The 121,159-nt window shown below is 39.0% G+C and overlaps 3 protein-coding genes and 1 long non-coding RNA gene across 8 annotated transcripts; all 4 read left to right on the top strand.

Annotated features, from left to right (window-relative positions):
• The first annotated feature begins 5,001 nt into the window (after nucleotides 1-5,001).
• nudt4b (nudix (nucleoside diphosphate linked moiety X)-type motif 4b) lies at nucleotides 5,002-17,641 on the top strand. 2 transcript variants are annotated; one of them, XM_067490276.1, is made up of 6 exons: nucleotides 5,002-5,463; nucleotides 6,079-6,206; nucleotides 11,961-12,071; nucleotides 13,220-13,264; nucleotides 13,498-13,585; nucleotides 14,410-17,641. In XM_067490276.1, exons 2-6 carry the CDS (start codon nucleotides 6,201-6,203, stop codon nucleotides 14,628-14,630), a joined length of 471 nt encoding a protein of 156 aa, XP_067346377.1. In that variant the 5' UTR covers nucleotides 5,002-5,463; nucleotides 6,079-6,200; the 3' UTR covers nucleotides 14,631-17,641. The 2 variants fall into 2 exon arrangements, with proteins under 2 accessions (XP_067346377.1, XP_067346376.1); XM_067490275.1 differs by lacking the exon at nucleotides 6,079-6,206.
• A 1,753-nt stretch (nucleotides 17,642-19,394) lies between these two features.
• pkp2 (plakophilin 2) lies at nucleotides 19,395-30,495 on the top strand. Of its 2 annotated transcripts, none has more exons than XM_067490274.1 (13): nucleotides 19,395-19,718; nucleotides 20,780-20,850; nucleotides 21,988-22,610; nucleotides 22,722-22,860; nucleotides 23,256-23,463; nucleotides 23,672-23,849; nucleotides 26,031-26,148; nucleotides 26,588-26,707; nucleotides 28,185-28,361; nucleotides 28,974-29,127; nucleotides 29,238-29,430; nucleotides 29,867-29,954; nucleotides 30,262-30,495. In XM_067490274.1, exons 1-13 carry the CDS (start codon nucleotides 19,526-19,528, stop codon nucleotides 30,328-30,330), a joined length of 2,331 nt encoding a protein of 776 aa, XP_067346375.1. In that variant the 5' UTR covers nucleotides 19,395-19,525; the 3' UTR covers nucleotides 30,331-30,495. The 2 variants fall into 2 exon arrangements, with proteins under 2 accessions (XP_067346375.1, XP_067346374.1); XM_067490273.1 differs by having other exon boundaries at nucleotides 19,397-19,718; nucleotides 26,543-26,707.
• Nucleotides 30,496-39,285: 8,790 nt separating this feature from the next.
• Nucleotides 39,286-56,068, top strand: rassf8b (Ras association domain family member 8b). Of its 3 annotated transcripts, XM_067490526.1 has the most exons (9): nucleotides 39,293-39,739; nucleotides 47,972-48,136; nucleotides 50,006-50,356; nucleotides 50,518-50,720; nucleotides 50,927-51,130; nucleotides 51,424-51,498; nucleotides 51,742-51,864; nucleotides 52,639-52,765; nucleotides 53,415-56,068. In XM_067490526.1, exons 2-9 carry the CDS (start codon nucleotides 48,025-48,027, stop codon nucleotides 53,528-53,530), a joined length of 1,311 nt encoding a protein of 436 aa, XP_067346627.1. In that variant the 5' UTR covers nucleotides 39,293-39,739; nucleotides 47,972-48,024; the 3' UTR covers nucleotides 53,531-56,068. The 3 variants fall into 3 exon arrangements, with proteins under 3 accessions (XP_067346628.1, XP_067346630.1, XP_067346627.1); XM_067490527.1 differs by lacking the exon at nucleotides 51,742-51,864 and having other exon boundaries at nucleotides 39,286-39,739; XM_067490529.1 differs by lacking the exon at nucleotides 50,927-51,130 and having other exon boundaries at nucleotides 39,287-39,739.
• An 11,268-nt stretch (nucleotides 56,069-67,336) lies between these two features.
• On the top strand, nucleotides 67,337-114,924 carry LOC137106948 (uncharacterized). Its single transcript, XR_010912043.1, has 4 exons — nucleotides 67,337-67,485; nucleotides 76,721-76,799; nucleotides 111,613-111,934; nucleotides 112,189-114,924. It is a non-coding gene; the product is annotated as an uncharacterized lncRNA (long non-coding RNA).
• The last annotated feature ends 6,235 nt before the right edge of the window (nucleotides 114,925-121,159 follow it).

The following is a 121,159-nucleotide window of genomic DNA, read 5'->3' as shown; positions in this document are numbered from 1 at the left end:
TGAGACCTGTATTTATTCTGTTATATAAACTGTTAAGAGAGATGTTGATGTGAGTTGTTTTCCACTGTGACCTCATGGGGCACAGACTGGAAAAGGTGTCTTACAGATCTCCATGCAAAAGCAACTGTACTCAGTACTCATTTTAAAGTGTGTATTTGCGCTGCCTGAGCAACTCAAAGTCAAGTAGCAAGTCATAGTAGGTAGCAACAATAAAACTGAATATTAAATTAACACAATCTTTCTGTGTTCTGGTTACGTACCTATGTGCAATGCTCACAAGAAGTCCTGCACAAGTCCAATTATCTGAAGCCAACCCATCATTCATAATTGTCTCTAAATCAAATCCAAACCTGACCCACAACATTAATTAAACACACAGGCTACAATCATTCATTTTAAAATTCACCCAGAATTTAATTATACAGACCTTTTATGATAATTTGACTGAGGCTCTCTGCCATTTAAGGTCCCAGATGTATAAAGCACTGCACTCAGTCTGCTCTGCTTAATGATGTAATCAACATGAAGATATCATTTCCAATGTGACTTCCCATTGCTGTCACCATCAAAATGTTTTACCACATATGTTCAAAAATATTTATTTTTAATTTACAGTGGCTAATTTATAGCGTTCTAATTTTGGATCAAGACCACCACTTATTTAGCCATTAGCAACTAGAGAGTGGCAATAAAGTTGAAAAGTTACAAATATTTAACTCTGAAACTGAAGCTTTGATTGTTTCAGGACAAAACAGAAGGTTTTCTGAGGTCTCTGTTACTAACTTGGTGGAGATGCAGGTTTATAATAGGCACCATTCCATCTGCAGAGGCATTCCGGCCTCACATCCATCTTAATTTAATTCAATTCAAATTTATTTACATAGCACCAATTTACAACAAAGTCCGCTCAAGACACTTTACATAATAAGGTCAAAACTATGCAGATATTGAGCAGCCTTGGCTGGCTGTCAGCAGCTCACTTCATCATTGCATGACATTCACCTGCAAACAATTGTTCTATTTTATTTACCACTGGAAGGAAAGGATGACTTTTCTAAAGCTATATTTTAAATTTAGTGTGTAATAATGGACGCCAACAGCATAACAGATGGTCCGATCTCAAATTAGCCTGATGGCTACTGCGTGATTATCCATGAACTAACTTTAGAAGGGAATGAATGAGGCATCATTATCATTAGGAACACATCTTTTTGTGTTGGAAGGCGTTTCAGCTTTGTGGCTCTAATTTTTACTGTCTGGCAGGTAGCCATTGTCTCACATGCCTCATGTCTGAAGGCTTGGCGCTGAGGTCAAAGAAGAGACTTGCAAGGGAGCTAATAAGCTCAGGATTCAGCGTAATCACAGCTGGCTGCAAACGCTAACTGGATCACAAGCAAATGAAAAGGCAGATTAGGCTCTCTCTATATGTGTGTGTGTATGTATGTGTGTGTGGGTGTGTGCGTGTGTGTGTGTGAATGTTTTCCTGTGTTACTATGTGTAGTTTGAGGTCACCCTGTTGTCAGAAAGCAGGTGTCCTCTGACTCTCTGGATAAAGACAGTGACAGTGATATGCAGACATTCAGTTCTAACTCCTTCAACCCTCCATCTGTCTCAATGTGAGCCAGGAGAAACTGGATCCCTCTATTCCCTTTACACTTTGGCTAAAGAGGGTGTGTGGGGGGAAACTTAATTACCTTCATTTGCGATGCAAGATGATGATATATCACTTGAAGAAGTTTGATGAGAGAAAGATTTATTTCCCTCTAAGATGATAACAAGACTGAGCATCTGTTGTTATAATTGGGAGCAAGATTGGGTTCACTGGGTTACGTTCTAATTTTAGTCCATAATAAAATCCTTCCATGCATAACCCTGATAGGACTGCATCAAGCTACAATTTCTAAAAATATTCTAATTCTCTAGTAATCTGTCAGTATGTCCAAACTCACATATAATCTGATATGTTCGCGCACTTTTGTATTTACCTCTTAATCCAAATGGATACAGCCCCATCCACATATACAGTATTTTTTTTTTGATTTATAGTTGTTATGTAACCCCATATCAAGAAATGTTTTTTCTTTCAATTATTTGCTCCCTTTCTCAATTTGCATTATGTGGATGCCTGTCGTTTTGAATATCTGCATATTAAACTCCAAAAACTAATGTTATTTTATGTATTTTAACTATGGAAAGAAGCAGAATGAATGAACTCGTGTGCTATATAATACTATATATAGCTAAATAATACATGCTATATCCGTGTCACATTGGTGTAATGCCCGTATAACCCTACTAAAACAAGATGATGATGCTGCAGGATTTCCAGTGACACAATAACCTGCATGCAGGCTGTTGGGTTTGTCAGCTGCAGCTGACGATCACTGTTAAAATAATAACATGACTTGTGCATGTAATATTTTCTAGGGTATTTGCAGAGCAGTTATTGGAATATGTGTGCAGCCAATAAGGGTTATTAGTGAAGAAGAGTTTTTTAGAGTTGATGTGTGGGGACCTTTTATCACAGCTTGGTTGAGTCAGTGAGCTCATCAGTTAGTTAAGCAATCTGCAAACAACTTCTGCTGTTGTCAGTAAATGAAAATATTCGAATCACTGCACATAAGAGAACAATGAATGCTACCAGCTTTGTGAAGCTTCACTTAGGCCTGGTGGTGTGATGAGATTATTGCTATTGTTGGTACACTCACAAACCACAATTTTACATGTTATTGAGCGAGCTTACATTTGCTGATTAGCACTAAACAGGAGATCAATAGATTCATTAGAATTCATCCTCTGAGGACCATTAATGTCATGGCAACCAGTAACATTAGTGTGGATCAAGGTGGTGGAAGGATCAACTATATAACATAATTATATTATTATTATTATTATTATTATTATTATTATTATTATTATTATTATTATTATTATTATTATTATTATTATTATTATTATTATTATTATTATGTTACAACAAGTACAAATAGAACATAACCAAAAACATACAGTAAAAAATATATGACTACAAACAACGTAATTATTGGAGGTGTTCTGCAGGAAGACTTCACAATAAGACAACAATGGACAATTCAGAACAATAATACATGTGTTGAAATGTTTTTGTGGAATGTTATTTACGACCCCCCAAAGGTGTATAGTCCCAGAAGATAAAGAATTACCAGCAACAAGACTTGTTTACGTTCACAAATGAGTGGATTGTCCCACTCTTTGACCAGCTTTGGTCAATCTCATTCTATGATCAGTTTTTGTGTCTCCTAGAGGCCACTTGCTGTTATCTGGGAAGTTGCGACATGCGAAGCCTGCAGATCAAAGGTGAATTGAGGGTGAAGAAAGATGTTAAAGTACCTGGACATAGATGTGACATCATCACATGCTACACACTACTCACCGTTAAATAGTAATTTTATTATCCGCTGATTATTTGGCTATCCTGTGGCAGCAACAAGTGATATTATAAAAACATGATTTAACATGAATCATTGGAGTGTCTCAGCAGAAGTGATTTGATCTTACTTTTTGTGTTGTGTCAGGAGGAGCAGTGATGAGTGGCTCTTATTCACATTTACAACTCCACCTCTATCAGGTGTATTACAACATGATGACCTCTGACCTCAAGTTTAAACACATAAACTTTAACAAAACTAATACTAACAAATACTTTAGTCAAAATACTTTTGAACATGTGCTTTAATGATTGTGTAAATACCCATTCCCCTGTTTTCATGCTGATTGGACCAGAAAATGACCTCAGTTATGATGTAAATTCCTAAAAAAATGGGAGTTGTGTTTGATTTCTCAACACAGTGGATTCAATGTGACTGCGCTATGAACTATGAAAGATTAGTACGTGATCCTGTGCACATTTTGTCAAAATAGGAAACCAGGAACAAGACTCTGAGACTGTAGCAGATAGACATAATTCGAAAATCACTCATATTCATACATATTATGGCGAATTTGTTATTTGTGAGGGACCAGATACAGTGAGATGTTATGAAAACTTTAACAATCAGACTAAAATGCACAATGTTCATTTGTGTTCTTCATCCAGAAACTATATATATATTGTTGTATTTTGAAAAATGATTTTTACTCCAAACTTTATTTGCCCTGCTTTTTGTTCCCCTTTACATTGGCCACAATAAACCTGGGACTCACAGTGAGAAGCACATTTTTACTAATAATAATTGTCATTTTTAAAATAGTTTTATTAAATTTGCAGGTTTTGTACTGTATGCACCAAAAAACAAAAACAAAAACAATCAAGGCTATAGTGGACATTAAGTTATATATACATTTGTTATAAATTTATACAAATTTAAAAAAGTTTCACAAACAAAAAATAAATAAATTCTGTTAGAGTGGGGAAGACTCTGAAACTATATAAAAACATTCATGTTGGGAAGTAAAGTGTACCAAAATTCCATGAAGAATTTTATGAATATGGAAAAAACATAAAAATGACAATTAAAGATTGAACAGTATGTACAACTGGTGCCAGTAAAAAAGATGCAGTGGGAAAAGGATCAACAGTGATAACAGTTTATTATACATAAGTACTAAGAGTTTAGGAGTATAAAAAAATCAGTAAAGGGATTAATATAGTAGTTGTTGTAGCATCACATTTTGAGCTGTCTATACACAGTACAACAGTAGGATTATGAATATACAACGTTTGATTTTAACAGGCAAGTATGTTGTGTGTATTGCCTAACACACAAAAGTGCTAATTGATACGTTCATTCTCTCCAATAGCTAGTGGACATGCAGCACAGGTCTAGCTGTCGAATTGGCCCTAAGAGCCCCAATCACTGCAGCACTAGAGTGGTGGAATTAGCGCAAGCTGGTTTCTTAAACACGGTTTTGACCAAAGCAGTGGTCCCACCCACTGAGGCCGGTCCGTCCAATGCGCTGATTCCTGCCTCAGAGGAGGATCCAGATATGCTAAACTCCACTCTCGCCCGTTCATTGTACCGAGTCAGCCGCCATGCGCAAATGGATCCAGAGGAGGGCTGTGCTGTGTAGGCTGTAGTCTACTTAAGATCTCTGCCTGCGGGACTGCACATACACACACCACCGACAGAAAATCGCAGGCAGCATCTGGAGCTTGGACTTGCACATATTTTTCCAGACGCACTGGCTTTCTGAGGAAAACGCAAATCCAAGGAGGATCTGACGGGCAACTTGGGGGCTCTCCAGCAGCAACTCCCCCCCCACCCACCCCCAACTCCACCTCATCCTCAGACCGTCGGATGCAGAGAGCAGCAACGATGTGGCAGCTCCGTCGTTAACTCGTCGCACCTCCCTCTGCTTTTGCCGGTTCTATCTGAAGGTAAAACCAGGATGAAACTCAAACCTAACCAGACCAGGACATACGATGGCGAGGGCTTCAAGAAACGAGCAGCATGTCTGTGCTTTAAGAATGAGCGTGAGGAGGAGGTAAGAAACCCCGCAGTGTAGCGTTATTTACAACCACACACACAGCGGTTGTACATGACTTTGTGGCCTAGTCATCCCCTGCCTGCACCCAGTCATTCAGTCTGCACAGCGTCAATTTTTAGTAATACCAACAACATCCTTTAATAATTCACATGGTGTTTGATTTCTGGCCACATTTTACACACTGTCCTTCAGCTTCTGTCAGTTTGTGTTTTCGTGCTGTGACAGTTGCTGTTGTAATTGCCGATGCGCCTCGGGCCATCCAGTTTGGGCTAGTTTGGACGAGGAGGAAAAGACAAAAAATGACAGTTGTCGAGGTAACTTGGACTAGCAACACACGGCTAACGGTCGCGACTTTCTAAATAAAGTCCCCGTCTGAGATCACTCCTTGAAAACTCAACATTCGCCTGACACACAACTCTTAATTTGAAGGCTCATTTGTTCTGCTTCCGGTTAGCTTCCTGCTAGCTTGAAGCACCTAACACACAGGGGGCGAGGCGCTCTGTCGCACGTTTCTTATAATAGCGGCTTTAACACCGGCCCGTGTTGGGTGAGCTTCTAAGATTATGTGGCGCACATCTCTTACTAAACATGTCCGTCAAATTTCCCCGACAGGGTCAGCCTCCATGAATAGGCAGCGAGCATTCATGACTGTGCTGCATCCCGCCGGCCTGGAGCGAGCAGCTGCGTAGAAATCCCGAGGATGAGGATTTAAAGGAGCCTTCACTCAGTAAATAATGGATGTGAGCTGACAGACTTGTATTGTTGTGCCTTAAAAAGACACTTCGCCTTGATATGCAATACAGTAGACCTATTCAGAAGGGATTTCCATAGCCGTTTTCCAACCCAAAGCTTGTTAAAAATACATAAGCTATAATATTACCAATATATTAAGCTATTACATGAACTTCTGAGCTACTTTCTAATTGTTGAGTTTTGTGACGGTTGTCTTGGGTAACACTTTTTGGATTTTTACATACAGTGCATCAAACCTATATAAACAGGAACCCCCCCCCCCAAAAAAAAATAAAAAAAACTGAGACCCATTTCTTATAGAGCTGACAAAATTAATAGCTCTTTTATTCTACCTTTCTTTATTGACAACAAAGGATGTGCAACTGATCATATTAATTCAAACACTTACTTCTTATACGTTAAAATTCAAAACTGTGTAAAAAATTGTTTATATAGTAGTTAAAAAAAACTTTAATTCAAAGCTTACGGTGTACACTTTAAGCACATCTTGATTGTTTGATTTCAGATCCTCTGCGATCACATAGAGTCAGCAATATAAAAATTCGGTCTCTGTATTAATACTTACAAACCTGACTGTAGGTCCAAAACTGAGGGACATATCTCTGTTATTGTGGCATATTCATGCATGTCTAAATTTAGCCTTGTCTTTGAGCGTGGCATAAACAAATGGTTACACAATCTACAGTGAAAATTATCCAGCGTGGTGTCCTTAGACAGGCACAGAGTGCCCTGGCTTGGCCCTCTGTTTGACTATACAACACACAGAAGCTTTACAGACACAATCATATACACCAATTACACATGTGCAGAGGTTATGTCATAGTTATGTCTGAAGTGTACTTGACACCTTCCTGTATTTCAAGGAACTGGTTTGTACACTGTGATTCAATTCTTATAACCTGTAATTACAGGAAAAGAACATTCTGAGAATATTGTGACAGCAGGAGTGTGTAGGTGTGACAGACACTCTTGTAGTTTTCAGGCACGTCACGGGGTTAACCAAGCTTGAAGTTAAAGAACTGATCTGGTCATGATCAATCTGGTCTTGACCAGTTTTTGGAGAAAATAGCTGGAGCTGGAGATAAAGACCTTTGTATTATCAAATATTTCTTAAACACACGTCCCTCACACACACACACACACAGTCAGTTCCTAGATACAGGAAACGCAGCTATGCTGAAATAAGAGCTGTATATGCTGCTGGACCATTTTGTTTTCGAGGAGAAAGCAGAAAGCTGAGCCCTCAGGGAAAGGTTCTTTATGACAGCAATTAAAAGCCCAACAGGAGAAAGTGGGAACCTGACCGTGCAGAGCAGTCATAACTGAGCAGGGCCACACAGCTTGTGAGCTGCTTTTACTATTAATTATTTTATTATTTTTAGTATCATAATAAGGCAGTGACAAGTTGGAGAAATCATCATTAGTCCAAGTGTTTTTTTTGTTTTTTTTAAAAACATATCAATTGTTCTATTCAAATGTTCTAAAATATTCTTTCTGGGTACTGTGAAGTGCACATTCAAAGTCACGTGATGAAATTAGTTCACAGAAGCCGTTTATCAACTTCTATGAAACGACAATTTTCTCACCTGGTTGATGCTCAGGCATTATCCAGTTGTAGTCAAAAGTAAAGTGGCTGTAAAATCAATATTTTATATTAATTAGGGTTGAAAAGGTTCACAGAACTAACATTTCAGGTCATATCATAGGTTCTGGGAACCGGTTTTCAGTTTTCAGCATGTTTTTATGGTTTTCATTAATTTGGCAAAAAGGTTTACAACAGCTTGCCCTTAAAATTTGGGATAATGACATAAGGAACATAAAAACATTCTCATAATTTAATGGAAATAAGAAAGAAATGTTGTTTCTACAGTTGTTGAGTGTATAGTCTGGGACTACCTGTAATATCATCATTGACCACCAGGGACCACTGGTTGACCCCCCTCTACCACCTATATGAAGTGGTTCATCAAATTGCAGAGAATTTACTCAAGTTTGAAGCGTGATTCAGCTTTACAGATAATTTTAAGGCGTTTTCACGCCTACTCTGTTTAATCTCAACCTTCAGCCTTTTCATTTTTGAATGAATCAAAATAGCAGGTGTGAAAGGTGTATTGGTTTGAACCAAATAACCAGATTGGGGTCTCAGACTGGATGCGATTGAACCATGTTTGTTCTTTTAATTTTTCTAGCATTGAAACAGTTTTTTAATGTTTCGGATCTCTGCACCAATTAGGTGAGGCAGTCTTAAACAGTAGAAGAATTAAAGGACCTGAACAGAATTGAATATGACCTGTGGGATCCCTCGAGGAGAGGAAGACATGAGATACTTAATTACAGAAACGTATCAGTCATAATGCTATAGCCAATCTACTGGCAACAAAATGAATCTATCCAACAATTGAAAGGAAAATGCTGCCCACCGAGCACACACCAACATCAGATGCACACCAACCACACAAACCAATTAATGTCAAGCATAGGGAGGCAAGGCCAAGGTATGTCCTGGTAAATTCTTAAGTGTGCTTGCACCATTGTAAATAGTTGCTTATATAGCACTTTTTTCCAAAGCGCTATATATTACATTGTAATGTAAAACCAAAACAGATCAAACTCCTCATATTTGTTGATTTCCTGCATAATACAGGGAATTATTACTGCCTTAGCATTATTGATTCTGCCTCTGCACCTCAGTATCTTCCATCATTTTCTCCTCCTGGCACCCGCCCTGGCATTTGGGGCCTTCTTTATTTGACAGCTACAGGCGTTCCTCCTCAGAGACAAGGAGGTGTTTATGTCTCCCAGAATATTCCTCGCTGTCCCTGAGTGTGACAGAGACCTTGCTGTCATGGCCTGTGTTTTAATTTCCAGTGGCACTATTTTTACCTCACATTTAGAAATGTTAACAATTAAACCATGACATTTGTTTTTTCCTATGTCACTTACAATCCAGCTTTTTGTTATTGCATGTATTGTAGGAATTAAAGGATTTGAGGCTTGTATAACTTTGTATTGTTTTTGAAGAACAGAAAGGTCAACTAATGCGATATGTTTCTCACATTTATCAACAATTTTATTTCAATATGGAGATGAGATTTACAGTATGTTGCTGGTTCCTTCGAAGTGTTATGTGTTCCAAAACAGTAAATTTCACTGGGGAATACAGGGTAGTTTGGGGTTTCTACTTCACCCTACCCCCCCTTTCCAAAAATAGGTGGCTTTCTGTGCTACAACTTCAGCTGTCAGCTGACCTATATATCATGACAGATTGACATATTTAGTTTTGGTGTTTTCTCACACTTTCAGCTGTAGCCTATAGGTTTTAAGGTAATTCTGAATTTTCCTTTTGTCAGGACTTACGAAAAGTTTCATAGACTCAAGTCCTGTATATACAGTAAATATGGTGCAAAGTGGTGGATTAAACCTTTAAATAGCTAAAAGTGTAGAAATAAAAAAAAAAAGATTGACATAGTCAAAACCAATGGATAAATGTTTAACTTGTATAAATGACTTAAACTTTGCTGTGGTGGTATATTTGAAGTCATTAACGCATATACACTGATGAGTGATCAGTTTTTACAAAAGTATTTTCATTTTTTGATGATGTATCTTTGTGGGTGGTAAACATCTGCTCCACCTTTACCAACTGTGATCTTTGACCCTTCTTTATAGTAATTACTGTACATGTTTTATCGTAATTACAATGATCAGTATTGTATAATATGTTGTTCGAGTGGAGTGCTTTTACTTTTGTACTTTAAGTAAAATGTAGATCTGAAGTGGTGTTTGTAGTGGAAAATGTTTTTAGGCCAATATTTACAGTTTATTTACAGTTTGTGTACTTCTACCACCTCTGCAGACAGAGTATCACATTTTGCTGTGTATGAGGCTGTGTAGCTGCAGACTGCTCAGAGTACCCATGCTGACCCTTGTCCTCCACAAGTGTTAATGTTGTGGCTGATCGTTATAGTTAATTGTTGAATTTCAGTTTATGGATGATTGTTTTTTATAACTGGTGTCGGAAAACGCAGATTTGTTCTTCCAACAAAAAAGATGAAAATGGCAGAGCAGAGCAGAAGTCTGCTTTATCCTTGCAGCCCCAAAAGCACTGTGAATTTTGTTTTGTATACATCTCACACTTGGCTTTGGACACGTTTACACCAGTGATCCCCTTTAAGCCTTCGCTGGCTGCAACCCAACACAAAGACACCAACACAGTGAGAACTGTGGAAAGGAGCAGTCTTACAGCTACATAAAAAAAACAAAAAAAACAACAACAAAAAAACATGATATGATACACATGATAGTCATATTCTGCACTAGTACCGTTACTGTAAATGTCTCTTCTCTTAGCATGTCATTTACTGTACACCATAGAAGTCATGCACCTGTTGAAGGGCATCAACACCTGCTGCCTTTTAAAAAAAATCTTTTCATCTGCAGGAGACGTTTATTAAATGTGCGCACACACTTAATCCTCATCTTTATACTTGATATTTGTACTGTGCAGCTCCTCCCGCCCTCCAACCTGACCTGTATTGTCTGGATTAAAGCAGGTGGCTGCTTTGGGTGAGTTGTGGCACGTGAGGAAGACAGCAGGAGACATTGCTCACTGTTAACACAGCAAGCACATGCCATCCAATCTGTTTGACCCTTGTTGCAGCCACAATCCCCTTAGAAGGAAAGATATACAAAAACTGAGTTAGGATTAAGTGACAGACTGACTCCTGTGGCAGATTACAGGATATAATGATTAGATTGGTGGCACAGGTAGATGCCACCATCTGTTGCACGAGCTGCTTAACACACATTTCTCTGAGATGCATGTATCTTTACATTCCCTGCTTGGTGTTTATTAGAGGATCATTTCTGGCATGACAAAACTATACAGAACAAATTTGCTCATATAGTGCAATAGCTACTTGTATGTTTGTGTCTGAAAAAAATGGTAAATGAAATTGAGAAACAAATCACACGAGAGGCCATAATGAATTCTGTTGTTTTTCTTATATGGGCTGTTGGTATTATTATGACATGTCCTGTCCCAGATTGAATTGCTCCATTCATATGTGATAATGTTTAAAGCAGGTGCACTTGTGTCCATTGTGGTCACTTACTGCATGCTGTCAGGAACCACAGACACAGAAGCATCTGGTCTGTGCATATCAGAGCACACTGCAACTGTAGTGTAATTTAAACCATCACAGGGTTTGCGAGGGATCACTGATAGAATCTGAGTGACTCATGCCTAGCTTTGCATTCATTATGTGCTGGCTTCATGTTGTGAAGGAACTGGTTTGACACTGGCTTTGATTCAAGTTTCTGGAATTAATGCACTATCTGTTTAGTAAGCTAACTTTTCTGTGCCTCATAACACTGCTACAAATTGTTTGTATGTGATATGTTTCAGTACAATAACCTAACAACTATTTTATGATCATACTTTTAAATTCACTCAGTAGATTGTATATTTGTCAGAAGTAAATGTTTTATGGGACTTGTTGGGGGCTTTGGTAGTTAGCAGTCATTAAGCAACAACAAAGAGTAAGTAGCAAAAGCAAAAGCAAAGGCAATTATGTCTGTCCTCAGCCCCGAGTACAAAAGGTTTGTGTCGTATGTAAAATCAAAGCCAATAAAAAGAGGACTTAAATATAAATTAACTATTGAGAGGCAGAAGAATGTCCTAGTAGTATTAAGTAAAAAACCACCTGCTCTATATTTTCCTAAAGTTGTGTTGTTGACAGGTTCTGCTGGTCAGCAGCAGTCGACATCCAGACCAATGGATCGTCCCCGGAGGGGGGATGGAGCCAGAGGAGGAGCCGTGTGGCGCCGCTGTGCGAGAGGTATTTGAGGAGGTAAATAAATGTATTCAAATTGTTTTTTTAATTTCAGTTTTTGCTGAAAACTCATGATTTTGAAGGGTGGTGTGATATATCTTGGATTTTTGTGTTCACACGCTTTAGCTAGAGAAAAATATTTCTAGTCTGCTAGTCTTTGTTCAAAATCTTGCAAAATACTCATCTATCCCTCACTGGAGTTTACATCGACTCTCTCCTGCCATTGCCAGTGTTTGTTTTCTGTTTTAAAGAAGAAAGAAAGGAAAAAGGGCTCGAAATTAGTTGTGTGGGTGCTTCAGTATACTACTGTAGAGAAGAGTGAGAATATTAAAGCTTCACAAAGCCAGTGTCTTGGGAGCCGGGGAGCCGGTGGCATTCCACCGGTAGCACCAGTTGAGAATCTTGTGTTCATCAGAGGTCTAAACTTGGCCCTTCGCTGGATTCCTGTGCATTTCCAGACCCTGCAGTCCAGCTAGTGAGATGTCTCAGAGTTGCAAAGTGACATTGGTGAAGTATGCTGAGCAGCGGAAAGGACAGATGTCATATGTTTGACAGTAATTTGAATCCTGTAAAGCACATCTGAATTAATAAAACACATGTTTGTTGTCATTAAAGAGACATAATCACTTTTTGCAATAAAACCCTTTTTAGGATTTATTCCAGGGTCTTTAGAGATAAAGGGAAATTAATAAAAACTACAAATGGTGCTTGTTTTTGAGGAACTACAAAATTATTTTGAAGACTTTACATCATGAAACGAGTCTTAAATACTTCATGGTTCCATATAGATGTCGTTAGAGACACAACAGTTGGAGCTCAGCAGACAGTTCCTTCGAAACTGTGAGGGGCACAGAGTACAGAAATGAACTTTAAAAATATCTCAGTCTGGACACATTTCCTGAACATTTTCATGTGTAAGTAAGTATTTGTCAAGCACATCTATTTCAGAATGTCTCAGAGGGTAACAGTTAAGTTCAGCTCAAAGAGGTGGACATGGCGTTTTTTTAAAACTTTTAAACATCATGAGCAATATTCATTGTTTTGGGAAAGCGCACACTCTGTGGTTTTGATGCTGTTTTTCAATGGATTTCCACCTATTTATCATTATGGCCGATTTTGCTGTACAGTCAAATGGAGAAAATGTTTTCTCTTCATTTCTTCCTCAGGCTGGCGTGAAGGGTAAGCTAGGACGCCTACTTGGTGTATTTGAGGTAAGCCTGTCACACAAGTAATGTGTAGTGTATTGCAAAAGTATTGTATTTATTTAGCATGCAATGCTGTAATGATAATTTAATTTTCACAAGCACATAAATTAGTTAAATTGCCAACTGACACAAATGCAAAAATGACAACAGTCCTGAAACAGAGGCTGTTGAATTAGCGTGTATTCATGGTTTTGTAGTTTTATCAAATACTAAATTTACTCTCCTTCTGATTGCTAAAGCAAAACCAAGACCGAAAGCACCGGACGTATGTGTATGTGTTGACTGTGACAGAAACCCTGGAGGCCTGGGAAGACTCTGTCAACATAGGTACAGTTTCTCTTCACCTTCTCATGAATGTTTGCATGTGTGGCTGCTGTGGTTTCTGTGCTCTGTTTGGGACTGGTTTACAAAATACTGTGTACTTTATGTATGTGGAGGCCACCGTTCTGCATGGAGACTTTATGGGTTTGTAGTGACAGCAGACAGAAATAAATCTAGGCCATTGATCTGAGCTCCAGTGGCTCTTCACCACAACATATAACAGATGTCTGTAGCCTGGATCTTATATTATTGTAGGTGGTTAGTGGAGAGCTTCCTCCAGCTGCTGCACTGCATAAATTCTTAGTAATGAAGGAGTCGACAAAACAGGTCCTGTCTCTTTCATACTTAACTCTGTTTAAATGTCCTTTATTAAGTACTTCTATAAAAACCCTGGCAAATGGCTACAAGCAAAAACACATTATTCTAATAATAATAATAATGTTGTTTGACTGCAGGTGAAACATTAGTCCTTCTTTGCTTTAATAACAGTGAAATGCATACTGCCCCCTGAGCTACAAAATATTCCAGTTCTACGTTACAGTATACTTTTGAATATCACTTTTTACAGTGAAATGGCACTTATCTTTTCAGTTAAGAGAAAGCAATATATTGATGCTAAGCATAATGCTAAGTGCGCAAGTAATAGCTTTTATAAGATTTAAAATCCAACTGGAAATAATAAGGAAATAAGCATCTAGTCTCTTTGCTTTTAGCTTTATTTTTTTTTATTATATTCTGCATAATACAAAATTGAGAATTTATATGTTACAGTATGCTATTGTTGCATCATATGTGGGAACTCATGCTTTGATCTCTGTCTCCCCCTGCAGGCCGTAAGCGGGAGTGGTTTACAGTGGAGGAGGCCATCAAAGTGCTGCAGAGCCACAAACCTGTCCACGCAGAGTACCTGCGGAAGCTCCAGCTCAGCTGCTCCCCTACAAACGGAAACTCCATTCTCCCTAGCCCACCACCAAATGACAACTACCCCCATTACAGCGCTACCGCCACCTCATCCCTGACGGGGAATGTGTTGGGCTCCTCTTGCAGATAGAACTGCACCCAAACCTTTAGTCCTGTCCAGCATGGACAGTTTGCTGAAAGTCTGTACAGCCTTGCATGAATTTAATGACTCTTGAGACTTTCAGTTCTCATATTTGTATAATAGTCTTAGCTGCAGGACAGACCAAAGCCATCACCAGAACTGTGTTAAAGACTACGTGACTGAGCAGGAGAAGCTGATAAAGCGTACATCTTTATGGATATGGCTGACTCAAAAACCTTTTTCTTTTTCTGGCAAACAACAGACGGGTGAGCTGATGTTTAGGAATGAAGAAGCTGTAAACTCTGCTGGTTTGAACAACCTGGTGAAGGATTGCCTTACAGAAACTTTGTATGAATGTTGCATTTGGGTTATTTTACTTCAGTAATGGTCATTTCTATTTGCGTTTAGTTGAATAGATATTCTTTCTAGTCAATAAAAGGGCAATTGAGCCCAAAGTATATCCACGAGAAGAATGTTTCTAGTCCTAAAACTTCATCTACCCAGCAAATCTCATATTATACTACATGGATATAACTTTACAAAAGACACCTGTCAAGAGATGGGTTTCTCTGTTTCATTTTTAATGTGATGCAGGATTTTATTTATACCATGTAATTATTAATAACTTTTTAGTCGAATTGGACAAAAATTATTAAATCTGCTCCTAAAAAATGATTTTTAAAAAACAATAGATGCTGACGTTAAACTAAAAGTGAACATACTCTGTTTGTATTAACAAATACAAGAACTGGAGAACAAACACGATAAAAGCTGTCAGTGAGTTACTACCTCAGTAAACTAAAAACTGGATCTGAGTCATCATGCTTTTCAGCATCCTGTGACACAATACTACAGTGTTTTATAGTTAAACATCAACCAACGTTTCCAGGAGTCATCTAACCTTGACTCATCTGACAAACTGGTCTGTTGTGTAAAGCTACATACTTTTCATAAGCACTTGGTGTTTCTCATGTTGTCAAAGTGAAAGTTTTTAATGGAGCAAAGTAAAGCTTTGCCATAGGTATTATGTGCTGCCTTGAACAATGATTGGGGTCAGTTGAGTTTTTCAGGTCAATGGATTTCCTTATGACATTAATATAATTTGCCTTTAATGAAAAGTGATGGTGATTGCCTGCTCTTTGGTTAAACAGCAGTTTTATTGTATCTCGTGGTACTGAAAGGGAATCTGGTAAAACTATCGCTAAATTACAGAATTGCTATGTACAATATGATTTCTTTTTTAAATTTTAACTGTTTTAAAGAATTCCGAAGCAATGTTTTTTTTTCCTTTTTATTAACATCTTTTAAAAATTTGTATTTTGGGATTTTGTGGTTTAAGACGATGTAAAATGGATCTATGGTTCAAAAACATCAGGGCCCTGTTGCATTTCAGGATTCTCAATTAATGGAAAAAATACCCCCCTAAAAATGCTAATTAAAAAAACCCTAACGGAATTGTAAACATAGCTATCTACAAAATGTCTCATTCTCTGGTGAAATGCCACCTTTCAAATTATTAATTATTCTCCTTATTTATCAGTTCTCACTGAAAACAGACACCCACTCAATCCTGTGTCGACAGCTGAATGATAACTAGTAACACAGATTTGTAAATAACTTTAAGAGGATCACCGAAAATGGGTTTTTAACCTGAATGAACATGTATAAATGCTCTTAATATTTTGTATATTTTTAACAATGTACAAATGGCAGGAGAATATGTAGAAAAGCCCACTAAATATGCACAGTACATCATTTTTGTACTAGTGAAAATATGCCACAGCTTTAGGATATAACGGTTGGTTGGTTTGTGTTTTAGTGTAAAATAGAGATTTTGGTTGAATTAATAAATTTAAAAACATTTGGTTAAAGCCCTTAGGTTGAGCTTAATAAGTTACTTTTCAGAATAAGTTCTCTTACTGTAGGAGAGCAGAAAAATTGATTGACTAAATAAAATGCATCCATTCTAGGTGTTTGATAAAGAACTTAGTTTTTTTCTTTTTATACAAAAATAAAATATAGCATGTAGTTAACTTGTCGGTTTTGGTCAGCTAAAAAGACACATTTGAAAATTAATATTAATATAAATGATAAAATGTGTGTTTTTCAAATAAGTAAACAAACTGCAACTTATCACCATGAAGGCAGGACTGTAATGATAAGGAAGTGGGTTGGAGGCTACTTGTAATTAACTTGTTTTGTAGGAGTCAAACCATCTCACATTTTAAAACTTCCCATGCAGAACAGATTTATCTCATTATAAAAACTATGCTTTGCCTTCACTCCATTACAAAGTCTTATATACACTATCATAAATTCAGCCGTGATTGATGGGTAAATTAAAGACCCTGACCATTTCATCTCCTGAGTATGTGTATGTAAGTGTATATTGTGCGCTGATGAACATAAAATATGTGCCAAATCAAAAATGTCTTTGTATGCAGATGGAAAACATCTTGGCATTATACAAAATTGTAATGTCAAAGTATAAGTGTGTGTTTTTAGAGATGAACTGCATCCTCCATTGTTTAAATCATTACTAGGTGCTTACTCTTCTCCATTTATTCCTTTAAAATGTAATGGAGCATGTAGGACTATCTCAGACTGCGATCAGAATTACCATACATTTAAATGATACTCAGAACTCCTGATGTTTTATGTCTTAATATCCCGATGGTGAGCCCTGAAACACCACCCTCCTGGTCCTGTTATGTGTAGAGTATGACATAAAGGATCAGAATCCTTCTCAGTGCAAATGTATGTGTTCAAGTACAGAAATGTAAGACAGCCTAGAGAAAAGCATCGACTAAATGACTAATTTTGTGGATCTGGACAGCTTGACTGTTTGCTGAACATCCCTAATGCCACATGGATGTGTCTGGGATATTTTAATCAAATTAAAAACTTAGCATCGTTGTTGATGAATATTATGCGCAGAAACATTTATTGTGATGCAGATTTGAAGAACTGGAATGGAAAGATTGTTTTGAGAAAAGATTTAATTAAAGGGGAAAAACATTTGAACTGTAATTGATTTTTCATTTTAAGACAACATCCGGTTTATGGTATTATAAGATTTGGAGGTAACTTTTTTACCCCAGGGTAAAAATGTGCACCTCTTCACACCCCATCCCACATTCTCAGCAGGGATTAGCAAATGTAAGGTTAAACATTTACTGGCTGACAATTCTGGGTTAGAGAATTTGCACAATATGAAATTACAGCAGCATAAAAAATAAATTTTTAATCCAGGACCAAACACTGATGCAGGGCTCCCCTGAAGGCCCCTAATACACTTATTATTCCTATATGGCTGAGCTAAATCTGCATTTTATGTAAATAAATACCATAAATATAATGACTGAGTCTTCGGGACAGATTTTCCTAGTAGTCGAACTCTGTTTGGAAATAACATTATAATAATAAATTATAATATGTAAAATAATAGGTGTCAAGTTTTCAAGTCTGTCTTAACACAGTAGTCAGTTTCCAAAGGAGTTGCAATTCACAAAAGTGTGCTTTCACACTAAACAACTTTGATAGATAATGTGATGAATTATGAAGGCTGAAAGAAGCCGCTTTTGGACACCACTGCTGACTTATGGAATCCAGCCTGTATTAGCTGGATGACATAAGGCAAAAGCTTTATCAGTGTTCATATGGGTGGCGACTATTCTTTTAAAATATACTTTAAAAAAGTGCTGTTATCCTTTAAAATATTTAAAAGATTCAAATTGTTCTCATCACGGGAAAAACGCCTCGAGCAGCTGCCTGCAGCCTGGTATCAGTAGCACTTGAATCAAATCATAAAAGATCTGGTTGCTATAAAGATTTGTTTAATTGCAACTCACAGCTTGTGTAAACACTGTTTTACCAAGGAATAAAACACCTGGCGGGGCACGTCTCTTGTGCCTGGAAGCGGTATCCCCTTACAACTCAAGCCAAAGAGAGCGGTGCAGTGGTGGAGTTTGGTAAATGGCTCAGCCAGACTAACATTCTCATGTGACATCGTAAAAGTAGCGATACCACAATGTAATAAGAAAAAGTCCTGCTTCCAAAATCATACGACACTAGAGATTTTTTAAATTTTATGTAGCAAATTGTTTTATTACCTGGTCAAGGTGGAGCTACTTTTGACATTTTGCTCTTATAGCTATAAAACTGAAGGCAGCTGAGGCTTAGCTGAGGCTTAGCTTAGCTAAAGGACTGTAAGAGGAAGAAGAGGTCAACAAAATCTGCCCACCAGCACATCTAAACTAGACCAGTTGTTTAATCCACAAAGACCAAAGTATCAGCTGTTTATTGTTGTTTTATGCTGGTTATATTGGGTTGTACAGACCAATTCTCTCTGAATTAGGCTATAGAAGAAAATAAATGTTTACAATAATTAAAGTGCTTTCAAGGTGATGGTCGATAACGTTTTTTTAATTTTTGTAAAATTAGAATTTTTAAGCATTCCCAACTGTTTTTGTCCAAAGCTAATTGGCTATTGCTAACTGACTCTGCAGGTAAGCAAACTTTGATATTGATACTGATAAATCATAATTTTATGAATGTATGTAAAATAATTTTTATTTTAAAAGTGAAATTCCATGTCAACAGACTTTGATATTTCTCCATAGTGTAGTAGAAGTAGACCATAAGCCAGCAGAAACTAACTAACTAAAGAACTACATAAATGCACTGAATTGTAGCAAAAGTTAACACACACCACTCAGCAGCGACACCTGACACCTCAGGCGTGTCACCTCTAGCCCCGCCCACCTCCCCAGCAGCAACAGGACGTCGGACCCACCTGAGCGATCAGAGAGGTAACAAAGCAGCACTAATACTCTAGAGATAGTTCCACTCTACTTCAATGAAACCACCGACATAGACTCTCCGTGAGCTTTCGCTGGTCCAACATGGAAGAGAAGTTTTTAAAATCAGCTTTACCTGCGGAAGGCCCCTTTGTGCGGGATGACACTAGCCTGGCTCTGCCGGCTGAACTGAGTGCGGGAGCTTCAACTACTCGTGGATCAAACGACCGGAGCCTTCGTGTTCGCCAGCAAGTTAAGCTCAAACTGGCTCAGAAATCAAGAGAGACCGTGTCAAATGGTAAAATTTCACGGTTTCTTTCTATGATTAATGCATGGCCCAGCTTACACACCACAGGATATCAATTATTTTGCAAGATGCACATCAGACTGCTCCTATTTGACAGATTTGGTCCACCTGAAGATTATTTTTCACTTCTGTCTGTATTACTGAGAGGGGGGGTGGACTCTGGGGACCTTTATGGTTATACACATGTCTTCCTCCTCAGTCTCACGTTTTATGTTCAACACAAGGTAGATTGAACAAAGAGTGATTTTTGTCCACTATATGAACCTTTTAGTTATTTTTAGGCAATATATCAGCTTTCAGAAGTATGAAGAGCTGACACTGTCCAGTAATTTTACTAAAAAAAGGCATTATCTAAAATTGAGCAATATAACAATATATTTATGATTGATCTTGTGATCAAGTGGCTTTCTGTATCCTGAGAGTATGCTTTTAATTGTAGCTTACCAAAGGTCTACTGTTACTTCGACTAAACACAGACATGTAACCTGTAGTAATTGAAGTGAAAGTTAACTGAGGTTGAATTTTTTATCTTATCCACTCCCCTGTTGTCCAGGATATTGCTATCTTATCTGCCGTGCATTGGTAACCTAAATAGACATATGGATTAGTCAGCTACAGGCAGTTATCGACCAAATAAAACCCATACATATAAATATACAAACATAAAAACATACAAATACATAATACATTTCACTGTACAAAAATATGTCACCACTAATTGGCTTGTTGTTTTATATAATTACATAGGTTATACCATGTAAGAAGTAAAATTAATGAACATTTCTAGATTAGAGTTAGTGTAAAAAGGATTTTTGTTTTAATTCACCTGACTGGCCACCCAGAGCTCTCACGCTTGTCACTCCCTCACTATGCAAAGGAAGAGGAACTATTGTTTCCATTGTACTGACTGAAGGCGCTGTGAGTGTGTCCTGTACTGTCTTAGCTCAGCTAGTCAGGTTGGCATTGATGGAATGAGGAAGATTTGTCATGTGTTTAGAGAATCACGTTGCAAAGAAACTGAACACTAACAAAACCTTTTCATCGTTTTTCAGGCAATGTCCGATTAGAAAAGCTCAAAGCAAAGAGCTTTGACGCTATAGATGGATCATCACCATACATGAAAGTAAGGGACGTCTATTACCTCTGTTACAATGGTCATGCATGCACAAATGCAAATTAGTAACAAGTAACTTAGAAAGTCTTTCAGACAGGTTAGTTGGTAGTTTTCCAAGCTAAAAGAGATCTGACCTGTTTAGTAAGCAATCCACCACCTGCAGTCAGTTAAATATTTAATGTGTTTAGGGACCTCTTTGTAACGTGTTTCTGATCATATAAAGGAACTAGTTATATCTTTGGGCACTTTTAGTATTATACAGAACTATTTGAATGTAGTCAAATAAGCTGCAGCTGCTCTATGTTCAGAGCCTTCAAGCCCATTAATATGATGTTATGATTTAACTGTTGGTGTATGAAGTCCTGACACTGAAAAAGTTACAATTTAATAAAATGTAGTAAGTTTCAGTTTAACCACGCTCAAAAAAATGCAATAAATGTACATCAATGCTTTTAAACGTTCCTCTGACCTCTCTATATTAAAGTATTATTCTGGTTCTAGCTGAAAAACTCCTCCAGATGACATCATCTGGAGGATTTTTTTTATCATTAGGAGTTCAGATAATGTCCTCTGGGAGAACTCTGGAAAAGGAAGTTGACTATGATTACAAACTCTATAGTGTGATCAACAAAATGACATAATGTGAACTGACCTGATGTTCATCCAACTGGTGTCATATGGAGGCATTTTTCATCTAGAAGCAGAGAGATATTTTTTAATAGAGGGACATAAATGGGAATTTTAATGGCATTTCTGTACATGTACTATGCAAACTAGAACCAAAGGAAGCAAGTTCACAATCAGTGAAGGAGGTCTGCCCAATTATAAAGCAGTGGATATGGTGGTGAAATAAAAAGTATAATGCTTCACATTTCTTTTTACATTCCATTCAAATTGCCTAAATTTTTTATGAATGCATTACGATATATTTTGGGTTAGTTGAACAACATTTAGCTCTATTTTGTCAGATTCTGTGCTCCATAGAAATCCATAAATGCTTTAATATAAACCTATAATGGCAAAATTTCCACAATAATTCATTAACAGTACAAGGCCTTTTAATGACATTTTATATTGTTAATCATTATCCATTGCCCAGAGGAATTTAAGTACCAGCAAAATAACTGTGCTTGTTTATTTTTACAGGTAAATGGAATCGTTTTTTTCAACCGCCCTTTTTCATCTTACTCTGTGAGACCATCCCGGAGAGTGGAAGTTTCGCCATCAGGATCCCCAGAGTTACCTCGCAGTCGCTTACCTTTTAGTAACCCGGGTGTTTATTCAACGTACGCTCCCCCAGAACCCAGTCAGTCTCACAGGGTGGGCTATCTGCCCGACCACTCACTTGGTTATGATAAGTGTCAGCGCTATGCTTTCTCAGAGGTGCCTTGTGGCACACAGTTGCATGCATCTATGTCTAGACATTGTAGCGTCCGCCAGAGGTCAGTGAGACAGACAGCAGCTCTCCAGACAGTTTTTGCACATGCAGCACTTAAGCAAAGTGGGGACCATGTTTCTCACTGGAGTCAAAACCAAACTGCTGTCAAACAGGATAATTGTCCTACACAAGGACAAAATGGTATGGTGCTAGGTGCTATCCAGCATGAGCTAGACCTGCCCAGGTTTCCTCAGCTCAGTAGGCTTCACAGGGGGCTACGCAGAATGAGCTCGTACCCACCCTCAGTTGCAAGCATGGAGGTGGACAGAGATATACAGATGGACGGTGAACTCCCCAGTCAGCAGATACACAGACAAACTATCACAACACTGTAAGATGGATTCTTTACTTTGTAAATGTAGCACTTTAATATATGCCCTGATGTGATTGAGACATTTGTGGATGGTACATTCTTTAATTAATGGTTGTGGTTTTTACACAGGATGTCAGAGAACAAATCTCCGGAGATGACGTTAAAGAAAGCCGTGAACATGTTGACCCAGGATAATGAAGAAAGTCTGATCCTTGCAACCATCTACATACAAAATCAATGCTTCAAGAGCACAGATGCTAAAAGAATGGTATTCAAAATATACAAAATAAAATGTTTAGCACTTAAAAATGTGAAACCCAATTTTTCTTAGTGAATCAGAGAGAGAAATAAAATAGAAATACTCAAACTGAATTAGAGCCATTGGCTCTAAATGGGACTGACTTTTTGTTTGCTCTGTGCTCACTTGTAAGTACACATTGGATGAGGTAAATTTAGCCAGGGTGTAGTCGAAACAATAAAATAGGTTATCTAATTTGGCTTGATTTGGAAGTGATAACAGTCCACTCATATCGTCTGTGATCAAAGACAGAGCTGTAGTAAATATTTATCAAATACCTTTCTCTGACTGTTATGATCAGTCAAGGTTATTTTGTCAGTCTGCATAAAACATTCTGTCAATGAATAATAAGCTCATGTTTTCAGGTGTACAATCTCCATGGGATTGTAAAGCTCCTGCAGCTCCTTCGCAGCGACAACGAGGAAGTACAGCGCTATGCTGCTGGGGCCCTGCGTAATGTTGTTTTCCAGACCAATGACATCAAGATTGAGGTGAAGGAAAATGATGGTGTCACCATTATTTTAAATGCACTAAAGCACAGCCGTGATGTGGAGACCAGACGGCAACTTTCTGGTTAGTTGGTATTTAGCTACATCAAACTCAGATGTTCAAAACCACATATTTTACTTTTCATAAATATGATTTGGTGATATGATTTGCTGCATAATTGGGCTTAGATGCTTCATATAGATGCATGCTGTATTGGCTGGCTGTGGATATTAGTCTAAATTGGGATAAATGTCTTATTAAATTAAAAAGTATATTTCTATCTCACACCCAGGTCTTCTGTGGAACCTCTCCTCTCATGACCTATTAAAGGAGCACCTCTGCAGAGAAGCCTTATCTGTCCTCACCCAGTCGGTCCTTGTGCCCAGTTCGGGTATTTTTGAAGGCGAGAACCCAAAAGACGAGCTCCTAGCTGATGCTGATGTTTTCCACAATGCCACAGGCTGCCTGCGGTAGGCTTCTTTGTTAGTGTTGAAACTAGACACTTAAAGGTCTTTCACTGTGCAGATTATAAATTCAATTAAACTGACACCTTTTCTGTTGTCAGCTCATCCCAAACTATTACAAGATTTACAATTTTTTTTTACCAAACTATTTATGCACTTTGCTTGCAATAAAACACATAACTTTGTATGTTGAGGGCAAATTGATTTTTCTGAGGCGGATGTGGGGAAAGTTTACAGTTTACAGTCTATTAGCAGTGAGGTGATGTTGGGTCCTTGTGCCGCATAAGGCAATAATTTTATATGACTAAGGGCAGGAGTTAACAGAAGGCACAGCTGCTAACACAGAATCAGTCTATGCCAGGTTGAGTTATGAGTAAACAGTTTATCTCAACATGGTGGAAACTTTGATCATCCGTCATCTGAACCCTGCTGTAAAATAAAAAAAAAGCTGGACTGAATTTCTTCAGACAGAATCACTGACCTGTTAGATTTCTGGTGAACCTTGTTAACAAAATAAAGGTAAAAAGGATGAAATAATAAAAGAACATATCGAAAGTTTATTTAGCCATGCTAACAGCTGTGATGCTACTGTATTGGCACAGCATTGGTTGAAGCTCAAAATATGCTCACATGACTAACACAATATCACACTGATGTAAATGTAACAGTCTCTGCTTTGTATTGTGAACATTTGTATTACTTGAATGTGCATTGTCATTATGTTAGGTTTAGGTTTCCCCTTCAATGTTATTTAAATATTAGGAGATGCAAACTCAACCCTAACCCTAACCTCACATAGTAACAATCAGAAGAAGTGTTTCCTTTTCATGAGATGCAAGTGCAAGAATGAGCAGAAAGAAAGTTTAAAAAAAAAGATTTAAGTCCATAGAAAGGTGCAGAAGAGTTCTGTTTTCAGCTTTTTTTTTAAAATATTTTAAATTAGCGAGGTTGCTGAGCTACCGTAGTGTAGTGTCTTTTTGATAAAACAAAAATCATTTTTGCTTTGTCTTTTGAACGTGTCAAAGTAGAGGGAGGCCAACTTTGCATCCAACTGTATATTCACGACATATTAACAACACATAGAAAGAATTAGGAAACGTACTACTGGCAATGGCAATCTGTACTCTCCTAAATAAAAGTCTGTGCTTAGTCCTCATCTTACAGTGATGTACACAGTGCTGTTAGAACTGCAACATTACACTACTGCATTTACATTTGTTAATGCTAACATTTTCTAATAGCCACTTAACACAGCAACCAGTTTTGCTAGTGCTGGGCTATAAATTATAGTATTGGACAGTTGATATTGTAATAGCTGTACATATTTATCTCAATGTGCAGCTGAAATGCGATTAGTTGCAATCATCGTACTTGTTAGTTGCTTGAGATAATAGTGATTTCCTCTTTGTTAGACACAGTTTGGTGAGTTTTAAAGCCTGCTGTGTACATCATTAGATAAAACCTAAAAAAAACTGCTTTCTCATTAAACCCAGTCATCATAATTGAAAAGTAACCATCCTGTTATAACAGAGTTTTTTTTAATGTCAAATGTTGAAGTCTGAGATCATGTATCACGTTGTTGGTTTCCTGCTGAACATGTTCGTGTTTAGACATATATCATCTCTCTGTTTACAAGGTAGGAGATATCAGACACACTGCTCCCCTGGCAACTATAACTGGATGAAAAGAGTGAAAGCCTGAATTATTCATGGAGTTCTCTCTTCAGCCTGCTCTGCTGAACTAAAATCACTCAGTCCTCACTGACCGCACGTTATCAAGTTCTCCTCAGTGGGTTCTCAAACCCTTTGGGCTCTTTGTGGAGGAGAAATTATGAAAAATTATGGGTTCCTCTCTGGTTTATATTTCACTGCACAAAGAATCTGTTGTGTGGAGTTTGAAATTGGATTCATTTTCTATGGAAAGTTGAAATGGATAAAAATGGTTTGGCAAAATAATGTATCATGATTGCCACTAGCTTTGGGAAGTCTTGAGTTCATGAATAGTTCCACTATTAACTTACATAGTTACATACTTGACAGAAGGACATGTTTCATTCGATGTAATGATCTGGGATTTCTTAATTATTCATCAAAAATATGGTTCAGCGAGAATGAAAACTGCTTATCTGAATAATACACAAACAAATATCACATTCCTTAAATATTTTTGGCTGTTTGGTGTTTGCAGAAATCTGAGCTCTGGAGATCCAGATGGCAGGAAGGCAATGAGGGGTTGCAATAACCTTATTGACTCTCTGGTCTACTACATCCGAGGAATCATAGCTGACCATAAAACAAATGACAAGGTGAAATGAAAATGATGAGCAGTCCCTACACAAGACTTTTATCTTCACAGTCTGCTCAGTGGTTCAGTGTAGTGTGTCGCATGTCCACAATTCCTACACCTGCAGGCTGTTTGATAGATTTCTTTTGTAACGTGTTGCACTTTATACATTAAACAATATCTATTACTGTTCTTTGTATTCATATGTAATGCATCCTCAAAGGATTACAAAGGAACAATTCAGCACCAAACATAAATAGTTGTTGGACATTTGTTTTAATTGCAAGGCAAAACTGACTGGACTTTACCTGTTACCCCCACTCAAGCTTTATGATGCTGTATCTACAGTTGTATGTAAATAATTTATCATATTGCCATACTATATATTATGATTTGTATTTATATCTGCTCTGAAGTCTACAGAGAACTGCATTTGCATCCTGCACAATCTGTCTTATCAGATTGAGGAGGCAGAGCTCCCGAAGAAGTACACCCAAGATCTCAGAGAATGTCAACAAAATGTTGCTCTCGACCCAAAAACTGTCGGCTGCTTCGCTCTTCACAATGCCAAGACCACAGAGGTAATCCCTTCAGACAAGAATCAACACTAATAATATTAAACATTTCCAAGTATTTTAGAGTAATTCTCTAAAAAACGGCTGCAGAATCACGCATGAAACAGCTTCTAATTTATTTTCTATCTCCTATTTTCTGTGATAGAGAGAATCATTAAAGCTTATGATACATTTTGCATTCCTGCTTTGTCAATCGTATCTGTGCCAGCACCTCACATACATGCTGCACACTCAGCGTTGCAATGCCTCACTAAACATGCTCAAAACAATATATTCACATTTACAACATATCAGATAATTACTCTCATCTCTCTCTCATCAAAGTAGTGCATTGACTCATCTACCTGCACAGCCTCAAATGGCACACGATCTTATTAACTAGCTAAAGGGTACTTAATAAGCAGGTAGGGTACGCCAAAACAACGCTAAAAGAAGAGAAAATATTGTAAAAACACATTTTGAAATTAATGCTAACTTTGCTGTGTATGCTTTATGTTTGAAGGAGTATGTTTTGTAGCACATTTGCCACAACAATGGTGTAAGATAAGTAAGATGGGAATATACAAACTCAGATGAGGGATGGAGTGAGGAAAGACAAAATTAATTTAGCATCTTCCAATTTCTGACTGACTGAACATACCTGATCCAGGTAATCAGCAGTGGGTAGGGGAGAGATGGTTGGAAAACCAGCAGAGCAAGGGTCCGTGAGGGCCACGACTGAGAACTGCTGGTTTAAAAACTGTCAGCGTTGTGTTTACATATTGTTTCTGCTGCCTTCAAATGCCCAGAATAGTCATTTATTGCAGGTTTAAATGCACATTTGACCACTGGCATTAATCTGCTGCTAAACAGGAGTTTGGAATCTGACTGCAGGGATTCAGAGTTTGGCCAGTGACTCCCAGCCTGTGTTTGTTGTATATTCAACCCAAGGTGCTGGGTCGGGTTGAGTTTTGAAAAATCACAGTCAACTAAAATAACTCACTGTTTTAATATAAAACTGCCTGGATTTAAGGTGCTCAGTGCAAAGTAAATGATAGTGTACATAGTTAACAGTGTACTGCCTTAAAGCTCTAACTATACTATGGTTGATTTGATTGATTGATTGAACTACACAGATAAAAACAGGATTATGTTTTCATTTTCTCCTTGTTATTTTTTGTATGTCCACAAGATCCCAAAAAACATCCATCCGCAGTGCAGTTAGTGAGCTGCTGCATCAGCCAGTGTGACTTCATTACAATTATGGAAAGTTTGACTATCATGTTGCTGCAGAATGGCATGCATGCTCAGCCAGTTTTCACCGGTTAAATAAACTTTAAATGCCTCAACAGGGACACACACATCAAAAGGAAGAAAAACAAAATAGCACCAGAAAGTGTTAGTCATTCATTGTTAATTTGCTGCATAGTTACTGCCTCTTGCTGTCAGCCTGAACCCAGTGAACTCATCTGCGAGCTGCAGCTCATGGCTTGTTTCTTTTCAGCACCTGGACCGACAGAGCCCCCTGCTGGAGGAGAAGGCCAATCCACGTGGCATAGAGTGGCTGTGGAGCGCCATCACCATCAGGATGTACCTGTCACTGATCGCCTGCAGTGTGCATCACTATACCCAGGAAGTTGCCATCGGAACGCTGCAGAACATCACAGCCGGAAATGGAGCAGTAAGATGGGACAGATATGTTTCTTTTTACAGTTTTTATATGTTCACTTGGGAGCTTCAACAGTTGGAATTTTATATGTTTGTCCACCCGGCTGTCATACATTTAAATCAAAGTATATTTGAATTTAATGTTTTAGCTGTCAGTCAGAGGAGGGACCTAAATTGGTTTATGAAAGTGTAGAATACTAGATAATACTGTAATTTCACATTATTAGTAATATTGTATTATTTGATCAGTTTTTAATAAATGAAAACATATTCACCCCAAGTTACCAGAATGCAAGATTTTTTTTTTTTACTTTTCTAAACAATATCTACAGTAATTTCTGCCTAATTTTTGTGGTTGGTGGCATTAAATACTAAAACTCATCATCATCTAAAACAAACAGGAAACAACAATTAAAGGCACAACAAGTATTTCTAGACTTTACACATTTACCTGAAGAAACTGACCAGTTTATCTTGGATTCTTTCTATTTTGTCTAGGTCTGCAAGAGCTACTGATCTAAACAACAATTTTGCAGCATTAAAAAAGATGTTGTGTCAAGACCTGTACGTAAAATGGAAATAGCAAAACTTTACACATATTTGAAATGTTGTTTTGGCCTTGCAGATGTCTGAAGCCATTGCCTTCACCATTGTTAAGCGAGAAAATGGTCTTCAACACATCAAGAAGATTTTACAGGAGGGAGAGAGGGATGTGAAGAGGGCAGCCATATCTCTACTAAAAAACCTCTCTCTCTATCAGGAACTGCACCCTGACATTGGTAGTTTTCCCTCCAAAATCTTCAACAAAGAAGTAGTTTTGCTTCCTCTTCATTTGCAGACTTAAAGTCTCACATTAAATTTATATTGTATTGGTTTGCACCTTCTAAAGTTAACCAGGTGTTGCCAGAGGTGGTGCAGCTGCTGCCCAGTGATGGCACCAGCACCAATCTGCCTGCTGAGGTGATGGTCTCACTCTGTCAAATCCTGATTAAGCTGAGTGAAAGTGACTCGCAGCATGTCAGAGCCATCTTCAATCAGGGCGCCCTCAGGAAGATCATCAGGATGAGCTTCAAAGGCAATAGGTTAGTCAGGATTGTTCCTAAAGCGATCATTTATGAAAAAAATTATTAAAAAGAAAAACATACGACTAATTTACTGCAGATAAAACTCCTAATATAACCTTAGATCTGCATGTCACATGGCAAGATTATAAGAAAATGGAGGACACAGGGGAAAGGGCCCCCCACCCCTTTTCTTTCTGGTCATTTTATTCTGACCAGAAAATTCATTCTGAATCTGTTTTTGGACATTTTGTGTGCATATTTGGCTATTTCTACTTTTATTTTGGATGGGATTTTTTTCTTTTATTTGGACATTGTGTCTATATTTAGATCTTTTGTGTCTGTTTTGGTGATTTAGTTTCCATTTTTGGAAGTTTTGCCTGGTAGGCCCATCCACAATCACATGTACATGCAATATGTAACTATAAAACAATAACTTCACCTCTGTGTTTTCTAGTTTTTCTCCGACCAGAACGAGTAAGACAGCATGCTCCCTCCTGCACATCATGTGGAGTCACAGAGATCTCCATAACTACTACAAGAAGGTGGGTTCCTACACATTATACTATAGCGTACAGTATTAAAGATGGTGGCAGAGTTGTCGCTCAGTGCAGATATTGAGACATATTTTAGATGCTTCCCGAAACATGTTTTACCTGCATGTTTCAGCTGCTTTGATGTTTATGATGCCTGAATTGTAATAAAGATTTTTAGTTTTTGTGTGACAACACAGAATAATAAAAGTGAAATGATTTCCAGTGTTCATTAAAAACTAGCTTTTGCTTACCCTAAAGCAAGTCAAGCTTGAACTAAGCAAAACAATTAACACTTTTTCATTTTTTTGGTCAACAGCATGGGTACAGGAAAACTGATTTCATCAATGCAAGAACAACAAAGGGTGTGAACTATGGAAACAACTGAGCCAACAGAATCAGCATTTCCAAATCACTCAATGCACTATTATCCTTTAAAATACTTTTCCATATCACAGTTTACAGTAGTAAGAGCCAGTAGTAAGAATATTTTTTTCTCAATGTTGCAAGAAAGACATTATAAATCATGCCTACTTTAGCAATTGCTTTGAAATTGTATTTCTTTCATTTCTAATGTTTTGGTAATTGTGGAAACGAGTCAGAAATAGAGCAGAGAACAGAACTTAAAATCAAACTCAATGATATCAGATGCATGTCGATGCATGTTGAGCGTTTTGTCTTTCTTTAAACCGCTTTTAAGTTTTACCATCTCTCAAGTACATCTGACCTTCTTTATGCCATGTGTTCAAACCGACTGACATATTTACTTAACTTTTATAACTGACTTAACTTTTGAACCATTTTTTACCTGGTCAGTGCCTCCAGTGTGCTTTTGATTTCTGGCTTAAATAATGGTGCATTATCTTAAAATATTTTCTTGATTTTTACACACCATGACATATTGTTTTCTACACGCTCAGACTGTGTCACTATGTCCAAGGGATTATATCATAGATTGTCTATATATGAGCACTTAAAAAACATCTCTGTCCTAGTGACTAAAAGTGAAATTAAGCATTTCTTTGCATTTACATAGTTTTTCTGTAGTGGCAGCTTGACAGTTACAGATTTACGTTTTTAAATACTTTGACTTACAGATTAAACAAAGAACCACAATTATAGAATTCAAACAGTTGCAGAAGAGAAACCGAAGGAAGTATTTTTACATTTGCAAATTATTGAAGTGTTGTTCTCTTAATAAACTTGTTTGAATACAATTTGTTTTTCAGTATCTTTAGTGAGTTAATAGAGTTCTAATTTACTTGCTTAAATTGTTTTTCCTAAATAAATCACCATGACCCTTAAAATAAGTAATAAAACATCTGCATTACTTTGTCAAATGGTTATACACTGTCATGACATACCAGGTTACAGTGTGTGAGCCGGAGGTCTGTTAGCGATGAAAGGAATCATGCATAAAAAACTGGCTCAGATTAGCCAGAGATCAATAAATATGAACCAAATATTAAATGAATGTATGAACTGTTTGCTAATGAAGTGAGGGTCTCTGCCAGTGAATCAGACTACACTTCTGTTTGGCTTCGTCAGGCCACTCAGTGACTTTGAAGCCCTGGAGCTGTGTTAACCTTGCAGAGCTTGGCAGGGCGAACTGCACTGCAATACACCTGAAGGGAGGGGTGGGAGAGAGGGGGCTGGAAGGCTGGGTGCCAATTAACCCTCCTGGACAAAACCTTTAAAGCCAGAGCAGAGATAGAAAAGGGACACAGACATTATTCAGTAATGATGTGACACTGTGGAGAGAGATGAGGAAAAAAGAGAAAATAACAGAGTGTGGGGTTCCACAAGTCATAACTCTAAAAAAATACAGCAGCAAACTCCTTCTCAGAGCATTAGTAGCTCAACACTTTATATTTAAGCGACAAAATCCCCCCAGAATTCCACTTTCTAATGAAGTCAGTCCCAGATGGGAAATCTACAAAGGCTTCACTTGATTTCAGGCGGTGGTTGAATTTTCTAAATCAAATTACCACTGTCCCACAAAGCAATTACAGTTTAGTGATTCTCTGTGTGTCTGCACAGTGTGCTGGTTGAATGCACTTCTCCATCTGCATGTACTTAGACATATTGCAGCTTCTGAACACTGATATGTTTTTTCTGCTAGTTTCTGGCCTTGTGTTGAGCAACACTGGAAACTAAAAGCAGAGAAAGACAGTTTTGATGTGTATTTAAAATTAGAATGTGTAAAAATATTACAGGAATTTTAGGAGCAGATAAATAAAATGCAGGTTTGTTGTAAACATGTCCTGCAGATGGCAGTGGTGTGACATTAACGTGACTGCTCAGTCTTCCTCATGAAGAACTGAGAAAAGATTCAGTTTTATAACTGTCCTCAAATGGTACTTGGACCTCATTTCCACCACTGGGAGAAAAAAAGGTTCTGATCTTTAAATAATGACTTAGTAACTTAAAATAATGAATAATGTTCTCATAATCTGCATATGTTAGACCTAAGTCAAAACCCAGAAAATAATGACTTTGTGTCACAAACTTATAATGTTGTGAAAGTATCTATTTTAAGTTACTAAGTCATAATTTTGAGAAAGTATTAAATTATTTTGAGTTACAAAAATTTTTAGTACAAGATAATATTATTTTTTCATCGATCCATTATCTGTAACCACTTATCCTGTTTAGGGGGGTGGCTGAAGCCTATACCAGCTTTCATTGGGTGAGAGGAGGGGTACACCCAGGACAAGTTGTCTTTCTCAGGGCCAACACAGAGAGACACAAAGACAGACAACCATGCACATTAAAACCTATGGGCAATTTTAGAGTTAACAGTCTTTGGACTGTGGGAAGAAACCAGGAAACCCTGAGGAAACCCATGGGGAGAACATGCAAACTCCACACAGAAAGGCCTACAACCTTCTGGCTGTGAGGCGACAGCGCTAACCACTCCACCACCGTGCTGCCCAAAGTCTTTCATTATTTTGAGAGAGTAATATTATCTTGTTAGTTAGTAAGTCATTATATTGACTTTTTTTTCTTTATTCAATAATTTTGTCTTCAAATAGTATGTTTCAATTCTTTGTTCCACGTTTTAGGTGTTTCAGCTCTGAGAATAAACCCCAGTTCTCTCTATTTGAGAAATTAAGCTCTACACAAAAAAAGAAATCTCCAATTCACCCACTTTATGTTCTATTTTGGTGACAAAGTCCATGATTTCCAAGCCTTGGTCTGGGTGCAAAAGCTCTGAAGAAGCCAAATCCTTATAACAATAGCTCACTTGTGTCACCACAGATCATGTTACTCTGAGAATTGCTCAGATTTTCCATTTCACAATAAAAGCTTCATCCTTTCATAATGAAGTGGAGGACTGCAGCAATGTGGCAATAATAGATCATTTAAGTTAGTTAAAAACTGCCCAAGATAAGTAACTCTTCTTGTCAATGTGAAGGAAAAGTACTCTGAGGCCTTAGGGATTCTAGCATAAAGTATGCTTAAAACACCAAAATAGCTGATGGTAACGGGTGTTGAGACACATGAGAACAGGTTTGTTTGCTATGGAGCAAAGTGGGTTGTCATAAAACAGTTTGACCATGTTTGATCCACAAAGAGAAAGAAAGGGTTCTTTCACAGATCATTGGAAAACAAAATGAAAGGAAGCCAGTTTTTTTTAACTTTACACTGACAGTATTGTCTGATAACCACTGATGTAAAATATTGTAGTTGAGTTGTGTATTAATTTTAAAATTAGTGGAAATTTAAATGTAATTAGATCTGTTAGTAATTGTATAAGCAATCTGGGTTCAAAGAAAACTGTAAAACATAAACACATACTGTAGCTCCTAGACCCTTTACCATTTATAATATACGACATGTTTAATGAGGAGAAATAACAGAAATAGGGTAATATAATTCACTTTATACATTTTTATATTTGACATTAATAAGATATAGTTCATACAAAAAATATCCATGAAAAGTTAATGTTTTTAAAAATATTTATTTAGCGTTATTATTTTATTTTTTTTATATTGTTTAACTTTTCAAAATCTGTATCTGTTTTCAACTTCATTGTGAGTTTAACAATAAACCAGTGTGAATTTGTCCAAAAGTCATTTGGAGGAATTTCAATGAGATTCCTAACGCTGCTGCTAAACAAAATGAAAATATGAAAATATTATTAATCATATCAAAAATAATTAGACTTGGGTTTAGTCTTGTCTGATGCCGGGCTGGAAGACATGAATAACACGAACAAACTGCATTTTACTGTGTGTAAAGCCAAAAAACTAAATGACAAATCATGCTGTTTTCCGATTTATCCCTCTGATTTAACAAACAGAGTTTGAGAAGATTAAAAGTTTTTTCTTCTCCACCCGATGTTAACGAGCTCAGCTGCCTGCTGGTTAGGAGACATTGCCTTCAGCTGAGTTTTTAAAAAGCCTCAGTCTGCTTGAGCACATGGTTACTGTGTGGCTCAGGGGGTGTTGTGTGCCCATTTCCTTCTGATTTCTGACTTTTACATTTGTTCTTTTAATATGTTTCTGTCTGTGTTTGGAGCCAAACCAAATAAAGCATATCTTGCCTTTCTGGCATCTTTGCATTGTTTTGAAGGAATCCATGTTCAATTTGAGCCCCGTTGCTTACTTGCCTTTGTGTTTGAGTTAATCCCTTTCTTGGGGAGCAGCAGAAGACGTCAAAAGTCAAAGTACAGCTTGAGTAATTAAAAACACCTACATTTGTTAGATACTCTGTCATCAACTGATGCTAACTGAGCAAATATTACTGAGTTCAGGGAAGCAGCATTCTTTAAAGTTTTCTCCTTGAGAGGGGAGCTGGAATAAGAAGGGCTTTCTGAAAGTGGGACAAAGGTCTTACCAGTTAGAAGATGTCCCCAGACAAAGCAGAATGTGTTGAGTCTGTGCAGCTACGAGCGTGCAAATAAGCCTGTTCCAGTACAAATGAGAAAAATGACAACAACTAGTCACGTTGCTGCTATTGGAGTGACTTACTGTCAGCCTGAAGGTTCAAAGCTTTAGACAGAAAGTAGAAGTGAACCTCACTTCAGGAGCGATGGGGCAGCCTAATCTTTGTAGAGACAAGTCATATCAGCAGTGGTTTGGCTGGAAGCAAATGAACCACAGAGCCAAAGACTAAACTCTGCTGGACCTCAGCAATAAAACCTGATAGATGCAGTCAGCAGGTCGAGTTAAATTATGAGATGACAGACTGCAGTGGTGCCAAAGAGTTGTTTCAGTGGTCAGTGCCAAACACAGCAGACAGGTCAAGACGGATAAGGACCATGAAAAGGGAGGCGGCATGAAAACTGGAGTGCTCATGAAATTCTGAGTATTTCAGTGTCTGAGTGCACCGGCCTGACTGACTGGGGTCAATCAGGGGTCGTAACTGGTACAGGGAAAGCTGGTTGGAGCAAATATTAAAAGGATTAAAAGTTTGATTCTAGTTTCTTGGTACCGACATAAGATGGGCAAAGAGTTGGCTTCTTGACTTTATGGCAAAGGACATACCAGACGTCACAAAAGAAAACGTGAAAGATCCTTGCAATTTCACGTTTCACAAATCTCAAGAGTTTGTCAGAGGAAAATATGAAAAGATGAGGAACGTGGTGAATAATTTCTTATGTCCAGCATTAAAAAAACTGATTTATGGCTAAAGTAGCAGGAGAGATAAGAGGCTGGAATAAGTTGAGACAAGTTGTCAGCTGTCAAGCTAATGTGTTTATTACAAGACCATAATTAAATTTATTCAAAAAGCAGAAGAACTATATTGTTCAGTCTCAACGACAGATGGCTATATATTTAACAAATTTAGCAGATGTTTTGACATAATATTTGGCTATACTACTGTATTTTACTGTAACGTCTTATTTGTGAAGGTCTTTTGTAAGTTGCAGCAGCTATTCAAAAATCCATTACAAAGCCTAAATGTGAAGCCTTATGTTCCTTATTTGAAGCAGGAATTTAATCAATCTGGTTGCAACATTTAAAACATGATATTTATTAAAAGCTGTGGTGTGTAAATCTGCTGCCATGAATCAATAAAAGCTGTAACATTACACCTATAGGTAGAAAATATCAAATGATTGTCTACAGCTAATGAAGGTAATGTTCATATTTTGTGTTTGAAAGACAATGTCCAAAACACAGACATCATGCATACAAATACAAAAGACAGAAAAACAGAACCCAAACAGAAGGACTAAAAATACTTATTATGCCCCAGTGGCTTTGTGTAATTTTACTGAAACGTGGCTTCACCACATTCTTCAGAAAGCTTTTTTTTCTGTAAAAATAGCTACACAACATTTACATGTGGCAGCTCCTGGATGTAAACACAATCTACAGAATCTACAGAAAAACGCTAGTTTTTAATTTGGTGGTGTTTAGTTAAGTCAAGTCAGCTTTCAGTACTTCCACATGTACAGTACATACATACAGAGAATTGAAATTGTGTTACTCTCAGACCCATGGTGCATACAGATAACACTAACAGTAGAGCCTAAAAATCTAGATCAAATATAAAATACAACTATACAATAAGGGCATGTAAAAGAGTAATAAAATATTTTTAAGTAAAATAAAGTAAATTAAAGCACCACAAGGCACATGGCAGAGTGCACCAGTGAAGTGAACAAACAGTGCAGATAAAAAGATTTTAGTGCAAAAAAGCTTATACAGTCTGATTAAAGTGACAAAGGGCTCAAAGAGCAGTTCTCCACTTAATGAAGCCAGTGAAATCAGGTATTGCTGCTGGCTGTTCTGGCTAACGAGACATCCTCTTTCATGCATGAAGACCTCGTCCTAAGAGAAGAAAGTCGATTTTGCTTATTTTGAGCTTCTATACAGAAACCGTAAGTTTTGGCTCAAACTCAACTTCTGAATCCACACGACAAAACAGCAAATTCATGTGAGTGATGAGGCTGCTCCATTGCACTTAACTTTGTGATGAATAACCAATCTTTTGTTCACTGTTAAATCATGGATGTGACACCCTCAGCAGCAGCCTTACTACACCACTAACGACAGTAGGTTGGAGGACAGGTTCTAAATCCTGAACGCATCTGTCAAACCCACTGCCTGCAAGAAAACATCAATCTCTCACGGCTTGTTTGTCACACGGCTGAACCATATGTTGAGGATTAATTGCAGAGTTTAGCTCTAACTGATACTATATACCGTAGACACACTGGAACAAATGAATGCTGTTATAATTAAGCCCTCTAGAAACAAAGAACAATATAATGGGTTTTATTAAATTTATGACTCATGTAAAGACATTTGTCTACAAAATTGCTTTCTGAGAGGCTGCTTAATTGAGCAACAAAGAACAGATTACGATGTAGAATCAGCAACTGTGATTTTTATCAAACATGTCAAACAATTTAGCACAAAATTGAATTTTCTTAGCATCAAGGGGCTGCAGTGAAACTACAGATAACTGTAGGAAAAAAAATCAAGGTCATCACCTGCCACAATAAATGCTGTGGGAAAGAGACACGAGTATCGACTGGAATTCAAATAACATGCAAACCCACACACTATCACACAGACAGGTTCAAGAGAAGCTGATTGTTTGCTACTGTCAAAAACAGCACATGCAAACAGGAAATAGAAGGGCAGTGGGAATGTGTGTTTATTTTCCTGCATTTCTCACAGGACTGCTGTCTGTCTGGTGTACAAAAGCATTCAGTGTCTCCATCTGACTTCATGCTGTGCAGCTCAGGATCGCTCAAAGCCACAGAAGTGTATTCGGAGATCCCAGCGTTCCCAAAGATGCCAATTATGCCAGACTGTATTTTTTTTTGTGTGTGTGTGTGTGTGTGTGTGTGTGTGTGTGTGTGTGTATGTGTGTGCGTGTGTGTGAAATGATACATTTAGAAAGTGTCCACTTCACAGAAAATATGTCTTTTATGGGTCTGAACATTTCATACTCATTTGAGCAGGAGCATCATATGTGCAGTGAAGAATGATTTTTTTACTCAAACATTCAAATAAACAAAAAGGAAATTATGAAGATTCAAGACATAACTTCTTTGCAGTCCATCTCTGCTGTGGGTTGTTGGACTGGCAAGTTTTTACAAAAGGTGAATTTGTTCAAAACTTTAAGTTGTGTAGTTTATATTTAGTCCTTAAACTTTGGTATAACTGTATTTGCTTTAAACAAACTAAATGTACAGTTTGAAACTATTGGGTCTCTCAACTATCAGTCACATTTATGTGCAGCCTTATACTGTGGAGAAAATTGACTTAGGTTAGTGGTCACCTTTGAACTTAATTAAACATGTATATGAATGTTAATTTTATATGATATTGTGATATTAGAAACTAGGATGCAACTGAAGCAAATGTGATGTTAAAACTTTAAGGCACAGTGATGGAAAAGTAGTTTAGTAGCAATTTTGTCTGCTGGGTTTTCAGGTTGAAAAAAGTAAATCAGTTACAAATGATTAAGCTATAGTGAGCAGATATGTTTTTCTATGAATTTATTAAAACATTTTTGAAAGGGAACTTTGTTATACTTATACATTCAGTACATAATTGCTTGTTTTATTGTTACCATAAGACCTTCTCTAAAACCTACTGAATCTACTTTTGAACTGAAAGTGGGGACACTGTAAGAGGAAAACAACAAATTGTAGAATCTGAAAACCTGTGTTATTGACTATTACATTAAAAATACAACACGAGCATTTTTCTCATGTTTGGACCTGAAACCAGTTTAATTTTTTGGTCTACATGTGCAACCCTCTGATAAATGGCTGTATATGCACTTGAATAAAAAACACTCAGTGTGATAGCATCAGAGCTGAATGGACCTCAGAGTCCATTTCCAACCCCAGTGCACTGCAGTCTGTCCATCGATGCGATGTCCCAATTCTGTTCGGTGTAATTTACACCAAGCACTGATGTGCAGAGCAGCACATGCTGAAACACACAAACATATTTGGATTATGCGCGATAAACACGTGGTTATAGGCGGAGATTACACCGGTTCAGCTCAGTCCCAGAGCTCTTCAGGAGACAGTGCTGGTGTGCGCCGCTCCAGCGGATGTAGATTAACAATACGTGGATTAATTCAAGTGTGTGGATGAGGACTAACAAATAATTTTTTTGTTCTACCAAACTAAAAATAGTGTATAGAAACGTCTCGTTTTGTTTTGTTCGACCTTTGTTTCCTGTGTGTTACGAACTCATTGTCGCCTCTTGAGGCCTTTGCGGGAAAAAAGCCCCCGCTCACATGTGGTTCTCACCAAAGCCCATCTAGCTGCTGACCTCCGGCCTCCGGGGGGCAGCGATGAGCCCCCGGCCCCTGGTGCCACTGCAAACAGGCGAAGGAGGCGCTGCAGTCAAAAAGAGACTCGGACAAGACCAATACATGTGACTTTGTTGCTTTACTTGACGTGTTTTCAGACTCTGTTTGTGACTTGTACAGTATAAAAGAAGCCCAGGACGATGAAAAACGTGTTGTTTTTGCTCATGTCCAGCTGGTTAATCGCCCCAAACCCGTTAAAAAGCAGCGCACATCTGCTCCCCAGCTTCTCTCCTCGGTGGTTTCCAGGACCGTCTCTAACGCTGTGAATGAGACAGTCCGGGACGGGGGCTATAGGCGGGGATATATGCGCACACCGTTAACTCTGATGCAGGCGCGAATGGGCTCGGAATAAAACGGGATCTCCAGCAAGTAGCGCGCATAACATGCGGTGGGAAGTGTCGGATTTTATTCCAGGGGAGAAATACTAAGGCTACAGGAGGATTGGGGGGGGGGGGGGGTTTAAATGCTCTGACACGGCGATGTGCGGCTGACAAGAGGTATGTTGTTTGCTTTAACACGGGGCTGGATGCAGTCAGGATCGGTGCGGTGGCTTCAATGCGTCAGTTAGGGCAACAGTGAAAAGCTGCTGCCATTAAAACACAGTTGTTGCCTATACAATGACCTAAAGTTCCTACATTAGTTTGTATTTTCCCTTTTCATATCGGGGGAAGGCAAGAAACACACAGAGGAGCTAGTTCATATTGGTCAGAGGTAGTTGCATAACTTTATATTGCAGTACGGTCAGATTTGACCATGTTTTCTCCTCATCCTCCAGCAATTGTTTGTTCATATTTAGAGTATATCGAGGACATCTTAATATAGAGGGATTCTGGTATTGGTGAGAGATTTTCCACATCTTAACATACCTGATTTATGATCCAACAGGAAGTGAGTGTGTGTGTTTGTATCTGCTGAGCCCTGCAATGATGAACATAATGGAAGGAAGACTGTGTTTGTAGTAATACTCAGCCGTACGAGCACAAATCAACAGTAAAATGTGTCATTTTTGCTGAGAACAACTAAATTGGTATTTTATTAAACTTTATAATTTATTTTTGTATTTGGGGGCCTGGGGGCTCAGTGGTAGAGCTTCAGAACACGTTCCGCTGTGGTGGTATTTAAGGGACATGCTGCATACATTTGGCTTCTTAAATTGCTTTTTTTTTTTTTGTCTTACTAACGATTTCTGAATCAAGGATCGATTTGATCACAAAAGACAAAAAAAGAGCAATTCATCACAAGTGAGAAAGGGGAACTAGGAAATTAATTTATTAGGACAAAGTTGCTGGTTAAACCAGATATACATTGAAAGTATTTGAAACTCTGAGCATCCAGATTGCATTTACAAATCTCTCTGACTTAATTTTTTCCCCTCTGTCATTCTCACATATTGACTTAGCAGTAAGTTATTTTGGCTTTAATTTTTCATACCTGTACAATAATAAACCATGTAAATCAATGTTAATTTCTGCAGACCCCCCCACCCCCCCACAACACCGTGTGGTCAGCTCAGCTCAGAGTCTTACAGGGTTAAAGGCTTATTGTCTCCTTCAAGCTGATTAGTTTTAACTTTTGAGACTCATGTGGCACTTTGGTCACTCAACTTCAATATGGTGATTGTTGCCAGCACTTGTGGAAATGTTTGCTTATGGCTTTTCAAAGTGCTTTCAGGATTTTGGATTAAAATCCACTACACGTCACCACTTTGTTGCACCCATGTTAAAGATGCCACAGCTTGTTTGTTTACAGAAACGCATCATGTTTCTACCAAAGTGCATGATTGACAGTACCTGACTGGAAAGCTGTTCTGTCTGATTATTGCCTGAAGCTTTTCACTAGGCCTGCTCCAGATTTTGTTAAACAGGCAGCCACCTCTCTCCTCAGCTGACAAGTTGATTTGGAAGTAATCTTTTAAATGCTTCTTCTATGAGCAGCACTGCTGCATTCAGCAGAGCAGAAGTAGAAAACTGAAAGGAAGGCAGGACGCTGAAATGTGTAGCTTTCATTTTAATATGGACGTCAGCTGGAAAATATTTTCTCAAAGGAATGTATTACTATTAGATGAGAGGAATGCTGCATGATACAAAGCCTATTTGCCAATAAACTCATGAAAATTTCACTTTACAAGGGCTTCAGATCCCTCAACACAGACTATCAAGCCAGGTGACAGATTGTCTGAGGAACAGGACCAAGTCTTTGTTAAATAAGCTTTTATTTTTGAAATGCTTCCTGACATCCTGTGGCCATTTTCAACCTCCATTGATATGAAATTTAACACAAACATTCATGATTCCCTGAGGTTGAATACCCACTGACTTAAGTAATGTGTGACAGTCTTCATCTAGCATCCTCATAAAAGTCAAACTTTTTTTTTTTATTGGAATCAAAAACCTTCATTTCTAGCTCCTTTCTGAGTTTAGAACTAAAGTGAAGTTGTTGAACATTCAACTGTAGTAAATAAGTGTGTTCAATACTTTTATAGTGTTGGGTTCTGACAACCACAACAGCGCTGATTACACCTGGAAATACAGTTCAACAACAGTGAAATAACACACAAGAGTCGACTTTTGTCTTTTACTTGCACAAGGGGAGCCCGGCGGGGTCTTAGTGACTTAACACTTCACCCGAACTCAGCCAACTCCACCGGGCTCTTCCTTGTTCACACTATTTATTGGGAAACAGAGATCAAAGCAGATAGAGAGTTCAATGCAGAAAAACAACTCCTTATAAGTACAGGCCAATGAAAAATGCAATTCATCACATAATGATAATGTAGCGTTGCATTGTTTCCTTGACCACTGGTCAACAGACTTTAAAGGTAAACTACAAAGGCAACTATCAAAGGCAAACTATCAAAGCTACATGGTGTCACTAATGACATCAGTACATAGACACATCACAAACATACGTTACATTACATTTAATGTTGGAAACAATTAACATCACTCAAATGCTAAAAAATGTTCTTTTTATTGCAAAATAATGATTCTATGCAGGAGATGGCAGTTATCTTTGAGGCTTGAGTGAGAGCTTAATTTCACTTTTGGGTGGTCACCTAAACTGTGGGACCACTCCAGTTGAAACAGTTAATCTCCACCAACAATCCAGCTCTGAGATTTTTAGCATCGCACCAAATAATCCTGAGTATGAAAAATCCGCCCACTGAACACACCTCTGTGTTTTCTTGCATCCCACATCAGAGGAGACAAAGAGGAAGTGACAGGAAAGCACAGGGCTGCTCCTTAATTGTTGCTGATTGTTCAGTCGTCTTTCCCAGACTGTTCCCTCCAATCAGTCCAGTCATCTGTGTGAGGCTCGGACAAAGCCGGGAGCTGTGTTGCCATGGTGAAGGATTGTTTGCATCCAGTCATGCCACTAGCCATGTGGACACACACACACACACACACACACACACACACACACACACACACACACACACACACACACACACACACACACACACACACGCACACACTTTGCTCTTTTGTCTATGCACCACTTTTTCTGTGGACCCCCTCCTGTTACCACCACCTCCTTGTTACTTTAAAAACTGGCCTCTGATTGCATCACTCTTTTTGGACTGCTCCCTACTGCTGCTGCTTTGAATCTGTCATATACTATAAGGTGTATTTACAATTAATTTGACTTTTGACCTTGTATTTTTTTTAATCTAGAAAAACATACTACTTGCGAGTGACATTTAGGGAAACATTTGCAAGTTTTAATGGCGGCGGCTGGAAAGATTAGCAAAAGGTCATGGGTTCAAACCTAATCAAGGAGTTTGTTAAAGTTTAATTTCATAATGGGCTCAGGCAGAATTGAGCTGAACAAGGCAGGAAATGAGCTCTTTGGTGGGGAATTTTCATTAAAACCCAGACGAGCATACATGTTTTTTCTTGTACATGTCTTAAATTGTTTAATGCCTATTTAAGTTTTATAAAATGCTGCCCATGTTTGATAAAACCTAAATAACACTTTGACCTGCTACGCTACTTACTCTCTAACTCTGCCCATCTGTGGCATCCTGAGAATGACACTGAAGGATAGGCCGTCTGAAGTCACAACTAAGTTTAGCTCCACATCCACAACCAAGTCAACACAGTATTCATGTCTGAAACCTAAAGGGGTTGTGGCAACACTTGTCCAATAGGGAGGATTAGTTCTAACATGGCAGCAACTTTTACTGTCCAGACTCTCCATCTTCTCAGTACTTTCTCATGCCTCGAAGTGGTCTCTGCACAAAATGTCTTTGCAATCCATCCATAGATGTCGAGACATTTCACTGAAAACCACAAATGTCAAACTTTACTTCCATCCATCCATTATTATCAGTCTGTCTCTGCTTATCCTCTTTGGGTCACGCGGGGGGCAGCAGTCTATCCCAGCTGTCATCGGGCACGAGGTGGGGTACACCCTGGACAGTTCGCCAGACTCTAAGGGCCAACACAGAGAGACACACACAGACAACCATTCACACTTACATTCACACCTACAGGTAATTTTGAGTCACCAATTAACCTTACATGCATGTTTTTGGACTGTGGGAGGAAACCTGAGTACCCGGAGAAAACCCACGCTAGCACGGGGAGAACATGCAAACTCTACACATAACAGCCACCTGGGGCATGAACCCACAACTGTCTAGCAGTGAGGTGGCAGTGCTAACCACCCTTCAAATTTTACACTTTCAAATTTAATTTAAAATGAATTATAATTAAGTTAAATTTATAATTTTCTACCAATATCGACGTCATTTCACTAAATGTTAGTCACATGTTCTCATTTTTATACAAACTGATAATTCATGACTCTAAACAAGAAGTGAACTCTACTGTCCTAGATTCTGTGTGCAAAGTTTACTATGTGAAGCACCGAGTCTGTTTATCAATCTGTGGCTAATGGAAAAGGAAATTACAACAGTTGCAGCACCTTTCCCACAGGTTCCGAGGTTCCTCCCTGTGCAGATGTATATGCTCGTGAGCATGTCTAAATATGGAAGTACACATTTACAATGAGGCTGAACCAAAATTGGAACATACATGTCCTGACATACTAATTTGTGTCTGCTCACCGTGTAGCCGAGATGATTTATTTATTCACACTTTGGAAACGGGAGCATCAAAGTAACTGTAATTTAGATCAAAGACATAACCGCAGGGCAAGTGGAAATAGTATGATGAAAATGCAGAGCAAGAACAGCAATGGCCGGGGAGAATGTGCGGCAGTGGTGGCTCAGACACGACAGTCAGTTACTACAATTAAGCAGAGTTCAGTTGTGTTGTGTTGTGGTTCGAGCTGAAGAATTTGATTAGTGTGACACTGATGGGTTTGAGGCCAGTGCTGTTATACACTGACATCAGGTTTCCAAGCTTTTATATCCTGTTTACTGAGCCTTACTGGAGATGTGTGAACCTACACGACCTGTGAACACCTGCTTCACACACAGCTGCCTGCTCCTATAACACAGTATTATGTGCTGCCTGGGATATAAGCAAACACCTGCTGGCAGATGTTGAGATATTTGTGTCAGGTGGCAGTGGAAAGAAGTCAAGGAAAGAAAATAACTCTAGTTTCAACTGCGGCTGCATCATTCTGCATAACATACCTTTAATTTTTTTACTCAATCAAGTTTCCCATTTTTTTCTCATGATTCTTAAGAGGCAAATTAAGATACTTGCATTCTATGCTTTCTATACAAAGACAGAACCTACACTATGAACAGTATTTAAAGTTGACCATATAAACCAGGGATTCCAACCCTGCTCCTCAAGATCCCCTACTCTGCTTTTTTTCCCCCTAATGATTCCTGTCCTACCCACAGCTAATTACCTGGATCAGGTGTGTTCAGTCCATCAGAACTAAAGTGATGTCTTCCACTTTGATCCAGGTATGAGCGGTGTGTAGGGCACTAGTCCATGGTTGAGAACCACTGGTATAAACTTAATCCTCTCGTCTGCTCTTTGTTATAACACCAATGCTTGGTCAGATACAGTTGATCTCCCTGCCAATACAAACACAACACAATCATTGTCACTAGAATGCAATCTAAATGCTATTAGTAGTGCAGCCCTAGCTGTTAGTGTTTGTCCTATAATGTCCACTCTTGCAGCTCAAGAGTGAAATGAATAATCTTTCAAATTAATTATACTTGTTACCTTAGTGGAACAAGTGATATGTTGTTTCAATTCAAGATACTTGTTGACTAAATATTTCTTTTGGACTTGAATGAGGTCATAATAACTAGATTCCTTGTTTTCATGATGGGGTCGTGATAATTGTACCAAGAGAGAGTGAATGGCTTTCTAAGTGTGACACAGAGAGAGAGATCTGGTTTACACGTTTGTGTCAAATGAGTTTCTCCTCTTGGTTCAAACCTCACTGTGAGTTGGACATCGTTCATCACTGAATAAACATTCTGTTACGACATTTCTTCCACAGCTGTGAAAATTAAAGGCGTCATCACATTTTCTGTTAGGATACTGATTGTTATTGAGACACTGTCACAGCCCTCTTGTTTACAAGCTGTAAATAAACCTTCCAAGTCATGTTTTAGCAAGCAAAGAGAAGGTTTAGGACTCTGGAGGAGAGAATCATAACATGTATGCTGCCCTGGTTTCTGTCCATGGACCAGCCGTTTTATGAAATGTGAAAACAATGATGTCAGATCATATTTGTATATGTTGCAGTTTGATCAGAAATGTACAGTATAGTCTTTTGACCTTGTAAACCTTCAGTTTTGCTTTTACACTGCAACTTGGGAAACACATGTTCATTGGGGTACACAGTTCAGTATGTGCATTCTTTGTACCACTGCCACAGTTATTGCTGCTGTTATGTCTCATTTATTTCCAAAATGTGTGCTTTGCTTTTTCAGGCCACTACAGCTCCCTGCTCTTCTTTTCATTCACCTCTTGTGCTTTGTTTTTCCATCTGTCTCTTTGCCTTTTCACCCTCATTCTCCCCTTTTTTTTCTGCTGCTCAGTGTCCCCTCTATCCCCTGTCCCATTGAGCTGTATTCATAGGAATGGTCTAATTTACTGGGCTGTAAAAGGCACAGAGTATTACAAATCATCCCGTTCCTACCAATTGCAGGCCTTGCCCCTACCAGATGCCTTCAGTGCAGTCTCAATAGTAAAAGGCCTTGAGGGGGACCAGTAGTTAAATTGCAGGAGGGACTTGAGTCCCACTCCAGCTGTGATGAAGACAGAAGATGGCTAAATTGTTAAGGGAGGCCTCAAGCGATTTGAAAGTCAAGGATCAGAGCTGAACTGATGGCCCAGTCAGGGAAAAAGAGCAGTTCTGCCCAGTAGGGATGCAGAAATCTGAGCATTAGGCACCTGCTCCTTCACTGCTCCGTTGCTCTGGAGTGCTGTCGTGGGTTTGCCAGGTTTGTAATGACTGCCTCACTGCTGAGGTGCTTGTGTCAGCAGTTTGAAATGGCTCTCGTTCTGTGGGCATGTGACCGCTGTAAGCCTTTCCCTCACTGACACCAGCAAATGAAAAATACATTGGGTGAGGCCTGTTAGACGGTCACAATCACTGCACCACAAGTGTGTCCTTGAAGCAATTCATCAGCAGCATTTCAGGAAACTGTTTGAGAAGAACAACTGTAAGTTGTTGAGGGTTGTTGGATTGTAAGAAAATGCTTTTGCTTTGCACAACCATGTGGTGCTCGGTTGATATTTTTTAAAAAAACTTAATTTTATCCTAAATGTTGGGCTGGGAATGTTGTATTTTAGTAAGTTTGTATTGTGACAAATGGCCAAATGGGTAATTCCAAGTAACCTGCAATTGAATCTGAATACAAAGACTTAAACCTGCATTGATGTATTTCATGGCCATGTGGGGGCAGTGGAAAAAGCCATGGGGGAATTACTGAACAGACCTACTGAGTGCAGCCGCAGGGGCTTCAGAAGTCAGAAGGGCCATAGACTAGAGGGTCTGAAGTTGCCACTGTACGAAAAGACAAAAAATGGATGCAAAATGACCAAAAGCCGACACAAAAGACCTGAAAACAGACACAGACAGTTGTTGCATTTCAAAGGATTTAGGTCTGAAAGATGGACGGAGAGTCAATAGTGTATACACCAACATTTCATTCATCACACATGTTTGCTTGTTGTAACCTGCTGTTAATGGTTAAAATCCCATGTTAGTGGTTTAGCCTTTGAAGAGCTACAGCTGAAGAGAGCTCATCTTTGTTGGGGTGCATCTCCACAAGCTTTACAATGTTGGGCTGTATTAAGTTTCAAGAGTTTTGTGGCTTTTGTTTTTGTTTTGTTTTTTGCAGTGACAGGATCTTACATGTTACAATATTGTTCTAATAAATGTGCATCCTGATAAAATAATGGGAATATTTCCATCTGCTTATGTTGATGCTAATAGTGAAGTGCGACTACCATAAATATTAAATCCCTGATTTCAAATTAATGTTTGCCATGGTAACAACAAAAGCGTTTTTGTAGAAGTCTGTAGAAGAGAATTTGTAATTATTACTAAAAGTTTTTTTAGTAAATTTTTACACTACTCATTAATGAGGAAAATACAGCCCAAGTAACTTAAAATCATGACTCAGCATAACTAACTTATTAAAGGACATTTCTGTCAGCCAGTTGCTAAAATAAAAAAATCAAAATTATCTGTGAATTTGTCAGCTTACTGCAACTTTATCATTGTTGTCTTTTGTTGTTTTTCAAGCAATGAACTGTGTTTTTTGATTGTTTTTTCAGGATGGATAATAAAACATCACATCCACATGGTGTGGAAGAATGATAACCTCTGAATGAAGGCCATGGAGCTAAAAGTGTGGGTGGATGGAGTGCAGCGCATCGTGTGTGGGGTTACAGAGTTCACCACATGCCAGGAAGTGGTCATTGCTTTGGCACAAGCCATTGGTAAACTTAAGTCTCTATATAAAATAAACAGTGCCCATCTTTCTAGCACACAGGCTGAACCGTAGATTATCAGCAATGTTCTCATTTCTCATGTGAAATATTATGGTTTATGAATTCTCAGTCCAGTATAAATACCCATTAAAGTCTTGGAAAATGCAAAAGGTCAACTAATAACAAAGAACTACAAATTGTAGCGGTACCACAGTGAGGTGATATTCTCTGACTTTCTATGCTACACACTAACTAAAGTGGTATAAATGATATTTTGTCCTACACAAATCCCCATGGACACACTGTATTCTGTGATGTGGACTGTGTCTAGTATTGGGCTAGGCAGGTTGTCAGACATGCTGGAGATGATAAATTGCATTAAAATGAAAAGTGACTTGAGGGCACAAAGAGATTTTCACCATAAATGGGCTGCACAAAATGAGATGAGTCATGCTGCAGACTTTTCTTTATTGACACGCTCTGTGCAGATGCAGAAACATACATTGACACTTGTGCATGTAACATTTTCTTCAGATGGACAGCTGCATACTGTTATATGAACTACTATAACGTTCGATTTCTCACTAACCCCTTAAGTGAAGGCGGCTTTGTAAAAGGAGTCTTTCTCTGTGACAGCGTAGCAGGAGTTATGGCGTTCGCGGTCCTGCGTGTTCCCCTCTGCCTTTTGTCCAGGCCAGGGCGCTTTGATGTGAATGGGTGTAGTGATGAATGTGCCTCTTTTACAAGGACCCTTACTGTGCCAGACAGAATGTGAGGCTGGGATGGGCAGGGAGTAGCGCTTATCTCTATGTGTATAGACAAGAATGCAAGAATACACAGACACACACATACAGTAGACCTGTTAACCGCTGAACCTGTTCCCTTTCCCAACACAGTCACAGTTGAATTTTACCTTGTAAAGCTGTTTTTTGAGCAAACACAGACACAAGTTCAAAAGTCCTTCAATCTGCCAGTGTTGTAGGAGCATGAAAGGGTTGGAAAAGTATTTTATTGAAATAAAAAGTGTGTATGTGTACATATCACAAGGCCAATGCACAAAAAATTAATTTTACTACTAGTTTTTGAAATGCTGTGTTGTGTGACAATAAAACCATGTTCCCTGTTTAATTTTTTGCAGCATGTTTGGCATTTATAAACAGGTTACCAAGCCAGTAAATAATGATTTAACAGCCATAAAGCTGTCATAACAAGAATAGGGAATGTTGTTTTTGCAACTAATGTATTCAAGTGTGCCAAGAATTTATTCAGCTAAATCAGTCTAAGTCCCAGATGAAACCCATTTTTCTAATTAAAAAGCAAAGCTATAGTCAAGTAAATTTTAAACAAAAAAGTGCTATGGGGACATTGAAAACTTTGTCTTTGAAAAACTTTGTACAGATTAAAATTCAAATCAATTCCAGTTATTTTTCCCATTTTAACATTTGTTTGTGGAAAAAGGCAGTTGGCAGAACCAGACACGTGGAACAATATTCTTTGCAACTAAAGTGCAAACAAACCCACAAAATTAGTTGGCAAGGCAGAATACAGGAATGAGTCTGGAGTAAGTCATGTGCTTTAGCTATAAAAGAACAGCATTAAAGAAAACTTAATTCTCTTTTTTTTATCTTAGTAATATGTATGACTTAGTATGAATTTCAGTGCCCTGGAAAGATGAGAAAAAGCCACAATTTTGATTTAAATGTTGGCAAAATCCCTTTTCCAACCAGTGTCATCCACCTTAAACACATCTACAGAAGCTGTCGATATAAAAAACAAAACAAATGCTGTTCCAGATTTGGTAAAAAGGTGGTTAAGAAAATGTGTTTAGAGTTTTTTTATACGTTGAAACTGTGTAATTAAAACGTTATTTTGTCCCAGGACGGACCGGCAGATATACTTTAATTGAGAAATGGCGTGACACAGAACGCCACTTGTCTCCACACGAAAACCCTGTGGTGTCCCTCAACAAGTGGGGTCAATATGCCAGCGACGTGCAGCTCATCCTCCAGCGAACTGGGCCGTCCGTTAGCGAGCGGCCCACGTCTGATGGACAGGCTCGGGTCCCAGATCGTGGCTTCTACAGGCAGAGCCTCCCACCTCTGGCCAAGCTCCGCCCGTCAGGGACAGACCGCTCGCTTAAACGTAGGGAACCAAAACGCAAGTCTCTGACCTTCACTGGAGGGGCCAAAGGTCTACGAGACTTATTTGGGAAAAGCAGAGATGCTGAAGGTAGAGTGTTTAGTTTGTGTGGTTATTTTTCCTCCAGTATATTGATGGTTAATGGTATTTTTGGCTGTTTTGTTCCCCTTTCCTTTGTACCTCGATTTTTATCTTTGTCAACAATCCAAACACCATCCTTTCTTCTCCCCTTCATGCATGCTTCCACCCAGCCAAACCCCAGCAGCGTGTTCTGAGCCTGAACCTGAGCAGAGTAGGAGCAGGTGGAGTAGTATCTGTACCTGGGAGTCCCACCACGGAGCTGAGCAGGCTGGTGCAGCTGCAGAGAGACAAACTCCAGGCCCTGGAGAGCCGACTGCTGGGCTGTGAGGCCGAGCTGCGAGACTGGGAGGAGGTTGTCGCCAACGCCAATGAAGTGAGTTCAAATCACAGCTGTAAGTGCTGTTACTTACAGGTAATCTACTATAGATGTTTGCCACCTGCACTCTTTAAACCCTTAAAATGTCTTGTGGCTATCAAGTTTTAAATCTCTACATCAGCTATTTCTCTTTGGCCACGTATTAGTATTTTAGATTCTCTCTCTGTGGGAAGAAAATGTCCAAGTTGTTTATCCTTCATCAGGGAGAGAATCTGGAGGAGGAGCTGCTGCTTTTAGAGCAGCAGGTGAGGAGGAACGATGCTGAGATGGAGGAGGAGGAATTCTGGCAGAATGAGCTGCAGATAGAGCAGGAGAGTGAGCGACAGCTCCGACAGCAGCTGTCGGAGCTGCAGGCATGTGTGCGGGACTGTGAGGCCAAGCTCACAGAGTACTTAGCGCGAATACAGGTGAGCTGGGCGTCACTGGGGAGCTGCCCTCTGGGATTTTTGCTCAGGTTGCTTTCGTTCGACAACCTAAAATGCTGGAAGTAAACTAGTTATAAACTAAAAATGCACTTGTAATGTTGACTTTTGTACTTTCTTTAACATCTGCCATACTGTTGAATTGTTATAGATTCTTGTGTAAGTCCACTATTTTCTAATTACGAATGGATTTGGATGATGTGGGGGTGAGAGAAACTAAAGGCAGAATGTTTTCATGCTGTTTTTTCGAATCTTTTATCTACCGTCATGTTTTGTAGAGCATGGAGACAGGACTGGAGCAGGACCGGCTACAGCAGGAGGACGAGCTCAACCAGAAGATCAATGAGGAGGAGGTACAACCCAATCCACCTTGGTTTCCAAAACATATCACGTTAGATTTGGCTGTTGACTGTACGTTTGGAACTGTAACTATAGCTCATGAAATCCAAGTGGCACATAACTTATTTATTAAGGACATCATATTTGCCCATTGTATGGCTACAAAGAATGAATTCAGCACACAATATGTGACCTCTGTGCCTGTGCTAAAAAGTATAGGTGAGTGTTAGCTTTTCCTCTTACACGTTGGAATTCAGGTGCAGGCACAGCTGGAGAAAGCCAAGGGAGAGCTGGAAATGCAGATCCAACAAACAGCACAGCTGGAGAGCAGCTGCAGGGCGTTGGAGCGCTCTCTTGGCCACTCCGCCAAGAGTTTGCAGGTCAGCTCAGATTCTGCTATTTACATTTTTTAAATTATTTTGTTTTTAACACCCAAACCTCAAAATTGTCTGGAATTTGAGGCAGCTCCAGTGGCATTCTGTCTACCCTGAAGTATGCTTAAGATTAGATGTCAGAAAATGTTTTAAAAATCATTATTAAAAAAGTTGGATAGGTTGGGCACTGCAGTGTGTGAGTGTGAAATCAGTCCCCTGCACACAGGTGGAACCACAAAAATCTAAGCTCATTAAGTTGTGGGCAGTGGAGCGAAGTTTAATCTGTAGCCTGCAGGGATGTGCAGTGAAACCTCGGCTGCGTGAATCATAGTATGAGTTGTGCTCTATGTACCGACGAGGTCCAGTAGGGTGTGGTAAGCATGAGGTAATGAAACGAGGAAGGGGGAGAGGGTATTACAGCATTCTTCGCCTGATTAGAGAAGGGCCTGAATAAGTACACAATCCCTCGCTTGCAGTTGCGTAACCATCTGAGAGTTAACTGGCTTCTGACTTGTGAAGAGAACCTTACCAGAGTATGATTGCTTATTGATTTTCACATATTGAATCCGCCTCAGTTAGAGCTGAGTGACTCTAGAAAAAGACTTAAAGTACTTTTAAGCAAATTAAATAATGCATGTCGTTGCACCTGCAAGAAATCTGTATGAAGTATCTCCAAATTGAATACTGATTTTAGGATTTTACAGGTGACTAAGTTGTGTATCATTTAATTTACTCATTATGTCGACCCAATTTATTTATGATAGCGTTTTTCCCTCACAGGAGAAGGAGCGGGAGCTAGAGCAGCTGACAAAAGAGCTACGTCAGGTCAACCTGCAGCAGTTCATTCAGCAGACTGGTACCAAGGTCACTGTGCTGCCTGCTCAACCTACAGGAGAGAACAACAATGGTACACACACACACACACACACACACACACACACACACACACACACACACACACACACACACACACACACACACACACACACACACACACACACACACACATAAATCCATATACACTAACCAGATACTTTATGACTTGCAACATTACCATCACTTGATTAAACAGCTCAGTTTAATATCCACCTTCTCTGATGTTAGATGCAGTAATAAACATCAGACTTACACTAGATATTGTCTTTACATGTGAATGGACACAGTGTCACCTTGTGGTCGTTTCAAGAAGCACAGGTTAAATTTGGTGAGACGAGACTGCTGTACCATTACAGCTTAAGTCCATAACCCCATTACATGGACCAAATCGCTAGCAGCCCTGAAATGCTCCAGGCGTTTCACAACAATTCAAAAAGAAAATCCCCTATTTTCATTCTGAAAAGAAAAATCCCCCAGAATGTTTTCTTTTCATGTGGTAAACTTTCTCAGATCTCCTCAAGTTCAGTTTAATGTTTTCTTTGAGACACACACACACACACACACACACACACACACACACACACACAGCAGGTAATTTATAAGAATGATTTTTTTCTTTGGTTAAACATTGTCCATCCTTCTTTATAGCTTCTAAATAAATGTTTGTGTCTTATTTCTAGAAATGGAGACTGGTTCCCTAAAAAGACTTGGCTCCTCACGACTCTTACCCAGCAACCTCCGTGCTCTTCAAAGCACCATCTCCTCCAGTCTTAACCCAGAGGGCATCTATGTTTGACCTGCACAGACCTTCAAGGAGACTTTCTTTGGGGAGTAGAGCAGCGTGATGTTATACAGGACTGTTTGCTGAAATGCTTCTGAAACAAACCCAGCTTGAGGAACATCCAACAGTGGAGGGTGTTAGAAAGAACATGACATGGATGCTCAGATGGTTGTCATGAAAGATAATATCTGTTTTGCAATGCCTCTTCTTTCAGGACTGAGACTGATGTCAATATCCATTTGCAAACTAACATCAATCTACAGCCTCTACAGCGAAGGATGTGTGAAGGGTCTTCTTACATAACTCTGAGCCAACAGACATGTTAATGTTCAGTCAGGAGGCTTGAGGCACGCAGTGCAGATGATGTGGAGAGAAATCTAGGATGTGAATTTTGGACACACAAAAAATATGTCATGCACGGACATGTGCAAGCACTAACACCACACTTGTGCTATAACCACAGCAATATTTGATTGCCTTAAGTAAACCATTTAAAAACTGGACTCTATGTGCCATATGAATCTATTATTGGCACCAGTTCAGGTGAACCCTGGTCAAGATGTCAGTACAAGTTAACAACAGCTTCAATCCTTTTCTTCCCTGTAAATTTTTGTATTGATTTAGATTGGAAGTTAGCTTCATATTTGATTTTGGAAACATCTTTACTCAAATACATCCTAAAAAAGAAATAAAAGAGGAAGCAGATTAAATGGTGCCAAAGAATAACATAAACTATTTGTGACTTTGCTGAAATAGCTCCAGTCTGACTCATTTTTAGTTTGCAATATATAGGAGCCTCCACTTTGTTTATGAGCAATGATGAAGACCTTTGAGCCTTCTGTTTGAATGCAGCCTGGAAGACAATGATTTCATACCCTGGTTGATCACTGGGTGGCAGCAAAACATGTATTTTTTAACCAGCTGAAAGTTAACTCAGTGAAAGTTAACTCTGCTTTGTTGTGCAACAAAGCCAAAGCACTTTAGCTTTTAGCAAATTAACTGAGGTGCCATTTACTATATCGGCCCAGTGTTTGACATGATCCACAGTGGTCATTAAGCACGAAATCATTCTGTCATTTGTCCCATCAGTTTTCTAACATTTTAACAACCTAAAGATGTCTCATATGAACCAAAGCCAGTGTAATTGATGGAAAGATTAATAGGTAGATGAATAAATATTCTTATTTAGGTGTCAGGAGGTAGGAAAGCCCAGTTTGAAATTCAATGGCCAATATTTTTTCAGGCCCCTTCTTTTCTCCACAGGCTAAAATAGATGCAATTAAGGCAACTTAAATTCATTAGCAGAGTGATCTTTAAAACAGATTAAAAGTATAATTTTCTCTGGCTTTCTAGGAAACAGGCATAAGATGAAACAAGTAAGGGCTCGAACATGTGTCAATAACATCTGGAGATTGTGTATCACATCCAGTATTACTTGTAAATGTGCACAAAACACTTGCAGTTATAAACGCCTGGACATATTGAAGTTAGAAGTGTGACTTTAAGCAATGTGCGTGTGCATGTGTGAGAACTTTGCATACTGAGTTTCACACAGTTTTCTGCTTTGACTTTGTGCTCAGAGCAGTTTGCAAAGCAGCTCTTTTGTCTTTGTGCAACTCACTTTTCATTTTTTACAAGTATAATCATATACCCATTCACATAAGTGATCACAGACTTTGAAATCATTTCACAGGCTCCACATCCTACTTGAGCCCAAAACGAAGAAGCTCGTGTTTGTGCTGTGAATATATAATAGGAGTGAATTCCTCCTTTTAGAGCGAATGGTAGTGTTTGGTTGTTTGCTCTGCAGTGCAAAGGTAACTAGAAGAAAGGAATTCACATGACAACATGGCAGATTCTTTTCAATTCTCACACATTGTTTGTTACATTAGTTTTATTTTTTGCTTCCCCTTATGCAGCAGTATTGTCATGGCAACAACATCCGCTGTGACACAGACTTATAATAATAATAATAATAATGATAATAAAAAATAATAAATAATAAAAAAGATCACATCTTGTTGACTGAAAGTTTTGAATAATGGCATGCCTTACTAAAAAAAGTCAACATGTCTACATATGACATTGGTCCATGGAATATATAAATGTAGAAGCCTGAATAGTGCAGAGTGCTAGATAGGTTAGATTTTAATGCTGCTAGTCAATAGGCAACTCTGCATGCATGCACCAGCAGGCGGTTTATTGTTTATTTGGACTCCTAATTAGTTGCTCCTAAAAATGCAAGAGTTTATTTTTAATACGTTTTGATGTTGGTTTGTTTTGTCCCTTTTTGCCTTGTTGACATTTACACTGATGGGATATGAGTATAGTTAAAGAGCAGACAGGCAGATATTGGCAGAAAAATGGCAAAATCTTCTCGGTTTTTTCATATGACTTTGGCAAAAAATAGCCTTTATGAATGTAAAAGTGATCTGCCGAGACAATGTTTGCCATCATTGATGGTCTTTGTTTTCCAGCTTCAAGCTCATCCCAATAATTCTTCTGATGTGCCATCAATGATCCTTTTCAATAAAAGTGCATATACAAATGTGATTATGGAGTCATTATGGGAACAGCCATCAAGTGGTTTTGAAAGCTATTTTAAAACCGCTGCGGCTCAGGGATATTTCAAGGCATAGAATTACCCAGACAAGAATGGGCAGAAAGTAATTATGGATAAAAGCTGTTCATGATGTCTCGAGCCATTTGACAACTTAAATTGTATATTTGCTCTCATGGGGACTTGAGCAGCTGTTTGACAAGTTTAACATTTAGCACTGACTCCTACACAAAACACAACAAATATAACTGTTGTAATAATTCAGTTTTAAAAGAGATGTGGCTTTATTTGAAAAGTTTCACTTGCTGTCTCTCGATTCATGTCAAAGTTTGTCCTATAGTTTCATATTACTTCTGTGAGGTGAAATACAAGTTTGTTGAAGCTCTTGGCTAACATCACTAACTTGCATTAATGCCGTATTTAGACAAATGTTATGATTTTCTTTGGGTTACTTAGAAATTTACTCACTTTTTAGCTTTGAAACCATTGAAAGTGAAAACAAACAAATTATGTAAAAAATACAAATAAATGAATAAAATATATTTTAAAACACGCTTTTTGTGTTTAAACTATGAAGAAACTCAACAACATACATAGCTAGCTAGTGGCTCAGTTGCTGGGATAGAGAAGGCAGTGGGTTCGAGCCCCACCCAGCCCTTGCCAATCCATCAAACCCCGGCGCCCGAGCCCGGGTTACCCAATCGTTTATTATAAATAAAAAGGTAAAAATCAGCCATAAAAATGTTCTAATAATGTCATAAAACAGCATTAAAGATTAACTTCTATTCTAATTATACTGTTCATGTAGCCTCCTTTTATCCAGGACCAGGTTCCCAAACAATGTTACGCAGTTAGTATCATAAAGTGTTGTCAGATGTACCATAATTATTGTATTTGTATAATAGTTTAGACCTTTGTATCGTGCAATGCATAATTATTAGAAACCCCAAATGTATGATAATTGCAACATATCAAAGTTGTATAGTCTTTTCCATCAGAGTAAAACTGTGTAAATTTGATCTGGAGTCAAACTGGCCAGTGATTCTTTTATAACGGTGACAGTATTTTAAACTGATCCTGGATGTGCCCGTAATGATCCAATCAAATCTCTGCTGATGGCCACTGTCTCGTAAAAGGTAAATGGTAAATATCCACTTATATAGCAATTTTATCCCAAGCGCTTTACAATGGACAACTCCACTCACAGCCTTCTTTACAATCACTATTGCAAGTTATTTGTCTAATAGCGTAATGGTTCTGCTCAAGGTTTGTTGGGTTTGGTTCATGATGGAGGAAATGCTGATCTACATCCTAGTTTTTACACACTAAGATATTCTATGTCTATAGACTTATAATTATAGGGGCAGACTGCAGTAAAGCACTGTGTGAGGCTGACTTGCACTGTAGTTTGCATTTTCTCTGTATTTTTATAGTTTCACTCAAAATACAATCATTCTGGTGGTGTTTTGTTTTGTAATATTTATAGACTTATGTAACCACCAGAAATAATGTAGCGTGACATGCCACTGGCACTGGAATTGCATTATTTAACTTAATTTCACTGTTTATGTATGAGTGTACTGCAGCACCACGGTGAAATCCACAGTTTGACATGGGGCCTGTGTCTAAGAAATGGACTGGATAGGTCTTGTCTGGGTGAAAGGATTTAGCAGGTAGTCAATCACTAAAAACCCTAGTGAAGTGTAATAAAGCTGTTGGACCTGCCCAGGTGGTAAACCAGCTTCAGCTAAACAAATATAAAAAAGAGTAATGAGTAGTATACTTGAAATCAAAATGCTTCTTAACAAGACCTGGTAACACCACCTGGAAATGCAAGTGACATTCATACAAGAATTTAGACAAGTTCCAGAAAAGGTGGATTTAATTTTTGGGAGTGTTGCTTATGAGGAATTGGCACACACACACACATACACACACACACACACACACACACACACACACACACACACACACACACACACACACACACACACACACACACACACACACACACACACACACTTGAAGCAGACAAAAGCTGCTGCTGAATCCTGAATGAGCCTGAGACGTGAGGGTAACTTCTTCAGTTGTCTTAAACGAGAAGAGATAAAAGCACGGATGACCTTCTCCAAATCTGCAAAGGATGAAAACAACTTAATTTTTAATATGTATCTGAATTGCAGGAAGCTGAGCTGCAGCCGCCTCTTTACCTGCACTTCAGAAGACTAGTAACTGTCAGAATCACTCTGCAGCTGTCTGGCCATGCAGCTGGCTTCATGTTGGAAGTCAGACACACTACTGCCAAGATCGACTGGAACAAAAGTTTCTCCAAATAAGAACCAATTTTAGATATATTTTCAAGTTTGGAGGGACACTTTTGATTCTTTGCAGAGTTGGAAAACTTTAGCTATCAGGCCAGGTGTTTGTGGGAAAAGTCATTTGTCCCTCAGTCTCTCCCCTGTGTATTCCAGCTGTAATACAATAAACAGAGTTCAGCAGCTGGGTCAGAGGGGCTCTGATTACATCTGTGACCCTCTCACACCAGATAGTACGTGAAGATTTGTGGCATTAAATGCTATTAAGTTATCCAGCCTGTTTTTTTTTTACCTGCAGTTGTCTCCTGTTGTTCACAAGGTGCCATTATTAGATTTCATAGTTAATAGTAATATTAATAATAGTACAGCACATCTCGTTAGGTAATAAAATGTGACAACAAGTGACAACAGCTCTCAGCTTACAGGCCCCAGCCAAGCCGGCAGTCATTAAAATATTACAGTGTTATCCAGTTTAAAACATTTTCAAAATCAGTGCATCCTGAGTGTTTGGATGGAGACTTCATGCTGAAGTGAAGCAGTCATTACCTGAATCTTCCAATATTACCTGATACAAAAGCTGTTTTAGCTTCTTTTCTAACAAAATTTTTTTAATAAATGGTTGAATTCCAAAAATGGGAACATTGTATGTTTAACTAGTTCATCCAATGCAGTAACAAGCGTGATACTGTGTATTCCTGTTAAGCCATATATATTATGAGCACTGTAACTCATATTTTCACCATTTTGTAAATAAACATAGTTGTCTGTTTTTAAAATGCTGAAATATAGGAAAAAATACAGCATACGTTTCCTCCCACGCTAAAACAATCTACAGAAAGAGTCAGATTTGTTTTTTTTATTGGCTTTATTTGCTATTATTTTCACACCTTACAAATCATTGTGAGGTGCGACTTATCCCCGATTCACATCCTGAGCTCTGCTAATTCAATCGCGCAGCCGTCCCAAGGCTTTCAAAAACATCAAAGTTTGATTTTTTTTTCAGGAGAAAATGTGCATGAGCCAGTGTGACACTACTCTTGTGAGAAAGTATCTGGATGAAGATCAGAGATTTAACGAGTTGTGAGTGATCTGAAAGTCTTCTAAAAGGCACAGTGGTGATGTGGATGACTAATAGTTAGGAAGCCTAATTGGTTAACCCCAATTTGTGAACTATGATGCAAATATCGTACCTGATATGATGGATTAAACAATTGTGTTTAGAATGAATTATAGTTGTGCTGGAAGATTGATTGCACTGTGTAGTGTGTGCGTGATGTGCATGTGCTCTGTGTGTATGTGTGGATATTTGCACAAGCCATGGCTGACTCTGTCATTAAATAGCCCCTTGGCCCTTCTCCTGATTTTGTTTATTCTGCACTGGGCATGGGAGTAGGTGGCAAACAGATGGGCATCCATGAATTATGGAAATGATGGGCTTTGATTAACCACCACACACGGCTGGATAAAAGTAACTCCATGGTTGCCAAGTTATGCCGTGGTGCACTGGGCTGTGCTGTCAGTCAGTCTGCAACACGATGGACCTGATGCTTCACTGATGTTTGCTACTCAGTCTTAAATGCAGGACAAAACTTCTATTTTCTATGTAGTTTGGTCCAGAGGAAAGAGCAGTTACAAATACTGGTCAATCTATTCCATTAAATGGCCATTCCCACCATTTTATTGCTAGAACTAGATTCATTCTTTGACAGAATGGTATTGATTCTTGCTGAGTATCAGTGGTCTGAAAATCTGCTGTGAGAATGAGCGTTTTGGCTTCTTGTTTCTCATTTGTATCATAATCCACCCATTTAAGGATGAGTGTTTAAAAGTCTGCACATATTCATTCAGGGGCGTGCTGCAGGATAATTAATCACGTGTGTCATAATCGTTTAATTCTTCAGTTATTTTCATCAAATGAAGTCAGTTTCTTAAGTGTTTAATCAAAGCTCTTTTAAAAAGTATTTGATTTGTTTGAAAAAGCTACCAATTATCTCAGTGTTGGCCTTGCAACTCGCCTGAAACCAAACCCCCCTCATACCCTCCCCCCTTTAGCATCTGATACCCCACCACCATCGCCGCTATCACACACACACACACACACACCATCAGCCGTCCCCCCCATACACACCACTGTCCCCATCTCTTCACTTTCATAAATGAAGAGAGACAGCCTTATCCCGGAACCAACATGGAGAAGCAATTAAAAAGGAATTAAGGGTGTGCAGGGAGAAATGGGATATGATATCCGACGCCTATTGTAAATGTCAACCTTATTACTGTGTTGTTGTTTCCCATTCCTTTGGCCGCCTTGCCTGTTTTCAGGAGTGACAGCCCATAGTCTGTCGGGCTTAATGAAGCCGTCTCAGCAGCCAGGCTCTCGGTATATAAGGTGAAGAGTGGTGCTTATCCTCTTCTGCATGGATTTCTCATTAAGACCAGTTTTCTTAGTGAATAGTAACAACACCTCTTCTCTTCTCTGTCCTAAAGCAAATGTCTGTTAAATGTATTTAACACTGTCAAACTCTAATATGAAATGAATTGTTATTGTCTATAGGTTTATCTAATCATGTTTTCAGCTCTGCACACACTGAGGAGAAGTAGTGATGGCCTCTGGTATTAGATAATAGGGTCTTTAACAAATCAAAGTAAAACAAACATCCAGTAAAATGCATTTTCACACTTCTCATGGACTTGAAATGTTGATATGTGATTAATGGCTTCGTGTATCCAATGGTTTTCAGTGATTTCCAGCCAGTGGTACGTCTGACAGGAAAACAGAAAATGCAGCTGCACATCAACGCGCAGCAACAACTGGACAGTGCTGTGACTGAGAATGTGAAAAATTGCTGTCTAAACATTAAACAGTGTAAAATAAAATTTTTGAAAAGATATGAAAAATGATCCGAGATATATCAGACATAATAAAAAAATAAATGCCAAATGAGATAATGCTTATTTTGGTCTTTACTTTTAGTAAGTTTTTATATTTATATCATCTGATTTATAGGACTGTATCTATTTAGGGAACAAAGCAACCCTATGCTTTATTTATTTGTTTTCTGTTATTCTTAATTTTAATCTTTTGTTAGAGACAAACACATTAGCATCAGCTATAGCTTAAAGGCAAATTGTTTTGTGCAGCTGCCTGGTTTCTTTTATATTGATTTGTGAAATAAGAATAAAAATTATCCAGTGGAAAGAGAGTCTCCCTTTAGGAGTCTGTGGGAAAAGACACAGTTTTTAACATAGGAGATCAATTCAATTCAAACTTCAGGAATTTCATGGAAAAGTATATGAATTAATAATTACAGTCTGTAAAAAGCCATAACCTGCTTCTGTCAAGTGAGAATTCCTCGCGAACTTCAGCCATGGATTATTCACTTTTGCAAATCTAACTGGAAATGGGAGTGTGGAGATGGTGAAAAGCAATTTCAATTTCCAGTCATTGCTGGCTGCTCTCCCGAGCTGTCACTGAAAACATAAGAACTGATTCTGATAGGAGTGAGTCAAAGAATTACACTGGGATCTGGGAAATCCAGGTTGAGCATGCCCGGCTGTATTACTAGAATATATGAATGTCCTGTTTTATCACACTTTAATTTCCCCCAGGGACTTTTCGCTTACACCTTGTAGCTTTAGTATAAATGAATTGCCATTTCTCTGGGTACTCCCTAGACTCAGATTTCTTTAAAATATATCCTGAGAAGGGTTCTACTGCCTGCTTTCTCAGCTTTGAGCTTCAAATTCATGCAGACGTTCACTCAATGCAGCTACAGTCTGATGCTGTTGGACGCTGAGCAGCTTCACTGGAGCGATTTGGGGTTTAAGAGGCTTCCTCAAGGGCACCACAGTGGTGTTGGTTGAAGGAGCTGAGTGTGTTGCTCATTCATTTTCAAGCGCTAGACATCCTCAAGATTATCCTTGCTGAAATCTCACCACACAAGTTTAAAAGAAAACAGTGGAGATGGTATATCCTTCCCCTGTTTCTGTGGTTATGAAGATTCCAAGAAGAGGACCGTGTGTGCGTGTGCGTGCGTCTATGTGTTCACACACATTTCTCAGCTTCCTTTGTTCTCACACTCCGGCCTTACAGTGTCCCACTTCATCCTGCTGTAAAATGGAAGTGGGTGACAGCCACATCTGAAGTCAAGAGATGAAAGACATCATTTACAAGTAGGTGTCTGCTCTCCCTCTGTGCGCCTTTTTCTCTCTCTCTCACACACACACACACACACACACACACACACACACACACACACACACATCAAGGAGTAGACCACAGTATAAAGTAGCTGAAAACTTGGTTTCTTTCATTCAAAGTTGGCTAAATAAGATTTTGTCACTGAAATCAGCTTAAACAATTTGAAATTATGAGTATAACCCTCAGCGACCTCAACTTTCATACACTGACATCACCTGCAAATGTACTAAATGGATGTCACTCTAGATCGCACATGCTGTGTATTACTTTCTAACTTACCAAGTCCATGCTGACATTAGGTTGGTGGTGCAGATAATAGAGTAAAAATTGTTGCTAAATTTACATTTTTCTGCTTCACAGTCATAGAGTAGGTTAAAGATGACATTTCATTTTTATCTCACACTGAGGAAACGTTGTAAGGTAGTACATATAATGGAAAAGCTTTCTGTTGCAGGTTGGCAATTCCTGAACAATTTCAAAATTTCTGTGTATTGTCCCGTATGGTCCTAGTTTTAGAGAAATTATACACAGCATTTAATGAATAGGAATACGTTTAATAAATTTAAAACGATTGTAAGCACAGCACAGTTCTGCTGACATACCAGACCTGATCTTACTTTTACTGCCAAATTCGAGAACCAATTCAAACTTGAAGCTATGTCACCTTGATTTTTTTCATCACTGACTGCTGGCTGGCCTTGCAGTACATACTGTATGTACATACTTTTATTAGTAAATTAAACATAAAAGTAATAATATTCTTATGGGCGGGATTAGTGTATATCTGATCAAGATAAACATACAATAACACATGTAAAGAATATATGTTCCCGCATAAAATAATAAATGAAGGTCAAGCTAATTCTTATTATCCCTATAATAAGTGACAAATTATACTGGGCTTACCAATAAATTTTTTTTATTATTAAAAAATTATGTCTCTTTGAAGTTGACCTACTGTTATTAAAGCAAGAGTAGCTGTTGGTGTTACAGTTTATAATAAATACTTAACCCTGTTAAAAGTTATTGTCAGACTGAGGAAAGCTTAAATGGTACAGTGACAATAAATAGCCAAAAGGGAAGCTTGTGCAGACAATAACTGACAGCGACACAAGCTTGTCATTCACCTCCTGCTTCGTGCTTTATTTCTATTAATTGAGAGTGAAACCTTGAAACAGTCTTTTTCTTCCAATTACAAGAAACACAACCTGCCAGGTCTGATTGTGTCTCTGTTATCTCCACTCCTCCTTTCCGCTGCATCCTACTGTACCCTCTGGCGTGCACCAGCGCCATGAGGGGTTAGAGTACAACCCGCGCTGGCGTCAACCCTCTGCACCTTGTCTTGATGCCCTTGAGCAGTAATTGGTTGAATCCCTCCAGAATCTGACTTGAGGGCACAGAAATCCACAGCTCCCCAATCAGCCGACTGTCAATCATTCTGCCAACTAAACTAAAGCCGGGGATAACTAACAGGCTGAGATTGGAATTTAGAGTTAGAGAGACCTAAATCTTTCTGACAAGTTTGTGCTTGGCCAGGTAGTACTCCTTTATAAGCAGAGCTATCACCAAATTGAATGATAGGAATGTTGCCAATAGGGTGGTTAGAGGGAAGCCCAACATCCAATTTAGCTTTTACACAGAGACAGAATGTGCATTTTTTTTATGCTGAGAATGTGCAACACTGAGACATCCCTAATAAAAACACTGACTAGATGTTTAGCCCTGGTTCACAGGCGCATATTAACACTTCGGATTTAGCAGAAAGCTACTCCTGTTACACTACTTGTACCTAAACATATGCAAAATTTTACATTCTGCTGGCCTTAAGAGCTCGAGCACATTTTGTGTTGTGATATCTTAGTTGCACAGTCTGATTGAGCCATCTGCTCAGCTCAGTTGTGGTATGTTAGACCTAACAGTATCCCCAGGGTGCACTGTGGTTTTTAGAACTTTTCATGTGGCCTCCTTCCAGGAAGTTAGCAGCAGAAAAATCACTCCTGGCATGTATCCTGTAAGTTTTCATGGGTGTTTTTTGATCCAGTGTGACATTACTAATACAATAATGAAAACTCAACACAGGTTTAAAATTAGTCTGTGTGACCTTGGCTGCAGCCACCGTGGACACGATAATTACAGGTTATGTGCAATGTAGCACAAGCAGATTAATGCAAATGCATTTATGTGCTAAATGAATATCTGATTTGGACATTTGTTATCACATCACTTAATTATTGGTTTGTGTCTATTTTATTAGGCCTTTTTTAGATTGAAGAATAAATCTTTAATGACCAAAGTGGTGGCTCAATATCCAGCTCTGCTTCTCTGTGCACCTACAAAGGGCTATTTATTTGCTAGGTGTAAATGTTTCTTCCATTTCCTTCAGCAAAACAGTAGCAGAGCAGCCTCATGGTTAGAGAAACCGTCCTATAAGCCTTCAAGTCTCATATTTGATCCTCATACCCTCCCTGCAGAAATGTCCTTTTAATCAGGGCTCTAAATCTGAACTGGGTCCATGAGCAGCTGACCCTGCTATGTGACCTTCCTTGTGGAGGAAGGCAGTCTGTAACCCAGCAGCTTGGGGATCGATAGAGAATTAGAAAAGTTTCACAAAGCAATATTTCAACCATTCGCTGATCGCAAAGGAAGGACAGCAGTGGACAGTAATCACATTTAATCATGATTAATGTGACAAAATTATCTTCTGCACCATTCCCACCTCTACAGAAGACGCTCACTGCTATTTTAAAAGTAAATGAAGGCAGTTGTAGCACAAATGTAACTGTTATTTGTGCAGATTTGTCCTCGCAGTGAGCTGCATCCAGGGAAGACCATCTGTTCCTCTGAGCACTCATCAGCATGAAGGAAGGTGTTTGTTTCCTGTAGGTAGTATAATGTTCTACTGTATTACATCATTAAACCATTTCATGGTATAATTTGTTAATAACTGTCCAAAGCTGCCATCATATTTTGTAATTTACTACTGGCCTCTTTATTAGGTACACCTGTACTTTCTAACGCAATTCTGATTTCTTCTTTTACAAGGATTTAAATTCTGTTTTTTTAGTTCAAACTGTCAGAAATGTGATAATTCTACTATTTGTTTATCATCAAGTCAAAGTAGGTGGTGGCGGCACACTGAAGTGCATCATATTAAGCGGTGGACTTAATGTTTGGGTTTTAATAGTGGCCAAAACACTCACACTAGAGGAAACGACGGGGACCACATCAACGTACCCGCTCCTCAGCCATGCGGTAAAGAGTGGCTTTACCATCACGTTTGCTCCGAACAATGTATACTATTTTATTGCAGCATTTGGAGCAGTCTGCATCATCTCTGCCTGGCATCACCCTTTAAGCCCATGCTGAGCACCACTCACATTAAAATTCAGATTGATCAACACTGTCCCATAATTCATTTCTACTCTGGTGGGAGCATTGTCACAAAGCACAAGAGGCCATCTAGTTGTTTGATGAGCATGGTAATTATTTCAGCCATATGCCAAGGCTTTCCAAAGCACCTGATCTGAACCCAGCATCAGGCAGGGATGGACTCGAGCCGAGCACACAGTTTGCCACTGACAAATCATCTTTATTGATATTTTCTTTATTCATTATTTGCTCCTTTATCTATCTCATTCTGCTCCTTTTTTAATCTCATCTTGGCTACTCCTTCAACCCCTCTCTCCATCTCCCAGTTCCCTCACTCCCTCACGCCCCCAACCCCCACCCCTATCCCGTTCACTTGATTATGTCGAGCCAGAGTCGGAAAGTGTCACTATGGAAACAGGGGCAGAGGCAGCGGAGGGCTCTCTATGGGAGAGAGGGGAAAACAGGCAAAGAGAGAGGAGAAGACTCAGAACTGGTGCTGGGGAATCCACAAATGGTCATCTGGTGTGAATGCTATCCAACAAAGATCAGCTAACAAATTAATGTCACGCTCAGGTCAGTGATGGAAACACACAGCTGGATGGTATAATTCAATTCAAAGCCCCTCACTGTACCGTAAGTGCCTTCCTCTGGTTACTCAGTCTTCATCAGTCCACTCTTTTAGTGGTTTCTTTTCTCCGAGATGGTGGGAGAGCTACAGTATGAGTAACGAATGTGACAGTCACTGAACGTACTAAACAGTCTTTTTGATATTGAGTCTTAGCACATATTGCACTGTGTGAATGATCAGAAACCAAAAATTAATCATCTCATGCCAGTCCGAGCCCAGATAAAATGGGAGGGTTGCAGCGGGAAGGGCGCCCGGTGTAAAAACTCATGCGGAACACAGTCCGCCATGGCAACCCCTGAAGGGACAAGCCAAAAGCCATTGATGCTTTTTTTGTCATATACAACAAGCAGCTTTGTTAATGAATTCTTTATCAGTCATTTTGAATATTTGCATTTATTTCAAATATTTTATGTACCAAAATTTGTAATAACCTACTAGAAAGATAATAAAAATACTGTGGTGTATTACATTTAGCACTTTCATTGTGCATATTTTACCTTGAAGTACACTAAACCCAATTGCAAGATGTTTAAATAATAGTATTTGATTGTATTTTAGCAAGTAGCAAACATTATCTGTAAAAAGCGCTGAAAGTAAGGATAAAAGCCTTAATTTCCTTTGTCACCCTGGAGTTTGAGGAGCAAGGAGGGGTAGGAGAGACAGGAGGGAGCAGGTTAGAAAAGGGGTGGAGTAAAAAGAGGAGGGGGAGCAGCATGGGAGGGAGGTATGATAGTGTGAGGGGCTTAGACAGTAGCAGAGCGAGCCAGAGGCAGGGAGGAGGCAGCGAAGGAGCAGCTCCATCCCAGAGAAGACACAGAGAGGAGAGGTCGACAGTCCTGCCTCACCGGTGCATCCCAGCAGCTCCTGAATTTAAAAAACCAAGTGGTCAGCTGTGAGGTACGTTCCTTCTCACCGTCTCCTTTTTGTGCCTCTGCTGCTTTCAACTTTGTCAGGACTGAGTACTAGCAGCAGTCAGGCGCTGGAGGGTGTTAAGTAGAGTGTCTGTGCCTGCAAAGATCCTGCCAAGTACAAGGCTTTTCCAGCAGCAGCAGGTTGCTCTGTCTATCTCTGTGTGTGTGTGTGTGTGTGTGTGTGTGTGTGTCTGGAGCAGAAGAGGGTGTGATTTATCAAAATGCCAGGAGCGATTCTGCTGAGATGTAGTTTCTTTGACATTTTGGAGCTTGATAACATTTCCTGCAATCAGGCTCATTCTCAGCACAGTGTGACCCCATGTTACAAAGGACACTGAAAAAGAGTTGATCGCCCCACAAACTTGGCACAGATGCTTCTATTCTTTAAATTCTTTTTACTCAGTTGGACAGTGCTGTACAAAACATAACACACAGAGAGCCGCGAAAATGAGCTCTTTGTTCCTATTTCAGCAATCTGCTTGTATTAGGTGTTTAATTTAGTGCAGATTATTTGGTTGAAATACTCAAATTGACATTAATGCAAACATCTCGCATTGGAGCTTTTCTATGTATTCGTACTGTGCATTGCAAATTATGGTCAAGAATTGATCAATTAATTCTATTTTCAATGCAACTAAAGTTAGTAAAATAGCAAAAACTTGCTTTTATGAAGTGAACTCTGCCGCTCACAGACTGTTTGTCTGACCTACGTCTCCGTAAGCATGTGTCAACCACTCTCTTCATTAGAGCCATTAAGGGCGCTCTAATGTTATCAGCCACATTGGCAGTATTGATCTGCTAACCTGTTCTCAGGAGGGCAATAACCTCGACAAGCTCCAAATCTTTTATTTTTTGGCTGGATCTTTAGTTTCCCAGCAGAGCTGCGAATGTGCAGCGGCTGTCTTTGTGCAGATGTCATGATGTCATTCGACTGGCCGCTCTCCTTCCTGTTGCACAGTGGGAAATGTCCTAACATTAGAGGAAGGAAGTGAACTGCGTGTTATTACTTGACTTATAACAAAGAAAAAACGTAGACGTATGGTGGTAATTTGGTGATTCAGTGTGATAATTCCAGTCTTTTTAAAAAGCTATCTGGTTCCTGAGTCTGGTGTGTAATTCTAACTCTTTGCTGCAGACCACTTTATGTAAAACCTGTGCCTATGTAAAGCCTGTGTTTTTCAGTGGTATAACAGGAGCTGGGCAATGGCTGAATTTCAGGGGATGTCATTTGTGGGCTTTACTCCTTTTGAAGCAAATTACGCTTCATAATTCAACAAAAAGAATGTGGATTAGTCTCGAAAATCCATTTTAAAAAGCAGAAAACACTTGACTTTGTTGATTATTTCTGGCATCGACCAGAATATTCCAGATTGCAGCATTTAATTCTGTAATTACCATAATATCCACGGTCTCATGGTAGTAAGTATGAGCTTTTTACTGAGCTTTTTACTGCTTTGGTCCAACATGCATAATAAGTTGTTGGTTTATCATTCCTGTTTTGTTACAGAAAGTGCCTCAACATTAATTTCCAGTCTGTGTAATATTATTCTCTGCAAGCTAAGCTCAGTAGTGCTTATTTACTCATTTTCCCTTTGAGAAATTTATTGATGGTGTGTTTTGCATAATTCCGGAAAAAAAAACCTGACTACATGACTCGACTGAGACCACATATAAACACAATATTCATCCCGTCATTTTACAGATTTGACTTATTATCTTACAGACTATTGATCTTGTGATTGAGGCATAATGTTCTATAACTAAACGTTTTAATTATTGAAAAATCTGTTGGTCTTGATTAATCAGTGAATCTTTTATTGTATACATTTTCAGAAAATAATGAAAAAGCCCAATATGGCATCTTAAAGGCACTTGATGTTATTTATCAGCAGTTTAACACCCCAAGCATTTTGTTTTCTCTCAAAGTAGAGAGCAGCAAATATGAACATGTGAAAAGGTGGAACAACTGTGGGCTTTTGTGCAATCCTGAAACCTATAGACCTGCCTACTGTTGCAACCTGTAAAGTAGTTACAGAGACTGGTTGCAGATGTTGTAGCTTTGAGGTCAGACTGGAAAAAGTTGAGTGTGGCTGTCTACAGTAGATGCATGTATTCATGTGCCTGTGGGCAGCATCTGTGTACGATGCATGGACGCGTGTGTGGATGGCAAAGAAAGTATATGGAGATCAATGCAAGCAGCTGTTCTCTCTACACTTCAAACGCTGCTCTGTTGTTGGCGCCGCAACGCTCCGACAGGCCTCACGCAAGGGGATCAAAGGCTAATGAGACAGCCGTCGCACAAACGCACCCGGCAGACCCATGAATATTGATACGGCTCAGGAGAGAGAGAGAGAGAGAGAGAGAGAGAGAGATGGAGGCAGGGTGTCTTCACTCGTTCAACAGCAGCCTGATAAATTAAAGAGGGGGAGGGGGTGCAAGCATGGAAGGACTGTGGGGTTTAAAGCATCACCAGAATACGTGGTCAAGTCTTGAACAGGCTGCTGACAGATCTCACTTAGATTTCTTAACAATGCATAAAATATAATTCACAGATGCTTTAAGTTCTGCAGCTGCCAGAATTACTTGGAATCACAGAAGCCCCACAGCAATTCCAAAAACAACCAAGTCCTAAAGTAGAGACATAGGTCAGAGTTTTACAAAAGCCTTAATGGTTTACTCACTTTCAGCTATTAAAATATTCGATAAATTAATCAATTTGATGACAAGACATTAATCAGTGACTATTAATCAACTTAAAAATATGAACATAATATGTTATATAATGTATAATATTTATTATTATGAGTTTAAAGCTTCATCTAAAATCATCTGTTAAAATCCTCAGTAATCTACTTCATCTGGGCCATGTTGTTGGAACAGATTTCCTTGACAGTGATCAGTCGAGCCAATATCTGCCATCAGAGTCTGATTCAAACATAACTGAATACTGTCGTAAGTCACTGATCAACGACTCACTGGATTCAAAAGTCAGAATATCACAGAGAAAGCAGGACAAAGGCATCACTTGCAAATGTTCTGACTATTGAAACGAAAAAAATAATTTTCATGTGTGACATCGCAAAATATAGTCAGCTGACGATGAAAAGAACTGGTTTGGGAGGATTTAGTGTATATATGCAAATATTCAGACTAATGAGAAATGTTAGTTGCTTCTCTGACATGTCAAATAAGACGTGTTTTAATTGACCCTGAAGAGAGTCTATTAGGGAATGCATGTGTCTGCAAACCTGTGACTACTGCATGAAAAGATCCTTTCTCTCTGTGCTGTGCCATAGCTCTCCTTAACCTGAAATCAGTTGAAATATGAGGACAAACCCAACATTCAAACGGCCCACTGGCCCATTTTCAAAAGCAGGTGCAATCCCGGTAATGAAGCTGATACAGTATTTGTCTTCCTTGCCCATGATGTGCTAGGACAGATACCACTGAGTGTACCTGACGGTGATATGTCCCACACAAAATAACGCATGAGTTTCTTACCTCAGGGTGCTTGAATTGTCTAGCAGCACAGTTAACCTACCGAGTGTCACCAGTTTGTTTCTCCCACTGGTCGATGGCTACATGACATGTTGAAATTAGCTCCTTCTCCTGCATTATCTATCTAAACATCAGCAAGCATTTCCTACCAGAGGGATAAGCTTGTAAAAAAATAAGAGGAATCTAGCTAAAGGTGACATTTAGGATTTCACCATCCAACAGATCAGACTGAAAGGTGGAGAGCACAATGAAATGTTTTTCTGGGTGGTATGTCATTTCAACCCATTCCTGCTGTCAACAGACAGGCAAATAGACACTGGAAGGAGGACAAGTACAGCGGCAGGCACGCAGGCAGGGAGAGGGAGACTGATGTGGAAGGAAGGCCGTCTACAGTACGTGGGCGACTGTGCCTCCATCTTGACTGGGGCTCGTAAATCAAGCCTCCCCTCCGGGGCCTATCTTCCATTCTCAGACCTTCACAACAGCTTGTTCTCCAGCCTGTGACGAGAAGGGCTGTTGTCACAGCAGCAATCGATCGTGTGGGATGAGTTTGTCGGACCAGGGATTTCACCCATCTGAGTGTGGTCACTGAAGTGTCCCGTCTTGTCTCAGTGTCTGTCTGTGGGCTACATATTCTGTCGAATGCCAAGTCACCACTAGCTACTGTCAGCTGCATCTCACAGACTTTTCCACCTAAATAAGTTGTCTGTGATTCCAAATAAAGGATTCACAAACGTTAAACAAATACTGGGCTGACAAGTTATAACATGTTAATAAGTACTGTAAGTTTAGTGTTTGTTACCGTTGGATGAACTTCTGGCAGTTGACTCCCATCTCCAAGCCATCTCCTGAAAATCTTGTAAAGAACATTAATGCATCTGTTTTCTAAAATAAGTAGCTATTTATTTAACATCCAAAAAACACACAAACACAATGTGGGATAATCTTGGGGTCTCTAATTACATTACACAGTTGTGAAAGACATACATAATGACATAGAAAACATTCAACCATTGAAATAATCTCCATTCTTCATGAAAAGTGTACCTCCATGTCTTTAGATTACTGTAGAATAGAACAAAAAACCACACAAACAGAGCTAAGCAAAAAAAAAGGCCTGAACAAAATTGTTGGCACCTTAGAAGTAAGATAAGAGGATTGTCAAGATGTTTCAAACAACTTCGCAAGTGTCTTCGATCTCATAATCAGTCACTTAGCCTACATGGAGAAAAAAGAAAATTGCTCAAGGTAAAGGCTACAAGACAATCTCCAAGCAGCTTGATGTTCCTGTTCCCACGTTTCCTCAAGTTAATCAGACGTTTAAAGGCCATGAGACCACAAACAACCTTCCTGAATGAGAGCGCAAGAGAAGATTTTACACCACGTTGAATAGAAAGAAAGCTGAAATGGGGAAAAAAATGAAGGAAAAGAGTCACAAGCTGACTACCAAGATCAAGGTACAACAGTTGCACCATGCATTTCATTCTGGGTGAAAGTGGACTGAATGGCAGAAGACTGGATGCTTCCAAAAAAGTGCATGTCCACAAGGCAGAAAGCATCCGGCAGAGATGGAACAAAACAAGAGCTTTTTGGTAAGTCACACCAGCTCCATGATAACAGAGGAGAAAACAATCTTTCATTATAAAACACAGAAGATGTTGTGTTATCAGGCTGCTTTGCAGCATCTTTGCGGGACACAACAAACTCTGAAGATAACCAAGACATTTTTAAGGGAGAACCTACTGTCCAGTGTCTCCACCAGCATCATAACCTTAAAATGAACATCTAAAATCACCAAGAATGAATGGTTCCGTTATCTTAACCCAACTGGACATGTGGAAACTGATGAAACATGTTGTGGCTGGATTCATAAATACCTACATTGACAAAATGTGTGCCTGGATAAGAAACTAAAATTTAATCAAATGCAATGCAAAATGAAGTTCTGGTGGCGAGTGTTTAAAAAAAGTTGAACCCTCCACAGTAATGGATATCTAATGGTATTCCCAGCAAAGTCGGACTACTTTAAAACCAGTGCTCACTCCACCTTTTAAAAGCCTATTAGGTGAACGTGTTATTAAAATTGGAGCCAGTATTTGATCTCCTGATGCCAATTTGAATTAGAATGAGATTAAATTACAAATGTGTAACAGTTATCCTATCCATTTGACAGATCAGTCAGGAAAACTGCTTAACAAAATAAAAGTTTGGTTATCATTTGACCTTTTTAGTTGTTTGACGACTACACATTTGTCTTTTATTTTCATGTAATACCATTGAGAAGAAATACATATTAATGTGGATACGACATAGAAAAAGGCTCGTTTCATTATAAATTTTAAAGTAGATAAACGATAAATGTCAAAAAAGTCCATCAAACATTTTTTAGATTACAAATCCCTTTCTTCAATGGAAGGTACAGTAGTGACTAAGAATCACTTTTGAGACGGAAATAAATTTCATCTCACCAGGCTCAGAAAGGGCATTTAAATAAAAAATGTATTGAAAATGATAATAGCAGTAATATTGCGCCACCATGTCAGCAGTGCCTCCACATTCTTTGTCCTCCAGCGGTTTCAAAGCATTTCTTCATCTTGTTTCTTTGCCCTGAAAGCTTGTTTGTGAAACTCCACCAGCGCTGCACACAAGAGCACTCCCACTCAACCTCCCAGCCTGCTGAGAGCACTTGAAAGCAATTTTCTTTTAATCAACTTCACTATAAAGGCCCCACTGATGCCAACCTAAGCAACACCACCATTTTGTTTTTTCAGCTCCATCTCTTTCTACATCATATTGATTTCTTCAGCACTATGAAATACTGTTTATTGACGTAATGAGAATTCTCTTTGAGTTTATCGCTCTTTCAGGACAGATACGAATAAAAGTGCACTCAGTAGTGACTTGAGATCAGCAAACATTTTTGTTACTTTGCAACACAGTCATTGCATTATCAGGTCTGTGGCCTTTAATTGACATGGTTGACAAAGTTTTTAGATTGTTTTCTTAACATTAGTATTAAAACATCGTAAAATACTCCCCAATAGGTCTGATATTCAAATATTTCTTTTATTGTGAGCAAATTGTGTGTAATGTTTTAAAAATGTTTTACCAACTATTAGAACTACAACTAACAATTATACATTTCATAATAAATCATCTGGTTCAAATTATGAAGAATCTCCAAAATTTTAATGAGTCTTTTGTTACATGTGGCAATAAAAAGCATCAAATTCACAAATTCAATTGGAAGCCAGAACCATCAAATATATTTATTTTTGCTTGCAAAGTAACTGATTACTCTCCAATTGATCTATTTTCAACTTATATCTTCTGGTTTTAGTTTCAAGAATATATGTATATTACTTCTAAAACTCCTCCAGATTACATAGTTCAGAGGAATCTTTCATCAGCAGGGGTTTAGATTATGTCATCCAGGGGAGTTTTGAGCAGCAGGTCAACCTCCATATTATGAGCAATGAGCTGACATCTGAACTAAAGCACATATTTGAATGATGTCATTCATCATATTCCACCTAGAACCAGAGAGATATTTAAACATGGGGAAAGCAGACAAATGTTTTATGGCATTAATATACATTTATTCCCTAAACTAGATTGTTTGGGCCCAAGTTGTAAATCAGTGAAATTCAATACATTTTAGATCTATTTGCTTTTTTCTAAAGGATCTCAAGTAAGCTGTTTATTCTTTATTCTTTTCTTTTAATAATTCATTATATCATATGATTTTTAATGTATAATTAATAATCTGAGTTCCTCGATGTCAGTACTATAGTAACTGTTACATTTCACTACTGCTAAAACTATTGTTGCAGGCTCAGTAGGGCATCTGTTGTGTCTTCCTGATGTCCTCGGGCAAACATCTTACTGCTGTATCATATTAGTGAACAACATATTTTAAAACCACTTAACAGTCACTGACCTTGAGAATGATGCTTCAAAGTGCAAATGAATGTTGCCCTGCTGCATCGTTAATTCAGAGCAGAGCAACTTCAGACGTGTACTGTATCTAACACTGCTGCAGTAAAGTGTCAAACACCAAATGTGTTAATGATGGATGGTTCATTATCTATTTTTGTGGAAATTTAAATAATGTTGTTAAAGGGCAACTTCATTAATTTTCAACTAGCTTTCTGTAGCTTAAGGGTGGGGTGTAAATGTACATTCATGCTTTTAACTTCCCTCTAAATTCCCTCTATGAAAAGGTTTCTCTGCTTCTAGCTGAAAAACTCCTCCAGATGACATTACCAGGAAGAGTTTTTCACCATTAGTTCATCTGGAGGAGCTCTGGAGAAGCAGGTTGATTATGATTACAAACTCCATAGTATGAGCCAAGAGATGACATAATTGGAACTGAAGGTTCCTCCAAATGATGTCATCAGAGGGATTTTTCAGCTAGAAGTAGAGAAATATTTTAATATCAAAAGTCAGAGCAACGTTTGATGCCATTTATTCACATGTACTATTTAAACTAGAAGCTGAAGAACCAAATTAAATGTCAGTGACGGTGTCCTTTAAAAACATATGCTAAGTTGGGAAAATCAGAGAATCAACCTCTTTCAAAATATTTGACCTTTGATTCTACCCTACTAATCAAGTGTATTTCAAACCCTCAAACTCAACAACAAAACCTGTTATTCCTCATTTTTATTTTATCAGAAATATATATAAAATTTATATTAGGACATTTTTCCTCCTAATGGAGGATTGATTCTTTAAAAAATATAATTCAAACATTTAGAGAATTCAAAGACATTTTTGCACACAAGGGACAAGTGAAATCCAGTACTGACTGTCCATGATCTTTGATTCTGCATTGGAAATCACTGCTTGGGCTCAGGAAGACCTCTGAAAACAACTGTCAGTGAACACAGTTTCCTGCTGCATCCACATACACAAGTTAGAACTTAACCATGCAATAACCAACCATATATAAACAAGATCCAGAAATGCTGCCATCATCTCTGAGCCCAAGCTCATTTAAATGGACTGAGGTGAAGTGAAACAATGTCCTGTGGTCTGGATGCTGTATCCTCCATGCTAATGAGGAGAGGGACCATCTGACCTGGTATTAGTGCACAGTTCAAACACCAGCATCTGTGATGGTGTTGCTGGGCACACGGCATGGGTAGCTTGCACATCTGTGGGGTTTTGGAGCAACATCTGTTCTCAATCAGATGGCATCTTTTTCAGAGAAGACTTTGCTTATTTCAGCAACACAAAGCCAAACCACAATCTGCAGATATAACAACAGCAGGGATCTGTGATAAAAGAATCTGGGTGCTAAAATGTTCTGCCTACCTACAATTAATTACAAATATTCATTTAATTATAAGGCAAACTGTAAGCACAATAACTCCTGAGCACCTGAAGTCCTATTTCAAGCAAAACTGAGTAACAAATACTCTGTGTCTGTTCTTAAAGTTTTGTTAGACCTTGTAAACAGTTCATGTTAGGTAAACTGATGTTGAATGTGGATGTGAGAAATCCATCATAAGGACAAAGACACCAGCTGAAATGTTGCCCAAACAGGTTATTGCACGATGCACAAATGTTAGTTGAAACTCTGAAGGTCATTTTTTAAAAATGATTTGACTAAAATTTAACCCTTGGTTAAAAGAACGTGCATTTAGTTTTAACTGAATGAGATGGATGCTTTTGTAGCACTGACTGAATTTTCCTTCCATTTTAAACATTTTCTGCAGGTGATGATGTGCCGTGAAGAGTGTTTGCTGTGACTGAACCTGAAACCTTGTCAGAAGAAGAACTGCCCTGAACACACAGGTGAGCCTTTCTGTTCTCCGCGAAGAGATTAATACCAAAAATTCTTTAAATGAGCAATTGTAACCTTAAGTTTAGATTGGACATTATGAAATTCGAACACAATTTGATGTGTTTTTTTGTTTTGTTTGTTTGTTTGTTTGACTGTTGCGATCTTGTGTTCAGAACACACTGGTATATGTACTGTACTGGAATTAAAACATAATGACATATCAATATTAAATATGCATCTAGTATTTACAGACTTCATCTGTAAATAGGCTAAAACTACAGTGTATACAGTGAAAGTGAACAAGGTTAGAAACTTGTAGATTGATAATCAATACCCCCGAAGTGCAATCCTCACTCTTGACTTAGCTGGACTGTTCTTTCCATGAATTTTAAAGTGGTACACCTGTAACCACCAGGGAAGCTGCACATTTCACTTTCACTTTCTTTAACTCCCCTGCTGCTGCTGCATTGATTGCTCAGAGGAAAACCTGTAGTGCCCGTACAGGAATAAGGTCAGGCAGATTTCAACACAGAGCTTTAGCAAAGTTGATGCAAAATTATTGTAGATACTTATGTGTGGAGGCAATTTTAACTGTTTCCTGCTGCATTTAGCCTTAAATAAAGTAAATTTTCATGAACTTTGAATTGCTGTTACTTTTAGACTTAAGTCTAAACTGTGTCAAAAGCAGTTCAAGTAAATACATTTATACATTTTCTTTATATAAATATTACTGAAAACCAATAAAAAAGCTGAAGTCGTGTGTATTCAGAAGAAAATGGATGTAAACACTACTGTTAACATCCATTTACTATGGAAATGACATCCTCCTCACTGTCTGAATGTATTTTTATGAAATTACAAAAGAAACCACTTGTTGCCGAAAAAGGTATTTTAACCAATTACAAATGGGAAAGGAAAAAAAGCCCTGAAATATCTTTAAAATGGTCCTTAAATTGAAGTTCAGATGCAGCAGAATTTTGTGAAAATGTGAATCTAAATAAAAAGCAGACATAATTAATCCATGCAAAAAAATAAAATTATCACTTTCTGTTTATATCTTTTTAAATCAACCAGTTGTACAGATGATGATGAAATGCTGAATTCAAGTTGTGCACTAATGATGCAGAGTTGTGCGGATTTAGTGCCATAATCTGTGTTAAGGAGTTGTCTCCTGTAAGCACAGTTAGCCGTTGTGTTTGCAGAAACATTCAGGCCAGATGTGTAAGAGGCTACACATGCATTCAGGCAGCAGCTATAGAAGCACAGTATGGAATTGTACTGAATTCCCGTCCATGCACTGAGCTGTCCATCCTGAAGTAGTTATACTGGAGACAATGATGTGTAAGTTATTTGCATTAGACAACGTGGTCTTGTGTTTTGTCACAGTTTTAATGATGGCACCCTCACTAAGCTCAGGTTACAGCATATCAGTGCTGACCCTCACACTGAGTTCTGGTGACACCTTCCAATATGTGTTAATGAGATGACTCCACTCTGTCTACAGGTCACGGTGATATTTACAAAAAACGTTGTAGCTGCAGAGATCCACGCCTCCCTGTGGCGCTCTGTTGCCTCATTTGCATAGCTTTCAGACTTCCCTTTCTCGCTCTCCCTCTTTCACCGCTCTCACTGTGCTCTTCCATGATCGACAGGCTCCTTCGCGCTTCTCTTCAGTTTGTGTCGCACATGTTAATTAAAGCCTCTAATTAGCTTTCCCCACTAAAAGGCCGCATTAAATCAGAGTTGGAATGGCAAATGATTCCTGGCATTAGCATAATTGTGTTTTTGAAGTGTAAAGATTTGGGCATTAGGGATGCTAGCACGCATTTTTGTTTCAGTGATTTGTTGTGTTTGGGGCCTGGGACCCAAGGGGCTGTTGGAGGTTGACTGGGTGGGTTTGTGGAGGCCCAGGACCCTACAGGAGCCACACACTAATGAGGCCTGCTCCTCTCTGATGGAGCAAATACAGGAAAAAACAAACCTGTAATGTGGTCCTAAGAGCCCGGCAGAGCGGAACAGGACACCGGTTGTGTGTGTGTGTGTGTGTGTGTGTGTGTGTGTGTGTGTGTGTGTGTTGTGTCAGTGATAGCAGTGGAGAGAGAAAAGTGTTTCTACTATTTTTACCACTAGTGATGGATGTTTAACCCTCCATTACCCAACATCTGATGGGACTTGCTCAGAGCCTCAGTGACACTGATGATCAGGTATAAAATACATACATAAGATCAACGCCTTTTAGCTTGTTCCTTCAGGGGTCTCCACAGCGGAACGTGTTCCCTACGTTAATTTGACATGAGTTTTAACACCGGATGCCCTTCCAGCCACAAGCCCCCCATTTTATCTGGGCTTGGGACCGGCACCAAGGTGGCCTTTGGTGGCTGGGCGAGCCTTCTGCATCCCAACCCAAATAATAACCATTGATCCAATAGTCCCCCCCACCAATACATATATTCATTTAAATAAATAGAAATATGAATGAAGCTAGGCTAAATAACACACACATTTACAATTCAATACCAAGACATCTAGGGAAAATTTTCTAGAAGGGTTTAAACAAAAAACAATTATCACCTCCTTGATGGAGGATTCATTGCAAGACCAGACTGCATTACTTTAAGCTAGGTGTATCTAATAAACGGCCAAGTGCCAAAGTGAACATCTCCATCTGGTGCATTGAGACGTTTCTGTCCAGGCAGAGTCATGATTTCAGAATTGACTTTTGGTTAGTGTTTCTGAACACACTGACATTCTCACGCCCCGGGTCATGTCCTTCTTTACAATGCGATATACCTGGATTTACAAGTGATTAGTGCTGTGCACATCCTCAGCTATCAAACATGATTGAAGCTGTCACCATCCTATGAATCATGCCTCGGGGTAGACATGATGTGCTTTTCAAGAACTTCCTCTTGGTGAACTTGCTCACTGACTACTGTGGCTGAATTATTCAGGGTGAACTTGTCTACCCAAAGGCACAGTGGTGGAACAGTGACAGTTTGGGGGTTGTGTGATAGCTGGGAGTGTTGTCATATGAGTTATTATGGAACCAGCCAGATATACCACAATGCAGCAGATTCCCGCTCCGGCCTTGAATCTGCTCCAGGCATGAAAACCCATTAAGATGCATGTGAGGAAGCAGCAAGAGAGCTAAAGAAAAGATGTAAGGAGGAACGGGCTGCAGACTGAATTAGCACTGCTCACTTCTACACGAGGCTGCTTTTAATTTGATTGATTCTAATTAAATGATTTCTGTGGCTTGTAAGGACATACAGCCACATTCCTTATGAATTTATGTGGAAAAAATGTTTTAATGGCACAAAAATGTTCTGCACAGTGGTGTATTTTCTTGTGTGAGAGACTGATATCTAGGCAGATAAAATAGAGCAAGAAACAGAAAATACAAAGCAAGAGAAGAGGAGGAAGGAGAGCAATGGACAACAGACAGAAAGTGGAAAAAATATGGAGACTGCAAGCAGCGCCAGGCTCTGTTTGGAAGTCTAACATTCATTATGTCTGTTTCACTGGTGCTAGTAGTCAGAACGCAGTTGGAGATTTCAGACAGCCAGCAGAGAAACCAAGGGCACTGCCAGAGGCTTGATTTACACAACAAAAAGACATTTCACCCTATGTGACCCAGACAGGAGTTTTTTTTTTGTTTCTCAAAGTTTTGCCGAGTTTTTGCAGCTGCGTGTGCCAAAAGGAAATATTGCTGCACGCGCTGTTGGCCATTGTGCTTCCTGTACAGTCTTTGCATCTGTGCCGATTGCTGATCCAACTTTTGATGTCAACACATGAGAAACTTTTCTAAAGTTGCAGAAAGAGGCAGAAGCCTGTTCTTTTTTTTTTTTTTTAGAAAAGTTAGGAGGTGTCACTTGGCACAGCGCTAAGCTTAAAATCGCTGCACGTTCAACTGAATAATTGCTTTTATTTAGCAATTTGCCATTTTATTATAAAAGACAGAACAGCAGCACGCAGTTGGCAAAGCACATGCCATGTAATTACAATATTTCTGGTTTGAATGTAGCCTCTTCTTTTATTCTGTCTCTTCAATTCAAATTCAAATTTGCCTTATTTGGCCCACACAATTATGTAAGTACAGTATTGCCAAATCAGATAAACCATTATACACTGTGCATCATTGAACATCCCCACCTTTGTCTTTGTTAAATATTGCCTTTTGTTGTCTGTTTTATACCATTTGAAAGAGTTAAATTAGAACACAACTGTTATTTCTAATACCACATATACAATAATATGAAGGGTGTTATGCTTCCTAAACTGTGGGCATAAGAAATATGAAAAGTCATTGTCACCTTGGGCAGGCGTAGCTCAGCTGGTGGAGCAGTCACGAACCACAGTGTCAGTGGTTCACCACCTGGTTTCTCATGTGTCCTTGGGCAAGAAACTGAACTCCAGCCTATAAACCCTTAATCATGAATTGCTTTAGCTAAAAACATTTGCTCAGTGACTTCTTGTAACAAAATGATTAGTAGACTCAATGTCAGAATTAAAATGTAACATGATTAAAAGCCTACAGTCATGTTGGTACAGTAGGTCTTGACAGAGCTGACGCGCTGATGTGAAGCAGGTACAGTGGCTGCAGTCAATTACCTGTGAAAGTCAAAACCTTAAAAGATGTCTCACCTGAGCTCACACCAAGTCAGAAAACTGAGATGGAAACTTTAGGAACACGTTTTATGACCTCGCTTGGTCAGGTTAGCCATTGTTATCAATACAATGTAACAATGTAGATGTGCATTACACTATATTTTAAGCATCATGTCCACAGAAACAAGTTGAACAGTTGTATGGAGACAAGTGTTTTAATGAGACACAAAAAAGACAGAAGTACAAATAAATTGTATATTACTAAATCTTTCACCTACAATTGATGGACAGTGCAGCCATCTTAGATCTTAAACTTTGGGTTAATAATGTTTTTACAAATTTCTAAGTTCAAAATATTGACATTCCACATCATCATTTGTAATGTTTTGCCACATTAAGCATCTTAATTTTGCATATTTACATGCTAACATGTGTACTAGTCCAAAACACAACATACAGCTGAGGCTGATGGTAGAATAACATCAACTTTGCAGGTTTGATTTAAGCTCTATTTAACAATTGCACAAAGTGAAGGTGACTGTTTTTTTCTGTTTTTTGTAATTTCATGTCACATGTCACATCTAGAGGAAACGATGCATCAAGACAACTTTCACCTTTGGAAGCTTAAAACATATTAGAAACATATAAAATCTTATTATAGATTAGATTTTCTACAAAATATCAAAATATCTTGTCCTCTTTCTCCCTCACAGTCAGTTAGCTGTGAAACTGTGAGTGTTACAAAGTCAGGCGTGTGTTTCTATATTAGATCATTAGACTTTAAATGAACCATGATGTGCTTACAGGTGTGCATTTATTAGCCGTTTTACTGCAGCTCCGAAAGGGACTCAGCTAACCAGAACTGAGGGCCAAAGCAATCTGTTCAGTCACCAGAGAGCAAAACAGAAAAAACTTAAAGTTATAACTTTACGAAGCAGATACGCGAGCATTTTCTTTCTTAATCTGTGAGAGATTTAATCTATACGACAAAGGAGAAAACTCATTATCTGAAGTTCACTGTGTAGGTCCTCTCTGTTTCAGAATGATCAATCAAGGACTAGTGGCCTTTAAAGGTGTTCTCATCTGCTTTGTACCGCTAATTAAAATACTGAAACGTGTTTTCTACTTTAGCAAAAGTACTGATCATACATCGTCCCAGAGTATGAAAAGCAATACATGCACAAATGTCCTAGATCGAAGTGTATCTTGTTCTGGGAAGAGTGACAGAGAAGCCAGACAAAAACAAGCCAGTGGCAACTGATCTTTCCATAAAAAAAAACCAAGAGGCCTCATTTGTGATAGGGACCGGGAGATGGGGTCTTCAAATATCATGACACAAATATGACAGATTAACACACACAAACACACACACCCTCTGCAGCCCTGATTGAGTGTAAGTGTCTCTGTTGGCGGTCAAGGTCAGCTGATAATGGGAGAGATTGAGGACAGGGTGAGGCAGCGGAGGAGGGGGGGAGGGGGTCGGCAGCAGTCTCAGGTAATGAGATTTACGACCCTGAGTTCTCACTGCACCCACCGCCTCTCCCACACACAACCACCCACCCACCCACACACACACCCACACCCACACACACACACACACACACACACACACACATCCGCCTCAGTCCCCGCCTCTCAGCTAACATGATTTATAGATCTAATAGACGTCAGCACTCCCACCTAAGATAGACGTTTCACATTATCACTGAGGGAAAGTCATACATTGAACCGGGCAAGAATGCAGAGACATCTCTTCCAAGATGTCCTCCTGTTTGTGTCAGTTTACAGCGTGCTGATGCTTCAGTGCAAGTTATCAGTGTGTACATGCTGTTTTTATTCATTGAAATTCATTGCACTGTTTTGTTCCAGTATTAAAAAAGGTACCTTTTAATAATTTAATTCTAACTATAGAGAAAGTTTTTATTTCTGCTCTTATCAATGTTTTCTATTAAGAGTAGCGGTCAATTGTGGTGGTAAACCTAGAGATAATAATTATCGAATCCTTCTTAGCTGAACTTTTGAGCATCTTTCAGCTTATTGTTTTGGTTTTACACCATGTTTTATTTCAGCCTCACCACTGTCATCAGTGTTGTTTCCATCGGCAGTAGATTTCCCCTGTCCTGTACTTGTCCTGTAATCGGCACACTGATAAAATTATCTTGTAGCTTATAGGCAAGATAGTTGGATGCTACAGTACCATTATGAGACTAAAAGCAGAGTTAAAAGCAGCATAAATGTGGGACTTATTCAGCAAAATTCTCCCAATTTTTCCTAAATTTGTTCTTAAGAAAAGTCTACATCAGCTTTATGACTTTGCCCTTGTCTTCTGCGAATGATAAATCCCATTCAGCCCTGGAGTTTTAGTTGTTCCTGCTTAGCATCGGTAAATGTCCCACCAGTCCCCTATAAAGGGCATGAGGCTGCAGGACCATGTGCATCCACTGGACTGTACATAGAAACTGAAAGGAAAAGCGGAGGACATAAAGAATGGCTACACAAAATCTAAAGATGGTAGAGAAGCAGAATCCAAATGGCAGAAAATCTTTAGTAGTTCTGAAGAGGAAGATCTGCTGCAGGACGTCAACCAAAAACAAGCTGTCATGTTTAATAGCATCAGTGGTAGATAGAAAATAACACACACAAATGCATGGAGCTCTCTCTGTGTTTAGATAGAGGCATGTTGGATGAACCATTCGCTGGAGGACCGGCTTGTCCAGAATTTTCTGAGCCATGTGATTCTGCTGTCCAGTGCTGGTTTACACTGGTTTCTCCAGAGGCAGTACTGTGTATCTGGAACAGGATATGCTCAGAAGCTCCATTTAAACTGCGAGTGTTTGCATGACTCACCACCAGGGAATTGTTTGTTGCAATTCTACCAGTGCACATTTTCACACATTTTCATGTTGTCGTCTTAAATCCTGATCAAAATCCCTCTACGTATTACCATGTTTGTTTGCTAAATGTAATAAATATAAAGAATGTGGAAGCAATATTGGTTTAATTAAAATGTAACTAACAGCAGATTACAGGAATTAAACAACAAGCATAGAAGGTGATTAGCTGCCACACAGAAGTAATGGGATTACTCTGGCATGCCACCCTCCACGCTGCTCTGCTCATTGTGCTAACGCTCTAAATGAAATGACATTCAACTGAAACAACACACAAACGATGCCATTGTTCCAGTAGGCTGCACAAGCCAGCCGAGGCACAGCGGCAGCAAGGATGGCAGCCATTGAACTTACTGCTCATTACCAGTACAAGCTCTTCTAGAGCAGCAAAACAACAGAGGCAACATTCAGTGTCTGTTCAGCTCTGTGTACTGACGCTTCTGCACAAAAAAACCCTGCAATATGGTGACAGCCAGATTGCCTCCCAATAGATGCAGTGCTAATATTTGCACTAGGCCTGCTGTACGTGTTGAAAAAGATGGTAGATTGGATTTTGAGCACACGCTTACACACATAAACACATACAAACAGCCCCTTCAGTTGTTTGTTCTTAGGCAGTCTCCCATCTCGGTGTATTTTGAGAATTAAACCAATAAGCCCCCCTGCTAAGCCCAGCCTAGCAGTTATTGATGTGCTGCCTTTTTATTGTCTGGAGTTTATTCAGTTCATATTCAGTGTGTCTGCCTTTGTGCCAAGAAGCAGCTACTTTAAACAGACTGGCACTGAAGGGCTCAGAGACATGGGAGCAGCTGTGGAATTTTAGGCAAAATATGTTGCAGAAATCATATTAATGCTCTGATATCTGTTTAGCACACATAATTTCATGAATAATTCAACTGTTATACAAGTTTGTAGAAGGAATTTTTATTCTACACTCCATTAATGAATGTTTTCAGATGGAAAATCTCTATAAACTGAGATTTCATTCAGTCATTGATGCAATTTTCAATTAGAAAGTGACTTAAAATTAGTTATTTAGACTCCAACTATGTCAACTGTATCCAACCCCAGCACATATTTTAACTGTTGTGTTCAGCTGACATTACTGTGAGCATTTGACACGCACATTTTCTCATCCTCTTGAAAACCCGTTCTCTTCAACAATGTGGGCACAATGCATAGAACTCATTTGGATTAAAAGAAGAGTGGAGAATGCAGGAGCAACTGCTAGTGCAGGAAATCCAATTTAAAATTCAGCCTGCTTCAATTTTATTGTCCAATTTTAAATCATTAACTGTACATGACTTCTAGCCTCAAATGAGTCACTTTTTTTTTTAAATAGCAGACTTGAATATCACTAATATGATTCTCAAATGCTTCCCTCATCATTTTCAGCAGTGGTTTCTAATCACTTGTAGCAGAAAAAGCTGAAAATGACTTAAGCTTAAGTTAGTAATACAAATATTTGACTAATATTTGGTTTCCTCTATTTGAGCTAATATAGTAACAATAACGTTGTACCAACACATCTATATACACAGACGCATTTCCGTTGGCATTTTAATAGATACATGCAAGTGCAACATTCAACAGCTGCTGACTTTTATCTGAATTGTCTCTTTGCTATTACTTTGTTTTCTGGTTTTGTCTGGAAATAGAAGAATGTCCTCTTATCTTTTCTTATGAGCTATTTCAGTGCAATTCCTCTGAACACTCTGTGACACAAACATATTTTTCATGTCTATTACATTCATGAGGTACACATTTTATTGTGTTTTTTTTTATATCTTATTGAAATTCACTGAATATTCAGTTCTGATGTTATTGTACAGTGAGTGCATATGACATACTGCACATGCAGTATATGTTTTGTATCACCTTTTATTGTGGGGAATTTACAGCTCTGAACAGGGTCATATGAAAAAATAAGTACAGAATATACTTGAACACATATAACAATATATAGTAACTATAAAATTATGCATACATCTAATATATTACCTATAGAAGCCTACACATATCATGGCTGCCAGAGTTACAGCATATCCCAATTACTGTTACATTCATATTCACAACATCTATATTACAAACATATTGTAATGTATATATTGTTTACATCTTTCATATACTGAGGTACGTCATCTGTTCCCTTAGACTTTTCTTTTCCATCATTGTTCACCTGTAACAAGAATAACTATGTTTGGGGTTTAAAAATGATTGAGTAGTAGATTAATTAGCGAGGGATCAGAGAATCAAGCATATTCATTTTTTAAAAAGTATTCCCCTAAGGAGCCCATGATCCAGCTTACATTTCTATGAGTCAGCCGTTTTTAGACATTTTTCTGATGGCATTTGTGTTCAACTGCATAGATCACAGTGAGGAAAGAAAGTGACAGTCAAGAGAACGATTATATTTGCACAGAAATAAGACTTAACATGTATTAGATGTCTCAGTCAAACAAGACACTTGAAGCTGCTCCCTCACTGCAGTCGTCTGAAATAATATTGTATCACCCCCTCTATATCATTTTATCTCATCACACCCAGTATTTCTCTGTGTCGGAGCTCAAGCCCACACAAGCACTTGTCACTTTGATAACAGGTGGGATAAGTTGGAGATGCTACTAAACTCCCAAAATTAAAAAAAAAAAAAAAAAACATAACAAAAAGCTGCTTCATTTCTTCTGAGATTTCAATAAAATGTTATTCAAAGGAAGCAAACAGAGAAAGGCTCCGGTTGCTTTTATTAATTTTGTTTATTTGTCAGCTGCTCAGCTCTTTTCACCTGAGGTAACGTTCTCGGCTGAGAGGACAATAAATAGTGCTGTTCAAGTGCCTCGACAATTTTCAGCTCAATAGAGAAAATGCACTGTTGATTTCTCTGTGGTGTCTCGGCTGTTTTATTAACACAGAACTAAAGCAGCTTTTTCCCTCCCTTCTGTTTATTCCTCTGCTGGTGAAAAAGTGAGTGTCTGTGAAAAGTATGGTTACAGAAGTAATCAACAGGAAGTCCAGAAGGGAGAAAAATAATAAACTTTTAAGTGATGCAGAGGACAGCTTTCTATTCTGGTTTGAATTTATTTCTTTGTCTGCTTTTTATTATCCAATATTTTCTTCTCCCTCACACGAGCCAATCTCAAAATGTGCCAAGAGGCTAAACCTTTGTAAATGTGATGCTGGTTTCCTCTATTAACTGCCAGAATTTTAATTTAGGTGCATAAACTAAAAACAATCAGATTAATAGACACATGTTCAGTGCAAGCTCCAGCCAGCCACTTTCAACACATGCATTCAAACAAGTAGAGTAGCAGCACTTCAGTGCTAAAATATCACAGCTTTGTTTCAACACAGAGGAGGGCGGCTGTTGCCAGAGAGAGCTTAAAATAGCTGCTGAAAGTCGAAATACTGGAGCTGAACCAAGCCCAGCAGACGGTGGACAGGCTTGTGGTTGGATGGCTGGGTTCGGAGGCATCAGCTTGTTAGGGTGGAAATGGATTAGCAAGAGGCACAATGGGAGTCTTAGGCGTGTCTGCGGTGTTGTGTTAAAGCCCTGCCTACGTTGCCCAGGCTGCTAGACTCATTTATGCCCAGCGGTGCATGCAGCAGCCAACTCTCACACACAGGGCTTTTCTAATTGCCATGGTTTCTTCTGTGCTTGCAGCGACAGCCTCAATCCGGCATCCATCAAAGCCGTAAATTAACCTGCGGCGCCTCACAATTGTTCTGTTTGTCACATGCAGCTGGTAGTGGAATTATTTCTCTGACGCTGTTGTGTTACACTGTGGGAGACACTGTACAGTTTCAGAGCGAGATGGAGGATTTATGAACAATGAACAGCTTCAAACACAACACACTTTCGTCAAAAATGCTAAAATTCCCATTCATTATATGTATTTGTTCTGCTTGGAATTGTTTATTATAGCAGCATATTAAAGGGTGGTAGCCCCTTACTGGTCAACATTGAAAGGCAGTTTTTAAAAACTCTAGGGACATCAGTTGGTGCAGACTGAAATGTTAGTATGCTAACACACTAATCTGAGAGAGCTTTTAGCTCAAAGCCCCAGTGTTCAACGACAATACAGCCCAAGCCCCCCAGATCAGCACTGTGCAGTGAGGCAATTGAGCCATAGTGGCCAATCTACGATCCTGCAACTTCTGTGTTGATCATGTGGTACAGTATAGACTGGCCCATAGAAGATCGTGAAAAAAGGCACAACTATAAAACAGGACTGTAAATACACCACAAAAAGAACAAATTAAACCTTTTTTATGATCATACTTTAACCCTTTTTACCTATCATATTATTTGGATAGTCTATACGGAGCTGTAGGATCTTTTACTCTTACGATCTTACTGAGTTGGATTAGAGATCCAGATAGATTGGATTTAACCTAAGGACTTAACCTAATATCATCAGATTTTACTAAGACTGTTTGTTTCTTTGTCTGTCACAAGTGCATCCTTAAACACCCAGTTGCACAAAGTGGCAAATAATTGTCAAGACCTCCTCAGATGATGAATGACAAACACGACTGCACATTTAACTGTCATGTGAGTTAAATTTATTTGCAGTATAGTATCACCAAAACTCCCCTTTCTGCTAAAGTGTAGCATCCCTTGATAGACACCCCCCATGTCTCAGGTCTCTGTTTAAAGCTCACTTCACAGGTGTAAATAATGATACCCTGAGCTGTTTCAGGATCCTTGTTTTGGGCATGTTGGCTCACTCTGGCATTGTCATGGCTTACTTGGACATGCCAGCCTTCATGTTATTAGAATCTCCAGTGCCTTCCTCCCATGACAAGTCAAAATGTCTGCTGTGAAAAAGTAACATTCACACCCACGGGCAACTCACAGGTCCTCCAATGAAACAAAGCGGCACGCCTTAGGACTGTAGCAAAAACCTGAACATCCAGAGGGAACTCACACAAGCAAACTCCACTCAGAAAGTTCATGAAAGGAAAATCCAAAAAGGAAGACAGATGGGGATGTGGAGGCACTGTGCGACTGACAGGTGATCCATGGGAAGTGCAGCGAAAAGACATCACAACAAAGACGTTGTAGTTGGTCAAAAAGAGTCACCTAAGTATGATTTTCTAATACTAGCATGTGCCCAATACTTGATTGTTAAAGGATACACCTTTTACATTTTTATAACAAACACTGAATAAATGCTGCTACAATATCAATGATATCTTATACCAATGGCGTACACCCACTGATGTCTGAAACTATTAGAAACCAATCATAATGTTGCACTAGGTGACAAGAACTAGGGAAATATTGTTACTTGAATCATCCTGCAGCCTAAACGTATATGCATCTCTGGCTAGAAACAGCCCATAACATAGATGCATATAAATGCATAGTTTACTCCTATTTAATTCACATTTGGTAAAAAGAAAAGTAGAAAAATCCTCTTTTTGAAGAGGGAATCTGGCAGACTGTAGAAGAAGGAAGCCAGACAGAACAGAACTGAATGACAGACTTGGTGTTGCTGGTTTTGGTCTGACAGTAAGAAAAATACATATTAACACCGTCTGATCCTTTAAATCTCAGCTCCAATCGGTGATGATTATCTTCCTCTGTATTCAAACCCTTCACCATGAGGAAAAGCACAGGGAATAATTTAATAATTAAGTAATCTCAAACAGACACAAGTTTTGTGGTGTGTATTTTTGTGGTGAAGCCAAATGTGTGTGGTCATGGTTCTAGTTCTGTGCAAGTAGCGCCTGGTTAAATGTGGATTGACAGGCCCCTAATGCCCTCTGCAGAGAATAAATGAATGATCGAGAAGCCTGTTGTGACGCCCACCGTCCTGTGTCTTAGATGAGACAGATACCCATCTGAGCACTTCGATGACACAGCCAGAGACTGATTTTATGTGTGTGTGTATTTCTGTGTGTTTGTGGGAGAATGACAAAAAGACAAATTTATTCTCCGACTTTCATAGTATCAGTCACACTATTTACATATTCATTTCTCATATTGTAATACACTGAGAGTGATGTTATTCTGTTGCTGTCTCCAGAGTGTCAGTTATGTATTTGTGCTTTTGCAAAACGAGGCAGTGACTACAGGAATTTAAATCCACCTCAAACCCTTTCACATTTCTATGAACATGGATGGATGACTGAACAGGTCAACTAGGCACAAGAGGTCAGTGGGCCTATGGACCAGAACCTCTTAAGCTGCTGTTTGTGTTTCCTGTTTCCTGGTTAAGCGTTCAGTTAAAAGGAACATGATAAGATGCAAAACAACCACAATGCAAAACCGTTCAATGTCAAACAATGACCTGAAACTATGCAAACGAGGCCCAGAAAGACCAAAAATACACACAACAAGTTAAAAAACATGCACGAAGTGACCAACAACTGACATAAAATGTTTAAAACAAAACTCAAAACATCAATAACATAGATATCAAAATTATTTAAAACAGACAAAACAACAAAATACAGACACAAATGAACATAAAGAAAGGGAGTGGGGGCTCTAGCCTTGCATGTGCCTAGAGGCCCATTTTTTCTTAATTTGTACAACACTACAGGGACTATCTAGTATAGGCCTGCAAAAAATATTATTGTTTAAATTTCTAATCTGTTGATCTTTTCTAAAATCTGAGAAAATGACCTCATCGTGCTCAGAAAAATGGAAATTTGTGCTTCTGCAATTCCAACAAGTGAGGCATTTCCATCTACCGTGGAGGATTGTGTCATATAATCAAAAGCTCCAGCTGCTGAAGAGAGCTTTTCATGAGGTGGAGTAGCTTGAACGTCAAGAGCATGTAAAAGTAAATACACAAATTAGTATCAAAGAAAAGAAGAATATGTATGTACTGAAGGAATCAGTAACACCCAAAATCTGCATTAAATGTTATTACCCTTTTGCCTGTAAATTGCAGTGAATATTCTGTGTTACCATACATCCACAGTAGATGATTGTCAAAGCCAGAACATACAGACGACACATTTAATTATTCACTCATGCTGGATGAAAAACAGGCATCTGCAAAACAAAAGGAAGGTGTTTTTCTCTGAAATGAACAAAAGGATGTTTACGTTCCCTGGCCCTGTGACGATAGAGAAGTGCAATGAAATAAACATCAGGCAGAGGAGATAGACTGACTACCGGGCGAGTCACGTCCGCCTCCAACGCACTTATCAGGTGGGGATTTTCTGGAAGTGTCACTCGGTATAGGAAGCCTTCAAGGCTCTTGGGGAAAGGGGATGCTGCGGTAGTGACAGGGCTATCTGCCTCTGACAGCCCAAAGACCTAAAACCAGATGGCTGCGAGAGATAAGGCTCTGTCAGCACTGGACACACACAAACAGATAGGACACACACACACACACACACACACACACACACACACACACACGCACTCGCACGAGGCATGCAGGCGTGCTTTCCCTGCACACAAACACATGAGCACACAAGCACACAGCCAAACACTGGCATGCACTTTGCATTAACAAATTCCCTATTGCCTGACCATTCGCTCATTCATTCACTCATGTGCACTGACACACTCACACACACACACACACATGCAGGCTCCCTGTCTGCCAGCCAGCGACGCTTCCCATTAGCTGTGGTGCAGTGTGCTGGGTGAGGAGCGCTGGGGCGAGAGACATCAATTTGCTTCCTCTAATGCGCTCGCTGCCCCCACAAGACATATTGATTATTTCTTCCCCGCAAAGCGACAAATAGCAATTTCGGGGGCATAATGGAGATAGATGGTTGGTTTATAAGAAGCCCCCAAAGAAAAGTTGTAAGGGGGGGTGGATGGTTGAGGTTGGGAGGAGGCAGGGGGATGGGGACGCTCTTGTCCTAACCCACTCCTGATAGCCTCGTCTCTCTGTGTTTATATCCCTTCACTGTCTAAAGCCTCCTGCTTTTTCCTGGCGCCCCCCACTTTCACACACAGTTTGAAACTAAATATGACAGGTGAATAAATAAATGAAGCAGGGCAAGGTGACAGAAACCTAAAGAGAGAGAGATGGGTGTATGCGTGAAAAGGTGAAGGTATGTAGGGGCTTTGGGGTGCGCAGATGTTGAGGCGCGCCACCAGTGCACATTCATTACGCGCCTCCTCCTCGGAGCGTCACCTCCTCCCATCTTAATGGTCGTACTACGGAGAACAGCTGCTGCCACAGTGTGTGTTCTGCCTCACCCTCCGTCTGTTACATACACTTCATATCCCCTTGTTAGCATCAGTGTGACTGATCCATAGGGTGCTCCTTTGGCGAGATAATGAATTTTTGATTCTCAGTGTGACTCTGCAAAAAGTTTGAGGCTCATTTCGAGTTCAGGGATGAGCTTCTGTTTTAAGGATTGGTGGCTGAATTGTTATTGACGTTTATAGTGAAAGGGGTTGTTGTGTTATCTTTGCTGGCCTAAAGGCTGTTCTACCTGCATCGGCTCCTGAAATGCAGAGTCATTTCAATTCAGTACTGACAAGGAGGCAGCTGCTTTCAAATCATAAGACAAGTGAGACGTTTAAATTTCAAAAAAGTGGACACCGGTGTCATAGTACAGTCTGTTTGCTCTGAAAACCATGTTTCACAGCTGCCAAGAGACTGCAAATAAATCATAAGGATGTGCTGTTAACATTCGAGTTGAGCGTTGAGCTTGTGCAGTTTTGTGCATCCATATGTGTCTTAATTTATTTCCACAAATGTTTTTAAACTTTATTAGACTCCTACAGTAAACTTGTCCTCTTCCACTGGTGCTCACATTGTTATATAACGTGCTGATAGCTGCAAGCTGCAGACTGCAGGCGGTAAATGAGCTAATACATGTGTCCTGCTCATCACATGATGGACTGATTGGAAATGTTCCTCAACAGTTCAGCTGCAGACAACTTTTTTCTCTTCCTCTCTCCAAAGAGATGATGTCTACTTGCGATAACTCCAGTAAAACCTAAAGCAGGTTGTAGAAATTTATTGGATTTTTCTGACTGCTAGAACCATATTGCTGATGTGACCTGCAGTAGCTTGTGCAGAGCACACACATGGCTTGGCTTGCGATTGTTTCAAAAGTTGGCAACTGCACATAGAGACCCAGTGAGTGATATCAAAAGCTGCATGAAGTGTGAACAGATTGTTTAAGTTCAGGCAGTGACAGCCTGAGGCAGCGAGTAAGTAAATATTTGAGTGTTGGCACTTGAAAATGGAAATTCTAACTTGTTTTGACAGATCTTTGTGTGGGTGTCGTACTGGTTAACTAACATTGTTTCCAATATAAGTTTAATCAGCAAATCTATTATCACCATATGGTTCACAGGGGTTGTCCTATTTTACAAGGAAACAAGCGGGTACATTCATTCTAACAGCTCTGTAGGAATGAGTCCTAAAACCCAGAAATCAGTTAGCAATTTTCCATCTCTGGTTCCCTCATTCGAAAGTGTATGAGTTTTTGGAATGGGTTTAAGATGCTTCATATAATATAAGTGGTTATCAGCTTTTTTTCTGCAACATACATTTGTCAGTAAATTCCCCACTCATGCAGAGGTTGGGAACATCATCACCATCATGTCAGGAGTGAAAATCCTCTACTTACTAGCCCATCATCATAGCCCTGTTGCATTATAACATGCAATCTCTAGCCGTACCAAATTAGAAGTTTATTGGTGAGAACACTGAAGTAATGCAACCCTAGTATAGTTCATTTATAGCCTTGAAATTCCATTTTTAGTTCCGGCGATTGTATTTAGGGTTCAAAACCTCATAAAAGTGGTATCTGTGAAAATTACCATCAGTTTCTGTTCGTCAATTAGCTTTTTTTAACAGTAATCCAAATGCCTATGGGAAAAACCTATGCTTCCTCCCTTTCTATACTGAGCAAAGTTGTATTTCCGAGTCAAGTTTTAGCATCAAATATATTGTAGCTCTCAAAAACCTACAAACGTGTCAACAAACAGGCTGCAAAGCAACCCCTGCACCTCAGCCTACATCGTACTAAAAGTCAATAACAACAAGCATTAACACGGTTGGAATAAGGACTTGCAACGCTGTGAATGCAACAATAAATTCAGCCAATCCCAATAAATGTGTTTTTAGAAAAGCTTTAGTGAAATCTGGCATTTCAGGCTGCAGCAATCAAAAAAGGTCTGCAAATCCTGGAGGGACTGATAATAAGTTATTCTGAAAACCTTTTTCCTATTTTTCACATTTCACAGTAAGAAAAACACAGGTGCAAACAATCAAAATCGCAGTGAATGAATTTAACGTAGCTGCTTCGATTTCAGGGTGTCGGTGTTGTTCCTGCTCTCAATGTCACACTCTCATGGCCGACACTCGCAAAGAACAGAGCCACTGTTAATGCTATTAGTAACACGTGTGCTTTTCCTGCTCTGAGGAGTCAACATGTCTGCTGGGGGGTTCACTGTTCATCAAAAAGCGACAAGGCTGAAGTTTAACCCGTTAAAGGGCGATGTTGTCATCTCCCTGAGTGTCTCCTAGTAACTAGTTAGCTTACATGTTTAATATGTGTATAGCCAGTACAATCTTTGTGCTTCAAATCATGTTTTTCTTTACTAAAATACACTTTTATTCCACATAACTTAAACTAATTTAAACTAGATTTAATCTAAATGATTGAGTAATTAATAATTCCTAATTGATATTTACGTTCAGGTTTTCAGATGTTTGTCAGTTCAGTCATTTATCTGTTCACTGTTGTGCATTGTGCAAAGAAACTGGGACCAATTTTTGCAAGCACATTATACATGGTGAAGAGTATCACCGACTTTACTTGAGGCCACAGGAATGCTTTTCCCAAATAGTCTGTGAAAGTTTGCAGGGATGGTTCGACGTTTTTGATCTCAGATTTTTCCAGAGAGCTGTCTTCCTCGAACATCTCAAGTTTCACTGTATCACAGTTCTCTTGAATATTTCATGCATCTTTGTTTTTCCCCCATCTCAAACCACTGTCATTGTTTAGTCACCAGAAAATCGTGATAATGATACATCAAGTTCTTGTTCAAAGCTTAATAATCAATTATTCAGTATTTTTGAGCGCTTGTACACTGGCAGAGAAAAGTGAAGTCGTTGCCTTTCCAAATGAAGCGAACATGTTCACATTTTGTAATATATATAATGTACACTGTTGCCCATAAAGTTGGAATGCATTTTTTTTTTACCTCTTCTCCTGAAATTAGTGTAACAATGTCATTTATTCTTGATAAATGACAGTGTATATCTTCTCATAACTAAGCAAAAAAAAGGAATGTGTCTGAAAAAAAAAATATTCCAACTTGCCACATGTTGCAAAGTAGCTAATGGACATGAACTAAAAACTAAAAACAACATAACTTTAAAAAAAAAAGCCAATTTCTTTCCTAGCGAGTAATTTTGCAGGTGGATGCTTATTTAAAATGTTTCTCGATGTCATGAATGTGAATAAAGCACGTATGACAGACCATTTTGGTGTTTTTTAGCAATAATGGATCAAAGCCTTATTTGTATGCAACATGCCTGCAGTGGGCCATTAACCACAATACATTGTTTTCTAATGCTGTTGTAAAGAGTTGTAAAAACTTTGACCGTTCTAGTAGCTTTCATACCCCTTTGCTGGCAGCCATTATCTATTTATTTTGTTAAATGAAGATAATGTGGCCATTAGAAAGTGTAACTGCAGCAAGTTCTCAGCTTGCATGTAAACCGACAGCCTTAATGAAATGGAATTTTTAAACACCCCGGCCAATCCTCAACAGACTAATGACGCCTTCATCCCCAGAGATGCGGCAGACCTAAATTATAGGAAGCAGCCCAGACAGACAGAAGTGACACAAAACCGTATGCAAAATGAGCTTATTATCCTTGTTACTGTCAATGCAGCATGGCCAAGCTGTCAGTGATCACAACAGACATGTTATATAGCACCAGCAGCCTACAGGCCCTGCGCCGATAAGAGGAGCGATCCACTGCAGTGATGAAAACAGACAGGTGAGATGGAGACGAAAGAGGGGATGGATGCTTGGGAAAGAGGGCTAGTCATGAGGGGCCATGTCAGGACATCGGGTTAGATAGAGGGAGTAAAGAAAGGCTGGAAAAAAGAAAAGAAAAGAAAAGATGGAAGACAGAGAGGAGAAGATGTGGAAACGACAATGGATGTGATGGTGATGGTGGTGGTGGTGGGAAGGATGGAGGAAAGGGTGGATGGAGGAGGGAGAGATGGAGGGGTGAGGGCGCTGGCTATTATCCTGCATCGATTTACTCCAGTCAGGGATGGCTGGACGCGTAATGAAGTGTGGGATCTAGGGGTTGCCGCGTGCGCTTGTCTGCGCCTTATAGCTTTCTGGATGTATTGTGAGATGATGTGTCCTCATCGTGTGCGTGTGTGCGTGTGTGTGTGTGTGTGCATGTGTGTGTGCTACATGCAGATGGTTATCAGCTCTTTGTATCCACTGAGCGAGCCGTCCACTCACTATGACAAACAGGCCGATCTTCTGAAATTCCAACTAAAGATAGATCATAATATTTCTACAACCAATAACCTTAGAGTTATGTTGAAAATGTAAGTTATTAATAATAGTTTTACATCTAAACTTCAAAGAACATGTTTTAATTTAATTTGAATGATACAAATTAAAAAGTAAAAACCCCGAAAGATCAATTTGCATTCAGCCAGAAAAACTCTAACACCAAGCTCACTAAATTAACTGTAGAGTATCAGGTTGCAAAAAATGCCTCATCTCATAGTCAAGTTCAACATTAAAAGGAATTCCTGAATATGTTATCATCATCTGTCTCTGTTACATCAGCTTTTATGCATTTATAGCCAGTGAAAGAGTTGAATGGGCTCAAGTTTCTGATTTTGTAGTGGTATAGTAGTGGTACAGGTAGTGACTAGTCACAAACATTAATTGTTAGTAATTTTATAAAGTACAATTCCTTAAATCTATCTTCTGATGCAATTCAATTTAGGAATATATTCTTTTTTCCAAAAAATATACAGATTTATTTAGTATTATTGTTCAGACAATAAAAGATGAAACAAAAAGGAGATATTTAGATGAGACAGAAAGTAAATTACAAGGATAAAACACTGATGTTGAAGTAGAAAACGTATAAAGGTAAAGGTAGAGCTCTGAGTCGTTCAGACTGTTTTAGTGCCCTGTCATCTTGACATTCTTAGTTTTCCTTTGCACAGCGCACAGCATTCACTGCAGACGACAGAATTAAAAGAAAAATGCCACCTTTTCTCATGGGCTCTCTAAGCAACATACAAATGAGATTTTGCAAATACAAAACAAGAGTTTCATCATGCACAAGTGAAAAAAACAAAGGTACCAGAGGGGGAAATTATAACAGCTGTAAAAGAAAAGTTGTCCCTCCGTCCTTTATTCACTCCCTTGTTTGTAGCTCACATCCCTCGTGTTTCCTTCCCTCCTGCCTTCCCTTTTTCCTTGATTTCCCTCCACCCGAAGCCTCGCACTTCCTCCCCCCGGTCTAATCCGCTGCTCGACATGCTCCCTCTTTGTTCTGCGACCCTGACATGTCGTCTCGTTCCCCTGCTCCGAGGACAGCCCCGGTGTGCTCGGGATAATGGAATAAAATGTTGAAGTGATAAACCCCAGAGGATGCTTGGAGAAAACACAGGAGTGTGTCAACCAGGGTGATAACACTCTATTCTCGTGCGTGTCTGTCGGAGGAGCCGATTTGCAGCCACCTTCTGCAGGCTGGGGTGTTTACACAGAAGGTATCATGGGTGTCAGGGAGCACCAGAGGAATATTTTCACATCTGTGTCACACAAAGGTCTTCATTAGTTTAGAGCATTGCTTCAGGATGTGCAATCATAGCTTAGTGGACGGGTGATTTAAAGTCACCCTATCAAAGTTTACTGCAATTCTAGGATGTTAAAGTTCTCGAAGAAGTGCCTCTGAACTTGTGGATGTGGTACTAACGTCTTTGTCATCACACCTAGTTAAACTAGCAGCGAGCATTTAGATTTCCTATCAAATCACACAAAAAGAGCAAAAAACATCCAACTAACTGGTGCCACAGCCTAAAATAACGTATTGCTTTGTGCTTCAGAGCTGCCCCGTTGTCCAAAAACTATTAAAAACACATCAGTGAGCTGTTGCATTAGGTGTCATGTTCTTTCATCATAATAAACATAGGCACTGTAATTTCAGTCCCCTGTACACCATCCTGCTGCTGTGAATACTTAGAGAGGCCAAATGTGTATTCATCTGCATCTCCACCCTATTCGCCATTTGCTCTTGTTTGAGAAATGTGTTTTAGTGTTTTAGCGCATTTTTATGAAGTACATGATCACGACTCATTTTTTTCAACACGTACATTTTCAATAGAAAATACTTTCACCAGTCTTCATACCAATGCAACAACAACAATATTAATGTTGCAGCCATGTTATGGTTATGGTTGGAAAGATAGTGACTGAAGAAAGTGCTTGAGAATGAGGTGCTGATTATCCCAGTATGGGTGTAATTCCTGGTAAAATTAAGTTTGATTTTTACTGATTTCTGTCCTTGTTTATAATAGTGACCGACTGTACAATACAGAGCTACAGAATGTTGAATGGTGCTTAATTGAGCAATTAATGCAATTAGATCTTGAATTGCAGTTTTCCATATTTATTGCCAAAACTACTGACTGAGGTTGACTTCCATCCAGTTTAGACTCTAATATTTTCAGTTGTAGATTCAGACTTTTTCACATTTTAATGCCTGAGGTTGGAGCAGGTTTTGCTGCCCTCTGACAGCTTCTCTGCCTCCGTCTTGATTATCCTGACAGTAATTTGTAGTGAGGAGTCGAAAAGTTTAAATACTCTGTATCTGTGCTGCAGGTTCCGATTGGAATGAAGTATATTTTATTTGTTAGATCTCAGCCATAGCAGAAGAAATATTGAAACTTTTTCCTTTGACAGGCACTCTGGTCCTGTCGACCTGGTCATTATCAGACATGAAATAAGATTCAGGCGATTCATCAGATGTCCAGGCTTTGATCAATAAGAACGGATTGTTAAGCCTGGTTTGTTGCTGCAGAACAAGTATCAGAGTTTGTGGCTCTCGATAAAGTTTAACAGTTGAAACCACATCTTCTATTTTGGGTTATTACACTGCAGCCACCTGCTCTTGACCCCAATATCTCTCAGATCCACATGATCTGGGGTGGCAGCCATGTTCCCCCTCCTGAGTCTAACCCCCTACGTACCGCTTTGACTTAATCTCAGCGTATGAAACAATCAAGCATTCTTTAAACTGACCTTGACCACAAAATGCAAAAAAAAAAAAGAAAAAAAAAAAGGAATAAGTGTGGGAGGGAGCCTCATAAGAAAACCTCCCATCCTAAAAATAGAAAAGGTGGCAATTAAATGCCAATCTCATCATCCCTCTGGTGAACGAGCCCTAAAGATTCCACCCTCATATCCCCGAGGCTTTTTTTTCACACCACTTCCTCATCATCGCTGGCTATCGGCTTAATTACGCCCCCGCCATCCCCAGATAAGAGAGTGATAGCCTTATCACCACGGCTCATTTCCAAATCCATGAAATTAATAAAGTCTACCTCCCGTCTCAGTTCTGGGGCCAAACTTATATTAGCTGTCACGTACGAGAACTCAGTGAAGTAGTACTTTGCTTGTTCTTACAGTGAGCAAAGAAACACTACGGGAAATCCTCCTCCAGCACACTAAATGTAGGAAAAGGCATTTTTGTTTCTTAGGAAAATGAAATTCACAGTGTGGATTTTTTACCCCTATCAGCATTATGTCTGTGGGTTAGTTTTATGATTCCTGTGGCTTCATTTATCACACACAGTAGCTGCATTGTCCATTTGATTCAGTTAACTACTTAATTTTCCCTAATCTCTACCTTGGGAGAACAGCTAAATTGTACAGATTTGTTTCCTTTCGGGACTGAACTTTGCACACATTATTTTACATGTGTGTGAACTATAAATTAGTTGGAATGTGCTGCAATACAAGCGCTGCCTGCAGACAGTCCATAAAACTCCCAGCTAGTTATAATTGATAGTTTCTTTGTCTGTAGATCATCAATAAACCTCTAATCAAATAAAGTGGAGCTCCTTTCCAGTGGGCTCCACCTCCAGTCGAAGAGTTCTCCAGCTCTCTGTGTTGGCTGCTGTAATCAGTTGGGAGACAGCTGGTTTCACCACGCTGTTCCACCTGCCCGCTCCCCTGAGTAAAGGGCTGTGCTTCACCGACCAAATCCACTCCAAGGCTCTCTCCGAGGCACGCTCCAGCATGACTGGCAGGGGTCTCACACATCGATTTGAGGGAAAAGCGAAGGCTGGGCGGACCCGTCACTGCACCGATGCTGGCAGTGGAATGAGACGGGCTCCCACTAGGTTTGGGCCTGTCATTTATTTCTAAACGGCGGCAGATGGTGGGTTTGGCGCTTGCACCATCCTCTCAATCTCCCAAGGTGCACTTCTGTGATGGATGTGGCGAATGGGAGCGCTGCAGAGAAGGCTGAGGCACATCTGCGCAGGCCGATAACGGGGGGCAAAGTATGTCTGGGCTTTCTATCCGTCGACTCCCTTTCACATATTACTCATTCCCACACAGGCCTCTTGAGGACTCACATCTTTTTTTTTAAGTTTGTTTGCTCCTCACTTTCATAGCTTTGCTTTTTTTCCCTCTTATCAGCAGAACACCTTTCTGTTTACCGTACAGGTAGACGTTCAGGTTTGACATTGCTACTGGGCTGGAAAAATCCATACAAATGTTCCTTCCGGTGTGAGATATGCCCCATTTGAAAAATGAATGCTGGCATGATCGTTAATCATCACAGAATTATATTAACTCTAGGCATCTAGAGATTTTACACCATTTAAAGACACAGAACTACAGGAAGTTATACAGGTGCACTTTGTCAGTCATCAAAATTATGAACATTATAATGTCATCCAAGCTGAATCACAAAGAATGTCATTTTATATTTAATAATTTTGCTCACTGTCACTAGCATGCTATTGCGCTAATTAGCATTATAACCATCAAAAACTGCAAGGAATTAGTATAATATTACAAACGTACACATGTAATTACCTTCTGGAAATTGCAATAAGGTCTAAACTAGCTAGTATTTCTTTGAAATGGTGCAAAGGGACAAACAGCATTAGTGTAACCTTCACTCTGCATTGTTGCTGGGATCATAACAGTTTAGTTAAAATATTGGGAAACTACAGTTTTTACCCATGATGCATTGCAATATACAGTTAAACTTTGTAAAATGACAGAAAAAGAACTTATTGTAAAATGTTACTGTAGAAAATACAGCAATGTGTTACAGTGTAGGTAAATACAAAGAATAAATGTGCACATTACAGTAGCACCTGCTAAAGTCAGGAAAGTGCACTTCCTGATCTAAGACTTTAGAAAAATTAAGCAAACCACTTAAATAAAAATTTAAGTTTTTTATCTGAAATAGGGTTTATTAAATTGTCTATCAAAACCTGAAACATTTTTGTAAACAATTTCTATCTATATATTTATTATTGTGTGTGTGCAGGTACATAGTTTTGTCCTTTGTGGCATTTAATGGGAAAAGTTTTTAATAGCTCCTTTGCCATCAGTGTTAAATAAGTAACTAAGTATTTTTTAAGTAGCCTATTAGTCTCCTAATTTGTAGCCTAATTTAATCAAGCACAATTATATCACCAGAGCAGACCTCTAAATATAATAGTTTTCCATGGGCCAATTTAATGTCTTCAGATTGTATCTTCTGCCCAAACCTCTTTTGTGTAAACCTGTCAGTTAAGATGAGAAAAGCAGCAAATCTGGACCTAGAGAAGTAATTTAACCAATTGATCAACTGCTGTAAGAGTTTCTGATGTCAATACGTACCGATTCGATAACTGGCTCCACAGTCCACTAAATCTAGCTTTCATAGCAGTTTACAAACACCCCCTCTGCCCACATACTGTCTGACATAGTAGATTCAAAGACACATTAAAGTGAGCAATCACCTCCTAACAACACCCTTGCAAAGGTCACGTCAGCTCCATCATCCTAATCATGGAACACCATCGCTTTCCATGATTTAGGGGTGCAGTAAAAGCATCACAGACCTCCCAGCCACATCCCTGCCTATAAACGTTTCCATGGCAACAGAGACGTTGGGCTGCCCTCCGACGATGCATCTTTGGGATTCTCCGTGCGTCGCTGCAGGGTGACAAGTCAGGCGTAAAGAGTCGATTTAGCTGCGGCATTGGGGAGGCTCGCACATTAACAGAAAGGAAATAGGAGCCAGCAAATACTTAGTGGGTGATTGGCTCCGCAATAACAGAACACCCCCTTTGGCAGCTCGTCAAGCGGTGCTATACGGATGCCATTACAAACTGGGAGCCATTAGCAGGCACCGAGGCTTTGTGAGGCATGTCGCTGCTTCGCGCCTTGAACCCCTGGGCAGGTTCTAAGATGTGTACGATCAGCAGTGTCATCCTGTTCGTCTTCTCTCTGTGTGTTTATCTGTCTTACTTTCACATAGATGGATACAATTGTTGCCATTTGGGAAACATCCATTTCCGTCCGGCGCTAAATCCAGCACTTAAAGAAAATTTCATGTAACATAAAAGGTCTGGTAGGGATTCCTCTAAAGGCCTAGTTACATCAATCCCCTTTGTAAAAAGAAGCAATTTAGGTCAAAACATGGCGTGCTGTGTATACACAACGCCCCAGAGGATCAGACCCAAATCAGAGTGAGAAACAAAACCTTCCTGTTTGCCTTTATGAACTGAGAACATCAGTGTGCACTTTCAATTTCATATAGAGGTCCAATAATGTAATGTTATGGTTTACTGGTTTAATAGCAGCTATTTAATGCACTTTTAGCGCAGAATTAAGTTTTAAAACAGACACACACACATCCTAAAAGCTTCATTTTGCCGCAGGCAGCACTAGAGTCTAGAGCTGCATTATAATGATTTCTTCACTGTAGGGAAGTGTGCTTTGTGATTTCTATGCCTCATGCAGTGTTGGGGAACAGTACACACTGTATGTAAGTAGCTGGATACACACACACACACAGAAGTGCTTAATATGCAGTAAAAAGCTAATCAGTGGTGGGATGAATATTTTATCACTATATGGTGCACTGATGTTTCCTCTACTTCTCGCCTTTCTGTTTATCGTGGAATGAAATGGCCTGTCAAGTACCATCTGGATGTCATAATGTTGTAATATTACACTGAAACCAACACTAAAGAAATTCTTTAACCTTGTCGTCACATTGCAGCCCACAAATTCACAAGTGGTCAGAGAACCCTCCTGATGCTGTCGGACACACTAAAATTAATAATAATTTCATACTCCTGCAGTTTCGCATTTTCACCTCTGCCGCCTTAATATTCGGTTATAAATGACACACTTTTCTTGATAGCTGAAATAATTAGGTGCTGGTATTCACAGATAGCTTGCCTGTGAATGAAATAGATAATTAAACAATTAGCCAGCTGCTAAAGATGAAGAATGTACCGGGAGATATTTTTTGTTGAATAAAGTGTGAGTGTACATTTGAATAAACAGGCGGAAAGAATAAGCAAATATGCAGTACACATTAAAAAGGCTTCTCAGCCTCTGTTTGTATCTGCATGCAGCTGACACACTTTATTTAATATGCCGAACTTGTTCCATGTTGAAACAAATGAACTTGTGGTGCTGTGTTTTATTCTGAAAGCAAAGGCTGACGATGATACAGTAGGCACTGGCACGAATACAGACAAGCCCCCTATAAGGTTTCTGCACTGCTTTGTCGTTAGGTTTAGATATAAAAATAAGACAGTGAAGGTTTGGAAAGGAACATTTTTAAAATTACTTAAGTGACAAACAGTTTAAAATGGTTGTGTCTCCATTTAAAGCCCTGAACTTTGTCACCTCCTCTCTCGTATTCACTGCAGCTGCTAGATGTCACCAATTTACCACTCACTAACTGTAACTACCTGTGTGATAACGACTGATAACTCACCATTTAATGGTCTGATAACACACCAATCAGCTGAGCTCACTTGGTGCTATTTGCTAATGGTTACAGTAATAGCCACCAACTAAATTTATAAGTTTAAGACCACTCTCTGCATGTTATCTAACTGTTACACGAAATTGCTGAAAGCTACATGGGCCTGAAACACTCCAAGAGACTCATGAATCAGTCTGTCCTTGCAGATTCTGCATTCACTCCCCTCCAGGGAGGTCCTGTGTGGCAACACCACTTGTAAAGCTACAAAACCTTATGGCTCTACCCATGCTTCAAATGCACACATTCATGCTAGAATACCACCATCAAATAGCATTTGTTATGTAAAATTAGATGCCTGCCCAGCCCGGTCCAGCTGTATGCACTTCAGTAGCCTCCTCTAACCACCCAAGAGTTGGTGCACAAATACCCTAGGAGATTTTTTTTTTATCTTTTTTTTTACTTTCACAGCCCCGCAGGCACCCTCACTGACTGGCATTTCATTAAGAGAGCAGAGCGGCGTGCTCGTGTGTTCGCCGCCAGACAGGCCACGCCACATGCTGCATGCTAATTGCAGAGGCGTAGCCAGCATGAGACGACCTTGTGTGGTAAAAGAGGAAGGAGGCAGAGAAGTGGTTTTGTTTAGCGTCTGGTGGGCAGGGGGCTCTCCTCCGCCAGCCGTTTTTGTCATGACCTTGGGCAACAAAGTCGGCCAAGTCTGACCACTAAAATCATAAAGCGGAATCTCATTAAAAATATACAGTAGTGCAGCATTTAATAGATGTAACAAGCACATAAGTGATCGCACGTTGTTATATAACAACATGTAATGAGTAAAGCATCTCACTGAGTGACACTATTCTGACATTAATTTGCTCCTTATCATAACTTTACTACGATTTCAAAGTACTAATTTGTTATTTTGCTTGACAACTCATTAGGTTCAGGGCTTCAAGTGAATGTCACATTCAAAACATGTTCTGACAGTAATTTAGCACAGCTTGGCAGTAATATATGTACTTTCACCTTCTGTGACATTAATTTACAACATGTCTCAGCTTTGTTATACTTTTGAAGTTTGGGTCATCCTCACAAAGGGCATGTATTCTCCACTGAAGCAACTTTAAAAACCTTCAATATCAATGATACAGAAGGCTTTATTTTCTTAGATTATACTGTATGTGGAACTCATGATCCATGTATTTCAAATGCTGAACCCTGGCCGACTACATCTATTAATTCACCATAACCTCTCCAAACCCTAACCCGCCATCTGATAGGCTTTCTCATGCAGCTTAACAGTAACATCCTCGTATTAAATTCCAATCAACAACACAACACTTGAACAGAAAGTAGAAATGGAGAAAGAAATGGAGAGGAGAGTCTGAAGTACATGTTGGTAACTGCCCAAAAGGTCAAATATCTACAAAAAGCTGAGCTAGTGGAGTAAACAGTGATTTTAAGTCTCTTTAATACATGAATCCTGGCTAAATTTAATGCAGTGCCTGCAAATAAGAATATCAAGTATGTGTTGTGTATGTGAGAGAGAAAGATTCTAGGCAGCCCTGTGTGTTTAAGTGCCATTAGTTCTTCCTTGCCACTCATTGATAAAGAGACGCTGCCATCAGCCAAACCAGCCATCTCCTTCAGTCCTCATTAAAATGTCGTCATATTAAAAAATCATTTCAGGCCTTAGCTGATGAGCGTTTTATTGCCTTCATGAAAATGTTCTCACTTTGGAGTCAAGGGGAGAGAGAAAACCTTCAATGAGTAATGAAAACTGGGAGGGAGAGAGAGAAAGGACAGAGTAGATAAGGGTGAATTGCTGCGTACTTGGGAGGCCGCTTTCGATTTTTAGCCTATTAATAATTTCTTTATTTCGTTGCCCTACATAAACAGTAATGCACACAGGACTGAAGAGAAAAGTGAGACTTTATCCTTTGCAGTGACCTGAGAGAATTGTAGCGCTTCAGTCAAGAAAGAATACCTCATAAACTCTTTGTAATGCAGTAATAAGAAACATTACATGGGTGTTGTGTGGATACGTGAGTTAAATGCAAAGAAAATGCAGCCATGAGCAGACTGTTACATTCACCACAAGCTAATTTTAATAGCAGTTAAATATGCTTATTTAAAAAACATATTTTCAGGTAGGAATGTTGATGTTTTACATCAGTTTTAAAGCCTCTTTTTAGGCAAGTCTTAGTTACATCAATGCCACACAATTATAGCTCAATCCAATTAGAAGTTAATGCTGCCGCTAACCAATGGAACTAACATCTTCCGGGTTTACCGACAAAGGGCATCTCACAAAGTAGTAGCAACAAATAAACAGTAAACCACAAATTTTCCATTGTGGTTAATGCCACCTTTCACCTTTGCAGGTCAGTCAGATGGTGCACTTGAACAGGGAGTCTGGAGTTAATCTTCTACTCGCTTACAAAATGCTTCCACAAGCACTTTTTATCGTGGAGACGTGTGAAATGGAAAAGCAATCTTCTAATACCCCTGCAGTGGAAAAACAGCAGCAGCAGAAACTTAGAGGCTATCAGCTGGAGTATAAAGGTTACTGGAGAGCGAAATTTCACACATGCAGACTTCAACATTAAACTAATGAAAATCCTGTGGCTCTTTAATGACATCAGGTCCTGTAGTCACTAGGTGTAGTACACATAAAGCTCACTAAAGACTAAATCTTCTGTCGTGGTACAAGATTGTCTTCCTAAACAATGGATTAGGTTTCAAATTAACACCATCCTTCATCTATTCATCCTCATAGACTGATTATCTGAGGTATCACTCCTGCTCTTATTGTTTGGACTCATTTCCAGACTTACTGTCAGCTTCCCACCATTTCCAGTTGGCTGATTTGTTGCAGAGATAATAAAAAGCCATGCACCAGCAGCATGCATACATATCCTGCAGAGGCTGAGGTTTTTAGATGAGTTAAGGTAAATGATGAGTTAAGGTATAGAGGCTTTGTGATGTAAATGTAATGCCACCATATGCTGACACTTTCAGGCACCAGTGCTGATTAAATGATTTTATTTTATCTGATGAAGAAGTTAAAAGTTTTGCACCATTTGTTATGTTGCAGCATGCTATCTGCCTTTTCCCTGATAATCAAATTTCTATTCAAAGTGGAGCAAAAATAAGCACATTAGCACAGCGCTTAGACACTGTATTCTTTCCCTCAGCTGTGTGTTTTGTTTATGAGATATTTAATTGTAAATAGAAACAAGAGTTTATGAAATATGTTTATGAGATATTTTAATTGTAAATAGAAACAAGAGTGTATCAGAATCAATCTATTAATGCAGGAAACCATGAATTAGGAGAGGAAATTAAACTGGTTTCACACACAAACACACATACACACACATCCAAACACACAGTTTGCAGGAGTGCATTAATGTCCCAGCAGAATACACACATAACTACTTGATTGGCCTCAAGGGATGTAATATCTACGCTTTAATTCCAGATAGCAAGTAAGCATATCCTGTTACAAGCTATTACAAGAGTTTAATGCCAGGCGCTATGTTGTTGGGTTGGTGTTTGTTATGCTCTCATTTATATCCTCATTTCTTAGGATTTAGCCCTGATTGAGATGAGATGAAAAGATTTCTGCTATTTGAGATTGCAGCTAGAGTTTCTTGTCTTGCAAAATTTATGCAAGCAATTAAAAGTATTCATTTGAAAATAACGCCACTGCCTTTTTTTTTTTTTTTTTGAGACTAGGAGTAAAAAGTTAGAGAGACAAAAAGTAGATGTGACTAACTGTTTTCTACCCGCTGGGTTGGTGCTTTGATACACTTTATTTTGGCTGATTTGTTTTTTAGGATGTACACTCCACTATGGCTGCTGGACAGAAGCATTTGTTTCCTGCTCTGGCTCTCGGCTCATGTTCAGGCTCTCGCCAGCCAGAGATTTGCTTGTGGCTCATGGCTCAGATTTTTTTTATTTTTTTTTTGGTTGTAAAACAGACAACAGATGCCAAACAGAGGGTTTGGTTGTTACTCATCCCACAACCTATTGAGTTCTGGGCAGAAAAGGAAAAGGCTAAAATGTGCATGTCAAGAGGAGCCAGGGGGTGAAGAAGTACTCAGATCCTTGAAAGTAAAAGCACTCAGGAGTACTGCATTTGTAAATATGTGTTAGTAGCAAAACTTAAATGAAACTACACAGATAAATGCTCCATGTTTGATATTATTAGATTGATGCCCATGTAGCAATTTGTACCAGTGGCACTGTACTTTTGTAGCTGCTTGAGGTGGACACAGTTTTACATACTTAATTTACAATCATTACTGTACAGTAGGTAGTTTTGAAGCAGTGGTTCCCAAACTGACAAGTGTGCTCCTTCAAACGGCCATGATGAATCTAACACCGTGTCTACACAGAAGCTGTTGCGTGAGCAGCATGTTAGCAGAGCAGCAACAACTCCACTGCTCCGCCTGTGTCCACAAAGGATAAATTTGTGTTATATCTGAGCTCCATACTTTTAAATCCATTTTTAAAGGCATTTGAAACTTAATAAGTGATCTCAGACTGTTGTTTTTTAATTATTCTGTTTTATTGTGCTATTTTTAATATTTTAACGTTTTATGTTTTTAAAAGTGCTTAAGTCAGTTTTCAACCACTATATACATAATAGAAATAATCAGGTAGGAATATTTTGGGGGGGAGTATGTAGTGTGAGTAAAGAGCTACTGCAGAATGATTAAATGCATTCAATAAATCAATGAATATGTTATACAATGTTTTTGTTTTTGTTTTTTTGATGGATATGTTACATTTAATAACAGAAAGCAAATTACTTAGAAGGTGGCGGGAGTATTAGGAGCCAGAGTTGTTAGTTAGATTTAGGCAACAAAAGCACTTTGGGGAAAGTTAGAGAAAGGTCGTGTTTAAAAGCAAACAAATCGTGTGTGAACATTGTTACAATGGTTTGGTTAAATAGCCAAGAATCCGTCTCTAACTTTGACCAAGTGTTTGTGGTGCCTATACACAACGACATGTTTATCTAAAGCTGTAGTCAGATAAACTGGATGTTGGGTTGCAGGATCAAATACTTTGGGAGTATGTTTTTCATACTGTTTAGCATCAGTATATTTGACATTTAAGTTAGATGTTGATGTACACTGATTATATCATTAGAAAATGTAATCTGGGTAAATTTCCACTCTTTAGAAATATTTATATAATGTACCATTCCAGTTTAGCCATAAAGAAACTTTTTTAAGAGGCAGCATTGCCCCATCAGTTATCTCAGCATGTGCCCAAAGTGACGTGTTATTGCTAAGTGTGCCCATAGAAACTGTAATTATGACAGTAGCAAATGAGGAAGTCAGGTTATTTTTTTCCTAAATGTTAAGGTCTGCATGGCTGCATTATAAAAACGTAACACAGGAAGCTTTTTCTAAAGACCACAAAACCTAACCTAATCTTTGGTTTGGTTACCTTATACCTAAGCAAATACTAGCACTGTTACATCATAGATCAGATTTCTTATCTGACAATGTCTGTGGCAAACAAACTTGTCATTAGATCAGAGAATGCTTCAGTATTTTTCTACAGGAAATGGACAAATGCATATTCTGACATTAAAGTAGTCACAAAGGAAACAACTTCTTTGGTCTTTAGCATGGGCGCTGTATTTTTGATTTAACTATAAACTGTTATTGCTTTCTGTCCTCTAATGGGAGAAGCAAATGTGACTGAAAAACATAAACTTGCTAAAAACATGTTTTTGGGTGAAATAAAGGCTGATAAATACTGGATGATATTCATTTGTGACATCCTCATTTTATATTCTCGCCAGTTGGGCATGCCTCAGTTTTGAGGTGTAATATAGGCCTGCCAAATCAGCAGTAGCCCCATTACTCATCCCCCTCTGTGCTGTCTCCTGGCTTGTGCTCCGGCGCTAATGCAGATTACAGGGATATATGAGGGCTATTTTGTTCGCTGCAGGGTGGAAACGATCACAGGCAACCCTATCCCTCTCTGATGCACGACTCTACATCTGTTCCCCCCACGAAAGCCTATCTGGAGATCCATCAGCGCCAAGCCCGTATCAGATCTGAGGCTGCTACATCTATTGAACATCAATTATAGATGCTATGTGTTAAAAAATTGGGTCACTCCATCAACACCCGCATTCGATCCTCAGAGACATTGTTTAGTTAAGTGATTAGTGGCTTGACTTTAGATACAGTTTGAGTACAAGTGTTAAATGGTCCGTTTATGATACATGAGTATAATATACAGACAAGGGAATAATCTCTGACTAAAAATGTGTTTGCCAAAATGATAATGTGGCTAAAACTTTCTTTGTGCACAAAGAATTACATTAAAAGTAGAGAATTAATCACAAGTATCTACGTCATTTTTTGTTTTTGGGTGATCTATCAGACCTGTGTGGCCTGAGTTTGTTGGGGGTTGTGCAGGTGAAAATCCACACAGGTGTGAATCGCGTCGATAAACCCATTTTTTTTCCTGCTGCGAGACAATCTGAGCTGATAAATGAGCTAAGCTGCATTATTCGCAGCCCAAAATCACTTGCAACGTAAATTAATTTCCAACTTGCTCCCTGACAGAGAACACAGACATATTATTCTCATTTCTATGTATTCTGTGACCAGGACACGTCCAAAAACCCCACATTTAATCTTTATGTAAGTCTCTCCTCATCTGTTGGGTAAATAGACCATTCATCATATTATTGGGCTTTTACAGCTTGACTGTTTGAGTGATCTGTCTCTCAAACAGCCTCTCTCCCTGGCAGCCCAATCAATCATTTTTCAATGAAGATGTCACAGCTCATTGTGTGGAGTGTTATCCCAAACAATTTCCAGAGACTTTTAGATGATAAATTAAAAGCTAAACTTTGGCTCATGAGGTCACTCTCCAAATACGAATATGGTTTTATACCTGTATTCTTCATGGGTTTACAGATGAATCCACCTACTGTCAACTATTTTCACCTCAGCTGAGACACAAGCAGGTGTAGGAATGTCTAAGTGTGCTAACTATTAACTTTGCATTAAGCACTCTAAACCACACAACTCATCAAAAAAGCGGTTGTTGCTCAACAAGGGACAAAATCAGTTTGTGGTTAATGGCTGTTTGAAGAAGTTGTGGGTGTGTCTGGAAACTTTAAACTTTCTCAGAAAGCACTGTAGGAAAGGATTTTTTGGAGTTTAATGCTGAAGTCTAGCACTGCACTAAGATATTTCTTCTGGGGCTAGAGGTACTGAGTCATCACATACAACTTTTGAAAACAGCAAACCACTGTGGTGGAGCATGAGATTGTTTGGGCCGATTTATTATTCTTACATCACATCTTCTCTCCTTTCTCTTCTGTGTTGTCACAGAATCCCTCGGGAGTCAACGCAGAGACCTGCGGCACCAGGAACCTGAATGCTGACATCCATTTTGACCTGACACAACGATGTGTTTCAGATAACACAGAGCAGACAAAAGAACCAGGGAAGAACTGTACAGCAGCATTTGCACATTAGGCACAAACCATGCAGTACACGTGAATGGTGCTGGGTCTTTTAAAGTCTTTGCCTCACTATTGTCTCTAAGAAGACTCTGCTCCGACATGGTATCAAGCAGAACACAGAGTGTTTTCTTTTGCAAATGCAACAATGTAAATAAGGAAACCTTAAAACTGCAAAAAACAGTAATAAAGTAAGTGAAAGAGTATTAAAATCTTTTACTCGTATATTAATGGATTTAGCAAAAACGTGATTGATCAAGTAAAGTCATTACTAAAATCCTATAATGTGTGATAATAAAATTAGTAAAGTGTACCTATAGTTCTGCAAGTAAAAGTATTCTTTATTCAAAATGGCTAGACACTTTTAGCACTGATATGTTAAAATGTCAACAGCATGTTAATGTTGCAGCTGTGAATGTGAGTGCAATTTGTTCTCTCTGTCCAGGATGTACCCCGCCTCTTGTCCGAAGACAGCTGGGATAGCCTCCCCCGGGGAACCAAAATAAGATAAGCGGTGACAGCTAATGGATGGATGGATGTTTTAGCTGGTTGAGGTTAAGCTAATTTACTACATTACAGATAAAGTAATAGGTGTAAGCAATACTGCAATTAAAATACTCCCCTGCAGCCCCTTAAGTTCAAATCTTACTTTCTTAAGTAAAGGTACAGCAGCCTTTGTGGAGTAGTGATGTAACATTAAGCAGCATTTTGATGTTGTAGCAGCCTAGATGTGCTTTACCTAGATGTGAAATCCATAAAACATAACTCCATAATAAAGCAAGTGGTGAAGATTTTATTAGTAAACAGTAATACTCCACTTTCTTAAAGTCATACATTGTATAACTCTAAAAATAATAAGTACAAACTATAAGAAATATTTTATTAAATTATCAAAAGCAAAAGTTTTTAAGTGTTATTAATATAATATAATATATTAATATATAATATTTTAGTGTTGACTCTTGTTGAGTTTCACATTTTCATTAGTTTATATACTTTCAGGAACTTTGAACCATTGTAGTGCATCATAGTTTATGCAGTACTTTAATTTATGAAGATAAAAAATCAGCATATTCGATAATATTACACTTAGCAAATATTTTTAAAACATACTGCAGTAGAAGAAGAAAGTAACATAAAAATGGACATATTACACTTAATTTCTATTTGTAAATTAATATTTAAACAGCACTGTAATGGCCACTGAAATTGTGTTTTCTCTATCTGAATACATAACATAATGGCCTATTTTATCAGTGCATTGAAGTCCAGCCCTCCTGCAGTCTAATTAGTAAGATTAATGTAATCTTTTACCTCACTACTCACGCCTCGTCTGATGAGGCCGTGTGATGATCTGCATGTCCGTTCTTTGGTGTGTCAGCCCCCCCGAACACCACCACCTCTACTTCCCCACCCTCAGTGCACTGCTGTTGCATTATTAAACTTGTATAAGATCATTAGCATACAAAGCAGGAAACCTACCGCGGTGGAGTCATGCATATTTATCTGGACGCGCCTGACTTGTGCATGCGTGCACTCGTACTGTAACCTTTTCTACATACAGGTGTTACTTGCTTTCTAAGGCAGGAGAGCTGTAAACACAGACTATGAAATGGATATTAATAGGAGCATGTCTAGATTTAAGGCATAGGTATTTATTTGTGCGACATCTGAAGAAACGCGAGCCCGCATTTGCCTGAAACTACACATTGAAACGTGTGCAGCTCCCTGTAAGACTGAGAAAATGTGTGTGTTTGGAAACAGAGCAGATGGAGTTTGGTGGGGTTCATCAGAGCAGTTTGCTCCAAGCATACCAAATATAGTTTACACACAGGAGTTTCAGAGTGTAGGAATGCCTGCAATACATATTCATCTGCTGCTCATTATCAAACAGAGAGAAAGACAAACACAGAGCATGGTAAGTACTTGTATCACCTGTGGGTTCCCTCTGCCTTTTCAATGACTGTGAAATCAGTTCCTTTTCTCTCTTCTTCTGCTGCTCCCTCTTCAAAATCCATTTTCCTGTCCTCATTTCTCTGCCCTCATGCAGATCACTGTGCACCAACTTTCCAACTTTTCCCCATCCTCCTGGCTGAAAGCACCCCCCCCCTTCCCCTTTATTTGGCGACGTGGACTCCTCTGTTAATATTCCTCCCTCCTTCCTTCTTTTTCATCCCTTCTGTGAGATTGCTGTTGTGTCTTATGGCTTTTTATTCCTACGTGATGGTAGATGGGTTCATGTAGGAGTAGAAGCCACTAAACACACGGTGAGTGCTCAACGCGCTGGCCAACACACACAGTGAGCTTCCTGTGGATATGACAGCTGCCATGTTCACATCACTGTTCTGCCCATTATCAAGAATATGCACACAGTAAAAATAGTACATCACCACAGAGTGCTTACTGTTCCAGGTTATCTTTTCAGAGCAGATTTGGAGTTTGAAAATGACATAATTAAACACATAATGGAACCATTGGTTCTAAGACAATTGGACGGGCTGCACAGTAAGTTTGGGCAAATCAATGTGACCAAATCTTCAACTCTTAACAGACCTACTTTTCCCACCTGCATGTCGACTGCATGTGCCCTGAATTTCAAACTTATTCCTGCACTTCTCTGCCCTGAGGTCATTGTACAGAACTGGAACTGAAAAGTTCCCAAAATAGAGATCAGGAGGAGTGGATGCCACAAAGGAAACAGCCTACTGAGGTAGGTCATGAATGATGTTCAGTAATGTACAGAATCTGTTTATTGTTCTAAGAATCTGAAGTGTGAACATACTATACACAGAAATCCATGAAAGGATGCAATGAGATGCAAACTAGAGCTGAGACTGATGGGACAAGCCTGGCGCTATGTTTCTACACAACTACACTGCAAACTTTGTATGGCACGTAAATGCAACTAACCTATGAGTCATCCTCAAACCTCAACCAAAGTGTCTTTCTCGCCTAAACCTGACAACCAGGTCTGAGGTCTGACAAGTCCACCTCTATGCAGCTCATGTTCTGTACTGCAGTGCACAACGCATCCAGTGATTACACTGAAAATTATTGGAAATGTTAGTTTTTCTTATATTCAGATACAAATTAAAGTCCTGAAAACAGAACAAATGGACAACACATTGTTTCATTTGAATATGTATGTTTATTTAGTTTGATTTTAAATGACAAAGTGGCCTACTATTAGAAACTGAAACCTTTGTGATTTTAACTTTACTAAAAATTACTACTTCATGAGCAATAAAAAAAACATGTAAATGAAAACTACAAGTGTGGCAGCATAGATTTTTAAATCATCATAATGACCCCCTCTAAAGGAATGACCTTCTGAAGTCTTTTTTCTGTTTTCTATCCGTATTCTCTGCTGTCTACAAGCATTCAGTCCTTTGTGACAGAAAATCATCGAGCTGTGGCATTTAGCCCATGAATGTTTGTTTCCCCCCCAAAAAATTACTGTTCTTATCCAAACATACAGTACAATATTAAGCAGGCAACACCACAATCTGTTGCATGGCTGCAGATTTAGTTTTTTTGCATAGTTACAAATGTCAAAACAATTTTGAATGAGTTTGGAACAGAATGCAGGGTTTCAGATGTCTCTCGTCTAAGAGCAATAAAAATAATTACAAATAGATATATTAGAGAACTATGAATGTCTGTAACCAAATATCATCGCCATCCATCAGGAATTGGTGAATCAGTGTTAGCTGTGCCACCAACATGGCTAAAAATGAGAAATTTGCATTTCCACAAGAAAACAAACTCAGTACTTTACTTTTTTGTTCATTAACCATTTGTTTGGGTTTTTACACATTTCTATAAGGGCTCTCTTCTAGCAAATTTAATTTCCAGTTGAGTTACTCTGCCCTTTTAAATCTTTTCAAGCACCAGCCTAAAAACTATATGCAAACCCCTTAAATTCCTGTCCACTCACAAATTAGCTCCAAGACATTTAGACCAGCTCAAAATGGCTAATAATTCTATTTATCAACAGTATCTCTGTGCCTGAGCTGAACTTAGTGTCAACCAATTAAGCAAGAAATTCAAATTATCCTGCTGTTGGGTCCAGTTGGGTGCTGAGGGGTTTGGGTTTAAATGTCAACCTTGTATTTGTATTTGCTGTAAAATAGGCCACTCGCTCTCCCCTCCTGAGAAGAATAAAGCCTAAATGGGGTGTTGTCGAAATCCAAAAACCTGAATTATTATTCCCTCGATATTACAAGAATTTGACACATGCTTGCAATTGTGTGACATTACTTTTTCGCACCAACATGAGGTGGATAATTATTCAAGATGAAACTGCAATAGATATAGTCCACTGGGGTTTAATGATTTATTCAAGGCTGTGTGTTGTTATGATCTAATATTCAGTGGGTGGGATTGGAAGTTTCTTTTGCTTGCATTATCAGTTTAATTTATTTTTCAGGTTCCCACTCCTACACAGTTTTTTCTTCTTGATAGAGACACGAGGAGGTCTGAGAGAATAGTATAGCAGGGGGAGACACAGAGGAGGCTGACAGAGCATTCGATCCTGGACCAGCGGGGGTTCATGGGAACGTAAAGGTGGGAATCATCCATTATGGCATCTATGAGAAAGAGCTTGCATTATTAAAAACACCACTGGCATATGAAGGGGAAAGTTGTGTTTGAATAGATCGCTGCCATCCTCTGCTTTGCCTGAGGGTGCATGTGCCTTTTCCTGGGCTTCTTGGTTATGATCCGACTGCGCGGCGAACCTCACATTTCCAAAATGTCAAAATGTTCAGCGAAATAAGACAGCACAGCCTCATTTTCACTTTGACAGCTGTGCAGTTTTCTTTCCTTTTTTTAAATCATGCAATGGCTTTCATGAGTCCCCAGGATACAATTAAGATGTATGAGGTCACATATTCCTCAGGTTTGGGTACAAACATGAAAATCATCAGAATTCGAATAATACTGTAGGAGTTTCCTCTGACAGGTGCAATAATGTGCTGTGTTTGTGTACAATAGGTTTAATGTGCGAGTGTTGTGTTACTGTATCCACCCCCTTCAGGCTACACTTTGATTTTTCTGTAATAAATAATGCTCTTTTGTGTTCTGTGCTTCATTTGTTCCCTGTTGTAACATCAGCACTGCTCAATAAATTATGAATTATGCCTGTTCAACCTGCTGAATATCTCTTGTTTTATTTGTCTGTCAAATTGTTATTTTGTTGTTGCTGCTGCTGTTTATCACATGCCACACAAATGCACCAACACACACAGGGCCTCCAGTTTGTAGTTGAACAAGACGGCTCTTGTGTGGGTCGCGTCTTTTAATTCAAATCTCTCACTGGATCTGATAAAAACTGGATTATGTGAACTACATGTAGCTGGATAAGTAGTAAAAATAGTTAGAGAACAGAAGGATTACAGCATTAAAATCATGGCAATTTCTTAGCAATGATGACTGTAACTAAGCTTGACTGGATGGAAATTGCTTTAAAGTAAGTCAGGAACAAAAACAGGTGCTAAAATATCAGCCAAAGATCCAATAGTCGCAGCTTAAAGAGTCCTCACAATGTTGTTCAGTGTAGTCTTCGATAAACCATTAAAATATCATAAATAACAACACAAACGGGTAGTGATTCATTAAAAAATAAAGATATCATGTCTTGCTGCACCATGTTATCCCACAAAGATGTGTAACAGCAGGCGAGCTGAAGGATTGTTTAGGGGTTACTCTGGTACAGAGGATGAATTGCAGAGGCACAGTGTGACTCTTTCACTTTCTTTTCTGAGAGATTTTGGGCAGCAAAGCTCGCCTACACACACCAGCTGGCTGTTGTCTTGGGGAATCGCCTCAGCCATCTTTTTTTTTTTTTCTTTCTGATGAAATCAGAGGAAATCCACAAGCAGCCCACGGCAGACCACACATCCTTTTTTTTATTTTTTATTTCTTTTTACTCTTTCTCTATTCAATAATTCTCAGTGATAGGCTTCTCCTTTGAGCACTGGCACCACTCCTCATTCCAATTAGCGAAAGGCAAAGAGGCCTCTTGTTTGCCGACACGCAAACGGTAATTGGATAATCCCTGAAATTTGGGCAAGTTCACAAAAGGGAATCTGTAATTAAACCAGAAAGTCTGTCAAATATTTACACAGATGAGTTCTGCAAAGTAAAGATACAGAGAATGAGTCAACATTATTGTGAAGGTTTTTAATATCCCATAAAGTTCTATGCACAATGGGAAAATATGAGTCATATCGTTTAGCCTCTAGTATAGACAATAAATCACACCCAGCCTAAGATTAGTACGAACACTGCTTTGCATAATCCCTTTGTTTAAATAGCTTTAAATACACCTTTAACATGTGTCATCATGTTCATTTACATCTCCCTCCACGCACTCAGTGGATTTACCAGGTACCAAGTCAGTGACAGAGGCTTCCTGTTGCTCGCAGGCAGATTCAGTAGGATCTCCTGTTTCATAGGAAACACCAACTGTTGTATGGTCGGTATCGTCAGATAAACACTTCATTCCAAAATAAAATGTACACAGTAGTAGTCACTATAATTTACAGGTATATTTTTTTAAAACAAAAAACAAGCAGAAGCAAAATGAGGCACAACAGTGCTTTAAGCCAAATGCTAACATCAACATCACTGTTAATAAGGAGCTGTTCAGCAACAACGTTTGTCATTTTCTCTGTCTTTGTTTATTATGTTAACTTGCTAATCTTTTGTTAAAGTTCAGTAGTTTTAGAAGAGATTAAACCAAAGTAACGGACATGTTAATCTTTTGACTTGAAACTAGGATTGGCCTCATTCCTGTTTATCCTGAGGAGAAACTGAATGTCTGCACCAGCTTTAGAAAATCATGCAGCACTTATTGAGACAGAAATATGAAATATGATCAGAGATTAATGAGGGGAAATATGATCAGAAATATAAAGAAACCCTTGTCTGTTAGAACCCCAGAGTGCAGAGACGTCTAAGGTTGTTTTAAAGATGTGTCAGCTAAAAAAGGTGCAGGAATGACTTTCCTTAGTCCTTATATAGACAGCACAAACACTAGTGCTTCTTTGTGAGATCCTGCATGCATCACATCATGCAACCTCTCAACAGGGAGGTACATTTGTAAAAAAACTAGCACAAAATGGGAAACTCTGGTTCCTGACTCTGTTTTCCATATTTGATCAAGCTAAACAAGAAAGTGCAGCTTTCAGTGAACTACGAGAGCCCTACAGACCTTTAAGATGGGGAATTTAATGAAAGCCAACCAGTCAACATTTCTATCCATGGAGCTGCAATATACTGTACATTTATGACTGATTAAAATCTTGAAACATGGCACATACTGTAACTTGAGACCTTGCTTTGCAGCGTCTGAGCAATGAAAGCTCAGGTAGTCTGTCCAGAAGCCTACATGGCACTTCGGTAATGATCTCTGCTCACAGTGTGACCTGTGGACTTCCCACTGTGACGACAGTTTGCTGAGTTACACAAATTTTTCTCCACATCTCACTAAAACCCATCACAAGGACACATCTCTTCTCAGAGTCCACTTAATGAAAGTGTAGCGTCAGCATTCTGACGGCAATTACAGGGCTTAGGACTCTTTAATGATATGTTAATGGCTTGGCTGTATTACCTCTCAGCTGCCCAAACAACATTAAATACCCTGTGGCTGATTAATCCGGCATCCGCAAAAACAACCAATTAGAAGGAAAATGTTTGAATCAAGTTCTGCCAAAATCTTCAGAGCAAAATTAACAGGCACTGAAAGAAATTCTATAAGACATTTTGTCCGTAATACAGTAAAAAGAAATAACAACAAGTGGAGCTTTATGATCTATCTATTCTGGTTTTACACTGAAAACAGGTGTCTGTTATTAGGATGGTGATCTAATGCAGAATGACTTTAGAAGAGTTAGGGTTACTTTGCTCAAGGGCAAAGTGCCAGAACTCACAGCTGCTGGGGAACAGTGGATGAGAGGAGGGTCAAACATGTGACCTCTAAGTTACACAGGACTCTGTCTGACCAGCAGGCCACCCTGCCTACTCACTGCTGCTGCTCTGTCTCCAGCAAAGTCAGAGAAACAAAAAGATTCTTTTAGAACATCCATCTTGACCTGCACTCATTACATGCATTTAATTTATTTGTTTTACCTAAAACCATGAGAAAGATCTCGTCATATAGTCCAAATAGTAGGATGACTTCTGAAAGATGTGCTGAGGAAAAGCTAAAGGAAATGACAACCTCTTCAGTTTCTCAAGGTATTGATTCTGCACACAATCGATTGCGCATAAAATTACACATAATCGACGACTCCCAGCACAACTTCACGGCCGTCACCACATGGTAGCTCCAGACGGAGAAGCTCACAGGACCACAGTGACTGTCTGAAGTCAAACTCGTGAGGGGGAACACATTTTCTTGGATTGCTTTCATAACGTTACACTGAGCAGTAAAAAAGCAACATGGAGTCTACTGAGGAGAGGAGATCTCAACCCATCTACTAAACTGACAGCAGAAGCACAAGCAGTGTAGGAGGAGAAACAATAGTCTGGTGGTGATAAGTGTATTTACTCTTGTACTGTAGGGTTGTTGACACTTGGGTATTTTATGTATTTTATTCAGATGTATAATAAACTGCTGAAAAAACAACATAAAGTTTCAGTGTTTTTATATTACAACTTTCGTAAACCTTAATGAAAAAATAAAACATAATTCCTTGAAGACTCCCATAAATCTGGCCTCAGAAATACGGGTTCAAATTGTTTGTCTAAGTGCTTAATTCAAAATAAAGTGATTTAAGCACTTTTATGGAGTTTTGGAAACTCAACTTCCTGGCAAGTCTAACAAACACAGTACAGCACAGGGAAATAATGAGTTTTTCTAACTTTGAATAATTAACATTTTAAATGTAGGAAGTATGTGCTTCCCCAGGGAAGTGCTCTTTACAGTGCATGTAGTAAACCTTAACGATAAAAGGAAATAAATTAATCTCTCCCCTCCTTCTACTACAGTATTTCTTCATGAGGGTTTGATCACATAACGATCTTCATCACAGTTACTATGAGAATGTTCATGTGTGAATTTCATTTAAAGTTTTTCTGAATATTAGGGAATATCTATAACACCAGTTTAGGTTTAGACATCTTCAAATCCTAAAACGTGCAACTTTTTATTTTTACATCCAAATACATTATATTTCAATCTTACACTTGTAATAATAATATGTTCCATATATAATTTTAACCAGGCATTTTTCCATTGTTGCTAAATTTTTTTCATTGAAAGTAAATGTAGAAGTAGTATGTTTTTAGTTCTAGCTAAAGTACTAATGGTAATAGCAGCAGCACTGATAAAAGTGACAAATTAAAATGCAGTCAAGTCTTTGACTAATAATATCATAACCTTTATGGCTATTACAACTTGTGATGGT

This window comes from Channa argus, chromosome 21, assembly GCF_033026475.1.
Source record: "Channa argus isolate prfri chromosome 21, Channa argus male v1.0, whole genome shotgun sequence".
Taxonomy (NCBI): Eukaryota; Metazoa; Chordata; class Actinopteri; order Anabantiformes; family Channidae; genus Channa; species Channa argus.
This window is presented reverse-complemented; position numbering and strand designations above follow the sequence as displayed.

Coding starts and splice junctions, on each gene's coding strand:
- nudt4b (XM_067490275.1), top strand. CDS start 5,368: ATGAAACTCAAACCTAACCAGACCAGGACATACGATGGCGAGGGCTTC. Junction 12,072..13,219: donor TGCGAGAGGTATTTGAGGAG/GTAAATAAATGT, acceptor TTTCTTCCTCAG/GCTGGCGTGAAGGGTAAGCT. Junction 13,265..13,497: donor GCCTACTTGGTGTATTTGAG/GTAAGCCTGTCA, acceptor TGATTGCTAAAG/CAAAACCAAGACCGAAAGCA.
- pkp2 (XM_067490273.1), top strand. CDS start 19,526: ATGGAAGAGAAGTTTTTAAAATCAGCTTTACCTGCGGAAGGCCCCTTT. Junction 22,861..23,255: donor GCACAGATGCTAAAAGAATG/GTATTCAAAATA, acceptor TCATGTTTTCAG/GTGTACAATCTCCATGGGAT. Junction 29,128..29,237: donor GGAACTGCACCCTGACATTG/GTAGTTTTCCCT, acceptor CACCTTCTAAAG/TTAACCAGGTGTTGCCAGAG.
- rassf8b (XM_067490526.1), top strand. CDS start 48,025: ATGAAGGCCATGGAGCTAAAAGTGTGGGTGGATGGAGTGCAGCGCATC. Junction 50,721..50,926: donor TTGTCGCCAACGCCAATGAA/GTGAGTTCAAAT, acceptor ATCCTTCATCAG/GGAGAGAATCTGGAGGAGGA. Junction 52,766..53,414: donor TACAGGAGAGAACAACAATG/GTACACACACAC, acceptor TCTTATTTCTAG/AAATGGAGACTGGTTCCCTA.